Source organism: Zophobas morio, unplaced genomic scaffold, assembly GCF_036711695.1.
Source record: "Zophobas morio isolate AGI-343-1 ecotype UQ-CSIRO unplaced genomic scaffold, CSIRO_AGI_Zmor_V1 ptg000222l, whole genome shotgun sequence".
In the NCBI taxonomy this organism is placed as follows: domain Eukaryota; kingdom Metazoa; phylum Arthropoda; class Insecta; order Coleoptera; family Tenebrionidae; genus Zophobas; species Zophobas morio.
Genome location: NW_026972326.1, coordinates 254,530 through 369,714, shown reverse-complemented (window position 1 = coordinate 369,714; position 115,185 = coordinate 254,530). Strand labels below are relative to the sequence as shown.

At 34.7% G+C, this 115,185-nt stretch overlaps 20 protein-coding genes across 27 annotated transcripts; 10 read left to right on the top strand and 10 right to left on the bottom strand.

Annotated features, from left to right (window-relative positions):
* Positions 1–31: 31 nt before the first annotated feature.
* Positions 32–1,915, bottom strand: LOC135146315 (threonine--tRNA ligase 1, cytoplasmic-like; the record flags this gene model as incomplete). The annotated part of the gene is made up of 10 exons (XM_064078475.1): positions 1,816–1,915; positions 1,659–1,764; positions 1,476–1,584; positions 1,172–1,271; positions 946–1,112; positions 657–798; positions 480–607; positions 328–426; positions 165–260; positions 32–108 (listed from the first exon to the last, which is right to left on the bottom strand). Coding segments are annotated over exons 1-10 (1,124 nt in total), but the record flags the coding sequence as incomplete, so codon positions are not given.
* A 2,143-nt stretch (positions 1,916–4,058) lies between these two features.
* On the top strand, positions 4,059–6,961 carry LOC135146314 (uncharacterized). Its single transcript, XM_064078474.1, has 20 exons — positions 4,059–4,104; positions 4,188–4,221; positions 4,270–4,335; positions 4,395–4,462; positions 4,519–4,553; positions 4,605–4,687; positions 4,745–4,893; positions 4,953–5,052; positions 5,112–5,200; positions 5,281–5,350; positions 5,405–5,459; positions 5,518–5,627; positions 5,685–5,880; positions 5,941–5,995; positions 6,057–6,189; positions 6,251–6,346; positions 6,401–6,482; positions 6,542–6,678; positions 6,737–6,832; positions 6,887–6,961. The coding sequence occupies exons 2-19, from the start codon at positions 4,212–4,214 to the stop codon at positions 6,754–6,756; spliced, it is 1,554 nt and encodes a 517-aa protein (XP_063934544.1). The 5' UTR covers positions 4,059–4,104; positions 4,188–4,211; the 3' UTR covers positions 6,757–6,832; positions 6,887–6,961.
* A 28-nt stretch (positions 6,962–6,989) lies between these two features.
* LOC135146332 (transcription initiation factor TFIID subunit 10-like) lies at positions 6,990–7,952 on the bottom strand. Its single transcript, XM_064078496.1, has 6 exons — positions 7,877–7,952; positions 7,574–7,681; positions 7,452–7,520; positions 7,328–7,392; positions 7,161–7,266; positions 6,990–7,096 (listed from the first exon to the last, which is right to left on the bottom strand). The coding sequence occupies exons 1-6, from the start codon at positions 7,940–7,942 to the stop codon at positions 7,004–7,006; spliced, it is 507 nt and encodes a 168-aa protein (XP_063934566.1). The 5' UTR covers positions 7,943–7,952; the 3' UTR covers positions 6,990–7,003.
* Positions 7,953–13,630: 5,678 nt separating this feature from the next.
* Positions 13,631–15,401, bottom strand: LOC135146334 (uncharacterized). Of its 3 annotated transcripts, XM_064078499.1 has the most exons (9): positions 15,131–15,401; positions 14,932–15,075; positions 14,758–14,880; positions 14,564–14,673; positions 14,392–14,456; positions 14,223–14,334; positions 14,108–14,141; positions 13,865–13,961; positions 13,631–13,803 (listed from the first exon to the last, which is right to left on the bottom strand). In XM_064078499.1, the coding sequence occupies exons 1-9, from the start codon at positions 15,344–15,346 to the stop codon at positions 13,790–13,792; spliced, it is 915 nt and encodes a 304-aa protein (XP_063934569.1). In that variant the 5' UTR covers positions 15,347–15,401; the 3' UTR covers positions 13,631–13,789. The 3 variants fall into 3 exon arrangements, with proteins under 3 accessions (XP_063934569.1, XP_063934571.1, XP_063934570.1); XM_064078501.1 differs by having other exon boundaries at positions 13,631–13,961; positions 14,108–14,158; XM_064078500.1 differs by having other exon boundaries at positions 13,631–14,158.
* Positions 15,386–19,166, top strand: LOC135146313 (inosine-5'-monophosphate dehydrogenase-like). The gene is made up of 13 exons (XM_064078473.1): positions 15,386–15,477; positions 15,993–16,028; positions 16,576–16,670; positions 16,915–17,092; positions 17,143–17,287; positions 17,385–17,466; positions 17,524–17,685; positions 17,735–17,986; positions 18,044–18,121; positions 18,184–18,365; positions 18,418–18,622; positions 18,675–18,935; positions 18,996–19,166. The coding sequence occupies exons 1-13, from the start codon at positions 15,386–15,388 to the stop codon at positions 19,097–19,099; spliced, it is 1,872 nt and encodes a 623-aa protein (XP_063934543.1). The 3' UTR covers positions 19,100–19,166.
* A 7,311-nt stretch (positions 19,167–26,477) lies between these two features.
* On the top strand, positions 26,478–28,074 carry LOC135146331 (uncharacterized). The gene is made up of 5 exons (XM_064078495.1): positions 26,478–26,615; positions 26,668–26,739; positions 26,826–26,881; positions 27,237–27,381; positions 27,991–28,074. Exons 1-5 carry the CDS (start codon positions 26,523–26,525, stop codon positions 27,994–27,996), a joined length of 372 nt encoding a protein of 123 aa, XP_063934565.1. The 5' UTR covers positions 26,478–26,522; the 3' UTR covers positions 27,997–28,074.
* A 33-nt stretch (positions 28,075–28,107) lies between these two features.
* Positions 28,108–30,023, bottom strand: LOC135146329 (uncharacterized). Of its 2 annotated transcripts, XM_064078494.1 has the most exons (9): positions 29,866–30,023; positions 29,410–29,477; positions 29,255–29,349; positions 29,049–29,198; positions 28,947–28,998; positions 28,858–28,888; positions 28,754–28,798; positions 28,264–28,307; positions 28,151–28,213 (listed from the first exon to the last, which is right to left on the bottom strand). In XM_064078494.1, the coding sequence occupies exons 1-9, from the start codon at positions 29,885–29,887 to the stop codon at positions 28,193–28,195; spliced, it is 528 nt and encodes a 175-aa protein (XP_063934564.1). In that variant the 5' UTR covers positions 29,888–30,023; the 3' UTR covers positions 28,151–28,192. The 2 variants fall into 2 exon arrangements, with proteins under 2 accessions (XP_063934563.1, XP_063934564.1); XM_064078493.1 differs by having other exon boundaries at positions 28,108–28,307.
* Positions 30,024–38,582: 8,559 nt separating this feature from the next.
* Positions 38,583–40,078, bottom strand: LOC135146312 (uncharacterized). The gene is made up of 8 exons (XM_064078471.1): positions 40,010–40,078; positions 39,797–39,943; positions 39,514–39,683; positions 39,293–39,460; positions 39,131–39,235; positions 38,924–39,010; positions 38,812–38,872; positions 38,583–38,731 (listed from the first exon to the last, which is right to left on the bottom strand). Exons 2-8 carry the CDS (start codon positions 39,915–39,917, stop codon positions 38,583–38,585), a joined length of 861 nt encoding a protein of 286 aa, XP_063934541.1. The 5' UTR covers positions 39,918–39,943; positions 40,010–40,078.
* A 14,314-nt stretch (positions 40,079–54,392) lies between these two features.
* On the top strand, positions 54,393–55,217 carry LOC135146311 (uncharacterized). Its single transcript, XM_064078470.1, has 6 exons — positions 54,393–54,491; positions 54,550–54,618; positions 54,675–54,775; positions 54,836–54,922; positions 54,971–55,040; positions 55,108–55,217. Exons 2-6 carry the CDS (start codon positions 54,555–54,557, stop codon positions 55,215–55,217), a joined length of 432 nt encoding a protein of 143 aa, XP_063934540.1. The 5' UTR covers positions 54,393–54,491; positions 54,550–54,554.
* Positions 55,111–57,594, top strand: LOC135146297 (uncharacterized). Of its 2 annotated transcripts, none has more exons than XM_064078455.1 (12): positions 55,111–55,204; positions 55,257–55,562; positions 55,616–55,758; positions 55,808–55,966; positions 56,036–56,228; positions 56,288–56,359; positions 56,413–56,559; positions 56,629–56,742; positions 56,806–56,852; positions 57,023–57,122; positions 57,181–57,380; positions 57,434–57,594. In XM_064078455.1, exons 2-12 carry the CDS (start codon positions 55,451–55,453, stop codon positions 57,578–57,580), a joined length of 1,434 nt encoding a protein of 477 aa, XP_063934525.1. In that variant the 5' UTR covers positions 55,111–55,204; positions 55,257–55,450; the 3' UTR covers positions 57,581–57,594. The 2 variants fall into 2 exon arrangements, with proteins under 2 accessions (XP_063934525.1, XP_063934526.1); XM_064078456.1 differs by lacking the exon at positions 55,111–55,204 and having other exon boundaries at positions 55,350–55,364; positions 55,440–55,562.
* A 1,816-nt stretch (positions 57,595–59,410) lies between these two features.
* LOC135146324 (arrestin, lateral eye-like) lies at positions 59,411–61,956 on the top strand. 3 transcript variants are annotated; one of them, XM_064078491.1, is made up of 13 exons: positions 59,411–59,474; positions 59,547–59,619; positions 59,963–60,116; positions 60,161–60,227; positions 60,284–60,314; positions 60,512–60,589; positions 60,649–60,748; positions 60,806–60,931; positions 60,990–61,068; positions 61,122–61,183; positions 61,242–61,387; positions 61,446–61,726; positions 61,780–61,956. In XM_064078491.1, the coding sequence occupies exons 1-13, from the start codon at positions 59,418–59,420 to the stop codon at positions 61,897–61,899; spliced, it is 1,374 nt and encodes a 457-aa protein (XP_063934561.1). In that variant the 5' UTR covers positions 59,411–59,417; the 3' UTR covers positions 61,900–61,956. The 3 variants fall into 3 exon arrangements, with proteins under 3 accessions (XP_063934561.1, XP_063934560.1, XP_063934562.1); XM_064078490.1 differs by having other exon boundaries at positions 60,161–60,314; positions 60,642–60,748; XM_064078492.1 differs by lacking the exons at positions 59,411–59,474; positions 59,547–59,619 and having other exon boundaries at positions 59,969–60,116; positions 60,642–60,748.
* Positions 61,957–62,361: 405 nt separating this feature from the next.
* LOC135146317 (UDP-glucose 4-epimerase-like) lies at positions 62,362–64,443 on the bottom strand. Its single transcript, XM_064078479.1, has 9 exons — positions 64,267–64,443; positions 64,087–64,215; positions 63,721–63,872; positions 63,582–63,666; positions 63,389–63,522; positions 62,987–63,053; positions 62,737–62,892; positions 62,573–62,680; positions 62,362–62,507 (listed from the first exon to the last, which is right to left on the bottom strand). The coding sequence occupies exons 1-9, from the start codon at positions 64,400–64,402 to the stop codon at positions 62,443–62,445; spliced, it is 1,032 nt and encodes a 343-aa protein (XP_063934549.1). The 5' UTR covers positions 64,403–64,443; the 3' UTR covers positions 62,362–62,442.
* Positions 64,444–68,306: 3,863 nt separating this feature from the next.
* Positions 68,307–70,357, top strand: LOC135146310 (uncharacterized). Its single transcript, XM_064078469.1, has 10 exons — positions 68,307–68,418; positions 68,480–68,555; positions 68,650–68,815; positions 68,870–68,996; positions 69,080–69,231; positions 69,284–69,422; positions 69,480–69,629; positions 69,677–69,850; positions 69,901–70,143; positions 70,206–70,357. Exons 1-10 carry the CDS (start codon positions 68,364–68,366, stop codon positions 70,355–70,357), a joined length of 1,434 nt encoding a protein of 477 aa, XP_063934539.1. The 5' UTR covers positions 68,307–68,363.
* On the bottom strand, positions 70,093–72,002 carry LOC135146309 (uncharacterized). Its single transcript, XM_064078468.1, has 8 exons — positions 71,936–72,002; positions 71,738–71,863; positions 71,598–71,685; positions 71,368–71,515; positions 71,192–71,315; positions 71,031–71,135; positions 70,686–70,959; positions 70,093–70,628 (listed from the first exon to the last, which is right to left on the bottom strand). The coding sequence occupies exons 1-8, from the start codon at positions 72,000–72,002 to the stop codon at positions 70,394–70,396; spliced, it is 1,167 nt and encodes a 388-aa protein (XP_063934538.1). The 3' UTR covers positions 70,093–70,393.
* A 3,975-nt stretch (positions 72,003–75,977) lies between these two features.
* On the bottom strand, positions 75,978–81,188 carry LOC135146308 (uncharacterized). The gene is made up of 9 exons (XM_064078467.1): positions 81,143–81,188; positions 77,789–77,887; positions 77,678–77,741; positions 77,563–77,612; positions 77,423–77,501; positions 77,294–77,372; positions 77,077–77,241; positions 76,785–77,021; positions 75,978–76,046 (listed from the first exon to the last, which is right to left on the bottom strand). The coding sequence occupies exons 1-9, from the start codon at positions 81,186–81,188 to the stop codon at positions 75,978–75,980; spliced, it is 888 nt and encodes a 295-aa protein (XP_063934537.1).
* Positions 81,189–81,860: 672 nt separating this feature from the next.
* Positions 81,861–82,747, top strand: LOC135146322 (uncharacterized). 2 transcript variants are annotated; one of them, XM_064078488.1, is made up of 5 exons: positions 81,861–82,004; positions 82,059–82,169; positions 82,248–82,365; positions 82,422–82,532; positions 82,669–82,747. In XM_064078488.1, exons 1-4 carry the CDS (start codon positions 81,972–81,974, stop codon positions 82,505–82,507), a joined length of 348 nt encoding a protein of 115 aa, XP_063934558.1. In that variant the 5' UTR covers positions 81,861–81,971; the 3' UTR covers positions 82,508–82,532; positions 82,669–82,747. The 2 variants fall into 2 exon arrangements, with proteins under 2 accessions (XP_063934558.1, XP_063934559.1); XM_064078489.1 differs by lacking the exon at positions 82,669–82,747 and adding an exon at positions 82,592–82,647.
* Positions 82,748–82,802: 55 nt separating this feature from the next.
* LOC135146321 (DNA polymerase epsilon subunit 3-like) lies at positions 82,803–84,266 on the bottom strand. The gene is made up of 5 exons (XM_064078487.1): positions 84,222–84,266; positions 83,981–84,108; positions 83,823–83,908; positions 83,097–83,215; positions 82,803–83,041 (listed from the first exon to the last, which is right to left on the bottom strand). The coding sequence occupies exons 2-5, from the start codon at positions 84,035–84,037 to the stop codon at positions 82,803–82,805; spliced, it is 501 nt and encodes a 166-aa protein (XP_063934557.1). The 5' UTR covers positions 84,038–84,108; positions 84,222–84,266.
* A 2,650-nt stretch (positions 84,267–86,916) lies between these two features.
* Positions 86,917–89,143, top strand: LOC135146307 (CLK4-associating serine/arginine rich protein-like). The gene is made up of 13 exons (XM_064078466.1): positions 86,917–86,972; positions 87,118–87,135; positions 87,353–87,410; positions 87,465–87,543; positions 87,597–87,799; positions 87,865–87,953; positions 88,020–88,061; positions 88,116–88,241; positions 88,301–88,321; positions 88,383–88,477; positions 88,533–88,641; positions 88,707–88,814; positions 88,859–89,143. Exons 1-13 carry the CDS (start codon positions 86,917–86,919, stop codon positions 89,013–89,015), a joined length of 1,161 nt encoding a protein of 386 aa, XP_063934536.1. The 3' UTR covers positions 89,016–89,143.
* A 19-nt stretch (positions 89,144–89,162) lies between these two features.
* On the bottom strand, positions 89,163–93,266 carry LOC135146306 (alanine--tRNA ligase, cytoplasmic-like). The gene is made up of 22 exons (XM_064078464.1): positions 93,114–93,266; positions 92,838–93,026; positions 92,620–92,778; positions 92,460–92,565; positions 92,322–92,391; positions 92,174–92,266; positions 92,002–92,124; positions 91,883–91,949; positions 91,679–91,810; positions 91,482–91,629; positions 91,342–91,422; positions 91,222–91,284; positions 91,039–91,161; positions 90,857–90,982; positions 90,728–90,798; positions 90,585–90,671; positions 90,441–90,534; positions 90,079–90,382; positions 89,887–90,023; positions 89,605–89,829; positions 89,424–89,548; positions 89,163–89,370 (listed from the first exon to the last, which is right to left on the bottom strand). The coding sequence occupies exons 1-22, from the start codon at positions 93,264–93,266 to the stop codon at positions 89,170–89,172; spliced, it is 2,877 nt and encodes a 958-aa protein (XP_063934534.1). The 3' UTR covers positions 89,163–89,169.
* Positions 93,267–99,411: 6,145 nt separating this feature from the next.
* LOC135146305 (ribose-5-phosphate isomerase-like) lies at positions 99,412–101,355 on the top strand. Its single transcript, XM_064078463.1, has 6 exons — positions 99,412–99,492; positions 99,608–99,671; positions 99,733–100,010; positions 100,067–100,186; positions 100,242–100,400; positions 101,176–101,355. The coding sequence occupies exons 1-6, from the start codon at positions 99,430–99,432 to the stop codon at positions 101,353–101,355; spliced, it is 864 nt and encodes a 287-aa protein (XP_063934533.1). The 5' UTR covers positions 99,412–99,429.
* The last annotated feature ends 13,830 nt before the right edge of the window (positions 101,356–115,185 follow it).

Sequence of the window (115,185 nt, the reverse complement as noted above, 5' to 3'; positions counted from 1 at the left end):
ACCCGGGCAATTCATTGGTTTAAGAGCAAACTGAGGAGAGTTTGCTGAATCGCTGTTAGCCGCACAGCCCTTTAGACTTTGATCCTTCTCGAGTAAAAACATATCGTCCTAACAGGCGGGAGGTATTAACGAGACCCACACTAGCAGATAACGCTAAACAATACGGCATAGTGCTTCATGTGACCAGACTGCACCCAGAGCTCCGTATTGAATACATTCGGCGTAATAACTTCTTTAAACCCACGAAGACGATACTGCGACTATAAAAAATGAACACAGAGAAGCGTGAACTCCAACGGAGAAGCCACTATAATAATATCTAAAAACCTTCATATGGTTAATTAATTTATTAAAGATGTGAGCGCCGTATGGTAGAAAAAAGGCGGCCCCAGGGCTCCAGGGATGGAAAAAAAAAAGTTCCTGGTCCTGCACAACAACAAAAATGGAAAAAAAAACAGAAAAGTAAAAGCAATTAAGACTTTGCCAATTCTATGGTGGTCTGCACGAGCAGCCATCTCCTGGCGGGCCTTCCATTCCTTTAAAAGTTTTGTGTCTGGAAAGGCAACGCCATAAACACGCTGAAGTGACTCCGCCATGCGATCGCCGCCTTACCAATACCAGTTAATAATTGTTTTAAAAAACAAATTAGAAACCACCGAAAAATACGGCGGAGGTTTTATTAACGAGAAAGGCCTTAATTTCCTTCGTCGACCGAAGGTGAGGACCACGGCAAAGATCAATAAGTGATCCACAGCGATACACAGTGGTAGTAGGTGTCTCGATTTTATTTAAGAAGTGCTAAAAGTTTTAAAGAAATAGGTAGAATAAGGGCGCAAAATATGAAGTTTCAAACCACTAAGCAAGTAAAAAATTGTAAAAATTACGGATATAGAGTACAAGTAAACCGTACATTGCATTCGAATTTTATAATTAAGTGCAACAAACCTGCTTATATTTATTATACTTAAACATTTCGCGTAAAACATCGATTTCCAGTTCGAGACGTTCAAATTTCTGATCTTCAGCAGTAATACGCAAGCTCACATCTTCCAAAGTAGACAGATCGCTCATATGTATTGTACGCCCGTTAATATCTATGTCGTAAAAAAATCCTCGAAAAAAAAGTATATATAAAAACGTGACGGTCAAGTTTAGTTATACAACAAAACACCTTCTTCCAAAGGAGGGCCGTGACAAAGACAACCGCCGGTGCAGCGTTCTAAAGCCTCACCTAAAACGTGAGCTGACGAATGAAAAAATACTTGCTTTGCCTGACAAGTTCATAAAGGTTATAAAATAATTAATCAAACTTACTAATTAAGTGTAGCTTAAATATGATTAAAGAATAATATTAAAAAAGAAACTTAAAGTCACTTAAGAAGCTATACCACAAGAAGAGTTGTGATTCTATTAAAAGTTATTTTGGAAACAAAGCAAAACTATAACTATCTAAAAAATCTAAACTAAATAACTACTTTTTCATCCTCCCAAGTTAAAAGTTTAATTTTGCAGCTCCCCTCTAAAGGACGACATAAATCCCAAAGTTCTCCATTAACTTCGGCCACTAAGCATTTAGCCGTTAAGCTATAAGAAAAATAAAATATAGATAAAGTTTTCATTCAAGAGGCCTTATTACTATTAATAGTATTATTGTAAACCTTTTACTAATTGAGATCGCTATATCTTGCGGCGTTGTCTTCCATGAGTAGCCAGTAATATTTTTACCATCCGGCAAAGTAACAGTAATTTCTAACTTTTCTCTTTCTTGTATAATAAAACTAGAAATTTTAAAACCAAAAAAAGTAGGGTAAAAACCTTCTAAATCCCTTTTGTATTTATCCATAAAAATATTAAATAATTGAATCCTGTCTTTAATAAAATTTGGTAAAGAATAAAGCTCAGCCGAGAAGGTCATTACATAAAATTATAATCAACAAAACTTAATACAACTTTTGGTACAAACAGCGAATATTAAAGAACTGATAAACGATTGTGTGGAAGCACGTGCTAGATTTTATGCGAGTGAAGAAGAGTCATGCATTAAAAAATTCATTTTGACTGTAAGAATACCTATGGAGTTTTTCAGTGCGAGAAAAGAAGAGACAGTATACACATGTTATTAAAAAACTTTAAAATTCTCATTTTTAATGTTTTTCACTTTGATATGAATAGTTGTAATAGAAATAATTAATTTTTTTTTAACAGTTCGCCACCAACGTTACCTTTTTTTAATGTATATACCCCAGCTCAACGCCCAATGGTACCTTTACACAAAAGTTATTTCAGGACAAGAAAGCCTTTCGTCCAGTAATGGACGAAAGTGGTTATCCTAAACGCAATGTTAAACCATTATAGGAGCCCAAATATAAAAATATAAAAATATATTAATAAGGCTTCCTGACTTGTTTAGAGCTGGTAGCCAGGGCGGCCATATTTGGTGGTCTGATACACTCCTGATAACAAACCTGGCGGGCAATTAAGCCCTAGCCCTCTTGAAGGTAGGGAATGCTTGGTGAATATAACAGGTTGCACACGTAAATCGCAGCTCAGCGGTAATTACTGGCGCGTATACTTTCAGCAAAATTGTTTTATAAGATATGTCGTGGAAATCCTATTTAATTCGGGAAAAATTAAAAAAAAACCATAGGAACCGTTTACCGAATAATATAGCTCAGGTACCTAAACAGCTAGAAAAATTGACAAGCTGCACACAAGAAAGTTATTTTTTTAAAATAGTGGATGTATTATTAAAAAATATTATTTAAAAAGCTTATAAATATTTGTTTCTTAATACTTTAATACTTTAATACTTTCTCTCAATAATAAGTACAGTTTTTTGAAAGTAAAATTTGTGAGAAAAATGCACTGAGTCTGGGTGGTGATTGATAGCGCTGGGCACTCCGCATTAGTGAGGTCATGATAACAGCTATAGTTATTACATGCCGAGCTTTGGGCATCCTCTATGTAGTAATGACCAAACTGCTTGATTCAGAACTATCGGGTGGGACCCTTACTTTTATTGCTTTACTTACTTTTTATTATAGTAATATTTAGAAAGTATTGTTTTTGGAAGGGAACTATACAGACTTACAATTTCGACCCATCTGACAAATCGACCTTTTATAATTCATTCTGGTGAAGACGGCTATACAGTAATACTTAGTAGAAACACTTTGCATATTCTTGTAAATTATATATTGCCCATCTACTTTGCCGTTGAAAGTGTACTTTTTGCAGTTAAATTTAAACGTAGTATTAATATTATAAGAACCCTTTATTATTTTTTCTTTACTATTTTTGTACTATAAAAAATATTTTACGTTAAAAAATTACGGCATCTAAATATAAATATTTTTAATATTTAAAAGGAACCGGAATTCTCTTTTAATAGAAAAAGCGTTTACTTATCGTACAGCGTTAATACAATTAGTGTTCCTTCCCGTTTTCGCTATGAAAAACAGCCTGAAAGACTTAATAGTTGTAAATCTTTTTGTTTTTTTGAAAAAAGCTTATATATTTACGCCACAATTATAAGTTGTAATGAATTTCTTTAAAATTTAAAAAATAGTCTATTCTCTTTGTTTTTCTTTTTATTTCTTTTGTTTTAAGGTTTACGAATTTTAGGCTCATAATTTAGGTATGAATGAAACTTTTGAGTCCACACACTTCGACACGTCTTTGCTTGCACCCGTTTTTCGCCCCAGCTGGGCTGGGCTGCGGTGGGGAGTAGACAAAGGAAACGCTTTTATAGATGCCAAGTGGTCTCCTCCCTTTTGTGGCCCCTACGGAAGGTTTAAATCTTCCTCGTTCTTATAACTTAATTAATTATAGTTTGTCAAGCTTAAGATGTTTATTTTTAATTCTTTTTACAGTTGCTTGCTTGCCGTTTTACTAGAAGACTATGAAGTTTCTATTTACTTACGCGATGCTTCCTCAAGGACGTGCTGGAGTAACGTACCTACTTATAATTTGTATTTTGGTTTTGCTTTGTTGGAATTTTATATATCTAAAAGAGCTAAACTTTACTTTTTATTATTGCACTAATTTTGCGCAGTTTTTGAATGTTTCCTCACTTTTACGGACAGAAACACAGTCCTTTGCTAGGTATTTTATTTCTTATTTTCTAGCGTTTACTAGTAGTTATACACTTTTCTTGATGACTTTTTACAACTAAACTTCTATAATAGAGGAGCAGGCGAATCTATTACTTCATGTCAAGAGGTGTCCCCTCCTTTTCGGAGTCACGTGACTCTAAGAATTTCTTTGTAGGAGGAACTGCGTACATTCGTCCAACTACGTCACACATGCTGTCCATGTGCCCTCGCTTGGTCCCCGGTTTTACCACGCGCCGAGGTGTATCTGGTCACTTGGATATCATTATTTTCTTAACAAAGAACAGATGGCAGCCAATGATAGAGAGGGCCGATTTGCACTATTGACGTTGGGCGCTCTTTCTGGAGAAGTACTTGTGTTTTGTCTTTTTATGCTCTTTGTTAATTAGAGTTATTTATTGAAAAGGTAACATTTTGGCGCTTCGTTGTTCCTTATATAGAGTAAGTTTGTGTATAGAACTTTTCTTTTATGCCCTCAATGTGCCTTCTAAGTCGTAAGAGCTGTCCACTGGTTTTTCGGCATAAAGCTCGCAGCGAGCGGGTCACTGCCTTGGCTTGGCTACCGAGTACTTCTGGTAGGCTTGTTAGAAGCAGCAGTCACTTCGGTGCGACCAATACTTTCGTCGGTACAGAATCGCTAATGGCTGTGGGCTACGTGGACGGCGCTGTAGAGCTCTGGTACTTGCGGGCCTCCGAAGATTCGGAGTTTGTTGTTGAAAGACTTATGTTACACGACGCTGATCGAAGGCACCCGATTCATTTTGAATGGCGGATCTCGGAAGTTTTTAATATATATACTAGTCGTTTCCTCTCATGAACTGCTTTTACCCACTTCTTAAGGCTCTTGAATGGCAGATCGCCGTCTCTAAGGGACTTGATCTCTACGTACATATACGAGGGAAAACCTTTCATGTGGCTCGGAAGAGCATGTATATAAGCGGTGGGTTTATCGCTTTCGTGCCTTTCTGGACGATTGTAGATTAAAACTGCTTCCTTTAGGGATGAAATGGCTCTCCAACGACGAGCTTCTGGTGTCCTCGCTTGATGAAAGTCTTGTGCTTTATTGTTTCCAGCCTTCAGATGAAAAGGTTTTCCTCATTGTTATTATATCGGAAAAAGAGAAAAACATTTATTCGAAACTGATAACAATCTTAATATGCTCGTTTAGTTTTTAAAGAAAATCGTTGTTTTGCCTGAGAAGACTACAACTGTACTAGAAAGAAGACTTTCAGAAAGAGGCAATACTTTTCGTTTTCGTGATTGCAGTGTAACGCAAACATTCGATTCTTCAGGGATATTCGGCCTGGAAGTGAGCCCTAACAGGGCTTTTGTTACTCTGACCATGAGGTCGTGTGGTTCTACAGAAGACAGACCCCCGCTCTGTCACGTGGTGTTTGTGCCACAGGACTCAGAAGCTTTTTAAATGGTGGACAGTCGTTCGTACGTTTGCGCTGTCTTCCAGCATAGTTGTTATTGAGAATATTAAGTCTACGCTGACTGAGCTGCAGAGTGACAGTAACTCTTCTCTGCTTTTTTGTTATATTTACTTCTACGATCGTGCTTATCTGCTAGCAAGTGCCTATCTGGACACCCTATGGGACTCCTTGGAGTCTTTGAGATGCTCAGCAAGCATGCACGCCACCGACTATATAGAAGTCGATGAGGTGCGCAATACTTCCCAGCCCCCAGTATTGGGAAAGCAAGAATATATGACTGCCATCAACGCCGCGATTGCTGTTTTTAAAGAGCGTGCCCGCGCATCTTCGAGGTTTTAATTCAGTTGTTTAACGTTCTTTTATTTTAAAAGAAACCGTTTCTGGGTCTGCAGGGGACTTTTTCTTTTGTATACTAAGTTAGAGCTGTTGTTCTCAATGCTCATAAAGGTTTTTATTTTATATATATTGAAGAAGTCACCAATGTGACTTACAACTTCATAATAAACAGTGCAAACTTTGTGCAGAAACAGATGCTGTTCGCTTCCGCATTGATGAGCTTGAAAAGTTTCTTTTGCATAATCAGTTGTACACGAACCTGCAGTCTCTTCATACACATTTCGGAAGCGTACAGACTATCAATGGTAATTAAATAATACCAGGACGATCCTTGTAATAGTGTATTACTTATTACTTATACGCTAGAAAACGACGAGTCCTATTTTTCTTTACTTGTGGCGATACATATAAGTTTTTTCTCGACGACTAACGATGAGCTAGGCCGTCGCACGCATTCCGCAGGCATTGCTCGTTACTGCCACTTCGGCTATTCTAAACCTCATACAAGTGCTTTAGTTCTTGCGGGGGCTCAAAGGCTGCAGGCTGACTTGCGTAGTGGTGCTACATACGCCCCTCTACTGAAGATATTAAAGTCCTGGTAAAAGCTACAAGTTTGCGTTTGATGAAAATTATCTAATTCTGGTGATATCTTAATAGGCCGCTAAGCCTTCTAGATAAGGAAAAGGCAATGGCTCTTATTGGACCGCAAACTAAAGAGACTTGCGCGATTTGCCACTCGGAAATACCGCTGTCGTCTCTTTACTGTGAAATCTGTCCTTCTGGTCACGTGTGGGGTAATGAAGTAAGTATTTTTTGGATTGAAATTTTCTAAGGATGCCTATTTTTAGAAAGATGCAGCGTCAGTTTTATAATTGCCAGCAGTTTCCAACCACTACGTTGCACCCGATGCTTGAAAAGAAAAGTTAATGCAGAGTTTAAAACTCCCGGGTAACGCTATGGGATATTTATTTATTATAGCCGTCAAGCGCTATTATACTGTAGAACAAGAAGTTTGCAGGAAATATTGAACAGCACACCGTTCTGCACTTTATGCGGAGGAAAATACCAACCGGCCACCGAATTTACTCCTTTCGACGCAGAAAATTTGTTAAAGGGGAATTAAATAAAGTAAGGCGGCCTCTGAACGTTCACCCCATATTCACTAAGGGCGGACTGCAGATCTTCTAAAGTTAAAACACACTTTTTTTTGTTCTAAAAATAAAAAAAAAGCACATCTTGTCCTATCTCTATACGCTCAGTTTAAGTGTCGCACAACCTTCTTCGACTTTGGCTGTCCGGCCGCTCGAAGTTTGTAGTAGCCAAGAGCATCATCCACAACCTCAGTTATAAATTTTTGAGCCGCCAAAGAAACCATTCGAACGCTAAACAGCACAAGTGATTAAACTAAGCTCTTGGGACGTAAAAATATTTTGTAACGTTTACACTTTTGTGTCGGGACAGTTAAACCCAGCCCGTTTTAGGTAATAACTCGTCACCGCATCGGGAATCTTAATTTTAAATAGAATAAAAAACCTTTTTATATAATAAAAAGAACTTAAATCTCTACCACAGGAGAGTAATTGGCAAGGCGAGACAAAAAATCCATAAGCTCTTCACGATCACACTCTCCTATATTCTAAAGCTCCTGCGTAATATAAACGGCTTCGCACAAAAGTAGTAAAGGCGCACCTCTTTTGTTGTAAATGAGGACGAAAAGTTATCGTTATCTTGCTGCAAGCCTTGCTCGTGAGTACCAACAGCAATAGTTTCGTCTGGATCTTCAGGGCCTGTTCCTAACTATTATCACATTTTTTAAATTGATGAATGCATAAATATATAATAAATATCTATTGTAAAAGCACGTTGAGCCTAATAGAAAATGCTCACTTAGAAATTTTTGTCTTACATGCATACAAAAAATCAAATGATTAAAAATTTTTAACCTTTCTTTTTAACTAATATTTTTTTAAAAATTAGGTGTACACCATTAACCTCGTTTACTGATTGTTTTGACAAGTTAACAGAAGTCTCTGATTTCATCCTCTTGACCTCAGACATCACTTAACTTTATGTTAAATAAAAAAAAGAAACACCTACAGTAATGGTTTTAATTTTCTATTATTTAGAAATAATAGTTTCTGGTGCTCGATCGAGTCAAAAACTTCGAATACTCGAGCTCTCAATCAGGAGTCCGCAGAGATATATTACAAAGTAGCTTTCAATAGAAAAGGTGTCTTTATTAACTTGACCATCAACAAACAAAAAACTAGCGCTGACTTGCGTCAAGTGGGTAGCGATAACGTGCCCCATCCCATCTTTCGTAAATAAGTTTACTCACAGCAGGCGATTAGTGTGTCTGGCTAGCCTGCCATAATGGGCATGGGCACTACGTTGGAAGACGACATCTAAAGGGTCCAGCTTCAGGCCCCGGTGAAGAGGTTCAATTCGTACAAACCACCTCGCACTTGAATTGCAGAAGCTATTGCAGTGGAGTCATAGGCCCAGTCAGCAAAGGCGTATGTTATTATAGGCTGGATGCAAGACATTAAACTGCCTTTGTTTCGCAGAGAAAGCTTGCTCTTGACGCATAGTAAGTAAAGGGTAAAGCGCCTTAGTTGCTGCCTTGACCTTCGCAACTAGGTTGTCCACATGCGGCTGCCAGAAAAGTATGTTGTCAATGATGACTCCCGTAGTTCTCTTGAGAACGCCACGGTATCTTCACGCCATCAAAGGGCAAGGACGCGTTTTTTCTTAGTAATTAATAGCGCTTTGCTCTCTATCGCATCTCTAGAAACTTTCCAATTACGGCACCAGTCAGCAAGGGCGTCAAGATAAGGCTATAGATCCTTGCATAGCGAGGTGGGAGACTTCGACGGCGAGTAAATGGCCGTATCATCGCCGTAGAGGGCAATTCACGTTTGTTGATATGATGGCAAGGGCATATGACTCATAAATTTCAAATAAAAGGGGCCAAAGAAGGGTTTCCTGCTGTCGCAAACCATATACGAATGAGAAACAGTTATGCACTCTCAGACCCACTTTTATTGTAAGGAAACAACTGGTGCAATAGACTAAAAGCTACTCAAACCTAATAATAATATGTAATTAAGAATACTCCCGAAAATTTCATAAATTTTATGTATAAAAGCGATACAAACCTAAAATAAAGTCAACCCCTATTCTTTGTTTCATTCTAGTACATTAAGGGAGGAAGTAGAAAAAATTACTGCTTTGAATATCTACTACCAAACTTAAATAGTAATTAATTTCAATGATAAAAATACAGATATTTCTTAACTAGTATATGCATTTAGAGATAACTTAAAGTAGTATAAAATTTACAAGAAATTCAAAGTATACATATAAGAGAAGATATTTAAATATATTTAGCCAGATACAGAGTCTCAGGTTAAACCTTCAACATTGCTTAAATGGGTTAAGGCTTCAAAAAAACACCATGCCCTTAAAATGAATATCAGCCCTTTTTAGAACAGGCGGAGGTCAATCTGCGACTATTCTAACGGATTAATTACTCTTAAAAGGTATCGGACTCAATACCTTAACCCTTTAATGATCATAACTGAAGCTTGAAATAGATTTGTTTTACGTTCACTAATAACTAAATTTACCCATTTTTTTATGTTTTGTGGGTTGCTGCCTAATTCGTTAGAACATGGTACTTAAACTTACCAGAGATTGTTTCATAGACCGAGCCTGTCATTCAGGGTCAACTCCTACGGACCTACTCTTGCAAATTAAACATAGGAGACAAGTCGTAAACATATTAACTAGTAACCTACAAGGGGTTACTAAACGATTTTCAACTCCCATAAGTAGCGTCCACTTTTTGGCGTGGTGGGAAATCTAACACTAGAACTGTCCTTTTTCATGTAAGAAATACGGCCTTCAAAATCCTTATTATATGTTCCGAATGATAGTAAACGTCAGCTTTTAGTATTTTATAAACTGACCCCACTAATATAATAAAGTTTCTAACAAAAAAGATTTGAAGGTCTAAATCGGGTTTTCTAGTACTTTTGAATCTAATTGTAAAAGTAGAAGTGTACTGGCTGGCAGCCTCTCTCCTTTTATAGGTCTAAGATTTTATGGCCTTGAAGGATAAACCATACCTATCTGTGCTGGCAGAAAGATATTAAGTCTTCACCTATAGGCTAATCGTCATTTTAACTTTAATATATGGTCTTATAACTCAGTTTTACTCATTTTTCTTTTATATTTCCTTCTCTAGTCGTGGGCTTACTCTAATTATATACGTGATAATATTCTGGTTTTGTTTAATAAATATTATTACTTGACGCTATTTTTAATTAGGTTCGCACTTTTTATCTTTATAAAACTTTGTAATCTTTGCTGGGGTTGGGACATTAGTTCTCTGGGGTAGCATTACGCCATCTTGCTGACTTTAAAGTTGTGTCAATCCCTCTTAATTACCTTTAAAATAAGAAAAATAATTGTTGTGTGTACCAGTGCCAAGTGATAAAGCTACATTTTATAAATGTCTTTCTAGAGAAAAAGAAATCAAAGGTTTTTTTTTCACTCTTGTTATGGTAGACGTAAATTGACATTTTATATCAGGGCCATTCATAATTTTAGCAACTAATCCTTCTAGTTTACTTCAGCTAGTTAAACTAATTAAAAAAAGCAGCGTTGTAAGTGTACTTACAATATATTGATAACGGTCTTCTAGGTAAGATTTTACAGGACCTCTGAACGTTTTTTACCATGGTTTAAGAAGCTCTCTTTTCAGGAGCAGGCAGTCATTTTTAAAGTAATAAGCGTAATAAGCCCTTATAGAAGTCAACGGTGTAAATTCGGTTCTATTTTTGCTTTGTAACATTTTCATGGAAACTGTTCGTAAACCATGCTTTCCTTCTACTATAGATTTAGAAATGTTGATATCTCATAGGTTAATAATAATATATAATATAGAAATGGGACATTTTAAATTGTATTTTAGGCCTTTTGCTTAGTAAAATTTGCATAATTATTACAAAGAAATTTTCTTAGTGATGGTATTATCAATATTGCTTAGTATAAAGCCAAATTACTTGATTATTGTACGGTTACAAGCCTAGAATTATATCAGGTTGTTTACTTATATTAATTAATTTATTAACTCTTTGAATGCCACAGCCCAGATGTCACATTTTACTGGAGTCAAGTGACAATGTTTAGGAGTCCTTACCGTTGAGAAGCATTGGACTCAATGGGTATTTTTTCTTTTCTTCCAGTTTGTAAGAGTACCTTTCCACCAATTAAAACAAGGTAAAGTATATTACAGAGATTATTTATTTGTAATAACCCAATAAGAGGTAACAATTAAAATGGCTTATAAAGAGAGTATGCCACTGACAAAGAAATATTTGAAGAGTACGCTGACATCCAGTAACGGATTTCCTAAGTTAAACTTTGTAAATATAACTATAAGGCTACGTTTCAAACCGAGGCATCAGTCCTTTGGTGTTGGTGCAAGCTAATTCAATAAAATCGTTATCTTGCATTCTCTTTGGTGTTTCGTTAGAGATGCTATAGTTAATCACTAAAAACTTCGCGTACTGGAGCTAGAAATAACAAATTAGTGAGTAGAGAAACACTATAAATTTAAGATTTTATTCGAAAATAAATAACCGATGTGGTTCATAGAGGCCTTTTTACAGTAATTTTTTTCAATCACTGCCTTCAAAAGTTTAATTTCTAAACCTTCATAAGATATCATCACCTTTAAGGAAACATTAAATTTTTCAAGTAAAAATTGTTATACTAGAAAAAGACAATTTATTGTGGGTCAATTTGGGTTATTTCGTCCTAAGTTTTAAGGAGCTTAAATAATACAATCAGTTGCCCTTTGCAAAATAGAAATCTTCTATATAACGGCTAATATTTTAGCATTGTTCCTGTAGGAGTGGGTGGAACCGCATATTACCAAATTTGGTTGAAAGATTGAGGTATTAACACAGGGACGAAAGAGTTAGGCAGTATATTTTTATAAGTCGCTCGTCCACCCTCATATCCTTGTCATCTTGAGGTTTATCGTAGAATATGTTAGCCTTTAGTGTTAACAGTAGGTAGAAGATGATTGATAAAAATATAATAAAGTTCATTTAACACTAAATGTATATATTGTTTACGAACAAGCACAGTACACTGCTATTTACAGGAAGGCCAACTCAGTGGGCAACGATTAACGACCAAAGTCATTCTTTAAACGCTATTTCCGCTGGCGGCTTATTTAAAAGTCGGCACAAAGCAATTATACGTGATTGTTTAGGTCGTTTTCAATCTTTCAGTAAAAATTGTTATGCTCTAGCTCTTCGTCAGTCAGGACTTTATAAAGGGTCTATCCCCTTTTTCTCCCACAAACGTATTATATTTCAGGTGATGGTAGTGATACTTCTACATTAAATTTAAAACCATTGAACGCTTGATGTGTAAAAATTAGAAAATTTTATCGACAAAGGCGAGTATTATAGCTTAAACTTTTACAAAATAAAAAAGCAACAGATTACTAGACAAAAAATTGATAATATAAACGTAATACTAAATTAAAATTTTTAAATACAAGTTTAAGATGTTAATAAAATTTTTTTCAGGTGTATCGCCGAATGATTAAAGAAATTAATAACAAAAACTATCGTAATGTCGAAAAACCAAGCTAGGTGCTAAAACTCTAAAGTGGTGTAGGCTGTAGGCAACTTCTAACTAGATTAATTAACTTTTACCAAAACTGATGTATTAGTTAAAGGGCTTTTGTTATAATATAATAGTATGTGCAAGCATTTTAAATAAAAGGTTTTAAATTAAATATTGCAGGGAAATAAACTTTCCCTGTTAGCTAACTAATTTAAAGTAACCTTTATAAAAAAGCGTAACATACTTTAAGCTTTTAAGCTTTCTTAACACAACCATGAAAAATTTATCCGTAAAGATACCGTTCTGCTATATATTATATACCAAATAAAGTAAATTGTTAATATCCAGCTTGTTCAAAATTTAACGCTTAATTTGAATTATGTAGTTTTAACTTTTGTAAAAACTAACTTACTGGTTAATAATTTAACTTTATGTGTAGGAAAGAAGTTTATACTACACTAATACACCTATATTTTCCCGGTTAAATTCCCCAACAATGCTTATACTCTTATATACAAAATTTTGTCACTATAAAAAAGGAGATATGGTGCAATTAAGGCGCGAAAAAGCATTTCCGAAATGTTGGCTATGTCTCGAAGTGTATTTTTTGTGATATAATTGATGCCTTCTTAAATAGAGGCTGTGTGTCGCAAGAGCAGAAGAAAAGGTATAGTAGTGATGAGAAGGAACATCTATATTATAAGTTATGGTGTAGGAGACTTATCTTACTACCAGCACAGCCACCAAGTATAGTACATAACAGATTACATATTGATAATACAGATATAAATTGCGGTATTGCAAAAGTTTATTAATTATAATAAATTTCTTCAAAAAAAAAGGAGAGCCACTCGGTGGAATCTGAGTTCTTTTGTATAAACTTACAGGCAAAAAAAACAGTTCACAAGGTTTGCATATTTTTTTAACATATTTATTAATTAAATTAAAATCATTTAAAATCATTCTATTAAAACAGATCCCATTATGTCTTAACAAAGTAGGGAACGCTGTAAGAACTAACGTTTCCTAATAAATTAATTTCTTGACTAATAAGATAAAAAGTAGTAGACCGTTTGATCTTATAAACATATAATTTAAATATTTTATGAATCATTAAAAGAATTCCCCAGTAAGAAGTTGGTCTTTTTTATAAATTCTTAGATTTAAGATTAAGGTACTGACGGGAGAATAGTTCTTTCATAATATACGGAAGTTCCAATATTTGCATCTTTAAATGGTGCTCGTGCAATTCCCTCATATGAATGAGTCTTTTGTTCCACTAAAGCGTCAGAGATGATAATTAAACAAAACAAATACAATAATTTCAACATTCCTCAAGGTTGACAGATGCATATTCACTGGCCCGTATAGTGACCTCTGCAGCAAGCAAACTTTCGTTAACATTCAGCGTCTCATCTTCACTTATCTTAAGATAAATTTTGTTAGAAAGGCGATGATCTTATAGCAATTGCAAACAACTATATAGTTAAGCGTGTAATAGTTGTACAACAGCCACGCCGCTGTAAAAAGAATACAAGCAGTGCATAGTAAACTCAATAACGTGGAACACACCGCTTCAGAAGAGCTGTCCGCGTGAGTTTTTGAGCTAAATGATATACAACGCTTTAATTTTTTTCCAACAAAAACTTAAAAAAACTTATAAAAGGAGAGGAAATCAAAAGTGTACATGACGGTGCGTCGACGCAAGATAGTTTCTTTGATAACAGCATTATAGATGCCGAGAAGCTGAGTTAAATCATATAGTTCGCTGTCTGTGAAACTCGAGGGAAGGGCTTTAACTACATAGTGGGTTTCAAAGAATTTAAAATATAATAAAGGAACTTTATAAAACTAACGTTGTTTTAAACGGATTTCAGTAGCGACACTATTCTCATTTTTAAAGCGGAATTTATTAAGAAAACTAATAAATAAGAAAATAAGTTACCTCAAATAAATATAGTTATCGTAACAAAGATAATAGTTTGGCTTTCTGTAAGAAGAGTAAATTGCTAACAAAATAACTATTACTTCAAATCCACATAAAAATAACGCTGGCGAGCCTCCAGTATGGCAATATGGTGCATCACAGCATTTCTATAGCAGTGGAGCGACAAATATTTCCTGATGAGCCTTTTAAGCTTTAATTTTAGTAAGAAAGGAAAAGCTACCATAGAATGCCAAAAAAGGGGAAACGTTCACTTTAGTAACAAAAAAAGAGTTACTTCCTGAGTGTTTTCCGCATAAGTATTTTCGCAACTTCCTTCTAAAAGAACTTTTAAAGAGGCGTTAGAAGCAATAATGGTGTGCAGTTTATTCCATAACAAGTCGCGCTTTTCTTTTAAAATCTTCAGAATGGCTATTCAGTTGTAAAAATAAAAATATAAGTATACTTTAACCAGAAGTTCTTCCTCCGCTTCCAACAACAATAGTTTGTAATCTCTATTTTCTTGTTCATTTTCTATATACTGTTGCCATCGAATATCCTTAAGCTTTTCAATAGCAACTTTTTTATCAACAACTGCTTGCTGAGCTAAGAAAAGCTAATATTTTGGCATTCTTTTAACCGGTATGATAATATTATTTAAATAACTTCACCTTGAACTGGACGTCTTCAACATATTTAAACGAGTCTTCTAAAAGTGACTGAGTGATAATATTCCCAAGTTTAACAGTTTTACCGGAATTTTGGAGCTTTGAAAACAAGTTACGTCTAATTTTTGCTAGCTTATAGTCAACTTTTTCAATAGTTTTTTCACAGTTAATTCTTTTCTTTTTAAGAAGAAATTTTATATTATTAGAATTAGAAGTCATCTAACAATAAAATTAAAAACGAGTCTCGCTATACAATCAATGGACGCGCCCGTTGTCGAACTGCGTATGTTGGAACTAACAAGACAACTAGGCAGGCTTTACCCCTGGCAACTGTGGACTTGGACAGCCTAGTTATTTGTGAAACCGGGCGTTACCTAATTTATGCAGTTGTATTGTATAGCTTTGCTTTCTTTTCAAAGCGACGAACTGCGGATTAATTACAAATAAAACTTAATAACGGGCATGTAGTAAAGATTAAGCTTTAACCGCGTAGATTAAAATTTTCGTTTTCCGAAAAAGCTTTTATGATCATAAAGTTAGGCAAATGCGTGAGGAAAAAGGCGTGCCTGTTGCAGATAAGCCACTAAAATCCGAGTTATATAAAATATATTGCATAGCGGTATTAACAAAATTATATAAAAGCGGAGCTCAAAAAGGCACATTTATTTAAAAATTGTTCTCACTGGATAATACGAGGGTTATGTTTTTATTGAATGCTCATAAAAGTTTACGTACCTAGAATGCCCTCCGATAAATTCGCAAAAATAAGCATTCCAGCAAAGAAAACATACTTGATCTCTCTACATCCTTCTATGTTAGGGTTTTCATAAGTTTTAAATAATTAACGTTATGCAACATTTTACAGCCTTAACAATATAAAAGTTGGGAAATTAAGCGAAAGGTAAGTAGCCAACTTGTATACTGCTTGCAGTATAACTCGTGCACTCCACGGCCATTTCATGAAGTTAACTGTTACAAATATTAGGTTTTCCACCAAGTTAAAAAATGGATAGCTTTCTTTAAAAGAACAGGAAACCATTTTACTAAAGTGATAAGTCCTAAAATCCATTCCTCTGGGTTACAATAATTTAAATGCAGTAGTTTGCCGTCGTAAGCGGTGTAGACCTTTGACACGCCAACTCAAGATGTTACTAACACAACTTTTAAGCCTGGAGTAAGCCAATAAACTTATATAACCCGTTCTATAAAGTGGATGAAGTAAAATCAGGTTTATATTAAGAATTTGCTTATGCCAATCTAAAAATAAAAAGTTTGACCTATAAATGTGGTTTTATAAGGCTGGCAAGCCTAAAATTAAAATTTTTTTTAATAAGGTTTCTGTTATATAAAAATAACAGTAAGATACGATAGAAAAACGATAAGCAAGACAGCTATCCCGTCGTTAATGGCGACAGCATTGTTTCTAAGGATTGCCCACAACGCTTTAGCTGCAGTAGCGAACTCAAACCACGTCGCATTCACTTAAAGACGCAGCAGTTTGCTTTTTTAGCATTTATAGCAGGAAAGTTGTTACCGACAAATTGTGAGTCCGAGCAGTAGATGCTTATATCATGTTCGGTCAATGGTATAACATAAATAGCCTAAGAGTATAGAGTAAACGAAAGCTTGCTTCACACAATAAATTTTTTTCTTTAAAATCTCCTTCGCTATTAGTTTTTGTGAATTTGCGTTAAGCAACAATGTTAAAAAAGAAAATAAAGATTAGTGTAAAGTTTACAGTTATATAAGCAACCCAGCGAAAATATAACATAAAAAGTTGTCTCAAGTTGTTAGTGGTAAAAAAGTAAATATTATATCACGCGTTACTTTCCTCGTGGGGCCTTCAGCCTGTTTTTTTTCGATGTTTGCTGGGAATGAGCTAAGTGAGCAAAACTTTAATTTACTAAACCGCTTATCGCAAAAAAGACGTGCATATACTTTCGATGAAGTTACTTTATCTGACAGGTTCATGAAGTTAATTAATATTAAATCAATTGTGTAACTTGCATTTCAAGACCATCAGAAATCCATCCTTTAGAAGTGAATTTAAACACCTATGTGAGTCGTGGCATTCGACTTAAAGGTTGCGGAATTATTTCAGCTGCTATGGATACGGTAACTGAGAAAGAACTGGCCTTAGTAATGGCTAAGATGGGAGGCGTAAGTTTTTTTATTTGTGCAGATTCTATTTGAGATTAACTATGTTGTTTATGAATTTATGTTTGTATTGCGCGTGGCCTAAATATTATTTTTAAAGATGGGGATCATCCATTGCAATTTGCCTATTAAAGAACAAGTAGAACAAGTCAAATGGGTAAGGTTTAAAATTCATGAAGGAGGTATATAGGTAGAAGGTTTGTCTTTCTACTCTAACCACAATGTTATTGTATAAAAAGGGATGATAGAAAAGCCTATAACTTTTCTACCACATCAACGCGTCAGTGTCATACAAAATTCTATTAAGGAAAATGGTTGGACTTTTACCTCTTTTCCTGTCGTGGATGAGGAAGGAAAACTACTGGGCTTAGTTACCAGGGACGAGTTGAATTTCGTAGAAAGTATATTATACTTATTTATAATAATTAATACTTTTCTATTTAATTTTAGCCACAAATCCTTTTCTTAAGGATGTGATGAGAGACTTGTCAATAATTGTGACAGCGCCTAAAGGCACTTCGACCGATGAGGCTTACTGCATAATGAAACATCGGCGAGTCAAAAAACTTCCAGTGGTTACTGAAGATAAGATTTTGTTAGGAATGTATGTCTGGAACGACGTCAGAAAAGATCAACGGCGAAAAGAACTTTTTAGTATTGACAAAGATGGTCACTTTTTGGTTGGGGCCGCCATAGGGGCCGGTACGTGTTTTGGCATTCTCTTTTTTTTGTTTTTCTTATAAATTTATATTGTATAAGGTCCCGAAGGTTTTGAAAGAGCTCAAATGCTGGTCAACGAGGCCGGTTGTAAAGTCCTTGTTCTAGACTCGTCTCACGGTTTCCTAGCTTTTAGTTAAATATCGCTTTAATTCTTATCATAAAATTGTGAAATTTTTTAGGTTCCTGTCGTGCAATCAAGAATCAGATTGCATCTTTAAGAAAGTTATTTTTTAGCTCTATAGAAATCATCGCTGGAAACATTGCATCGTATGAGTCGGCGATGTTTTTGTTGGACGGGGAGGCAAAGCCGGATGCTTTAAAAGTTGGTATAGGACCGGGCTCCATCTGTACTACCCGTGAGGTTTTCTTTCTTACCTTCAACTAGCAAAGCTGTGTAATTCACTCTTTGCAAGGTCACTGGGCATGGGATCCCGCAAATCACGGCTATATTTGAGTGCTGGAAAGCGGTCAATGACTTTGGGAAAAGGACAGGCTACTACGTCCCAGTCATCGCTGATGGAGGCATTAAAAACTCGGGCGATATTGTTAAATCATTGGCCGCTGGTGCCAGTGCCATAATGCTGGGGAACGCTTTGGCTGGGACCCTCGAGTCGCCAGGTAGTCCGGTTTTTGTAAATTATGAAAGTCGCTTGTCTATTTTCATCGGCAGGCAAAATTGTGGTCAAGAACGGGAAGACGTTTAAGTGTATACGGGGGATGGGCTCCCGAGCGGCCATGGAGGAACGGCATGGCTCCAGAAGTCGATACTACCGAGTGGACGACGAGCATCAAGGGGAGTCGATCACCGCTCAACAAGCTGAAAAGATCGTTCCTGAGGGCGTAGAGGGGCTGGTCGAGCTCGTAGGCGACGTGGAGTCTGTAATGACGCGATTGTTAGGTGGTGTTCAGGCCGGGTTGGCGCATAGCGGAGGTATCCTTTTTTAGTAAAATTTCCTATATAGAGTTGCCGGTGCTTACTTTTTGTGTAAAGCCACCGATATACCCAGTTTTCAAAAGCGTGCGCAGTTGTGGATTCAAACCTTTGCCGGCTTGACTGAAGGGAAGCCCCATGACATAACAGATATTAGAAAATAAAGAGTTAATTTGTCCATTTTTTTTAAAATCGCTGGTTTAAATAAACTAACAAAGGATTTTTACATAATACACTCATGCTCTACTTTTTATTATGTTATTATAAAAGTTAATTTATTATTGTCTAAAAACATCTATAAACTTTACAAGTTAATAAAACTAAGTGCAGCTTTTCATGGCTTTTTATTTTGTAACGCAAAATACTGTTATACATGGATTAAGATTGTTGCTATTATAGCATATTTTAGTAATTGTAAAGTAGACTCTATTGTATATATGCCTGTATAAAAAGGATTTTAAAGGTTACCATGTGTGAAGTTAGGGGCAGAGAAGAGTATTAAGGTTAATTTAATCCTTTTGTGTGTTTTGAGATGCATACATATCTATTAAATTAAATGCTAAAGATTATTAGTTTAGAGCTTATGTGGTTGCGAACATGAAACTGTTAGCACAGAAGCAAATAAACGCGTTAAACCGACCCTCAGTTGTAAGTTGATACTTTTTAATTTCTTACCTTGCTTAACACTCCGCACCACCTTAAAAAGTTAATAATTTATGTAAATATAAAATTATAAAACGACATCTTGCTTATAAATTGTTATTGGCTGCATCTTATAAATTAAATAACCTGTGACTTTATAAAAGGTTCATGTAAAGGTTAGCCCACCATTAATATTGGAAATTTTTTTATAATACGCTTTAGCGAACACCGACGTTGTTACTACCAAAAATGATTTATAATACTCCTTAATCGTGAGACCACTATCGAATAGCTAAATAAAAGTAAAAACTGCGTCAGAGTGCTTGCAAAAGTTAAACTAGTAATATTATGAAACAGGAGTTTTAACTTTCGCTTTATTTCGATTTTACAAGCTTAAGGTTTCGAAATACTATATATTATTGATAAAGAATAGGTATAATATAGGATAACCATAAATACAAAAACTTTGTAATAATCCCCTTGGTGACTTTTGAGCTGCCTGAGAAGCAACAACCGCACTCCCTAAAATAAGCAAACAAAAACATGCCATCTTTTTCAAAACTCCACTTGGTTTAGTGCCACCTGTTCATATTGGTTTCTTAATTACAATTTAAATGCCTCATTAGCTTATTTCGAATGCACTGGCTAGTTTGTCCCCAGCACTTTGTGACTCATGAACATTTAAATAAGGCGTCGCAGTAGGGAGATGATTGTTCTCAGTTCGTCGGACAGGCGATCGAAGCGGACGTTACATAACATTGTGGTGGCGATGGTGCGCGCCATGGTTGGTGTGTTTTTAAAGCAGCTAACAGCATTATCTAACTTGGTAACCGTTGCCAGTAGTAGTGGGCATGGCGGGAGCGTGGTTTCGAGAAAATCCACCAATTTCTTTCTGTTAGTAAAAAAGACCGACGGATTTTCAATGTCTTCTCCGTCTCCTAATTAAGAAAAGAACTGGAAGGTAGTCGTATGACAGTTCGTTGAGCGCTTCGAATCGCCGTCGAGAGACCTATATCTTTCGTTATGGCGACATCCAGTACGTCCTTTGTAACAAAAAAAAAAGCTATCCGACTTTTTTACACATGTTCTCGAACAATTTAATTTTTTTTTTTCGAGGAGGTCTGATTGTTTTTTTTTTTTATTTATTAATTTATAAATGGTGTTTCCTGGCGCTTGATCGAATTAACAACAAATACACGGGTTCTCAAACATTTATTTTTCTACGAGTGCAAGTAAAATTATTATCTTAATATGTATTCCTCACATTTAATTTAAACTCCCAATTTAGGTTTCAGTCGTCATGCTAAGAGTACGCCGTCCCCCAACTTGTAAGTGAGTTCTTCCGCTAAAAGGCGATTAGCGTGTCCAGCTACCTGTTCGTAGAGGGCGACTACATCATTTAATAAATATTGTGACCCGCAGCTCCATCTGTAGTTCGTGGTAAAAATGTATCATCGCGCACAATCCCGGCGCGTTTGTTATAAGGGGCAGCAGTTTGTTTTGTCGTATTTGAAGGGGGACGTTTATTGCCGATAAGTCGTAGCTCAGACAGGACAGACCTTTGTCATAACTGGCGAATGCACAGCACATAAGGTCTTCCCTTATTTCGAAACGTAAGTTTACTTTTGCTGCACAATAGCGGATATAGCATTTGGGTCGCTGCCTCGTAATTTACGTGTGGACGCCAACATGTCTTGGAATCTATAATGACCCCCAGGTACTTTATTTGAGCACACCAAGGAATTTTCATGCCGTTAAAAGTTAACGGAGTCAACAGCGCATGATATTTCTTCTTTAAAAGAAGCGGCTTGCTTTTTATGCGTTAATAGAGAGGTCCTGTTGACGACACCAGCTAGCAAGCGCGTCGAGGTAAAATTGTAAGTTCTAACATAGTAAAAAGGGTAATTTGGACGATGAATAAATCATCGTATAATCGGCGGTAAATGGCGACCTGCGTGCGAGGGTGGACTGGAAGAGGTATGTCGCTTGTAAAGAGCGCGAATAGTAGTGGTGATAAAAGAATGTCTTGCAGAACCCCCGCTGTGAGATAACGAGGCGACGGCAATGCAGGGCCTACTTGCACGTTGTGAACCCGGCCGTTTAAGTACGACTTATGAACTTTTTGAAGGCCGCGCGGTATCGCCAAAGAAGGAAACTTGCTTAATAGGCCATCACGCCATACTCGTTTAAAAACCATCTCAACATCGGGAAAGACAGCGCCGTAACTTTTTAAATATTAAAGACACTGGTCATCTACTCGGTTAGGCGAAAATTTCGTTGGGTCATTGAAATTCCCTTACGAATTCCAAACTCTTGAAAAATTTATCGGGCGTTCACAACCGCCTTCAAACGATTTATAATCACTACCTCAGCTCTCTTAGTCTCTTACCAACTGCCGATAAAAGACTGATGGGTTCATAGTTGTGAGGTCTATGGCCGGTGGCGAATGATGTCTTTGGTAACATCAAGACTACCGTCATTTTTCATCTCCCGGGGAAATAACCCGAAGGTCAACGAAGCTGCATAGATGACATAGCGGCCTCTAGCAGCTGTTTTAACATCAGGTTAGTGAGGCCTTTAGGGCCGGCCCCTTTCGCTTTAGTAGTAATTTAATAATTGATTTGATCACATCTAGGTAAACAGCTCCAGATAGTCAGTTGTATCAGACGAGCTAAGACTAGGCCCAAGGGGAGCGTTTTTGACGGTTGAGAGGGTAGATGGCGAACACTGAACAGCTAGATGATCTGCCAAGAGTTTCGCTTTGTCTTCACTGCCTTCGGCTACGATATCGACGTTGCGAAGTGGAGGCCGAGTAGAAGACCGCAATTTTCAACTCGCTTGACAAATGTTAGAAAAGAGGCATGACAGATGTCACCAGCTTCCGATACTTCGTTTAATTTATCATCCTCTTTGCAGTTTAATGCGCCATCAACATTTTTCTGATGTGCCGGTGAAGGCGTTTAGCACTAGTTTGTCTTCTGCGCGTTGGAAGGCCGTGACTACTAGGATGAATCGCGTTCCTCAGGAAGGTGTTTAGGCGGTACACAACTTCACGTGTCGTCGTTGCTTCGCTGTGACAAAAGTAATGTTTAGTTTAGCGGGAGTTTTGAGTGGTGTTGTAAACGGTGTGAGCGCCTTCTAGAGTGATATGGTGAATTTGTTCCAATTTGTGTAAGATCAGGAAATGTCCTTATTATCCCTTTTCGTCACGTACTTCGAGCAGGACAGGCAGATAATCTGACGAAAATTCATTCAAAGTCTCCATAGCCGTTGGAAGGTATATATATTTTAATACGGTGATATCCAACACGTCCACTTTGCCCGGTTTCTTCGCAGAGTGCGTTAGAAATTCTGTGATCCTAGGACTTTCAACCCACGTTCTTTAGGATAAGCCTCAAGGACGTAGCCTTTTCGATTTGCAACCAACTGCTCCACACACGATGTTTACAGTTAAAACCGCATAGAATAGCCGGAAAGTCATGAACTGAAAGAGCGACAAAATCGAAAAATGTGAGTGTTGGTTGGGCGGTTTATAGATTGCATTCCCGATCATGGGCCCCTGTCTAGCTAAGTTAAGGATAATACTAACTGCTTCGATGCCTTCCCGAGAATGGTGTTGGATGTTTCGTATGACCAAGATAGTTACTCCTCCACCACTAATGTACAAATGATCCTAGTGATACGTTGCAAAGTTGTAGATGCTAATTGACAAGGGGTAGCACTGTGTTTAGCTGACGACACAAAAATCTATGCTTTCGCGTACATCAACCCTTGCAACTAGTGTTTTCCTTCTGGTGGCCCTCTGCGTCCCAAAATAAACGGGCGCAGCACCACCGATTCGAACCGCAAATCCTCCTCTCTTAAATAAGCGGACTAGCCTGACAACGGACAACGAATGACCCGCACGAGGGGGACGACATTGCGATTTTTTTTTCCAGTATTACCACCCATTCCTTTTCTGCCTTTCCCCTACCATTCATCCTTACTTTTGTTCCAGAATCTAAAAATGCAGCGGGCGGGGAGCAAAAAAATAGGAGTATAAAATTTAGATTTTATTTTCCAATGAAAATGTGTAATTACGATTATGTAATCAACTACAGAAAAAAGAGTGTTCTGCGTTTACTCCAAACCCTATATTTTTTTTTTTCAAGACCAATTTAATATACAATACTTAGTAGCTAAATGGGCAACTACATGGATCTAATAGGGTAACACAAGAAGTCAATTTTAAAATGTTCTTTACTAAAATAAATTTAAAGAAAATATCCATTTTTAGTAATTTTTCCTATCTTCAAAGAAAAATATTATAAGTAGCTTTTAAGTAAATCGAACCCCCTCAATTTTGTTTATATATTCCGCGCTTTTTCGGCCCTAGGAAGGACACCCTTTCGAAGTATATGGCTCGAACTAAGCAGTCTGCGAGGAATTCTAAGTAAAGGAAGGCACCAATGAAGCACGTAGCCATTAAAGCTGCTAGGAAGTCAGCGCCTGCCACTGGTTAAAAAACCTCGCAGGTACCGTCCAGGAACGGTTGCTCTTTGAAATATAAGGCACTTTTAAATACCAACAGAGGTGCTTACCGCAAGCTTCCTTTTCAGAGGTTGGTGAGGGCAATTGTTCAAGAATTTAAGATGGACCTTAAACTTACAATCTTTTCACTGAAAGATTCAACCTGACATTCTGAATATGGTTGCCGTGCTTGGAAAATAAGGCAACAGATTAGACTTGTACCTTGGGGAGCTCGGAAGTTGTATTTTACGCACGATTTGAAAGACTTGCTCTTAAAAATAGTAAACCTTACATAGACGAAGACTTTAAGAAGGTTTTAGATTACCTTCGACGTGAACAATTTTGGCCTCTGATTGCTTGTCTCACTTGATTTCCATCCGAATTGACAAGTGGTCAGACTGTAACATATAGGAAAATGAAGTCAACTTCCATATAAGTCTATTTTTGCAATGAAAAATAACTTGGCTAAATAACCTTGTGAATAATAGTCGCTGTTACTGGTATACTATTGCATTGCCTCGCTTGATCTTGTATTAAATTTATTGTATACTTATAACGCAGAGCCTGAGGCAGTGTGCTGTCCTTTGGCTCTATAGTACATGGTGACTTAACAGAGGTGAATAGTGGCGAGGTAAAAAAGCTATGGTTATTCTTAGTGCTATAGATGAGTGGCACGTGAATAACACGATTTACATGGCATCCACATGTTTGCTTAAACTTTTAGTGAACTTTGCTAGGTACTTTTCATCCTCTGATGTGCAAAAAGATAGTAGTGCTTTCTGCTAATAATAGATTTTGGCAAATTTTAGTGGTTTTTTACTAGTATATTATTCTTGTATACATGTACAGGATACTTGTACTCTTTGGTTAACTTTTGTTAGCTAAAGATTAAAGTACTTGTTTCCTATTTCTGGTACATTAGTAGTATGGTAGCATAGCACATACAGAAGAGTAGTGTTATTTATTAGTATATAATGAAGCCGGTCTCCTCGTTCTATACGACCCAAGTCGTTCTTGCAATGACTCTGGGCGTCCAAAGATCTTAAAAACAGGCACGTATATCGAACTTGTGCAAGTGACATTGGGTTCAATCGAATCTAAACAGAAAGCTTCAATATCCTTGAAACAAGATTAGACAGATCAGTTATAAGATCGACCGTATCGAGAGCATTGCATTCTGCAGGTCTCCATACGAAAAATTTGTTAATTTAAACCCACTTTGACAAAATCTTCACAAGCGGCTGATATTTGAGCTTGAGAAAAAGTACAAAAATTGGTCCATATTTGACTGGGAAAAGTATATTTTTTCAGATGAGACTAAGGTTAGTCGATATGGTCCAGAGGATATTAGGTGGTGTTGAAAGCTATCCGGCGATAATCGGATACTTGATCATCAGGTGGTGCAAACAGAGTAGGATCTATTGAGATTTTGTCCTGTAGAACATCTAAGGGGGTTATATCTTTTGATAATGTGACAGGGAGCATCACCTTACACACGTATTTAGGCCTTAGAGAGACCCAAGACATGTGGTTGGTGTGGTCTTGGTCTTGATCTTAACAAAATGGTTTTTCACAAGGGTGACACCCCATATCACATCTTACCATCGGTTCGATCCCAGCTGCAATTACAGCTCTTCCCCATGTTAGACTAGCCTCCGCAATCTCCCGAGCTCAGTACCATTAGCGTGCATGGTGACCCTTAAGAGGAAGTTGGGATCATGAGAATCAGTTCCTGCTAAGTTGGACAAGCTATGGACTCGTGTGCAATCAGAATAGGATGATATAACAACGGATCATTTCCAGTTTGTTTGCCAAAGAGGGTACAAGCATTGATTCTGGCAAAAGCAAGCTATACTAATTATTAAAACATCGTTTACCCACAAAATTAAATTTTTTCAACGTTAATTTTACCAGTATTAAGTCTTTTAAACCGGTATGCTTATAAACTATTAGTTATAAAGTATAATAGATTGTATATTAAAGAACATAAGATATTTTAATATAAAGTGGAAGATTCAACACGGTAGTAATTTATTTGGTAAATTTAAAGACTCCTAGGGAACACGCACACAGCCAAAATCACAAATTAAAGAAAAAAGATAAGTCGTGCTTGAACCATTTCATGCATATATCAACTAGCCCTCATCTATACAAGGGGCAAAATAATCTCTCAACTCTACAAGCTCTTAAGATCAAGTATTATCAAAATGTAGCTAAAACATAAAAGATTGCTGTGTATAAATTTTAAAGTAATCCATTAAATTATTAAAAATTTATTCTACATCAATGCAGAATACAATACACTGATACAATTCTGGACGATAGTGTATAACTACCCTACGGCGTGGTCTTTGTGTATGCTGCCTGTTTGTAAATAGTTGAGGTTTTAGGTTTTACGATAATAGAACGGAATCTTTAAGAAATAGAAATTTAAGGATGGAGGATAACGTTGCGAAGTCATTAGAGCGTCTTTCCTTAAATGCTACTAAAACTGGGGAAGGAAAAACTGAAGCGCGTGATCTTAAAAAAGTTTTTTGAATTTTTGATTTCCGCCGTTCGTCCTCCAAATATTATTCATAAGGTTTCAGAAGGCCGAAATGAAACATCTGAAGCCGACTGCGCTTTCTTATCAGACAGTTCCAGACTGTTTCAGGTTTAGTTTATTTTTATTGCATGCTTAAATAATAGTTTATGTTTATTCCGCAACTTTCTATATAGTAATTTTTTTTATTTTTTAAGCTTATAAAAGTTCATAAGCAAAGAATTAAAGAGAAACAAGAACAGAAAAATCTCAGGTTTTACTAGTTATTATAAATTTAGTAAGAACAGAACTAATTTTTTTTTTGGTTGATTCCCTTCTTATTTTTCTTGGTAACTTTTTTAAAGAAAAAAGTTTATAAAGATTTTTTGTTAAAGTTATTATTTAACAGCTTTTTACTTTTATATCATAGAATAGTATATTGTTATATATAAGGTAGTTAACTTATTTAAGTAATTATAATATTGTTTATAATAATTATTTAGTGATTGCTCTTACAGCTCTCTACAATCGCAATTTACTGTGGCACAATTAGTAGTTTATAAAAATTTAAAGTTTTTAATAAGTATTTTTATACGGGATTAGTCTGTTTATTTTAAATTGTCACTTAGAGAAGTTGAGCTTGCCAAAATAAAAGTTAGCGAAGATCATGTTAATTTAATAGCTAGAGAGTTTGAACTTAATAATTCCCAAGCATCTTATCAGCTCAAACTTCAAGGAGGTGACTTGTTCAAGACTATGAAAGCCCTCCTTACGGTATTAGCCTTTATTTATATTGAATTATGTTGTTTTTAAGTGAACCGGAGGAAATTTTTTTCTACCGAAGAACTGTTTTTTATTGCTCCAAAGACTTATCCAAACAATTTTTTTTAAAATCTTTAATTTAGTTATTGGTTTTATCAGATAACGCCGGAACTGTTTTGGTTAATAAATTTGTGGTTTTATTTTAAAAAATCCTTTCTAACCTCTCATTTTACTTAACTTTAAATAGTTTTCTAATTTAATTTTATAACTTATATAATAATTTTATGATTTATTATCATACTTTTATTTTTTTTGTATATATCTCTATATTTTTCATTTTTTGTATAGTTTCAATATACAATTTTATATTAAGTTTGTAAACAACTAATTAAAACTTGCCTTTTTTATTTCTCCAATTTTTATAGCAGATTTATTTGGAGATATATTTTTATGTAGTCTTATTATTTGTAGCGGTTTTTGTTGCCTCTTTAAGAGCTTGAAGTGTCTTTATCGACTGTATGTACATTAAATTTATAATTTTTTTTACTTATTAAAAAAAAAACTTAAGCAGCTGTACATAACCTTTGCTGTAATGTTTACCCTACTTTCTATATATAACAGGATTGATGATATAAAGTTTTTTACTTTGGCCATCCGTCTCTACTTTCGTCATTGCCAAAAAAATTTAAATTAAATAAATAATACTGAGTTTAATAATTGAAAAGCAGCCCCACTTAATTATTGACTTTTTTCTTCAGAATTGTTTTCCTCTTCTCTCTCTACAAATTCCATTTGACTTTCCATGTAAACGTCATCCTTAAGTTTATTCTCGGAAGCCTCTTCTCTATCAAGAGGCTCAGCCCCGCTGAAGATGAGATATATTATTCCGCCCACCACGTACATCCCTGACGTGATCCCGAACGCAATCCCCCAGCTGTCTACGAAGAAAGTTTATTATTCATCAAACGTTTTTTAGATGAGTCTCAGGAATTTATGAGGAATTAAATTAACTAAATTAAGTTGTTAAAGGTTTTTATAAAAAGTTTTTTATACCAAAAAACTTTTCATTGAGGTTTCTAACTTTTGCAATTTAAAAATTACTTAAATTTTAATAAACAAAATAACTCTGTGAAAAAGTTTTTAGATGTAAGAAACTTTTGATTATGTTTTAGTTTTAAAAAAGTTAAATAAGGCATTGTTATTTTATTATTTAGAGTTAGTATTAGCTAAGAATATTATTTATTGTTACTTTATCATTAAAGTGAATATAAACTCTTGTTGCTGGCCGTGTATTAAGGGGGATTTTTTCAAATTTAAATGTTTTATTATAGATTTCATAGGTATGAATACTTCGAAAAAAGCATTAGGCGTGTAAACTACTTACTTTTTTTTCCCATAAGAACTCCGACTATATTATTTCCCAAAATTCCTTTAGAGAAATTGCTTATATCAACGAAGATTTAATAGTTATAGTTAATAAAATAGTACCTGGGATCGTTGCTACCATGTTGGAGATTCCCTGTTGATAGGGTTTAAAGAATTACTTAATTGAAGCGAACAAAGATTTTTACTAGTACCATTACAAACTCTGGATTATTTGGAGCCACATCTATCATATTGGCCCAGTACCTTAATAAAGCGTGTTATCAAGAAAAATAAAAAAACTAAAAAGACTTCACCCTACAACTGCCATGCGAGCGAAAAACATTGAAGAGCATAAAAGAGCTGTTCCTGTTACTACACTTTTTGTGCCAACTGCAAGTCCGATTAAAAATAAAGCTGGAAGAAATGAGGAAATAGCAGCAAAAAAGCGCCGTATCCAAAGAAGTCTATATGATAGCTTATATAATATGGGGAAAAAATTAATATCTATAAAAGTATTTACCTGATTTTTTTTCTTATAAAAGAAGCTGTGCTTAAGTATCCCGCTAGATAGGAGCCAATTACTCCAAACACATAGGGCAGGCAAGTCGTTAACAACTATGCTCAGTGTTTATTATAGCTCAGTTCATTTTTTTAGTTATTTCAAACATGAAGTACATTTTCTCCGGAAACATGTAGTTCTGACTTAAAATACTTTGGTATCCAGCCGATTAGTACGTACCACCCTTTGAATTTACTTTTAATAACGTTTCCTTTACGACTACTTAAATGGAACACTCCATTTTACGAGTTTTTATCTTATTACACTATTCCTTGTGAATATAAAGAAACCCTAATAAACTATAAGTATGTTTGCTATACTTTCTATAGCTTATACAAAGCGCTTCTTCCTTTTACGCTACCGATTGTAGTAGATGTAACTTAAATTCTTGGCAAAAGTAGTAAGCTTATAAGTTAAATTGATAGCCGTGTGTCTAGGTCAACAAGTTATGCTCAAAATTTATAATTTTAAACATCTTTTTTAGATTCTGTAAACTCATATGGCGCCACGTAAAATGGTAAAAAGTGTCCTAATTTGTTTATTTAATATAAAAATTTAAAAAAATTCTGTACCATAATTAGCAGCAAAATGCATAGCCACAATGGCCCATATTTCTTTGTGCCGTAAAATATTCCACGGAGTAGAGGCCTTTCAGAGTTAGGTATATAGTATTTTAGTTGATTTATATTTAAACAAAACAGTATAATAAGTGCTAACTTGTTCGATGGCTGTTAAATAAAAAAAATTATGAATAGCTTCAAATGGTTAATAGTTTTGTATATGGTATATGCACAACGCCTCCCTCGTAAAGAAGTTTGCCATTTTTGTCACTGAAACCTTTTAACAGTAGTATGGAAAGTTTATAAATAAAAGCGAAAATCTGGTGAGAAACTTCAATAACTTGGTAATCTTTATAAATGAAAAAAAAAGAATAATAGGGTTAGGGCTATGTTCACTGAAAGTATACTTGAATGTATTTGTTTACTGTTTACTTGAAAACCTTTTTTTTTAAAGAGAAGAATTGCAGTTAATCAGATGACGCTTTTTTTTTAAAAAGGTATGACAAAGGATGGTCATAAAAACTCTTATTATGCAGGTTACTAAACATATTAAGTTAAATCAGCACTTTAAAATGATTTCAACCTAACAGGTTTTAAAAAATAAAATGCTTAACAAACGAAAAAAAAACCAAAGTGCTGTTTGTTAATAAGTTTCCGGTATTTAAGTGTAAAAAGGAAAGGAGCAAATTTCAAGGCAAATCTTTACGTTGCGAAGATATTATTTTAGCCAAAACAAATTAAAGTCGCCCGACAGTGTTAACCAATATAAATATCTTGATCCTCAATTATATATATAAAAAACCTTATAAGTAATTATGTATAAAAGGATATGTAAGCTCAATTAGTGCTTAAATAGTTTAAAAAAAGTGTTTGAGTGTAAAGGGGACCTTTAGTATAATGTTTTACGTCATTGCATTGTGTAAACACAAAGAACCAATTGTGTAACATATATGCGGAGGTTGTAGAGGGTATTAAGAAAATTTTCAAGGTTTTCATTGTAAGCTTTTTTTTTTTAAAAATTATTACTGACACCGCTGTCTTATACAAATTATATGTTTTAAAAAAAAACAAATAGACCTTATTTTTTATATATATAAAGGTTAAAAGGAATTAATATAAACGATACATAAAGTAAACTTAATTTTATAAACTTTTACTTTTGTTTTGCTTTGTTAATCGATAAATATTTACGCTTTATCAATACTTTCTTAGTAATTAGAAGTCTACCGAGTAATAATCAGCATTGTAGAGTACTCACTGCTTTACACTAAGTTATCAGCGTTTTTTTTAGTATCACTTACACTCAGCATTTGAAAATTTGTAAGTCTTCCCTCTGTGAGGCAATGCTTCATACACTAAGCAACTTTTTTTAATTTATTGAATTTCAATTTTTCTTTTAAGTATTTACTTTAATTATTAAGAATTACCCACCTTGTAACCCACTTGAAAAATGTTTATTTGAGCATAAATTTTTTTAAAAACTTTACCAAGTTGATGCTTAAAGGATTATATTTAAAGCAAATCTAAGGCTCCATCTTTGGGCTACATTTAATAAAAGTAGGCTAAAAATTAGTAGGAAAAGGTATTAGCCTATGTATACCAACTTAGTAATAAAGGTACTTATCTAATTAAACCCCCTGTTCGTTATCAATAACTAAAAATAGGCTTTCAGAAATTCTTCATCGAGCATAAAGATAATTACAAGATAACTTACCTGACCATGCGATCTTTGAGCGCTCTGCTCGGTGAGTTTTCTTTTTTCCATTTGAGATATGAATCGATTTCCTGAAGGCGTTGAGGATCCAAAAACGGCAAAGAAAAGAAGTAATACCACAGCGTATATATATGTGGCGATAAATACCCTTATTTATTCATTAAAAATAGCATTATATAGTAGGCGGTGGGATAACACTAAATATTACCATTTCCACCCGCCTTTAGCAATTATTATTGGACTTAAAACAAAAGACATAATCGCGCCCCAATCTTGGCCTGAATTAATGATCGCCAACTTAAAGAACTAAAACGGCAAAACAGGAAGCTATTAAACTAGCAGTTAGCAACCCAAACATTGCTGCTTTTAATCGGAAGCCAAGAGCCCATTAACCTGTGCATACAAGGAAAATTTACTCCTTCACCTAGAGTTAAAGACCCTTAAGGTGAAAGTATTTCCATGGTATATATTATTTAATATAAGCATAATGTTTACTTTTAAAATAAAATTTCAACTTATTCTTTTACCTTATAATATCGTTTTTTCTTCAGTTAATAATTTTTTAAGATATATCTATTAATTATATAATACAGTCAACTTTATTACATCCGCTTAACCAGCTGTTGCCATCACCCCACCTTTCTTAATCAATCCCCATAGCTTTACTTTTAAATTCTAATATTAGTTTTTGACTTGTATAAAATTAATGACACAGTGAAGAAGACTGGCTTAATACAAAATTTTTTATATTAATGTAAAGTAGGCAACTTCGGGCGGCCTTGTGGGACTGGTATTTAAAATTAATATTTACCTTAAAAGGATAAAGCTAAAAAATTAAAATTGTGCGAATAAAAAAAATTTATCAGTGAACCGTAAAGACGTTTTCTTTGCACTATATAAAAAAAAGTTTTTATATACACCAGTGCCTTCTTTAAGGAAACACTAGTAGACACAGAAACATGAATTTTAAATTCTAGAGCGTAACACTTATATAATTAAGCATTTTAATAACCTTTTTTAAACTAAAATTTAATTAAAATTTTGTGCGCTGAGAATGCTTTTAGAGCTGGCACATAACACGTGCTCGAGATAGAGAGCTCAGAGGTATAGGTTAAGATTCTATCCTTCCGGATTAGACACCTCAATATAACGGTTACTAAATCTGTACCAGCTCATGATATAGAGGTAAAGTTGTAATTAAAATCATTTTTTAATTCTAGACCATCATTTTACATTGGCCTTCAGATAATATTAAAAATAATAGCTTTGGCCATGTTGCAGTTAATTAAATAATATTAGCAAGCTTACCCATTCCTAATATTATTCTGCTCACCAGAAAACCGGGAAAATTGTGGCTGACAAATATTGCAATAAAGTCAAACGTGCTCCAGATTACTAAACCCGAGATAAGTACTGTCTTCGGTCCAATTTTGGCGGTAAGATAACCACTTAATATCTTATATCGTTTAAAAACTCATTAGAAGCAATATAGTAAGAAAAAGTGTAAAAAATCATACTAATTTTGTGTTAAGTCAATTATTATAGAACTAAAATTAATGGAGAAAAAAAAGTTCACTCTTTTGATCTAACACATTTCTGCAGCCTTACACTAAAAGTTTTTAAATGAACGAAAAATACTCTTAATATTTGCTTTAAGAAACCGCGCATTTACTTTATAAAAACCTTATATGGATATATTTATCAGATAGAACAATTTACCAGTATATACTACTATAATTTATAGAAAACATTTTTAAATTCTTAGAACAAAATAAAAATTCTCACTAAGTTTACCTGATATATTTATTAAAAAAATTAACTATTACTCGCCGTAGCTTAGTTAGAAGGAGGTTGTTCTGTAACCTATAGAAGAATACACCTTAGTATACGTTTAACTTTAAAGCTCCTTTCATTAATTCTCTCAGTTTTTGCATTTACTATTTGGCTCTGGCTCTTATAGTTTGCTTATGTGAGTTTTAAAAATGAAATTCTAAAAGCAAAAGCATGCTGAAACAATAAAAAGATAGATTAAAATTAAAAACTTGAAAGTTTTAAAATTAAATTTGATGCAACATATTGAAAAAGCTTCATAAATTAACTAAAAAAAATTCTTAATAAGAGCCAAACTTAGAAAGCTACTTTCTTAAATAAAATAGGAGAAAGACATAATAACAGAGATATGCTTTGCCAAGGTAAAATTTGAATAATTAACAGTAAAAACCACTTTGTAGGTTTTTTAATAAATTAATTTACGTAATATAAATAGTATTGCCTGTGTTGTTATGTAACCGTAGTAAAACCCGGCCAAAATTTGAGAAAGCTGCTTAGAATTATACATTGCAGTAAAATAGTCGGTAGTAAGGACGACACCAATATTTGAACGGGTAATGTAGTTCTGTAAGTTTAACGCAGTCAGCAAGATGACCATGCATAGCAATAGCCTGTTATTTTTAATTGTTTTACAAAAATCTGTATTGCGATAGAGTTAGTATTTCGAATTGCTATCTACCAAATAAGTACCTTTAATATGTTTATGTGGCATTTTATTTCAATGCAAAAATCAACTCTTCCAAGTAGTATAGAATTTCTTTAGATTTACTTTTTTTTATTTTATATTGCAGTGTCATAAAACATTAAATAATCATCACCTCGCTAACTTATTACAAGCGTCCACGTCTGAGTTACTAATAAGGCTCTAAAAAACCTATATGGAAATTAAGATCAGATGAGTACAGGAACCAAGAAATTAGTTACGGCAGGCCGGCAAAATTGAGTAACTTTTTTAAATTAGACTATTTTTGTTAAAAAAAATGTAAAAATTAAGTTTTCTATAAATAAAAACTCACGTTTTTTTTTGTTTCGGTCCGTTTTAGTACACCTACCATATCCCTCTAAACGTCCTCTGCAACTTTACTAGAATCACACATAAAGATTATGTTTACATATGTGACGTAAGTTTTAAAGGATTTTTTTATATTTAACGTGAGATAGATAAGTTGTGCATATAGTATTCAGTTAGGATTTTTTTAATTCTACTTAGTTAACTGTTGAAGTAGAGAGTTCGTTATTTAAAAAAAGTAATTTGTTCAAAAGTAATAATAAACGTTTTGGACCTTTTAGTTTTGACTCCTTAAATCTAAGCTTAAACGCTTTTACCATTCTGTTGTGAAACGAGAGCCTTGATACTCCAGGGGTGTCCAAAGAGTTGTAAAAAAAACTGGTAAAAAAAAAGTAGCTACTCTGCTGGTACAGAAAATAGAAATATAGACGTATATAAAACATAGAACTTGTATATTGTTTTATCAATATTAAAACTCACTTAACTTGTATAATTAAGAAATAAAATATTATTGCTGAGTAGATTTTCTTTGTTTGACAAAAACAGGTACCTGTAATTTTCTTTCTGATGCTGACTAGATACTAACTAGTTTTGAAATTTATTTAAAAAGTTAAATTCTGTTCTTTTGCTTATTACTTTCGGGTTTGAGAGAAATATGGTTTTTAGTTTTTTATCTGTAAACAGGGCTCTATTTTTATATATATATATATGGGGCTATTTTTAATTTTAGTTGCTCGGCTAATGTAGTATGTTGAATTTTTTTTTTAGTTAATTTTATTATTTAAGGCTAATCACATACTCCAAATGATCTTGTGTATATAATTGTTAGTTAAAAGGTCCCTTATTCTCTATTAATATGTACAAAAAATCTTGTTCTTTATTTATTGTTATATGCAACTATTTTTTTTTCTGATGAAGGGCATAAAAAGATCAAAAGTATCACCGTACCCCTATAAAATTCAAATTTACATTTAGGTGTGTCTTTAATGAAATACACTTAACCCTAGAGCGTTATGAGCGTGGTTAATTTTGCGGTGATTCCCCGGCAGGACTTTCAAATAGAGTGATCAAATTAAGAATCCCGAAATAGAATCGCATTAATCCTTCTAGAGAGTTCGATATATTCCAAGTGTGTGATTCTGAAGCCGGAGCCTCTCTGCTTTTATAAAAGGGGCCTCCTGGGCCCACAAATTATCATTAACTCTATATAAATCAAGAATTATTATTATTAAATGTATTACAATGGACGTAGACAACGCAGACACAAATATGTACCTTCCAATGGCTATTGAGATGCAGAAGGACTTGTTGTCGGACCATTTTTGCACAGCCCGCTCGAATTGGTGGATGATTTTAAATTGAAGACAATTTTTCGGTCTTACTACACAAACTGGAGTAAATTTACCCAATTGTTTAAAAAGTACTACTGCCGTCCCCCACTTCATTGAACAGTGCTGTTGTCGGAGTTAAACGTGCGATGACAGAAGTCTCACATCCATGCAAAGATGACACGTGAAGTTGCGTATCGCCCTAAACGCCTTCCTGAGGAGCTAAAAAAAGGTGCTAGTATGCGATCGTCGGCGTTTCATTTAAGTTATCATGACCTTTTAACACGTTGAAGACAAAACTGGTGCCATATTTACTACACCAACACTTTAGGGAAAAGGCTGAAACAGCGAATATAGTAAGAAACTGAGCAAAGTGTCGAAGGCTGGTTAACAACAATCGCGTCCACTCCTTTAAATTCGTCAGAATCGCATTTATGCATCTCAGTCTCCACATCACAACGGCGATACAGTAGCCGAAAGTAATGAAGACAAAGCGAACCTATTTATTGATAATTTTGCTGTCCAGTGTTCACCGCCAACCTCCTCAACCGGTGATAACGCGCCCTTTGCACCAAGTATTTTCTTAACTAATACAGCTGATTCCCTATTGACGTCTACCACAGATGTGATCAATTAATCGTTAACCGAATTGAAAGTTGCCCGGCCCTGACGGCATTTCTAACCTTATCTTAACAGAATTGCCAGTAGAAGCTATAGATCATCTCTGCTTCCTCCTCAACTCGGTGTGAGATGAAAACTGGTTGTAGTGTTTCTAAAGACACAACCTGGCCTCTGAACCTCGCAAGTACCGACGTAATAGACCGTTGTCGGCAGTAGGCAAGGTGGTTAACAGTTATACCAAATCGTTCGAAGGCGGTTGGCGTCGCCTATAAAATTATACCTAAGTTTCAGCTTTTATTTTAAAAAACATGACTCAACAACTTCTCCTGGCCGCGAGAACTATCCGAGTTTTTCATTTTAGGAAAGCCACTGACGCTGTCTTTTTTTTTTTGACACCGAGTATGGCATAAAGGCCTGTTACGTAAGCTTCACGTTTTGTCGATTTTACGTGACTTTCAGGACGTGCTCCAACCGTACCCAGATGGAAGCTTCTTCAGCGTGCAAGTGAGCGCTTCACCGCCTAGCCATATGCAGCGAGAGCCTCCCAAGGCCTTCCAGTCCGCACTTATTCGCAACTCGCCCTTCAGGCAGTTGATACGATGATTTATTCGTCGTTACTATCACCCATTTTACTACATTAGCACCTACTACTTTATCTGCACGTGCTTGCTAGCTCACGTAATCAGCAGGGGTTTCTTTTAATGCAGTAAAAAGTAAGGAGTTTCTTATAACTAAGGAATGCCTAGTGCTGTCCACACCGTTTATTTTTAGAGGTATTCCGTAGTGATCTCAGGCGAAACCATCTTGGAGTCATCATAAATTCTAACTTGTCGTTAAGTTCGCACGTGGATTACGTAGTGGCAAAGGTTAAGATAGAGACCCCGATGCTACGTCCTCTACTGTGCAGCAAAGTAAGCTTTTGTTGCGCAGTAAATGAAGCCTCAAAGTTATGCATTTGCTGCCTGGGCTTATGGCTTGTCAGCAATAGCGTCTTCGCTTTAAGTGCGACTAAAAAACTGCGGTTTGTACGCAGTGATATACTTCACTGCGAACTAGAGGTTGCGCTGCTGATCACAGTCTGGAAGGTAAAGCCGTCGCCCTTTACGTACGGATAGGTGGATACGATAATCCTTTAGCGGAAGAACTCACCGAGTCATTAGACAGCTTAATTATCGCTTTCTGGTTACGCATATTAGTGTCATAATTAAATGCTAACATAAGAGTTTAGATTAAATAAGGGCCCATGTAAAGTTTTAAGATAAGAACTTCACTTGTGCTCTTAGGCTATTAATCCTGTTAGAAAAACCAAATGTCTTGAAAGCTGAGTTCAAACTTTTTTAAGAAACTAATGGCCTGCTTAACACTTATGAAGTGAAAAGGTTTATTTTGATAAAAAAAAAACTGGCAAAATTTAAAGGTGGTTGCTTTTATAGGGACGCATACTTGTAATAAGTATAGAAAGAGGTTTGGAAAAGGGTTAGTGAGTATAGCCAAAATTAAACTTACATTTAAACGTGGCATTTATTTCATAATATATAAATTTAGTAAAATACATTTTATTTAGCTTACATGTCAATTAAAAATTACTTTACGATCCATAGTAACTAATGAAAGTATAAAGTGCCACGCCAAGCCTTTATTGAAGAAACTTAAAAGTTTGTTGCGAGATCATAGTAGTAATTGATAACTGCCTCTCCGCGCATTTGTTTTATAAATATTTACAAGGTAGTATTATTATGTTAAAAAGACCTTTTCACATTAAAGTTTATGTTAAACCAGTTATTCTTTCCAAGCCAGCTCTTAGTTGCGCTAAGTAATAAGCTACGTTGGGTGAAACTCAGTAGGCAATATTAAGCAGACCAAAAGTGCCAGTTAGAATCCTAAAAACTCGGGTGGAAGACAATGTGTAGAACGCGCTCGTAGTGTATCAAAAAAAAAGGAGAGGGGAGGCAGAATAATGCTATGACAGCTTGTAAAAAAACCATGCTGAAAACCAAAGCCTTTTTAGAAGGGCTCCTCAAGCTCTAGCAGAGGAACGTATTACTCGAGTTAATAACATAAATCCTATCCGTTGGGGAAAAAAAAAGTCCCTTATTTAGTGCCCCAACCTATAATAGCAAGAGGAAAATCTTTTTCAGAATTTAATAATTCTAAGATGAGTTTCAAACGAAATTAAAATGTAAATAATGAAATAGTACAAATCTTTCTCCTAAAGGTAAAAAAAAAATTAGTCGTTTTTATTGAGATGCTGCAGTAATTCTGATTCCTCCTCTGGAATTTCAGTTCTAATAAGATCCTTCTCCATAATGCTTAACTCACCAACGTGGGGATCCCTATGGCTTTTACCAACGAAATCCCAAAGAGTAAAAAATTGACCTTAAAGATTCGTATTTAAACAATTTTTTATAATAGTTATTAGTGCGGCGCACTTAAGGTTAAGGATAAAATAAAGAAACCGTAATTATAATTAAAATGTAGATGATGATCAGTATGATGGGCGGAACCGTTTAAAATATTCTATATATATTAAAATTAAAAAAAGCGGAATAAAAAATTTGGTAACCTTACCTGAAAACAATTTGGAACTAAATCTAAACCGTCATGAATAGACACGGACCAAATGTTCACGAAAACAAACAAAACAAGATAGGTCCACTATTACATAAAAAGATTGGTATGACTAAATAAAAAGTTTATTACAAAAGAAAAGTTATAAAATTAATCTTAAATAAAACAAATATAAATGAATGGTACGAGAGGTGTAAAACACAAGACCTTGTGCAAGGGAAGCATGAAAATAAACATATGGTAGGGTGAGCTTTGCGAGAATCCATCGAGCCAGTGAAATGCGTGCGAAGCGAAGGGCGTAGGGACTAACCACTTTTAAAGCTACAATAATAAATGATAACAAGAAAGGGTAGAACTGGTAATGAAAACCTTGTGATGAGGCTTATGAAAACGAGAATAAAAAATAGGATGATGAAGCCAGCGATGGATCCAGTAGATGGCCATGTCCGACCACAAGATAAACAAAAAAATGCTCAAAATCCAGTAGAGATAACCGTACTCTGATATGTTATCATAAAGTTTTCCATAACCGCGTACCTTGCAGACAGTGGTAATGAGGAAAATATATTATGGGGCCTCATTATTAGTACTTGCAACCAGAAGATTAACGCCGTTGGAATGGCCATTTTCGGAATATTAATTAGCGAAGTAACGATTTCAAGGAATCTCTGACTTTTAATAAATCTTTTGTGCTTCATTAAACTTTTATCAAATATCAAATGATAGCTCAGAGTGGCGAGAATTAAGTACAGGATAGCACCTAAAACAAAAAAAAAATATATCGTAAACTACAAAGGTCAAGCAAAAACATAACTGTTAAAGATAAACATTAAATTCTATAAAACAAAAATTTATAAACTAAAAATCCATAACCTCCAATTGTCACTATAAAGTAAAGAGAAAGTAACTGACGAAGACCATCTCCGCGTTCTAAAAGGCCGAAATAAAGTTTATCAAAGAAAGCATCATCAAATACGTTTAACACTATGTCCATTATAATTCTAAAGACTGCCAGCAGCTCTGACCGAGAGAATAAACTGATATATTAATAAACACAGTTTTGTTAACTCGTTAAAAACAGCTAACCAAATGTTGTGTCCACGGATGCAATGCCTCGGGTTTTCAAAAGTATAGGTCACAACTTTTTTAGCTGGGACAATGCATATTTTCCATTTGCATGGCTTGGCCAGTTAACACCCACTCCACCCATGTTTAGTAGTTTTTTAACAAGCCTTTAAACCGTATTAAGTATACATATGCGTTGACACGCGTAACGCTTTTGGCAATCTGTATTAGATTAACAGTCATTAATTACCAATTAACAACTTCTGACCTTTAACAGTAGCTATCATACGTGTTCTACCCTATACCTAGACCGGTACGTTATTAATATACTCGTATAATCCTTTACTTCGTACATTTACTTTACAAAAAAAATAGAGAGCAACTCAATACTTTTAAATAACTAAATAGCTTATTCAATTTTCGAATAAAGCCCTTTTACTTTCTAATCAATGTAAAGTAGTTCAACTGGGGCTTTTATATCATTTGATGGTAGTCATTTTTATAAGCTTCTAAAGAATCTTATAAATTATAAGGAAAACTATTTCTTTTCCTAGGGCATATAATTAAAATCTTTCATTTTTATTTACTTTTTGTACCTGCGGTCCTTACGTTTACATAATCGGCCTTAAAGCGAAGAATTTGCCATTTTAAAAATTAAAAAGTAATTAAATTACTCTACTTTGTAGAGCGCCTACAATTATTTAATAGTAGGTCCTAATGCTCGACCGGGTCGTAAAAGACCGAACTTACGAGTACTCAAAAGGGTAATAGCATACACGTTAGCTTTAAGATTGTGTCAAAAAACAATCTCATGTATATATATAAAGTTTAGCCCCCCAACCCATGTATAATATATAAAGCCCATTGCGCGGAAAAAACTTGATTTTGGAATGGTTTTTTTAAACCATATCTTATTTTTGTAAGAATGAGGGGAGGGCCGCCTTCATATAATATATACTACTAGATAACGCTATTGTGAAGATAGATTTGGACAATTTAATGCAAACGCATTTTCTTAAATATGAACATTTTTGTGTTAATTCATGATGGAAGGCATTCTAACAATGCTGGAAATCATATTATATATATATAAAGCAAATACTTATTTCGAATAAAATATCCTTTTCTTTTGTTATATTTTTTGCTATCTTAATTTTCGTCTTGTTGGTGTTTGGGCGTACATTTTTTATTCTTTTATATATCCGACTCTTTAGTTTTTAACAGGTTAACAGCCAATCTCTATTTACAATTATGTTCTTTCAGAGCACCACTCCAGCATTTGCAGTAAGTAAATTGAAATCTGTTGAGAACTAGGCAAATTGGAGTATTTACTTTGGGTCCTACCTGATCAGTATAAATGGTATTGAAGCAATTACTAGTACCAAACTTTGCAACAGAGGAAAACTCGAATTGGCATGGCACGCTATTATCACTAGCATTGATCCAAGTTAAATGAATATCGTTCGGGAGGTTTGCGGTTGGGACAAGTTGGATAGCCTTACGAAGCCATTTCAATTATGGCATGCTTTATACAACTAGTTTAATTTTGTCATGGAGGTCATGTATTGGATAGGAAGAGGAGTTTGCAAACATAAAGAAATTGGTGATGAAGATATCAGATCATTAATGGACGAATTAATGTCTCAAGCCCCAGGATGGAAAATCAAAACAACAGTGCAAGGATTAGCGAAAGAATGAAGCTTACTACCGATTTCTGGGAGTCCTATCAAATGATAGTAATGGGCCTCCTTTAAGTTGACTGTACTATTAAAGTGAAATTGTTCTGGATCTAAATTAAGCTTAGAGGTAGTCACCCTCTGCAACTTCGTGGGAGAACTCAGCTCAACAGATATATATTGCACATGAAGATGTAGCCTTGAGCGTTAGCTTGTCAAAGCTGTTATTAAAGAAAAAGGACGAAGGTGTCACGAGTGATAATACTATAAGGCAAACCTTGTAAAAAAAATCAAATATTTTAAGTTTGGGAAAGCTGGGCATTTTGTAAGACAGTGCAGAAACTGAGAAACAAAATAGAGGGCTCTCAAGCGAGAGCTTTCAAGTTCATAAGGACTCAAGTAAGATTAACTTGGATTCGGGTGCTAGCTGCCGCATACTTAACGACATAAGACTTATGAAGGCCTTTGACCCGCCAATGAAAGAGTCATGAGCATAAAGGTTTATTTAATGCCTTAGTTCTCGGAGAATTTTATAGTTAGAAGACTAACTGTATGATAAGAATAAAATAGTAATTTTTAACTCAAAAGAAGGGAAAGTGTATGATAAAGACAGCATGAACCATCTTTTATGTGTAGCATCTCCGGTGTAGACTCCCACCAAAATTTAAAAGGTTGTCACTACCTGGACGAGGTTAGAGTAATACGCTCAATACACCAATGGCATGACATCTTAGGTTCATTAAAGAAGACAAAGAGAATTTCTATAGATATGGCATCAATATAAAAATGGAGAAGCACTCCTCTGTCTCGTGTGCAGAGATGAACCTGCATCGTATGTCCGTGTGAAGAATATAATCTCTTGATTATAGGCAGGCTCCCAGCCGGACCTCATTTGATTACCGATATATTTGGTAGCCCATGCTCGAAGTCACTAGCCGGAGTAGTGTACAGCCTCACGTAGTATGTAAATGTACAAAATTTATCTGATTATACCGATTGATCAAAATCTTCTGTAGCCCTGGCGTTTGGTAAATTTTTAGTTAAAAACTTGGATACAACTTCATAATTGAGAATGTACATTTAGAAAACGGAGCCAAGTTATTATTAATAAGGTTGTTCGAGATATATGTATTCAAAGAAGAATAAGACAATCATCTACATCTCCAGAAACACCTTTGCATGATCCAATTGTAGAACGGTGCAATGGAATTTTAAAAGAAATGGCTTAGGCCACGAATTACAGAGCTATATTATCATACTCTTTTTGGGCTGAAGCTCTTAACCACGCTGCGTTTGTTACAAACATACTTGGAAGTTGGGAGAAATTTCATAAAACCATAACAAAGATAGACTTTCATTAATGTTTGGCGCACCTCTGTCTTACTGGCATGAGAGCTATGGAAAAAGACAGCCAACTTTAGAAGGGGGCTACTATTGTGTCTTGTTATAAATACGTGTGGGGTTGCGCACGTATATATGAGTATTTGACCAAAAGAGTTATAAAGAGCAGAAGCTTAAAAATAATTGATCACAGTTCTGCAGTTATTCTCACTGCTTTTGATAAACCTTAAAATTCTTGCCAACTTGACCAAGTGCTTCCCACATTATAACGAGTAAAACCGGATACTTCAGTTAATAGAATGAAATCGACTTCACTCAAGAGGAGGAGTGGAACTTCGCTGGCCAAAATGAAAGCCAGAAAGAAGGTACAAGCAGGTTTCGAATCGGATCCAGAGGCGATGTACATGGTTTTCCTATAAAGAGGTGAAACCAAGTGGTTCTTTGGGGCGATGCAGGATAATCAAGTTTTGGATGGGAAAGCCATATACACTACGTTTGACGACGGGGGTATTGAAGATATACCAGAAACTGAGGAAATACAAGAGACGGACAAGGGCAAAGTCGCTATTGGCCAGGGTCCAAGAACACCTCGGGGGGGTATAACCTCCGAGGGATGGAAGAATTCGCCGTTAACGGAACTCAAAGCTCTCGAGGAGTCTGATACCTGAGAAGTTACTGAAGTGCCTGACGGAATTCCTATTAAATCGACCATATGGAAGTTTTCAATAAAACCGGAAAGAAGGCTAAAATCCAGGTTTGCGTGCAAATTAAGGGCATGGATTACATTGAAACAACTCCCCTCCTTAATCTTCCAGGGAGTTGTGAGACGTCGAAGCATGCGCAAATTAGATGAACTATCAACGATTACAATTAGGTGTGAAGTATGCATATGAGCATACCAACATGGTTAACACCATATACCTAAAATTTCCAGTAGGTTCCACACATTGATTCACCTTGGTGGATGGTAATAAATGTCTTGAACTATCAAAGGCATTAAATGATACAAAAACAAGCCGGGTTATTATGGTTTAAGCACACAGCGCACAAGCTCATTGGACTCAGTTTCAAAGAGATGAAAAACTAGCCTTGCCTGTTTATATATCGCCGAAAAAGCTCAGTTGTGATAACCATTATCTACGTAGATGACTCCTAAGTCTATACTATCGAGGAGAGCCGGGTCCTTGACCTAATGAAAAGATTTTTGATATCCGCGATGTCTCCAAAATCGTTACTCCTAGGACTAAATTAGTATTTCGATGACCGTTTATTATTGACCTAAGAAAAGTTTATCAATTAGCTCTTATTTAACTAGGATTTAAATGAGTAAAAAGCCTGTGAATACCCTATGCACAACGTTACTTGGGAAAGCTAGAGTCAATCTCAGAACGGTACCCGTACCAAGAGTTAATAAGACCAAACCAAACTGAGTTTCCTTCTATAGCAACATTTAGTATCAGTAATTGCTTCAATACCATTTATACTGATCAGGTAGGATCCAAAGTAAATACTCCAGTTTGCCTAGTTCTCAACAGATTTCAATTTACTTACTGCAAATGCTGGAGTGGTGCTCTGAAAGAACATGATTGTAAATAGAGCTTGGCTGTTAACCTGTTAAAAACTAATGAGTCAAATATATAAAAGAATAAAAAATGTACGCCCGAACACCAACAAGATGAAAATTAAGATAGCAAAAAATATAACAAAAGAAAAGAATATTTTATTCGAAATAAGTATTTGCTTTATATATATATATATATAATATGATTTCCAGCCTTGTTAGAATGCCTTCCATCATGAATTAACTCAAAAACGTTCATATTTAAGAACATGCGTTTGCGTTAAATCGCCCAAATCTATTGTCATACAACTACATTATTATGTAACCAAAGACGGATCGCCTCGTAATATGGTTAAAAGAAATTTTTATGGCCTGGAGAGACTTATAGAAAGAACTCTTAGGAAATCCATGTTTTCTATTGGAATACTGGTATAAAGCGATTCTATATCTAGTGAACAGATAATATCACTACTTTCTAATGATATAATATTATTTGTTTTTAAGATTTCTCGGCAGTTAACCTTGGAGGCGTTGCTAGATGCTATGATACATAAAAAATGTAAGATTATTGCACTAGCGAACCACATATATAAACATATAAACAATAAAAAAGGTCGACTGATTTTTATGGTATCTCGCGCTTTCCTGCTTAGTTGTTGTTCGTTATGTCAGCAGGATTTAGAAATTTATTAAAACTTAAACCAAAACCAAACAAACAAACTAGAATAACTTAATTAGTGATCTAAAGGGTTACTAATAACTCGAGGCTCTACTTATTATAACCTTATTACTTTTATGATATAAAACTACTGACTGGATTAATTCTTTCATGACCTAACTTGCGAATTATAGGCATGGCATAAAAATAACTGAGGACCTTTTTTCTAAGTCATGGATTACTATTTTAAAAAATTTAATATTATAGTTATCCTTCGATGATTTTAGGTTCAAGAGAAGTCCGTTGTAAAATAACGTAACTTTTTTTTGTCTGTTTCCGTTACTTTGTAAACATGAGTTTAAATTTTATAACAGGGCTTCTTTTGCCCCCAGCTAGGGTAAGGTTCACCACTTTCTATTTAAATAATATGAATGGTAGCAAAATAATTAGTATAGTTACAATTCACCTCTAACAAAAATGGCACAAGACAAACATTGTAGGGCAGTACTAGGGATAAGGTTTTCGAAAACGAGGTTGGTAGAATTTGGTGCGCCATAGGATCCAGCATGTATTTATATGGGACACTAAAGGTATTATAATTTTTTTATTAAATGGAAAAGCTACCCTTTTTATTAAAAAGTATTAATTTCTGGCCCATTAATGATGGTTTACTCATATATTAATTGAGGATATTGTAAACGTTTAGCTTTTTACATACGAGAGGGGTAACTTTTTTGGATCCATTAAATAATACAAAGATTTTTATCTTCTCATTAATAGATTTTTTAAGCTTATATGAACTTAATTTGGGAACTTTTATTATAAATTTACTAACAATTTACGATTCTTTATACTTTTTCACATCGCTAATATACAATTTTTTAAGTAATTTCTGAATAAAAGTTATATTATTACAGTTGTTTGTTTTATTTATATTATTTGCTAACTACGACACATTGCTCTGGCATCCTCTAAATTAAAAAGAAAGAGGAACGAAATTTTTGTAGACGTAACAAACATTAAATAACCTTAAACAGATTTATAATAGTAAAAATGTTATAAAGCAATTATTAAATGCGCATATTTCTTAAATGTTCATATACTAGAAATTATTTTAGCAAGAAATGCTATATTGACTAAAGTTGTTATAACGAGGTTAGATTAAACTAATAAAAACATACGTTAAAAAAAAGAACTTAGTCTTTTTTCTCAAAATCTTTTTGAATTTTTAAAAAATTTTAAGTAGTGAGAATTTAACCTTAGACTAACAAAAAATAGTATATTTGCGGTGAAAGGGCAACTTCTAAATCACTTAAATTGTTGCTCAACATACATGCTTTAGTGTCCAGTAGCAATTTTCTCAATACCGTTGAAAAGGTTTTGTTTTATAGCTAAGCGGGAACAAAAATTAAAAATGCTAAAGATAAGCATAGATTTTACGATTAGAAGTTTACAATCATTTTTTGAAAAGTTTATGTCATTAACAATATTTTGTATAGTTGTTCAATATCTCCAATATGAAAAACCATCTTGTAACAGGGCATTCAGTGAAATTTTATACCCATAGAAAGTGCAAATTTACTCCAAGTCAATCGGTGGCCTGGACACCATAAGCGGAAAAAACAATTTTAACTTTTAAAGTAAAAAACATTCGGTGTTATGCAAGCATTATATCGTAAACAAATTTTAAGAATTTATTTTTTTTATTAATTTTTATTTTTTCAAGTTATAAACTTTTTTAAGTTTTTATTACATTTTAGGGAGTATTTATATATTTTTTAAACATTTCAAGTTTTAATAAAATTTTTATTGAATATTTTTCTTTTTTTATTACCTTTTTTACTGATTATTATTATTTTTTATTTAACTGTATAGCTGTATCTACGCATCCTCCATAAGCGTTTATTGCGGGTCCCGGAAATATTCCCTTTCTAGAGTTGGGGTGCACAGACGTATAGTAAGTTTATTTATTTTCCTAGTGCTCGATAGAGTTAAAAACTTAGGATACTCAAGCTCTAAGTCAGGAGTAATTGCACATATTTTCCGTCATTCGCATTTTGCGTATATGGTAATTTTGCTCTGTGATCCTGGACTTAGCCCCCTTCAAAATACATTAAAGCTTTCCTTAGTCGAGTTATAAAATTTTATTTGGAGATTTAAATTATTGTTTTATTCTTTTTTTCACACATATATCAAAGAAAGTTTAACTTGTAACTCTGTCCCGTTATCTTCTAAACATTCTCAACGATGAAGTCTAAGGAAGTTTACAAAACGCCATAGCCACTGTAGATTATGAGGCAGTTAGTATAATTTAGACAAACCGGTTAGTGACTTCGGCCATGACCCGCATTAATCAATATCTAGGAGGATCCGGCAAGAAACCCATAGTAATCATTATATTTTGGTCTTCGCACAAATTTAAATTGAAAGTTTATTTCCGCACATTACTTGCATGTAAGTTTCTTTATTATGACGTAAATACAGCATTAATAAAAGAATTCTTTTAGTTTATTTTCCTCAATATGCCACAAATTATCATATGTATAGTGCATAACCTCTAACTTCACCCAGGTAATACCAACCGTTTAAATTTCTGCTAGTCATAACTGGTGATACTCCGCATAAAAGCTGGGTGATACTTTCTTTGTCAGAGAATTTTCCTTCTCAGAGTTAGAAATTACTATTTGTCCTCATCACACAGTTGCTCACACTGGCCAGATTTCGACGCATAAAGTGCATAAAGTGTCTTCTTATTACTTATTATCCGACCTAAGGCTGGTATATGACCTTTTATGTCCATGACTCGTTCATTAGTGGAGTGAAAATCCTTTATAATTTCCAAGATATTAAGAATACGGCAGCTAGCACCCAAGTTAATTTTCTTATATTCTTAAAAACTTGAGAGCTTCCGCTTAAAAGTTCTCTCTCAGAATTCTTTGTTTCTGCATTGTTCTGTAATATGCCGCCCAGCTCTTCCACAATCAAAAAATTTAAATATTTCATAATTTTTGCTCTTTTAGGCTTCACCACTTGCCATACTACTGGTACTTCCATCGTCCTTTTTCTTCGAAGATAGCTTTGACATGCTTGCACTCAAGGTTACATCATTTACCCCACGCTTTCTTTGAGTTGTAATATACCATGGAATTGCAGAGGTTACCTTGCCCCCAAACTTAATCTGGATCCATAACAAATTCGGTTTAACAATATGTTTTGCTTAGAGGATGCCCCTACACGTCATTTGGTAGGGTTTTAAAAAAACTATTTAGCTTCACCCTTTCGCTAGTTTTTGCATTTCTTACCTTGGTATTCAGTTCTAGAGCTTAAGATATTGATGCGGTTCACTAATGATTTAATATCTTCCTCCTACAGTTTTTTTTTGAGTTCGCAAACTCCTCCTCCAGAGCTAAACAAAATTAAACTTTTTGTACAAAGCATTCCTTAATTGATATGGCTTCATAGGGCTTCCTGTGAAAATGGATTGAACAAAAAGGTTTCCTTTTAGTTAAAAAAAATTGTTTATATGCACCTTAAAGAATTAGTCGCATCCATATAATCCGAGGGAATACTAACCTTTAATAAATATATCTTTTTCTTATTTCTTTTCTTGTTCTTTTTTCTATGTATTCGTTTTATTGCGTGTTCGTGAACATATATATATTCTTATTTAGTTACTACATAACAACACTGCCCAACCTTTCAAAATTGCCTAACCTCCCGAACGATATTAATTAGACGCTGGTCAACGCCAAAAATAGTGGCCTGGCAAGCCAAACCGAGCATTCTTTTACCACCACACTTAGTAACAGTAATTGGTTCAATAGCATCAATGCTGGCCAGGTAGGATATCAAGTAAAATTTCTAGTTCATCCAGCCTCCCCAGACTTCAATTTACTTACCACAAAAGCTGTAGCAATACTTTGAAAGGATACAGTTGTCAATAGAGCTTGTATGTTAATTTGTTAAATATAAGATACTTAAAATATTAGTGAGAAAATATATATACAAACACGAACAAAAACGAATAAAAAGAAAAATAACACGAAAAGAAAGAAGAAAAAAGCCTGTTTATTAAAAGTTAGTATTTTTAATTAGATTATACGGATGCGATTATATATTCTTTTAAATTTGTAAAAAACAAAGAAATATATCCATATAAGGAAAATAACGCAAACATTATATTCAGCGCCATTTTGTAAACAGCTTACGTAGTAGAAATGCTTAGACCAGTCAAAAGTTAATGCCAACTTTATCTTACACCCGTACCACTGCAAATAAAACACCAACTAATTGAAATTGCTTTCAATATAATAAAGCGAATTCGTTAGAGGAGGATATCAACGTATAACAATTTTTTGGTGTTCTCTTTCTTTAAAATTAAATTTGTAACAAATTATAATAATAAAAAAAATTATTTTTTATTTTCCATTTCTAAAATAAGATTGGAGAATACATGTAACCTCTTTTGCAGTGCAAAATAGTGTTTAATGGTATAACTACCCTTTTGTTCTGTAATTGAATAGGAGTGGCAATTTAAAAGAGATTTTTAATGCAAATTTATTTTATGTTACAACAAAACTAGGGACGAATTTTAAATATGAGTTATAGAAGAATTATAAAATTTAACATCAATTTTTTTAAAAACTTGATTTTTTGACTTGTACCTCCCTTCCTGCGTACGCGCTAACTATAAATTTAGTATAAAGAAAACAAAATTTTCAACTCTGAAATTTCTGGAAATTTGATTTTACTACAAAAACAGTTTAAGAGGTGACTTAATACAGATGAGCACGAGTCCCAGAATAATTACTGGCAATGACGAACCCACAATTAGCAAATATAATGAAATTATGAAAATTTATAAAACAAAAATAGAAGCTCTTTAACATTATTAAATATAGAAGATAAGATCAAGAAATATTCATAATACCCTAAAGTATATACAGAAAAACATACACGTACATTTGAACGAAGAACAATAGCCATAATAAAAATTAATAAAGCAAGATAAACCAACCGTAAATATATTATAACAAAATATTTCGAAGGAAAGCATTTTAATTTTTTTGGTAGTGGCTATTTTAATCGATATCTTATACAAATATAGCAATTCTAATTCAACTTGTCCTAAATAGAGCCAAATTTAACATGTTTATACAAATATATACGAAACTCATTTTAAGGTTTTGGAAAGGTATAAATATGGTCTCAGCCCAGAGATTAAGGTGTAGCAGCTCGAGGGGCTCCTGCGGGCTGTCTATACCTGCTGGTGGTTCCTAGCGATTTCCTACCGTACTAGACCAAATGGTGTGGGAGTTCGAGCTAGATATCTACCGCACTTCCTGTTTTTTGGGAGGGAGTTACTATTAGTTCTATAACGAGCGTACACTGGTAAGTGCTCCTGCCACAGCCCGTACAGGAGAGTGGATTTGAGTTTAAACGACTTAGGGTCTCCTGCAAAGAATGTTCGTAGTATTTCCAATGGCTAATAAAAAAAAATATTAAAGTCCTTTTCTTCAAACTTTAAGTATCTCTTTAATATATAAAGAGCTTTTGAAATTCACGTTAGTAATAAGCGGTAGGGTGATACGTATCAAGGGTGCAGAAAATTTTCCTTGTTCAAAAACCGTAATGACACATTCCCTCAGAAGCCTTATTGACAAACAAGTGGAGGCCGACCTGTTGTCCAAAAGAAATGGAATTGTGTTTTTTTCAACAATAAGGAAAAATTTTAAATATAGCGAATTATTTTATATAGAAATTGTTCTTGTCAGGTAATATTGTTGCAAGTAATAAAATTACTAAGTAAGCAAACTAATAGGCCTGTAATTACCTGCAGCTTGTGAGGGTGTGGATATTTTAAAAACCGGTACAATTGTAGCAAACTTCAAGAGTCAGAAAATACTTTAAACCCCACGTGATCAAAACAGCAAAAATTTGTTAATTCATTTATTTTAATTGATTTAAGTAAACAATAAATAATTTAATCTTCAGAAAGAAGGTATTTAAGGTTATTAACAATAAACTGGTTACAGGAATCGAATACACAAGTATATTAACAGAAATTTTACTTGTAGTTTAAATACCTAAGAGGTTAACAGAATTATTCGCAATGAAAGATTTTGCATTAGAAGACCAGAAAAACAAGCAACGATAAAAAAAATTTATGATAAAATATATTTTTTTATTTTTATTTGGCTTCTGCTTACTTAATAAGAGGGTATAACCAATTTGCTAACTAGAGTTCTACATTGATTGAAAGTCTCAAGATACTATAATAAGAAATTTTTAATCTATAGCACCACGAATTGTTTAAGTTATGATGTGTCAAATAATCATTAAGTAGTAATATTGGTAATTATAGGGTTTATAAAATATATTATCTAGTTTTAATGGTAATTTAAGAGAGATATAGCTTGTGGCGGTGTAATTATTGATCAGTTACTAAATACTAAATAGTATATCTTACACAAACTTAAGTCGAAATGTTCAGTTTGGTGGTAAGTTCATTACTTCTTTTAGTCATCTTTGGTAAGTAAAGCACATTTACTACTCTAAGAGCAAATAAAGTCAACTTTATAGAGGATATTGACGCCATTTAAGCAAAATATATCTCCATTATTTGGGTAGTAAGAGAAAAAATTTATTCTATGGAACAGTTGTTAAAAATTTGGTTTACTGCTTAGTAGAGGATAGTCGAGAGAGAGATAAAACAATAGTCAATGAGTTGTGTGAGGGCTCTAAGCCCTATTTTCCTTTAGTTTCACAATGATGGGGAGTTCAACTTTATTTTTTAATGACAACATATTAAAAAGAGAAATACCTTGTCCAACCCATTTCTTACGCAACCTATGGTCTTCTGCATACAATAAAATTACATATTTAAAATGAAAATATATGCATCCTGCATTTAATCAAGAACACGTCATTACAACCATAGCAGAAAATATAGAAACTGATTTGGACGAATACTGGGAAAACTATTTACATAGTAATTTAACTCGTGTATGTTTGACAGTTATAAAAATCGTTTAAAAAACTCTCCTTGAGCAAAAAAAGAAGGGTTTATAAAATCAAAAGCTTCATTAAAAGAGATTAAGTAAATTTAATTGTTTTTTTTGTTATATACTCCAGTACTAATGGATTACTTATAGGAATGGAAATAATTCCACTGTTTAATCTAAAATGACCCCCTGGTATTTATTTGGCTTGGGGAATCAGGATATTACCTTGTTATCGAAGGTGAGCGGCAATAACGGTGCTAATGCCCTTCTTCCTATGAACAGGCTTTGCTCTTTTCCGCAATTATAGTACTTTTTTAATGTCGACACTAGTTGGCAAGCATCACTAGGTAGATTTGCGGATTTTGGAGCGATAAGGCAGGCGGCTTTGATGTAGTAAATCGCCATCTTATCTGCATATAAGACATTCCGCAACTGGGTGTCGTCAAGGCTGTGACAAGTTTGCGCGCATAAAGTGCAAAGAATAGGGGTTATAGAGGCGATTCTTGTGGGGCTTTGGCTATAGGTGTTCATAGGGATGAGCTCGCAACGCCAAACGATATATCGAAAACGCAGTCCTTAGGGGTAAGAGTTGATCACCTTATAAAGTACAATAAGGGAGGGTATGGCGTGCTATATGTTAAGCTAGTCCCCTTGTGTCAAACTCGGAGAAACGCTCTTTCAACCTCAAGAAAGAAGGCTCTTGTTACTTTAATTGATACTTTAATAAATGATTTTCCTCTTCCTAAGAGTGGACGTCCACACTTAGGCGAGGTGGGAAAATCTAACAAGACTGAAGTGGGGGCATTCATTGCTTTTTGATAGCATTATCAGCTTTGCAAGGGGTTGAGACAGTTATAATTACCCTCAACTTTACTAAACCGGGGCCCCTTCTCTGAGCTTGCAATTTATTAAACCTCATAGCAAACCGCTCACGATGCAAATGAATTGAGGCTACGCTAAAAAACGCAGAGCACGTGCCCAGTAAGCCAGCTAAGTCAGGCATAATGGACGGGCTTAAGATCGCCGTAATCAATAACAATATATGCACCTTCTAAGGGCCATTGTGACGCTGAAGGAACTATTATCCAATCATTTTCTTGACCTGCTCTAATTGGTTGATGAACCGGGAGCATTAAGGACGATTTGGAGCAAATTTACTCAATGCTCGGAAAGGAGCCCCTGGCGTTCCGACATTATAAAAAATATCCTCTTTACTAAAAAACGCCTTTCCTCAACGCAACGACGACACGTGCAGTTGCGTGCCGCCCTAACCAAAGGCTCTAATATGCGACCGTCGGCGCCTCATCAGAGTGGTCATGGCCTTTCAACATGTTAAAGACAAACTGATTTCAACCTTCTTACCGAGATAATAAATTGAACGAAGTGTCGGACACTAGTGTAAGAAATAGCATGCGCACACCACGGCTAATGGCTAACGCCTCTAAAGCCAATATTTCTCTCGAGCAATACAGGTAATGCCTATTACTTTCTCCTACAAATATAACATAACCATATATTTGAGGCTACCGAGGTGGTAGGCAAACGGCTTTTCTGAGTCGATTATATAACAACTGTCAGAATGCTAAAAATCATATCCTGCTGCCTCCTCAATCCGATGGACTTCGTCTTTTTCTAGTGCGGTGGAAAATGAAAATGGTTATAGTTGTGATATTTTTAATAACTTTAGCGGTCATACTAAATCTTTTCAAAACTTTTGTTTTCAAAATTAACTGCTGCGCCTAAACGCGTCATAGTTGTCGGAATGGTAAACTTCACTGCAAACTACAGATTGAGTAGCTAACCACAATCTTCAAAGTAATGCTGTCTACCTCTAGGGACCCATAGCTCGTCTTTTAGCGAAAGAACTTACTAGCAAACCATGGGACGACTTGAAGTTTGCTTTCTGCTTGAAATTTAACTTTAAGGAGACATTTAAGATAATTTTATTTGTACTTCTGGGCGTCTGATTAAAAGCTCGACTGTTCTAATGTTGTTAACTCGATCGAGCACCAGGAAATACCCTTTAATAATAAATAATCTCGTGACCTAGCATGTTCCTTACAGGCTTTATGGGGTCTTCATTTAGTTAGAACCGTATTTTTAGCTGTTATGGTAGAGGAATCTGTTTTACTAGAAAAAGATTCGGAAAATTTTTTTTCTGAATTAATAAGCGTTGGTGAAGAATGTATCTTTCCTTCAGAGCTTCGTTCTTTGTTGCGAGATAAACCTGCGTTAATTTTTTACGATGGTTTTGAGCCTTCAGGTAATTTTTATTTTTATTTAAATTTTTGTAATACGTATATTCTTTTTTTACCCAAAAGGGAGAATGCACATAGCGCAAGGTCTGTTTAAAGCTATAAATGTTAATAAATGCATTAAGATGGGAAGAGGTTGCTTTCACGTTGTACTTTCTTAGTTTACTTGTTAATTAACAGTTGATCAATAGGCACTTTTATCTTCTGGGTGGCGGATTGGTTTGCCTTAATGAACGATAAATTAAATGGCGACATAAATAAGATAGAATTAGTTGGAGAATATTTTATTAATGTTAGTTTCAAACTATACTGAAGGTATTATCAGAATAATTTAAGTGTTACATGCTTATAGGTTTGGAAAGCAGCCGGTATGGACATGTCTAATGTCAAGTTTTTAAGGTCTTCCTCTGAAATTTGCTTGAACGCTGAACGTTACTGGGTATTATTTTTAAAAAACTTTATAAATTACAATTTACTTTGTAAATAGTTGCAGGTTTTGGACGTTGCTCGCTGTTTTAATATTAACAGAGTTCAGAAGTGTTGCCAGATTATGGGCCGTAAAGAAGGCGTGTATAATTTTCATATATGTATTATAATTTTTTTAAAATCTTTTTTATGTTAAAGGAAATCTGTCGGCAGCGCAAATTCTTTATCCCCTTATGCAATGCGCGGATATATTTTTCTTGAGGGCTGACGTGTGCCAGCTCGGTGTCGACCAGAGGTCTCTCCTGTAGTAATTGAACATAATTTTTTCTTAGAAGTTATACCTTTAGAAAAGTCAATATGCTAGCACGAGAATATTGTGATCACTTAAAAAAAAAGCACAAGCCTGTTATTCTCTCTCATCATATGCTTTGCGGTCTTAAAGAAGGGAAAACTTAGTTTTTTATATACCTTTTTTTTTTAGTTTTTTTTCAATAATTACAGTGCTGACATATATATTCATTGAACAATAGGGCAAGCAAAGATGTCCAAGTCTGATCCAGAATCTTCGATATTTATGGATGACAGCGAAGACGATGTCGCACGGAAGATCCGCCACGCTTATTTTCCCTCTCCCGTGGAACTGTATCGTCGAGGTAGGGCTCGCTTGTTCGTCTCTGGCCTCTTCTTATTTACTGTGCGTTAAAAGGATCTTCGAAGCAACCGCCTGATCTGGACTCTTCAAACCCGTGTCTGGACTACCTTCAGTATATCATCTTTTCCCAGCCAAATGCTACCTTTACTGTTTTTTTTCAAGACTCGCCTGTTGTCTTCGAAAGCTTTGAGGCAGTGGTTAGCTTAAATTGCTTAGCCAGACATTCTTGCTTCTTTTTTTGCTCAGCGAGAGAAAATTTTAACTGGAGTTATTACGGAGGAAGTACTGAAAACCTCTCTAACGCACGCCATAAACGCCTTGTTGCAACCAGTGAGGGACTACTTCCGGAAAAACGACCGTGCACGCTTCCTTTTAGAGAGCGTCAAGCAGTTTTGTGAGAAAAAGGTTTCTAGTTTACCATATTTTACTTGGACCACCCTCGCGTGTTTGCTCATCCGTCCTCCTTGTTCGCAGCCAACTGCACCTAGCAGTCCTATCATGGACATTAAGCTCACTTGCTTAGTTAAGGCCACTGATACACTCATTGCTTTGGTCGTGGCGCCTTTCGCCCAATCAGATGTTACTTTGGCGGATTGTGTCTCGCTGATTCGCTTGCTTTTTGAAGCGACAACCAATTATCGTGTTGTTTTGTTAATGCCGGATTGGGGTAGGGCTAGTCATTTTTGTCTTTTCAGCATCTCGTTTACTTTTCATTATGTTTTTTAGGCTCTTTTTCTTTAAATGCTTTAAATGGCGATATAAAAGCGATTCGGGCTTATTATAAAATTTTTACTCGAGGTATTCTCTATAATTATACTTTGTTTCTCATCTATAAATACGCTTATGACCAGCCGTTAGTACCCTTTGCCCAAACGTTCTTTCTCGTGTGGAAGTAATACTGCAAAGCGCACTAATTCTTTCTAGCGCGGGCGATTACTGGACTACTGCGATCCATATTGGCAGAAAAGTGCCCCTCCAACGCCTCGTCGCTGTGAATGGTGAGCGATTTCATTTCGCAAAACTGGCGGTGTTTAGGCCGTCTGAGCTCTTCTCTTTGTTGCTTGTAGGAGAAGAGAACATGTGTGCGGGCTTCGTCGTGAGTGCTCTGCTTTTCGTTTGCGATGTCTTCCAATGCCGTGCGTCAGCGATATTTTGTTATTCTGCGCTCTTGGAACGTCTTGGTTTACCTCTCGTTTTTAGTGATGTTTTTCTTCTCAAATGCATATATATATATATATATATAGCAACGTTGGCTACCTCTTTTGCTGAAGTTCATTTAAAAGGCGTTTTGGTACTTCATATATATGTTTAAGCGCAATGTTCTTTCGTGTACTCCTTATCAAGTCCTCGGCATAGAAGACATTCCATTATTATCACAATACTCTTAATGTCTATAAACATACCACTCCTCTTCCGCTGACATTGCTAAGCTATAAGCATGGACTACCTCTTTTTATATAGCTGCCTCCCAAAGTTGTCCATATTCCCAAAACTGAGTTGCCTTTAAGGCATTTGCTTGAGGACTCCCCATCTAACTCTGACAATCGTATTTCTCTATTCGGTAAATTTTGCGCCACGCGCACCTTTACAATCATTTGTGAATAACACATGTTTGTTAGATTCCGCCACTGATGTCCACCGGAAGCTGAAGAGGTCCTTTTGCGAGCCTGGAAATATTAGCTTTTGCCCGCCCCTTCTGCTTCTGGAGCACGTCGTCTTGTTCTTAGAAAAACGTTTTTGTGTACAGCGCACACTGGAAAACGGTGGCGATGTCCTTTATACTAGCGCTCAACAAGCCTGGCAAGATTATGAGGAATATGTATAGTCATATTTCTATTTTTTACTACAATCATCTGTAATACTTACTTGTAGGCTTTGCATCCCGGTGACTTGAAGCCTTCTATAATTACTTCTGTGAATTCCATTTTAGAACCCTTTCGGGCTCTAATAAAAGAGAATGAGTTTAAAAAATTAGTGTTATGTTACAAAAATTGTATTAAGAAGATTGCCACTCATTAATTTTGGTTCTTTTTCTGGAAAGAGGATAAAAATTTAAAAAGCTTGAAACAATTTCACAATAAACATTTGAAAGAAAGTACTTAGACCTTTCCCTAAGCACCTTTAGTTTTTAAATAAAGGGATTCATACTCATTTTATTAAACATTACTCCTACGGGGTAGTGGATTCTACTCGAGGTTAAAATGTTTTTATTATTACATAAAAGTCTAAGGGTCACAGTTAACTTAGCCTTCCTGATCTTCACATATCTGTTTCTGTTTAGCATAATGGTTGCAGAATTACTTATTAAAAAAAATCTTTTCAGGAAGTAACTTAGAAAGCATAGTAGCTTGCTTTGCGGATGCAAAATATATGAATTTTAATACTTCGATTTTAAAATATTATTAGTCATAAGGATTGCTACTTGTTCTATATTAAATTTGTTATAGCATTTTATAATGTGGAGTTTCAAAGAAAGAAGAGTTACAGAAAAGATTCTCGTTTATCTTAAAAGGGCTGTTTTGAACACGATGTTTACTTAGCAAGTAAAAGGTAGAAAGAATTTTTTATTAATTACGGAAAAGTTACTCTATAATTATATTTGATAAAAGAATAATATTATAACTGACGATATAAAAATTAAAATTAGTTAAGTAAAAAGTAAATATAAAGAACATAAAGAAAACAAAAATTTAAGCTATCTCGGTAAGAACAGTAAAATTAAAAAAAAATAAAAACCAAGGAATAAGGTTAGGATTTTGCACGGGTTCCTTAAGTATTTTTAAAAACTGCAAGAAAAATTAGTACCAGTTATTGAGATAAGTAGAGGGTATAGAAGGGCTTAAGTTGTAAAATATATATCGGGAAGTAGGGATACTATAATAACTTTAAAAACTGTACAAAAACAAAGTGAGAAGATTGCATTAAATATAAACCCATAGATGTAATCCACACCTTATTTTTCTTAATTGTGTTAATTTTACAAACTAAAAACTTTAAAAATATATAATAAGCAAGTGAGAATAATATAGAGTTAGTAATTTTAAAAGGAGCTCTAATAATTTATCGTATTGCCCTCGAGCTGTCTAGGTGGCACAGCGCCCACCACCCAGCGAACACTGACCAAAGCAACAACGAAGCGCGATGCGCTTGTCATCCTATAAATGTTTTAAAAGGGGTGCGCCCTAAGACGGTCAACCCAAATAAACGTTGGAATAGTATCCTAAAAAAAGCATTAAAAATAGTTTCGTAAAATAAAAATCAAAGTTACTTAAACTTTTATAAGGGTAAGTCTACGAACTATTACTTTTAAAATTTAGATAACTGGGCAGAAAAGGCCTTTAAGTGTATCTAAATGGCAATACATCCGATAGGTAAAGCGGTCGAGTGGAATGCTACAGGTATAAATATATACGCAGTTACTTAACGCGAGGACATTCCAACATTATGTTTAAACCTGTTTAATTGGCTCTTACAATTATGCAAACATGAAGTTTGTTTCTCTTCTTGCGATGGCAATCTTAAAAAGTAGACCACACAACATCAACATTTGCTAGAAACCATAAAAACATACCAGTTTATAATTTATCTACTTTTTATATAAAAAACTTTAATTAGAGTTTACTCTAGTAAAACAATAAAGCATTTCAGTGCTAAGTTTTTAATATTTTTATTTGTTTTTGGCTTGTTTTGGTTATAAAGTTTACTATGTCCAGCTATTACTGGCATTGGAATATGACGTACAGAGGAAATGAGAGTAAAGTTTGAAATATAATTATTATAAGGAATAATCTCAGGCAACGTAGATACACACTTTAAGCAATGCTTTTATAAACGCTCTTATATAGGAAATACTTACATGCCTCTAATTCCTTATCCGGAGTTTAAAGATTTCTTTATTGCTTTAAATAAGCAGGTCTTGTCTATTCATCTACTATAGTTACCATTATTATAAATTTATACTTTTTTTTTATTTTCATATATAAAGATTGTCTATGGCAGTCAGCCCATAGAGGGCGCTGCTTGCCTGTCTATGAATTCTCTGCCCAACTGTGTTAAAGGTTTATATTTCTTTTTAAGTAATGTAATTATGCTTTATAATAACTTATTATAAATAGTATCTAACACTGTAAATAAATGGTTTCTTAAAGTTAGAGTGTATGTCAGTTATTTTTGTTATATTTATTCCTTTCTGCTTTTCTTTTTTTGAGTCTTCTTTAAAGTTATTGAGTATGGAATCTTTAAAACTCCTTTTTTAATTGTTACGGAACCTCCTTAGTTTCATTAAGGCTAAGATGTGTATCGGTCATTTTTATTAGATTTTTCTTTTTTTTTCTTGGAGCTTTTTTTCTAACCTGTAAAACTTATATACTTCATGTAATTGTAAGTCCTTTTTTGCTTAAGATATAATTGTCGCTTGTCGCTGCTGCTTCCGCTACAGTACTGATGACGGCACTGTACACACGGTACTTCTTTTTGAAGAAGTACAAAGGAATGCTACTCCTTTTGAAGATGACGGGGTTCCAGAGGGTGATTATGAATTCCCATTCAGCTTCCGGTTGGTTTAAATTTTTTTTTTTATTTTTTCTAATATTTCTTTAGCTGTCCTGAGACGTTACCGCCTTCCACCACGATTTCGGGAGGCTGGGACGCCGTTGCTAACTGCAAAGTATGGTACGAGATTCGCTCTTACGTGATCCACTCGGAACTTATGAAATTCGACAGAAAGCATCTGCGTACTTCTATAGAATTTCGGGTCGGCTTGCTATAAATAAAATTGTATATAAACCTTAGTGGGTACCATTTTGTACAAGCATCCTGATATTGTCTATTATTTTATGGGGCTGTTTGATTTTTAACTTTTTTGTTTCAGTTATTATTTTATAATTTTTAAGTACAAATTTCTTTTCTATTTTTTATGCTAACTTCCTTTTACGTCATTGCTTTTCTTAGCGAGCAGTGTTGTACAACCCGGTGATAGCCCCTCTTGCTTTAAATTTTGTCCCTCAGCACGTGACAGCTCATCTGCAGGTGTTTTTTTTTTTAGGCATTCCTATTTGTGCTTGTTTAACTACTTGTACAGATTATAGGCTCTCTTGATTCAGACGTGTACATCTCCGGAAGTCCTATAAGGATATCGCTTTTCATTCGCCACGAGCTTCTCCGAAGCATCAATACCATTAAAATTAAGTTAGTTTTTGGGTACGTAGTTTTTATTATTTTTTACGTCATTTACAATATATACAGCATTCGTCAAAATCTCAAAGTTAAAAAAAGGTCTATGCGGCAAGTCCGCGAGTTTTGCTCGAGTCAAATTTTAGCTACGAAAGTGCTAACTGAAAACATTCCTATCAAAAGGCATCAGGAGTACCGGTTTTTTTCCATTAGCGACACTCTACTCAAACTTTAGCATTATTAAGCTCGTAACTAGAAAGGATATCATCATGAACCTGAAGCACGAGGACCGAGGAAAACTACGGGGTGTGGCTCTTTCAGGGCAGATGGACGCCGTATCACTGCTTCGCTTTGTGCCATCTGTTTTCGTTATTCTGCTTCTTACCAGTCCGGAGGACCTCAGCTTGCGTCCTCCGTGCGACTTTTCACACCAGAAGGCGTAGAAGTCAGGTGTTTTCTCTTTCACTCTTTAGACTTTTTTTTGGTCGACATGTCCCACTTCTGCTAGTTACTGCGTAGAAGTCCACTGTTGCGTGTTTTTTTCGCCGAATTATATAATCACTCTTCCGTTCAACGTTGCCGACCGCATTGCTGATGAACCCCCGCCGGACTACTGGCCTAAAACACCTCCTTACTCTTTGCCCGCCTTGCCAGGTCCCTTTATTACTTACTCATCTCGTATTATTTATGTAATCAAACCCCTCTCTTCTAGAAACTTACGATTACGACGAAGACAGTGAGACGGGCGTTCCTTCCTACGATGACGCAATAAGAAGACGCTCCTTGTACAAAATTGTGGATGGAAGCGCTTCGCAGGAAAGACTAAAATCTGTAGTTGATGCTTTCTCTTTGCAAAAATCCATGATCGCTTCTCCGTTGCCGTGGGACTCCACGTTGCCTGCCTGGCAGCGTTTAAGACTTTCGGCTTCACAGTCGTCCACTTCGCTAAGTACTAAAACCCTACAGGAACCACAAGGCGGACGTCTCCTGAGGGTTGCTACGATTTTTCTTTTTATTACTTTTTAAATTAAAATTTTTATTACTAGTCAGTGACATTACAGCCTTGCGACGGGCATATAACGGATTTTGTTAAGGGCAGTTACAATATTAAAGGCAGCGAACAACAAAGCCCCAACGCTTCCCGCACGAACTCCCCAAAACTTTAACGGGGAAGAACTTTTCTTCATAATGAAGTTTAAGAAAACTTTCTTGTTTTATATAGCTTAATTCGTTTTTAAATAAAACTTCTTTGTGGGGGGCTCACAGCTTTTCGCTAATGGAATTAAATCTTCTAAAGTTTTTTTACGCCTTTATTGAAAAGTTTATTATGATTATGCTTTGGTATTATTATTTGTTTAAAAGTATGCGGGCTTATCACATAGAAGTTATGAGGGAGAAGTAGTTGTTCCCATATTATTTAATAATAACTCTTAAATTCGGTTTCGCGGTTTTCTTGCTGAATTTTTTTTCTGCTAATTAGTATCGCTAGCTGGTTGGCAAGGTAAATTTTTTGAACTATATATTGTTTATAAAAGAAACTCCATAACTGCACACACGCGCACTTCTGAAAAGGTTTTTAACGAAAAGCGATAAAACACATGTTGCAACAAATTTATTAATTCGGTACATATTTTAATTAGTTAATTCACCCGTTTAGAAAACCACGAGGCTCCTTAGTAATGGCTCCGCTTCAACAGAAAGCACTCCTGTTAAACGTAGCCATTCGGGTTCTGACTTTGCCAGTTCCACGTGTCCTTGCACATATCCTGTAAGCCTAGCTTAACCAAGGAAGTGGCGTGTAAGCTGCCATACGGTGTACTAAAAAATTCGGGGCTCAACCTTTTGAAGCGGACCAGCCCAACTCTTTCTTTGACTTTTCCGGGTCAGCGTAACACTCTGCCACGTCCCCTTTGCGGCGCTCCACAATTCTATAGGGGATTTTTTTTCCTGTTAACAGGTATATTATAAAGAAATGGTTGACATAAAAAAGGAATAAGTATAACCAGAAGCATCTTCAAAAGCGCGAACCATCTCCAGCACGGAATACCCGCGGCCGGTCCCGAGATTATATGCAACGCAGCCACACTTCTCCTGAATTTTTTTAAGGGAGCATACGTGGCCTAAAGCAAGGTCAACAACGTGGATATAATCGCGCACACCTGAAATAAAAAATGGGGAGTAATTCTTTATTTAGACATAAACTTATAATGTAAATGAAAGTTAATATATTAATTTGAGGTGTAATTGGAAAACCTGTTCCGTCTTTAGTGTCGTAATCCCCTCCGAAGATATTTAGGCATTCACGCCGACCTATCGCAGTCTAAAGAACATGAAAAATATTTGAAAAAAAAAAAAAGAGGCAAGATGTCAGGCAAAAAATAATATAAAGATTAAATACAAAAGCTGGTTAAAAGCGACAAATTTAAATAAGTTCTATAGTTGCTTATTAAAACTCCAAAGTATGGGTAAAGGGCCCCAGAAAAGTGCTACTATTGCCTTTGTACTATGCAGAAGGCAAAATAATTGGCAAAATAATTTATTTTAGAACTGTAAGACTTCTAATAAATTTACTAGTTATTAAGATTAATTCTTAAAATCTTATTTACTATTTGGATACCTGTTAGTATCGATCCAAGTTATAATTTAAAAAACGACCTGAGCTATAAAGGGCATTAAATTATTGGGCACATCGCTTGGATCTTCTCCAATAAGTCCGGAGCTGTGCGCACCAACAGGATTAAAATAACGTAAAATAACAATATTCCAGGAAGGATCACTACTATGAAGGTCTAAAGGTGTCGGAAAATTAATTAGACTATATATACCGGGGGGGAAAAAAGGAGAGAACCTCTTAACATTTCTTCAATAAACAACTTAGTCCGGCCGTAGGGATTAACGCACGACAAGGAATGATCCTCTTTCAAAGGAAGTGACTATAAAAAAATTTAATAGTTACTAAAGTTAGAAGTGAAGCAGTAGCTTTTAACCTTTGGCAGCCCATAGACAGTAGCTGAAGATGAAAACACAAAGTTTTTGCAGGCGTACTTCTCTAGTAACTCGAGGAGAACGGATGTCCCTGTGAGATTGTTGTAATAATACTTCAAAGGCTTGATAACGCTCTCCCCGACTGATTTTAACCCTATAACAAATATTATTTTGTAGTTATGGTACTACTATAAAAAAATTTTCTTCTTCTTAAAAGTGAAAAATTTGCACCTTGCAACCAATGTTTTGAGTATAAATATTGTCATTTTTTCATATATATGTTAATAATAACAATAAAAATTCACAAAAATTTTATTTGTGTATCACTATAAACTTACATTTATTGAGAAAATAAGAATATATTTAACCTGCAAAGTGGATGCAACTTGTAAACTGGTGCTTTTTGAAAACATCTTCTAAAGCCTCTTTTTCACAGAGATCAACTTCGTAAAAGTTAATTTTTTTTCCCGTAATTTCCTCAGCACGCTTTATCGATACTAAGATAGCTTATTTCTAATAGAGGAAACTATATGAAATAATGACAATACCCTTTTTAGAATTAACTAGGTTGTCTACGACGACTACTGCATATCCTAAACCTAAGAGTTCAACCACAGTATGAGCCCCGATATATCCTGCTCCTCCCGTTACTAATATTGTGTGGCCGTCACCCACAAGCGTCATGCTCAATAACGTCGGTTCTTAGCGTTGATTGCAACGTAAAAAGAAGATGACCAGGACTTTATGACAATACATCTCCGTAAGTAAAATTCTTTGATCTAAAATGCTTTCCTAATTAAGCCTTCTCCCTACTAACGTTGAAGTATTTATCTGGAAAGTTATACTCCTATCGATCCTTTTTCAATTCTTTAATCCGCTCCAGTTGGAGTAGTATTGCCCTCGCCGTAAAATTTTACAAAAGTATCACGAATTACTATTTAATAAGTATAGTTATGGAATTAGATTTCCCAATACTTTTGTACAATATAAGATTTTTTTCTAAAATGCTAAAAAGGGTCGTTAACATACGTAATGTAACGAATTAAACATTCTTTTTATTTCTTAACGCATTTGCATTCAAAGACATAAACGCTGTTAGCCATAACCTTTAACAGCAGAGTGCTTATATCATATACGAGCCACCGGCTAAGTTATAAACATTTGAACATAAGCTGAGCAATAATTTTTGCTTGTAGACTCTTATCATTAGCAAATATGGGTTAATAAAATAGTTTTCAATATTTAAAATTAGGAAAGGAAAAGAATTTATAAACTTTTTTAACCTAAAGAGAGACGCTTAAAATGCTCACTACATGTTACGAACTAAATAGTTGTTACTTTTATGAAGATGTAAGGGAGTGGTCCAACCCCCAAAAAGTATCATTTATAAATAATAAAAATAAATGTTTTTTTATAAATAAAGTGATGTAAGCAGAGCAAAAAGAATATCTTCCGAAAATTCTAAGAACAAAACAAAACGGAGGGCAAGGGGTCACACACCCGAACATAAAGAGAATAATCGAAACTCAAGCTCTTTTGTAGCCATTAAATGCATATATGGCGTGTTGTAGGCGGGAAATGGAGTATAAGTTGAAAATTTGTGCAAAATGGTTTTTATATTTTTGTTGTATGTTATCACTACTAGACACATTTAAACTCTGAGTTGCAAAAGAATTAAAAACTTTAACATTAATTACCGCAAAACTTTTGACGTACATCTTTTCCAGCGCATACGCCATATACACTTGGGCACAGGGGGCTTTCTAAACGGAGAAGGGGGAGGGAAGGGACGAATATTTAATGGTTATGCCCTCCTCCAATACTCTTTGACTCTAAGATTACAGGTCAGGCCTTATTTTTTTCGACGAATTAAAAAGCAATGGGCGTGTTGATGTTGCACTTCCCTTGATTTCAGGAACTCTTTATTTTAGGATTTGATACCTTAATTAATGATTTCCGCCCCCCACTTTTTAGTAATTTGGGAAATCTAACAGGTGAGGAGTTCAATGTTCTACGGTTCAAGTCGCCACCCCCTAAAAGAATTAATTATTACTAAATTTGGACATATGTTAAAACAATGAATTTTGAAATGAATATAATGGTATGAAGTGAATATGTAAATCATTTAATAGGGTAAGTGGAAGCGTTGGGGTTTAATATTTAATTTCTTGGAAAAAATTTATTAACACTTTGAAGAGCCTTATGTTTGCTAATAGCTTTGTAAGATAAAAACTTATCTCAAATTTATACGCAGAAAGATCGGTTATAAAGGTTTTCGCGTAAAATATTCTACTTTCTTGTGGTCAATAAAAATGGTATAATTTCCTTTAAGGATAGAAGAAAGTATCTCCAGATATAAGGAGCTTTAATAATTATTAGTAATTTTTTACAGGATATATGGTAGTTTAATGGGGAGTCTGTATACTGTTTCATATAATACTTGACGGAACGAAGACCGTCTTCTTAAACTTGTTTAAGGAAGCTTCTCTAGCGAAATTACTAGCATCAGTCTCAACCACAAATCTTAAGACCAGAATCAATAACGAAGTCTTGTTCTGTTTTCTCCACCAATTTATAGTCTTTCTTAAAAAGTCTACTTAAGGATTTACTCAGTTGGGAGTAGTCACGTATAAATTCTTCGAGAGGAATTTACAACACCCCCAAAAATTGTTAATATCCTTTATTATTATATATGCCCCGTTAATTAATACGATTCAACTTAGAGGACTCATTTTGGTATCCTTTTTATTTATAAAAAATCCTAGAATTCAAAATATTGTTAACAGCAATAAACATTTTTTTTCGAAACATCAGACTAGGTTTATTTAAAGTTTTAAACCACCTTATGTGTTTATCATGCTCTGCTACACCTTCATTGTAAGCCGCTGAGCCTTCCATGTCAACTAGAGTTGGAGTTAATTCTGATAAACCACGTAGTTACATAGATGACTGGTGTTTGTCTGTCTAGGTGACACGTGCGCTTTAGTACCTAGAGGGCGGTGGAAGGCGTACAGTTTAAAACTTAAGGCCAACATCCCAAAATCAGGATTTGTGGTTGTAGCTCATGACCAAGATCGTGGGCTCGATTTTTTCGGTCTTTGATGGTTGCGTATCAAACCTCGCCCTTATGAGTGCTAATGCATAGCCTCTCTTCATGGCTACTTGAAACCCTCACCCTTAGTTCTTAAGTGCCCAGCTTCACTTGTTTAATCAAAGCTACATTTTTAACCTTCAACTGTTATCCCTGGGTGAGATTATTAGAATTTAGGAGGGCAAGGTTAAATATGCGACCATCAAAAATCGAAAGAATCAAGCCCATGACCTTAAGCATGCGCCTCAACGCTCTTAAGCGCTCAGCTACGGCGACCACGCCCAACCCCGGCATGATGGTTTTAAGTATCTAACCTATTACAGACTGACCCAAATGAAGATCGGAAATATTAGAACCTTTGAAACGCTGTATATATAGTGTTATTAACGGCGATCATACATATATATTACTAATTGATAACACTATTTTTACAATATCGTTTCATATTACGAATAGATAGATTCTCTTTTGAGTCAAGTCGGTGAGGATTAAGAACGACATGCAAGAATATTTTAGAAGGCCAGAACAATTTGAATTCTGTTACCAAATTTGTCAAAGCTTTAATACTTAAATAAGAAAGATGGATTGTATTAAATTTTTTGTAAAAATAAGTGAATAAAATAGTAAATTAAGTAATATAAACAAAAATATAATGTTATAAAAATGAAAAGGAAAGAGAACACTATATATATTAGAAGAGAAAGAAAGTAAACTCCCCTTTATGCGACTTAGTTTACCCTATTTGTATGGGTAAGGCCAAATATCTCCAGGTTACTAGAATTTTAAAAAATTTCTTGAAAAATATATAAATTTGTATGGCAGTTACAAAATAGATAATGATTTATAAGAGTAATACAATAAAAAATGTGAGAGTTGGGCATTACTGACCGAGCTTAATACATGTATTTAAAGGGCTAATCAAAATTAGTAATGCTGATAGTTTAAGTAAACTAAAAAATAACTTTTTATAGTAATATTATCTCTCTATAAGGAGTTGGATTTATAAAGGTTTTCTACCACACTTTATAAATTGGCGGAGTTTCCGACCCCTCTACTCCTACTCTCTTTCTCAGCGCTTTGGACAGTCAGTATACTCTTTAGGAAGAATACTTAGATGCGCCTTCTCCAACTCCGCCTGGGTAGAGGAAGAAAGTATTAGTTGTGTAGGCCTTAAGAAATCTATGTAAAAGATTACTAGTCAAAGACCAGCTTACTATTAATAGTATTTTATCTTTTTATATATAGTGAATACTTCAAGTACTTATATGCATCGCATAGATTAACTTATATATATTTCTTACATAAAATGAAGCTATGATTTGCTCTCTATGCAGGCATTAAATATGACTTTGTATATTAAAAAACGATTTAGCATGCCTATTTTTGTAAAAACCCTTAACTTTATATGGGAGCCAGATAAAAAATTAAGCTAAATGGTTTTGGGTGGGAGACGAATTAAAACAGACTGAACGGTTGTTGACGGTTTCGTGTGTGCGTTGTATGATCTAATAGCTTTTCTAATTATGAAGTTATAAAGTCTAACGGAGGTATAAAATGAAAATTTTAAAATCAGTAGAACGAAAGGGTGGTCCCGTAAAGAATCCACCAGGTTGAAAGTTGCTCGTAACTAACGTTCTATTATTGACTATTTTTATTAATATAAATTAAAGGGTTTAAAACAGTTTATTTTGTGCGACATGGAGAGAGCACAGCTAATGTGCGTCAAGAGACCGACCCTTATGACAGGTTTATACTCTTATAAATATATAAATTGCAAGACAATCTACAAAAGTTTTTTTTTTTAGTATTGTCACTAGTTTAACTTATTATATTGCATAAGCGCTACCAACCCGGTATATCGAGATGCACCACTCACTGCATACGGAGTAAAGCAAGCTAAAGAATTAGATTCCATAACTAAAACTTGGAATATAGAGTTATTAGTGGCGTCTCCGTTAACGAGAGCCTTAATGACCGCTTCGTACGCCTTTCAAAACACAGTTAAGGTATATTCTTAACTTTTAAAGTATCCGTGATCTGCAATAAAATTTCTACTTCAGAATAATGTCCCTTTCATTGTGCTTCCTCTCGTAATGGAGTTTTATCCCAACTTAATTGAGAATCAAGGTAAACTAAAAGATGAGCTCAATAGAGATCCTAAACTGAACAGTCTGGAGCGTTTTAAAGGCAAGTTTTTTATGACAAAGGAAACCTAAAATAAACAAATATATATTCAGAATAATCAAGAATAAAACTATTCATTCTTGTAGATGTTGATTTAAGCCAATTATCGAGTGGTGAATGGTGGAATATTTGCGGAGACAGCAGTCGTCTCGACCAACTCACTACTTTTCTCCAAAAGCGTTCCGAAAAAATAATAGCCGTTGTGTCTCACTGGGGATACATCCATAATCTAATTCAGGCACTTTTCCTAATAACTTTAGTGCTTATACAGCAAATACCATTGATTACAGGAATGGGGCTATGGCTCGTATTCTTTAGCAAATTGCGAGTGGATACGGACTACGTGGGAATTTCATAAGGGGGCCATCCCAAAATTAAATTTAGGTGCAAACTCGCAGAACAAACGCTACTCCTTATTTCTGTTGCCGGGTTAGCAAGTATCTTTACTTCTATCAGATTTCCGTCACTAATCGGAATGCGCAACAGCTGGTAACCATAACAACAACGGATTGCTCTGCGAAATTTTATCTCTTTATAAAGAAATGCTCATCGAAGAAAAGTTATCAAAGTCGGAAACGTTAAAATTTGGCAGAATCTTTTACGTCCCTTTAACCAAATTTATTGCTCTTTCTGAAGGCATTCTCTCATTTTCTTTAATTATCCGAATTAACTATCGCCTTAAGGTACGATCAAAAAGTTAGCTACTGCTTTTAAAACTACTCGAGACAAGGCAGTCTCTCAAGGCAAAACAGAACAGTCCGCTCAAAAGTGCGATGACTTGAACAACCCGTTAGGAAAATTTCCAAAGGTTACTCTAGTGGACCCAAACCCTCAATTTTATAAATTGATAGGAACTGGTATGTAATAGCATTTAACATTTTAGGTAAGCATCTAACTAGCCTTATAGAAAAGGAATATCTCAGCATACGATTCCGCTCGAAATTTCTGCAAAGATTTTTGGTAGATGTCGCTCAATTTCTGACCAGGGGAAACCTTGCTGAAAAAGATGAGGAGCTTCAACGATTTCTAATTTTGCTTCGACAAACCACCGAAAAGGAATTTTACGAGGCCGAGATTGTCAACTACCAGGACGACGATGTCCACTCAGATACTTTCTACAAGCTCCTACAGCATCGGCCCGCCCTAAAAGGCCTCTCTCAGTACCGATCTCCCCGCCTTTTAACCGATTCACCGATCTTTTCCATGACTCAGGTGCGTTTAACGGCGGGCCCTACTACGCTTGGGACTATTTGTTCCGGATCTTGACCTTCCGGATATCCCTTGTGTCCTGCATGTACGTGCAAGACGAGTGTTGTCCAGAGACTTTTGCGGAGGAGTATCCCCACTCATTTCCACTTTTTTGAGAACTTTTTAATGCAATAAACGCCTTGAAGCACGCTCTACCAGGAACAGTAAAGAAAGCTTTTTCCCAAGCTACTGAAGACGGTGCACTTCAGCCTGTCTTTTACGCTGGTACTTTCACTTATAACGGCCGAAAGCTGACAAACGTCATCCCAAAGAAACTGAGAGACAGTCGAGTAGTCGTTTAGATGCAGCAATTGCCGGCTAACAGCGCTCTTTGTACAATTGAAGGGCGTACTGATTTGAAGAGCTTCACTCAGGCTACCAGCAAGTCTATTAGAATAAAAAGTTTTATAAGGGTGAAACGGTTTAAAGTAAATTCCGCAAGACTTTTCTAGCTGAAGGCAGCGCTTTCGGTCGTCCATCTCCAAAGACATAGAAAAACACTTCAACAGCAACTCCAAAAGAGCGGATACATCGCTTGAATTTTCTTCAAACCAACTGTCGCTTAGGTCCCGCTGAGAGTTGAGGAAGAGTATAAAACGCTCCACGCATCGCTGCAAAACCGCCACTGCTTTCCACTCCGCGTCCAAACGTGTATAAGCATTGGCCAAACGAAGAGAGGCCTGAATTTCTGTTGGCAAGTTTTTTGAAAGCGTGTAACCTTTATAATAGAGCAGAGTGTGTTGACGAATAACTTTAACAGGTTTATAACTGGAAAAAAAGGAAAAATACGTTCAGAAGTATACGCCAGTATAAGATAATTAATAACGGCCGCAGTTTTTGATGAATCTATTTTTAACGGCTCGTTTGGAGGGAGGCAGGAGTCTAAGTGCTCGCCTGAGAGTATAAAAGTAAAAATGATTGTAAAGGCACTGACAGTCAAAAGCTCCTACTAAGTTCTAGTAAGAACGGCAGAGTGCTGGAAAGAAGGCTTTCTATTGGTGATTTCGCTCTTTTTATTAAGGAATCCCACAAGGCAGAGCAGGCGGAAACCAACAAGTCTTGATCCATCACTTCCTTTTATATAACATAATATTTAACAACTCAACAAACTAAACAAAATATCAACCTCTTTAAGTTGGGAAATTTTTTCATAGGAAAAGTATCGTGTTAGAGTCAACAAATAATAGTTTTGAAAAGCTTCCAAGTCATAATTTTTAAATAAGTTGGCCAACAAATAGTATGACTCTTGTTTAAGATGCTGAAAGTGCTTTTGTCTAATAAAAAACGTAAATGATATTGTTAGATTTGAGATACCAAATAGACTCCTTACTATTTACAATTTGAGTGATAAAGTACTTAAATAAAGCGGGTTCCTGATCATATAGCTCCAACAAACGAAAAATACTTTGAGCGGACATACGATAAAAATCCAAGCTTTTAAATACTGTAAGTAGAAAAGTAAAAACTCTACTTTTATAAGATTGTGAAAGGGTTACTTTGAGCAGCTCTCCAAAATAACTTTATGGCCGCTTCTTTATTAATCTTCTCCTTTTTTTCCCCTTCTTTATAAGTCTGTGTGGCGCTTTTCAAGGATAGAGAAAAGGCAATTTCATCAGAAATTTCTAAAGTGTAAGGTGAATAAAGTGTAGGTGTATACTTCAAGTAAAAGTTTAAAATCCTATTAATGGATTTACCTTTTTCACCTTTACACCTTGGCAACCTTTCTGGTAGGAGTGCACAATTTTTATTACGTGAGTTCATAACTTACATAAATTTACTTTTGGTTAAAAAGTAATAGAAAAAATTATCAGAGGTTAAAAGACACTTATTCCTGACACATTACGCTCAGTTCAGAAGAACTCTCAGTGCTATCTGGAGCACCAAGGTGCTCACCTCTCCTCAGCGAACACCGCTTGGCTTAGATTGGTTGTTTTGTATTTCTTTAACTTACCTTTTTCTCGACAAAGTCGAAATTACCCCTTCAAAGTTACTCGTTCAACGGAAAATTATAGAGGATGGTCATACTAAACAATTAAAAACGTTTTTATAGGTTGCATAAATATTGTTTTTGTACACTATCAGTATAGGTTACAAGTCGACACTAGTTGGGAATAATATAGGTTTTAACCAAAAATATTTTATGTACCTCGCTTAAAGATTAGTTTTTACTAAAGAACGTTAAACCGTTAACCTTATAAATAACGTAATCTATGAAAAAATATATATTAGTAGTTTTTCATTAGATTAAAGGACGACCATATGAAAGTTAACAGAACTTTTAATAACGTATGGTTGCCCATAATCACCGCTAAAAAATTCTGATACTAACAAAAGAATTAAATATGCTATAGGTTCATGAGAAATACAATTTTTATTCTAACTCTATCTTTCGCTCTTTAGGGGCAGAGAAACGAAATTGAAAGCGTTTACTGGGACATAAGTTTAGGGTGCGTTTATTTCTCAATACGATAAAAAAAAGATAAATTTCACAGAATGTTTTTCAAAGGTATCAAGAGTATATAAAATATTTTTACCTAGACTCTAACCTAATTAAAGGCCCTGGTTCATATGTTAAAGCCTTTTTAAAAATAAATCGCAAGGGTATTATAAATCTCTCATTAGATAGGATAGGGAATTTTACATCACAGACTGAGCTTCCGGTAAAAATGCAGGAATATCTAGTGAAATGGAGACTTTTTGATTAGTAAGAGGATAATATATTATTGCTAGGGTACAATGAGACACACTAGCGAATTTGTTGTATGCGGTGCCCCTTCCAAAACAGTTAAAGTCCTATAGAAGATCCTGCAAAATCGTTTTCTTTTAATATGAATTCGAGGGAAATGGCGCTGCTACATTTCGCTGAAGTTCTCTTAGGAAGACAAGGTTAGACTTTTTTTACCACAGTCTACCTTTTAGCTGCAAATTAATATTATTATTTTCTACAACCCTTAACATGTTGAAATTGTACAATTTGCAAGTTATGTGGCCTCTTTTTTAGTATAAAACAACTGTTATTGAAAAACTTTTTACTATAATAAGTAACGATGCCCTAGATGACTACATGGCCTGAGGATGAATAATAATTGCATCCAACCTGACAAACTCTCTAAAATAATATTATTACGTGAGTAAACCCCGTGACATCACCATTTGGAAGGCATGACTAGTAATCTAAATTTTTAAACTTAAAAGTTGTTCTCCATAAAAGTTTTTAAAAAGAGTGATGAACTTTGAAAAAATTGCTTAGATAGATAGAGAAAGACTAATTAAAAAAGGAAAAAAAAAAAAAGCAACTAGGTTAACTATTTATGTATAAATATGTATTTTTTACTGCTCAATAAATAAACAAACTAAAAATGCTCAAGCTCTCAAAAAGGTTGGCAGTCTTTCTTTACTTTTCCACAAAAAGTATTAACTATTAAAGAGTATTAAGGGAGGATATTATACGCGCACCTTCCCACCAATCGTTAATAAGTCGGTCTTTTAGCGGACTTATTTACGACTAGTGAGCTCGGTTAGCAAATTAGTTAGAAAATGCTGTAGTCTGAATTAGGAAAAAGATGCTTAGAGACCTTATCTAGAGCTTACGATTTAAACATCATTCACAATACCACGAAAATGCGTCATGACGTGCAGAAGCTTGTATATTTACCGCACATAAAGCGAGAAAGCTATAGTTAGAGAACTATAAGCCCATGAAAAGGGGCGTGTTGTGCTTAACCGAACGCATAGTATACCCAATCTCCCCCCACGTGTAGATGTTACGATTGTTTATTATTTATGATGATTCTTGAGTATGTGGGACAGCACAAGTTTAGCTGGTCGTTGAAGTTCAGACCAAAGTGTGTAATGGGCCTTCTGATAAAAAAATAGTCTTGCACTTCTCTGTGTCATAGTAACTTCTCCTTCCCCATTGGCGGTATCAATCAGCAAGCGCGTATAGACACCACTCAAGGAATTTTTCTACGAGCTAATCGTAGTATTATCTGCGTATAGAATACCTGTGAGAGAGAGGACCCTTGTATAACTCCGCCTCTAGTAGCCTTCGAGCATACGTATTTAAGCACATAAATGATTATAAGGGAGTCTAAGGCGCGCAGTTTGTAAAGCAAGTCCTGATGCTAAACTCCATCAAAGTTTTCTTAACATTAAAAAGATGGCGCCTGTCGCCTTCTTAAAATTAAAGGTATGGGCCCTTCATTTTGTCAGACGAAGCTGTTGTGCGCTAAATATTTTTTGCCGACAGCTAACAAATACCTTAGAGCCTTTACTTTATAAGGTCTCAGTATCTTCGGCAGCATCGCCCCAATCACCGCCTCTTAATGTATAAAAGCTATCAAGACAGCGTATATAATCCATCGCCACCTACGACACATCCCTCAGCATCGCATTGATGATCTGACGAGACCGGCATCTCGCCTGAATAGATAGTTGACAGCCTTTCAAACTCGAAGACTATGGCAGTATAAAATTGCTCGTTAATAACATGGTAGAAGAAGATGGTTTAAGAAATGCTTCATTATTAGTTGAGAAGGCAAAATAACTCTCCCTGAACAGCGAGATTATTAGCAAATATGCGGGTTGTCTCTATCTCTCTCGGCAAAGAAGTCTGGGAAATGATTTTGTTTCATAAAATATTTATAAATAAATGATGCGCTTTACTCAAGTAATGGAAGAAGTTTATCACGATGGCAATTTTGTATAACTTCGTCAATAAAACCCTCGTGGGGGTGGTTGAAGGATAAAATATTCGAGGGCACAAAAAAATTACTATATAAACATAAATAAAGAATGCTGTGCAAGCCACTCTAATTTATTAATTAATACGCTTGTTGTTGGTGAGAGTTGCGTTGGGAGAGAGAGCATCGGCGAAAAGCATCTCATCCCGTTCCTATTTAAAAAATCATATCTCCAGGAGCCTGGTTAGTGCTGCGATGGAGGACCAAGGAGGCTACTACGTACTGCGCTCTTCTCCCCTTGAGAATCCAGATATGCAAAATCCGAATGGCGAGAAAAGATATATGCTATTACTCCTGTCCGAAAGCTCGAGTATTCGAAGTTCTTAACTCGATCGAGCACCAGAGGAAAAAACCTCCGAGAAATAAATGAGCGTTGTGCAATTCGGATGGCTTATTGTTCTTTGCAGCGTATTGTTTTTGTGTTGTTGTTTAACAATATTATTTTTAGTATTGGGGAGCTCCAAAATTTATTTAAAAAAGTAATGAAAGCTTTAAAATCTGCCTTTTCCTTTTTGAAAAATATTTCAAAATATAGGTGTTACATAATAAGGCAACGTTGTGAGTGAGATATGTACAAAAGTTACTTAAAGGACTTCGAGAAGAAAACATTAACTACTTTTTTTACAGTAGTTTTAACTAGTTAAAGGATTACATTAAAACATCTCAAACAGTAAGAAAAGATACAAGGATATAAGAAAGATTTGAAACACCCTTTCAAGTGGTTTTAAACGAAGCTTAATCCTTCCTTAATGTGCTCTAAGATAAAGGCACTATTATTATTGACGGGTATTTTAAAAATAATTTTCTCAGTTTTTTGATACAAGTTTTCTACCTGTATCACGGAAATAGGGACTTTTACCCTAAAGCGAAAAGTCTGTGCTATTTCTACTCGACGACTCTAACGAAGGGTTAAGAATAAAAAGTGCACTCAAAGATAGTTTATCTTAATTACCGTACGCGTTTATTGTAAAAATGCGGAGCAAGTTAGCTATGCCTAGCGTGCTTTAAGAAAGTGTGCACCTTTGTAGATGTACATTTTCGGGAGTGTGTAATCCACGCTAGCCTGCATATGCAATAGAAAGGGGGTGCGAATTCAACCAATATATTTTATATCGCTCTTATTTTTTAAAATTACATCTTTGTGGCCCGCGCTAAGGTTTACTTGTATACCACGCGTTTGAGAACCAAAACTAATTTCATTGAAAACTTTCTGTCATCAAAAAGTGGTCTTAATTGAATGTATATATTAATAAAACCAGTTATGATTATAGACTTCACGTGGTCGCAATGTTAGTTGCAGGTTTGTTAACCTTTTTAAGGAGTTAAGAGATTCGAAAGTTATAGCGTACAGTTAGCTTACTTGCTCCTCTCCGTACATGCAAGGTAGGTTATACAAATATATATACGCTTTAAAGTGGTGACATGCACAAAGTCATCATGTAACTAACTTATAAATATATTGTTGTGATTTTGTCAAAAATAAATTAATAAACAGATTCTGCTATCAAACAACCTTTTAATTTTTCATCAAATGCTTTTTAAAAAGATTTACAAAAAATTATTAAACATAGTTGAATAATAAAGCAAGTAGCAAGGCACAAACACTTTCATGAACTTAGTGGTCTGAAAGTGGAAACTAATTAAACTTTTACAAGAAGGTGCAGCACTAATTAGTTTTATTTGCCCTTCTAAAGAAGAGCATAATTATGAATTCTATTTAAGAGCCGAAAAAAATTCAAGTAAAATTTTCGTAAAAATTTTGTTTATATTAGATACACCAGTTTTCCTTAATAACTCTTACCGCTTCTTTAGCATCTGCTCTTTTCTGAGGGTTAACCACCAAAAGCCTTTTTAAAAGTTTTATAGTAGACAGTGAAAATTCTTCCGCGGGAAAGGCCACTTTCGGATTATTAAAAAATTCCCTATAAGATGCGCAATCTACTCTTGCAATACTCCAAGGAAACTCTTTAAAAGAGTTTTGATTTAACAATCGCCAAGTGAGAACGCCTAATGCCCACGAGTCCAATTTTATAAGGTCCTTTTTTTAAAAAAAAATTAAAAAATTGGGGGGAGGGGGAAAGTAAGTAGAAAACTTCGTTTGTTAAATAAACGTTCAAGTGTGCTTCAGGAGCCAAGTACTCCGTTGTACCAATGGAACTTAAACTTTCAGGGGGTATGATCTCTCCCAAAAATGCGGAAGAGCCGAAGTCTATAAGTCTCACGGATGTAAAACCGTTGCAGAGTGTTATATTTTCCAACTGCAATGAGTTAATACCTTTATTTGCAGTATTGCGTTATTAGGTAAAAAACCTTTACATCCAAATGAGCGATGTTAATTTTGTGTAGTTTACTGAGAATTTTTGCAATCCGATATATATATGATACAATTCTAACCACAAAAGCTTTTAAACACCTTAAGACAAAGTAAGACGTAAAAACCTTTGTTCAGAAACGTGAGGATTCCTTTGCAAGTACTCAAATAGGTCCCCTCCTCTAATATATTTGGTAAGCAGGTAAACTAAAAAAGTTAAACAGTAAAAGCAAGGCATTAAAGATAAAACAGAGAGACGAATAACAACTTTGAGTTTCTGTGCCCCCCTGCGACTTTACTACATTTCCATTAATAAGCCTAAATAATAAGTGTAATGCTTTCATACAGGGTTGCACAAGTGCTGTTATATAATAATCCTTTACCCAACACACTTGACCACGCCCTTAACGGTACTTGCACACTTGTGTATCTGGTATTCCCTTAGCCCTATAAGCAGATGTTATATGGCCAAGGTTAAAACAAAAGTTTATTACCTTTTCTGATTTGTCCATTTCTAAATCTCTTTCCAATAAAATGTTTAGAATCACTCTCCCTTTTAAGTAAGAAGACTGCACGGTCACGTTCCTCACCTCCTTCAATTATCCTATTAGTTAATAAGTTGTAAAATAGCTTCTAGCTAAATTTTATTTGTCTACCTCTTGATACAATATAGCTCGCACCGGTCTGAATTAGCACGCGCCTACATAGGAATTTATAAAATTTTAAATATAGTTAAAAGTGCTTGTCTTCTCTTTTAAGAATAACTATTAATAGTTTATTACGAGAAGTAGATTAGTTTTTGTCTTAAAAATTATGTTTAAATGCTAATTAATCCTAGGTTTTAGATTTCAACTCTTCTAATTCAGGCTTGTTTTTTGTTAAGTGTCTGCATGGCGCATAAATAAAGAACGAGGGGTGATTAATTTTCTAGTCTGCAAAATTTTAAGCTCTAGGAATGAATGTCAAAGTATTTTATTACATTTTTATTTGAGTAGCTAATTCTGCTCTGCACACTTGAGTTTAAGATATCTGATAACTTTTGAGGGTAAAATATCTTTAAAGGCTGAAAATTTTGGTCACTACTGTTAAACAGAACAACAGTCGTCATGCTCTTTTAGTTCGCAATATTCTGGTTAGCTTGATTAAACTAATAGTTTTATTAGTGTTTACTTTACCTTAAAGTATATATATATTTTTTGTTAGAAAGCGATTAATAAATCATTGCGCGGAAAATTTTGGCGGGTAATTACCTTTTTCTACGAACTGGCTTATTGTTGGGTTACTAAATTAAGTTTAAAAATTTTAAAAAAAAATATTTATTGCTACACTGCACTGTTTCTCAGAATATTTATATGTAAAATGAAGTAAAAGTTTAGACGCATTGAGGTTTTGCGAAATGAAAAATAGTAAAATACTAATAAAGAAAAAGTTAGCTCATTGATTATTAAATTACTTTGTACCTCTACAGTTAGGCACGTTAACCAAGCTTAAATCTTTAAAATTATTTTTCGTGTATTTTTTAAAGATCTTTCTGTAAAAATAAATTACACAATTACGCATGTTTTTAATATTATATTTTAAAAAAAAAAAATTATTGCTTTAGATAATAAATAAACACTTTAAGAAAAGAACAAAATAGTTAATGTAATAAAGATAACTGCTGGTTTCAATAAAATTTTTATCACATAAAAACTGTGAAACTTTAAACTGAGCTATCTACGACTATATAATTTAACGGTAGAACAGCTTGTCTGTGCAGAGACCGTTATATATACTTACTATATAAAGCAAAGGCTATGCAACGAAAGGCATCAACAACGGATTGAATTTTCCAAACCTTTCGACTTTATTATTATAAGAATACGCTTTAAATATACAAAATTATGACCAATTAGATGCTTGAGCTCATTCTTTTCTTGTAAAACTTTTAAGTCAAACTACTAAGATCTTATCAACAATAACACTGGACCCCAGGTTTGTAATGCGCTAATATAGGGGGGCTTAGTTTAACTAGGGTAAATGAAATGGCCATGAATTATGTTATCTTACCAAAAACTCCTCTCTCAAAAGGTTTACCTTTGTCCTTTTCCGCAATCTAAATAAGAAGCTTAGAATTAGACGATTACAGTTTTTTTTTTTAGTACTCTTAAGAATTCCTATTATCCTTGATCAAAACTGACACTTTTACCTTTCAAATTAAACCTCTTAGAAACTATAAAAAACTTTCAATGTAAAATTACTAACCGAGTTGTGCTAACTTTTAACAAGATTCTCCACATAAGCCAGTAAAAAGGGTTGTACACAACGTGAAGCAACTAATAAAAAAGAAAGTAAGCGTGGATCCTTTAAAATTGCAGGTACCTTTAACTTATAAAATTAAAGAGGTACATATAGGATGTAGAAGAGCTGCGCACCAAAGGAGTTACCTATTTTTGTAAACTCAATCTAAAATCTATGTTCTCCTTTTAAACTGCGGGTGCGAGATAAGGGATTAACTTTATTAAATTTGATTACAGAGGGGGGCCTCTCAAAGGGAGGGCACCAATGTACTTTAGAGGAATACGCCTGATAGCTACATTTGAAAACTTTTATTGGAAATAGGTAGTTTTTTTAAAACTACTAGGGGAGTTACTTTTAAACAATATTATTACAGAGAAAAGTCGAGAAACTCAATCATGTGCAAGTACATAATTTTGGATGGGTTTCACGAAAATTTTTATGCCTCCCAGGAGGTAGACTAAATGGAAAAGTCACCGTGTCGGGATTGAGAGCTGACGTTGGTAGCTCGGTGGTAAACTTAGAGAACTCTATAATAGATAATGGGGAATGGACATGAAACCAGCCTCCAAATAGGTTATAAATGGAATTTTGAAGGCCTATATTATTTTGAAATTGAACTCTCCCTGGTGCATGTTAGATCTCTTGGCGGGCATAGATTTGAACATTCCCTAACCAAAATTTCATGCTCGTCCTACATGGCTATGATAGCTTAAAAACAAGCGAAGTGGAGAAATAGTGCAAATTGTTTTAAACATTGTTTTGCTTAAATTGTCTTTCAGTGGGAAAGACAGCGACTCTTTCAGATTTAACCTAGAGTTCTGGTTTATATTAATTGCAGAACTGGTTTAAAGGCGGCAGCTTAACTCTCATACAATGGCCCTTACGTTGCAGATGAGTGTTAAAAAAAAAAAGGGTTTGTGTAAACAATCTACTAGGAGAATTACATATTTATGTCAAACATGAGATAATCTTGTCTTTTTTTTTTGCAAACTTAATCTCCTTTCTCGTGAATTTTCACAGTTAACTTTTCGTTAGTGTGCTGGAAGATGAAGACATTATTATTATAGCTGGGTATTTTGCAAATAATTTTCTCAGTTTTAAGAAATAAGTTTTCAATCTGTACCCAGGAAGTAGGGTCTTTTACAATTAAAGTTACAACACTTTCAAATAATTCACCCCATTTTATCAGGGACGGCGTCAGGTATCTCATAACATTAACGAAGGATTAAAGCTGTCAAGTAACAGTAACACGGGAGGAACAGTTTTACTGGGTTGTCCCTATCCTTAACCTTACCTTGACACGCGACCAATTAAAGTCCGTGGGAGAGAAACGCAGCAATGGGAAACGAATCACAACCTAGAGTATACGCGACAATTCGCTTAACCGCTAAAGATAAAGAATGAAATAAAAATTTTAAAGATATATGAAAAAGACTTTTTTATGTCATGCTTTATAATATGTTTTAATCCTGTTACACTTCTTTTTCACTTTAAGAGCTGTTTACTTTTGGTCAGCTCTTTAATTACGGATAATAATAAAATCTTCACTATACCAGAGTCTTAGGTACTGTCCGATTGATGAGGGAGTATTGTTTTACAGTCTTTGGGGGGCATTACGAGTAAAAATCATTTAATGTACCTTGAAGTTAAACTTTGAGATGTGTGCGTTTTGGTCCTTAGTCTGGTATAACCAACAGGTTTTAATAATAACCAGCAGTTACACTCTTGTGCTCCATAAAGCTCATAGTAAGCAACAAACAATGAAGTTTTAGAGAGTTTAAAAAGATTAGACACCTACAGTGATATGCCCTATCCCCACTACATAAAAAAGTCACTTTGGTTGGGAGTGAGTACTTTCTATTTGAATAATAAATTATCCACCCACCAACTTTTTACTAAGCAACTGTATAATCAAGTGAGGAGGGGGCCTATTCTTGAAATTTTTTCTAGGCAAGCGTAAACTTAACTAATTTAACCTGAGGTATCGGGGTAAGAAAGATTAGGAAAAGGGGGCGTAGAAAGCAAATGAAACCTTTTAAGTTAAACTTTTACTTATTATGAATCAGATATTTTTTTTAAAAAACTGAAGGAATAAATATTAAATTATTATTAGAATACATATATCAAATCTTTTATTAGTTTCATTATTAATTCGTTAAAACAGCAATACAATCCGCAATTAGTAATAATAAGCATTATAATTATCTCTCGATGTTAGAGAAATTAGCCCTTTGTCCTCCCATCTTTTTCGTAGTTCTTAAAATACCACTTAGAGCTCGTGTGTTGTATTTTTTAAAGTAGTTTTGGTTACCGCGTTAAGTTTATTTTAAGAACTCTATTACGAAAATTTAGGATATACACTTAAGTACTTGTAGACAACTTTGGAAACTAGATATAATGAGCGCAAAGCCAAATACAAGTGCGAATGCAGTAAGAAGTTAGTATTACTATTGTGGCATATTTAAAACTAGTTTTATCTGCAAGAGTTCTTCCACTACGACTCTTGAGCGCATTCAAGGGGACAAATGTGCAGAAAGTTACGTGATAGTTTTAAGAGATAAAGAAAAAGATGATGCACAGCGTAAAGTTCATTGGGTACTACATTTTAGTAATTGCAATTATAATTTAGTTTCTGGAGCTGAAGTCAAGACTATTATTACATTTCATATATAGGCAGAAGACACCGTTGATAACGAAAACTTAAATAAAAAGAAATCCAAATCTTGCTGCATCTTCAGTAAGCAAAAGTCCTTTGACCAAAGCGGTAGCGATTCTGGCAGCGACAGCGAAGGTAACTTTAAAAGCAATTTTTTACTTAAAATAACAACTATTCTTTTTGTCACCTAGATGAAGTTAAGGAAGTAGAAGAATTTCTTTATAATGCTTATGATGGAAAGCCTAAAACCATCCACAGCCACAACTTTAAATTATAAGCGAAAGTTAATGCGGTCTCCAGCAGTTATAATTTACTTTTTTGCAACTTTCTTTGAACTCTCTGTCTAAATTTAACTAAAAAGCAAAATTTTCTTTGCGTTGGAAGAAACTAATAAAATACTTTTTATTACTATTTACCTCCCCACTTGTTTCTGCGTAGGAAAGTGACGTTGTATACCCTTATCTTTAATTCTTTTTATTGAATTTTTCTTATTATGAAAGTGAATTAAGTACATCACACATCAACTCAAACGACAAAGTAGTGAGAGTTCAGAATTTTTTTAAAAAAAATTTTCAAAAAGAATTGTTTTGTAGGTTTTCAATTGTTTCAACTTTTTCGGCCCTCTCAAACTCCACTGTGCGGTCGTCACTATCTATATTCTGACTTCTTTGCTCCTTTTCTTCATCGGTGTTATTTTCATAGTCTTCCTCCTCATCTTCCTCGCCTTCAATTTCTTCACTATCCCCTTCTCTACTTAAAATAGATGCGTCAACTTTGACCTTCTTTTTGCTTGTTTGAGATTCCCGATACACTTAAATTTTTATAAATTATACTTTACTTAAAAAAATAATAACTCATATTTATACGTTTCAAGCTTTCCTCAAGGACTTCGTTAAAATCATCAAATTCCATTCTTTTCAAAGCTTGAAGCACGTCCTCAGCAGAAACCGTTTTTCTTTTTCTTTCAAAGGCAATCTCTGCGGCTCTAAATGGTAATATGGAAGATCAAAAAGAAGAGCTATCTTTTAGAAGAATAGAGATTTAAAGAGAGTTGACGAAAAAAACGCGCGTCAATGAGAAAGTTACGCTGCTTTACGGCAAAAAGAACAATATATCTCAGAGTATTCTCTAAATTTTATTAAACATATCTGCTTATGTGTAATTTTATAAATGTTTGCTTCTTTTTACCATAAAATATGATTTACTTATTACCTTCTTGTTTAGCCACTAAGTATAAAAACGAAGTATTATTTGAATCTAGTACGAAAACGATGTAAAGTTTAGAATAAGTTGAGAGAGATGTCTTAACTAGAGACCAGAGGTTTATTTTAAAGCTTTGGTAGACTGAAGTTTTTGCAAAACAGCTATCGTTCAGTAGAGTCTAAGTTTGTTCAAGGTATTTAACTAAAACAGTGAGCAATAAATAGCTCAAAGTAAAAGGTCACTGATTTGTTAATCTTATGTTATTTTTTTCTCTGAATAAATTCAACAATATGGGATTGATGTACAGTTATATGAAAATAATCTTCTCAAGTTATCTTATAACGTCTACCACTATTGTAAATACAATAACAACAATGGTTGAGATGTACATGGAGGTAGCATAGAGTATGTAGTGGGTGGACGCCTTTAAAAGCGCAGCCTTTGCTTCTTTGGCGATATTTATATGCGATGGGACCTATACCGTTAAATATATTTTATAATAACGTAAAAAAACATTAAAACAGCTTATTGTAAAAAAACTTTATACAGCTTGCTTAGCAATCCTGTTTATTGCCGCAGCAGGTAGATCCTTATCCTCAAACATGTTTTAAAATTTCAAAAAAATTCAACCAAATAGACGAGGCTTAATTTTAAAAATATATATTTGGATACCTGCTATTAAGTTTTATATAAGGTTTAAAAACATTAATTTATTACTTGAGCATAAGGCTGATTTTAGAAGTAAATACATTCAACAAATAACTTTTAATAAGGAACTATTAAAGAACCTCTCCCAAGAAAGCTAATGATGTTGCATTAAACCCGTATTTGTTTATTTCCCCTTTCCTCCTCTCACCCCCCCTTATGTACAGAAAAAGTGACGTCCACTTTTAGAGGGCAGGGAGTGGTTTGTTAGGTTTCAAATTTAAGTGTGAAGCCTGTTATGTAACAAGGGTCTATAAAAACTTCGTCAACAAAATGGTTAGTGAGTCAACGAAGTAGTTTTCGTATAAAATAAACAGGTTCAACTTGTATACTATTTAAGCTATGAGAAAAGCCGTATAACCATAAAATTTTCTAAGGGTAAGGAAAGTAAACGACTATTGGGTTTTACTATATAAGAAGCTCCAGGGTTAAAATAGTAGGATCAGCAAATTCTGACTTCATATTACTCTGACCATGGCAGCAATTTTTTCAGACCCAAGGGTTAAACATTTTTTCCTTGGAACTATAAAGATGTCAGTCATTAATTTTAAGTTGCTGTCCTTTTAAATATTTTTTAAAATTATAAATATTAATAATGAAAGAAAAAGTTTTATATTATTATAACTAAAGTTTATATGAATTTCTAAAATTTTTTATAAATAATAAAAATATTTACAGTTTGTTGTTTATACCATTTATTATTATGCGTTTAATTTGACGGATTAAATACGCGACCTTCAAAGAGCCAACAGGAGGGTTGCGTCGAAGAACATCGAATTTACGACCTTGAGTTTACGCACCATTGCTCTTAAGCGCTGAGCTTAGACGGCATCTTTTTATTCTGGTGTAATTGCCTTTGGTTTTGCCTGTAAGTGATATAATGCTAGTGTATTTTCTTGATAACGCAACCAAGTAACGGCCATACGCTTAAAAATTAGCTAACATCTCTTGGTGTGCAGTAGTTAAAAAACACTTTTTCCTTTATTACATCTTCCACCCCTATTAAAATTTTTGGAAATGCCATGTGACGTAGTACGAAATTTATGTGGAAGACGAAGAGCCTTTAGTGACGCACAATATTTATACTAATAAGCTTTCAAGTCACATTTTATTACACATACCTACTTCCTCTAGCAAGCAAGTAACTTTAAACGGGTATACAAACGCCGAAGAAGGGCAATAAATTACTAACGTTCTTTAAATAAACAAGAAGCCAGAGACCTGACGGTTTAACCAACCACATGCTAGAAAATATATTTGAGATGGCCTTAAACATCACTTTCTTAATAACACCCTTTCGTTTTTTGCTATTTGTGTATATATGTATAATATATAAAAGTAGTCACCGTTGATTTCCTTCCATCTTAGATGGGCCATGATATATTATAGGTTCTATTTGTTATTTATAACTCTCACATGCGGTCTCATGCACTATTTAATTTGGTTTTGTTACGATGTTAAAGCAGCTGATAGGTTAGCAAATAATTTGATGGCGTTCCCCAGAAGTTTTAGTACAGACCTATACTGATGAATTCTTCTGCGGAAAGCATTTATTTAGATTGGAGTGGACAACAATGCGTTAGTAGTAACAATTTGCTAAGGGAAATGCCATGGAGATATATGTAAGTTAACCTATGTTAGAATTTCTTTTAAAAAGAAATGTTATGTAATATTGGGTAATATGGATCACTATTTTTAAAGCCTCTTTAACCATCGAACTTTTAACTATTAAATTATCTTACCAGTAAATTTTTATTAAAAACCTGTCGATTTCATTAAGGAACGGTATGTTAGCGATTTAAATTTAAAAACACATCAGAAAACATATTCATATGTCAAAATTCTTTGCCCTATTGGAATAAACTAATTGCAGTTTTTTGTTAATATAAATTTATTAGTAATTATGGCTTTGATTAATTTATCTACCAATCAAAAAGAACAAAAGCCAGTTAATTCAGATCAAGGACATTAGTAAATTGTACTCATTAATGAATTCACAGTTTAAAAAAATATTAATCAACTGTTTAATATACAAATTGGTATAGTAGAATAGTTAATAAAAACTTTTTTATTATAACCTATTTTAGCGCTTTCTTCGTCTCATGGTTGTTGTTTCTAAGCACTCGATATCTCATATCATATCGTTACTCCACAGAGCCTAAGCTAAGGTAAAAATCTGGCCTAATTATATCTACCTCCAATAATAGACCTTAGTTGTTAACTAAAAAAATCAGTGTTTCAAAAAAAAAGTAAAGAAAACCTGAGATACTTGCTTAAAGTATTAATATGCACGTGAGAGCCACCTTAAAGAGCCCATAGGGGGGTTTTCTTCAAACTAATTTGGTTTTTGTGTTCTAATATATCTGTCCCGGCTTTTTACATTTGAGAATTATAAACTTTATAATATTTACCAATGTGGCATGCTGCTAGAGCCCAAGAGAAAAAGCTTAGAGGTATGGTTGTTGATCATAAAAAAAGAGCGGAAAGAAAGAGAGCCTGGTTTTCTGCTCGTACTATGGATGCTTTTCAAATGATTCGCTGTCATGGTTCTAAAGTTAATTTAGAAATAAATCCTTTGCAACGTGAAATTGTTGAAAGTGGAAAAAATTTGTAAGTAAAAAAGGGTTTTTTCTACCAAAAAAGGATGAAAAATTTATTTTAATCTTTTTTAAATACTACTTTGAAGAGTGCCTTGGACAGGCAATAATGACATCTTTGTTGATCGCTTTGACGGAAGAGTTCATCTAGATTTTTTTAAAGAAAATAATGTTTCTAAGTATGTTGATGATCCTACTGGGGATAAGCAATACAATTTTGATAGATATCGCGACCTCGTAGCTGCTAAATATTATAATTGTAACTTTTTCATTTGTTGTTTTAAAAGTTTATTGGTTGTTAGTAACTCCTTTCTCTTACTTGATTCAGTGACTCCTCGCGCTCATTTGGAGAAGATTGAATTTGAACTTGACAACCCCACAGATTCTCTAAAATTAATAAGTTATGAGTTAAAAACTAAAAAGAAAAAGTCGGTTTTTAACAACTCACTTTTGTTTTCAGTACCCTTTATCGGTGTCCACTCTTTTTACGAGTTTATATATTATGGGTTATATTGCAAGAAGGAGGAGTTAGCTAGCTCAGTTGTTGCTTTTTAAATTATATAACTATTACCCGGATTTTTATTCATAATACTTATTAAAAGTTATAAAATATATAGTTACGAAAGCAAATCAAAAGTAAACACTTCTTCTCTAACTAGCAAAGTTGAGAATAAAGTAGGTCACTTATATATTTTACTACATCTTTTCATATTGTTGTTATAATTTAAGAGTAATATTGAAAAAGAATGTGAGATCTCAGCAAAAGAAGAGTCAATTGAGTCCCTTCGTGAGCGAGATTATCTCATATGTAACTACTATTTGTGAGAACAATAAGTTTATTTTGATTTAACGGCAATGTAGCCTTATTAGATGAGCTGGAAGACTTTAGTTTGGGGAATGTCGTTGCTTGGAATCGTCACGATCGAGCACAAATTAATAAGATCGGAGAACTTTTTGGTATAGAGGACTTTATCCGGCACGTTGAAGGCGAGTTAAGAGAAAAAGAGGAAGCAAAATTAAAAAACAACGCCGCCTCGCAATTTCAGTTTTACGATAGCAGTGATGTTTGTCATATAACAACGCAACACAATTATTACCTTTTTGAATATTTTATTTTACTCTTGCCCAGCTAAGAAGTCGGTTGCCCCGGAAAGAAAGAAGAAGGTTAAAGCGGAAAAAGAGTCCCACCCCGAGAAGGCGCGCCTGTTCACCTCTTAGGTTACCGCGCTTTTTGTTCTGTGCCTTCGCCGGTCGTTTTAGTCCTTTCTCCCCCAATCTTTATAGTTATGCGAAGCGAGCTTCACCCTCCTACAACCCTTACAAGAGGTAAATGCAAGGCTTACAATCTACTGTAGATCTCTCACTTGACTTTTGGTTTAGCGACGGCATAAGTGACACTACCACTGATTCAGAAGAGAACAGCACTGCCAAACAGGCTCGTGTGGAGTTTATAACCGAGATGACTGGAACTGCTCAGCCTGTAGAAAGCAGCCAGCCGTACTACCAGTATATCATTTTACCTATGTAGATATTCAGTAAAATAATTAAGTTTATATATTTCAAAGAGAAGTAGAGCCATACTTTAGGTAAATATTGATTTATCTCTGAAATTTGTTAGCCATTGTATTTTTCCATTACGCCTTTAAGAGTTACAGAAAAAAAAAGAGAAGTTGACTCTAGCCGGTCTTTAAGCATCCGGGAAAGGATGGCCCTAAAGCGCCAGCTGGCATTAGTCAAGCAATGTATTACTTGTCGATGCCTCGTGTCTTCCGTGTCACCCTTATTCATGGTGCTCAGTGAGGCAGGACCAAGCAAAACAGCAGGAAAAGATAGACCGCAAGGAGGATGAGATGAAACTAAGAAGAGACGGGCTTCGTGAGTTGGGCAGAAAAATTCAAGAACGGCGGTAAGTTTTTTCAGAAACAAGTCGAGGCCTCCTTTATCGGCGTGCTTTCTTGTGTTATTTGCTAGACGAAAGGAACAACGACGCTTAAGATCCGACTCGTTCTCGAGTTCGATGTCAAGGTCAAGGTCGAGATCACGCTCAAGATCGAAGGAAAGGCGCCAGTCGAGGGCAAGGTAGTCTTTTAGTCTTTATATTAACTAAACTCTTATTGAACTAGCAGAACACTTTATCGTTCACTTTCGAGGTCGTCACGATCACGATCACGATCACGATCACGATCACGGTCGCAGTCACGATTCAGGGGTAGAAAAAAGTCTAGACGGTCAAAGTCCAGGTCGCCGCACGCTTATTCGACCTATCAACGGAAATCCTGAAGTCAATACACATTTCGAAGCGTTATTGAAATTTGCATTATACAGCGATGCCGATGGGGTCGACCTTAACAAAGTTATGACTATTTTACAAAGCAATAAAGAATAGAAAGGGGTGCCTCCGTCTTTAACTCGACTAGTTATTTATTCAAGTAGATCAAACATAGGCTTTAGGAAAGTGGTGGGCTACCCTCAGAGCCTCATCATAATGCAGCACTGAAGGGCCGTGACCTCTAGCTATTGTGTCTGTCCCATTGCTTCTGCCCTCTATGCACGCGACCACCGCCTCTGCCCACAACTTTGCAGTGAACAAGTCTGGTTTGACTTTAAGAGGAGGGACGTAGGAGAGCAGAGTGACCTTTCGGCATATACAGTAGTGAAAATAGCGTTTATTAAAAAACCAAAGAAAACCTTTTCGGAGTCGCGGGATATTATCAAGAACGGGGCATCCGGGGTTCGTTTTTTGATTTCTTTTCCAGCTTCGTCAAGTGCCTTTTCATTTCTCCCGACATCCACTGGGCAAACGTAGAAGGGTTCTTTAAAAACCAAAAAACTTATTCTCTACGAGTTGATAAACTCGCCGAGCTTGTACCTTTGCCACTAAGCAGCGCCTTCACGGTAGACACAGCGAGATTGACTTGGGCTTTTTTTCTTTTGATATCCCACGCATCGAAGAAACCTTTGTATCTTTTTATCTCTTCTTTGGCTTCTAGAACCGTAAGAAGCGGAAAGGAAACTTCGCTAAGTTTTGAACTAAGAGCATTGAGATGGGTTCCGAGGGTCTCAACAGCGTACGTACTTAATGCGCTAATCATGGCTAAACAGTAATCATAAAGCAATGTCTCCTGTTAGGAAAACACCGAGGAAACTAAACACTGTAGTTCCTGGCCGTGCTCCATTGCTTCGCTCGCTCCAGAGTTGGTAGCACATGTAATTCTTCTAATACCGCTCATTAAGGGAGCATCTGCTAACACCACAAAGCTTTCAAGATCATTAGTATTGATGACGTGCCTTATGCAGAGGATATAATGATTATAGATATTATTTTTAAATAAAATCAACGAACGTTCCGCCGCAAAGTTCGACTGACGTGGAAAGCCAAAGATCACTTCTTACGTTTTCCAATATTTTGTTTCCTGGTATCCCGACGGAGACCACAGTGACCACTTCCGGGAAGTTTCCGCCAGTGCACCGGACGCCTTTTATTTCCTGGGCAGTGTGCCTTGGGACGGGTGTTCTATAGACTGGCTCCGACTTTTTGATAACAGCATTTACGGTTTCTTCAAGAGCAGCGACTTGCTGACGGGTGAGGCCGCCTTTGGCAGAATAGGAATAGTCAAACCGCAAATGGCTGGGCAGAACCAGTGAGCCTCACGTGAATAGGAAGGAGTAGAGAAACAATAAAAAAATTGAGTTGAGGTAAGAAACCTTTCTGGTCCACCTCCTTTGCAACACACTTTCTCAAAGCAAAGTTGAGCAAGTGAGTGGCCGTGTGGTTGCACATGATTTGCACGCGGTTTTGCTTGAAGAATAACGAAAGCTGGTTTTTCAGGACAGAACAAGCAAGCTTACTTCATTAACGTTAAGTAAGACGGTATTGCCGACTGCAAAGCGGCCAAACTCCACCGTGCCTACATGTGAAACGTACCCGCTATCATTCTTAAAGACAAGAGTGAGAATTGGAATAAAACGTTTAGCGGTTACGACGTTCTCACCACAACCCTCTCGACTTTGAAGATGGCCTCGTCGCCCAAAGATATTAAACCTGTGTCGTATATCTGGCCTCCTGAAGGGAAAACGCATAGAGTTAAAAGAAAGAACCGCATTAAAAAATTTAGAACTACCCCTCTCCGCGTAAAAGTTAGTGTCGCTAAGTATAATCATAACGTTTGTCGAGCCCTCCACGGCTTCTTTCACAAACTGATTATCCAAGCGTATGGCCTTTATTACTGAGTTGACAGCAGGAAATACTAAGGAAACCGATCAGTATGCAAGCATAAAAGGAGTTTCATTAACAGCCCTCTACCATATGCGCCAAAAGAGTTTTTGTAAAAGGAGTACTTATGCTCGTCATTAGTTGCAGAGATACCCAAATTTTTTAAATGACTAATAGCAAACTGGTCGAGACGTGTACCGGAAGCACCCGTTTCTGAAAGTGCTCAACAGTAAATACGGGCGGCACCAGCAATACGGTGTTTATAAACGCTACCGAGCTTCCTGCTAGCCTTCCTAAAATCATGGGCAACCTGCTCCAAGCCAGCCTCGTCCACCGCTAACGGACCAAAAAGAGGGTCTTTATAAGAACCAATAGACAAAAATTGTCTATTACTTAAGTTTCTTTCCTCACACATGATTCGCACAAGGTCTAGCGGGTAGCCGTAGGAGGAGTACAGCTCCCACACAATTTCACCTGGCCCGTATAAACCATTCAGGGCCGCCTCACTTGTGTCCGAGCAAATACAAACAAACCAGGTAGTGTGCTTCCAGTAAGTCGAGATACCGTCCTTTCAAATCGCTTCTTCCCTTTAGTTATAGTCTTTTGAAAAATAAGTTCTTCTTCGTTTAACACAGAGATAATGAAATCTTGAGAATCATGAAGTTCTAGATAATGATTCCCCTAGGAACATTTTGTTATAAGGCATACGTAGAAGGGAAAAGAAAAGTACCATCACTTTGGCTACTACGGAAACAAGTGATGACAATAAAAATGGTTGAGGCTCACTCCTATGAGCGGAGATCTTGTCGTTAATGTAACGAAGGGCTCTTCTTATGATACGCCTGACAACATAACCACGTCCCTACGCACGAAGAAGAGTCTTCAATAAGCTCAAAAAAAGGAGCCGGATACTATGCTGTGCAGCAAATATTACTGCATTCCCCGGAAGAGCACCATCAGCTATTGCAACGGACACCGTCCGAACGTGATCAGCCACAACGCTTTGTGGATCATGCAGATATTTCTTTAGAGCAGTATTAACAAAACTTTTACCGGTAAGCAGTGTCAATGTTATCGACGTCTTCCCGACCAACTTTTCCGGAATACGCTCGACAGCCGGTTCTACTGTGGATGGCCTCGAAGAGGGGCAGGAAAAGATCAGTGTCATAATTCGAACTGCCAACATAATTAACAAAAGTAATATTAAGTAAAAGTAAAGAAAGACCGCTTCTTTTGGAGTATCGAAAGTAATCGCTCTAAGCCCATCCCGGTGTCTATATGGCTTTTAGGCAGCCTCTTAAGCTGACCTGAAAGCATCCTATTAACTAAAAAGTTCCAAATTGTTAATCTACACTACAACTGGTTATATATACCTATCATACTGTATAAACACAAGATTCCAAACTTCTATAACGTCTGGGTCGTCTTGATTGACTAAATCAGCTAATATTTTTTATTTAATTCTTTATAGCAAGAAAAAAGTGTAACGATAAAAAAGATAAACGTTTAACCTGCACAACGACCACCAACACGGTCAAAATGTAACTCTACACATGGCCCACAAGGGCCCGTTTTTCCCATCTCCCAAAAGTTGTCTTTTATCCCAAAGGGGATCACCTAATAAGATCCTTTACAAAAGGACAAATATTATACATATAAATAGTGTTATACTCGATGGTCTGGTAAAAATTTTAAAAGGATGTCTCGAGCTTCAAAATCGGGTTGCAAATCAGAATCCGCATAACCACCAAAATAGGTTGCGTATAGTTGTTCAAAAGGAAGCTTGTAAACATCAACTAACAATTCAAAAGCCCAAGAAATACATTCTTCCTTTAATAAATCAAAAAAAAGTTATATACAATGAAAAATACAAAATAGTAAACTTTCACTTTAAAATAGTCTCCAAAAGACCAGTTTCCCAGCATTTCAAAAAATGTATGATGGTAAGTATCTTTTCCAACATCGTCTAAATCATTATGCTTGCCCCCTGCTCTGATGCATTTCTGTGAATTCACAGCACGTCTTAGTTTAGCGAAGTGAGTGTCTTGCCCAACATTCCCTAAAAATATTGATTTAAACTGCAGATTTTGCCGTCATTAATAGCCAACGACATTATAAAATGGAGGGGGGAAAATAATAAAAGAAGTAGTTAGTCAGTGAAGTACTTGATTCATTCCCGCGTTAACAAATTGGAGAGTTGGATCTCCATGAGGGATTACTTTAGAAGATTTGACAAATTCATGAGCGTACTTAATGGAAAAAAAGTCAATGAAAGTTCGTCGAACGTTTTCCGAAGTCCAACCTATTTCAGGGGACATTACTTAATGTTTTTTAGTGAAAAAAAAAAAACTGTTGATAGTAAACTGCTCCGCGTGGATGGGAGGCCATTACTCTCCCAGCGTGGTGAAATTCTTGTGGACCCTTTGACGGACAAAATCTGGGGTTTAAAATGGATTTGTTTTACGAATACTGGTAACTAAATCTAACACTTTTTTGTTTTGTTGGTTGCTGCCTAATCCGTTAGGACATGGTTCTCAAACTTACCAGAGATTGTTTAAGAGACCGAGCCTGTCATTTAGGGTCAATTTCCATAGAGTTACTCTTGCAACTTGAACCTAGGCGACAAGCGCTAAGCATTGTAACCATTGCCTATAAGGGGTTAAGAACGTAATTGGTATGGTTAAATGAGAGCCCAGAGATATTATTTTGGTTTAATTTAGTTAAATATTGTCAGGGCTAGTCGAGGCCTATTTTATTTCAATTTTTTTTTTTGGCATCAACTTTCGGTTCTGTGCCTTCCTCCACCTTTTTCTAGTCATAGGTAGAATGGTACCATCTAAACCTCTCCACTTCTAACTGTTTAACTATTTGTGTTTCAAGGTCTGTCAATCATTCAGTTCATCTCTTAGAACAATTTAATTTAACAGTATTTTTAGTACCTAATAAATTAATAACAGCTTCTTAGCTAACTCGTTGGTTATTGATTTTTACTTAATTGAGAGATGAAAGAAATAACTTACTTACCAACTTTTGTGACATTATTGCAGTTTTAAACTAGAAGCTTGATCTGGCGCACGGTTGAGAACAAATGATCGTGATACTGGCAAAAACAACTCTCCCACTCCATAATGACATTGCCAACAGCATTTTTCCTCAAGTATTCATTATTCATGCAGCATACGTCTAACATTACCCTTTCCTAGGGTAAGACTCTTTATGGCTTACTATTAGTATCGTCTTAGCACCTGTTAAGGCTAGTGCACCCAATGCGTTAACGGTTGTGAAGTGTGCAGCTTTGAGGGCGCAATTACTATTACGTAATTCCTAAGCGCATACTATTTAAAAACACTTATTAAGGTTATGATTAATTTTGCAAGCAGTTTAAGTAACTTAAAAATCGGCAACGGTGATTGCTGATAAAGTGTGTTAGTATACCATATTCACTCTCTAACAAGTTTTTCATCCCTAATCAAGGGGTTATTTACTGCAATTATGTTAGTTTGAGCAGTATTATTGTAAATAGAATCTTCCACTGCTTTGATGCTACTATCATTATCATTACAGTTTCATTAAGAAATTCTTCTTAAACGAAAGAGTCGGCCCGCCCTCTCTGCTATTTTTTTAATAGTTAATATATGTATTGTAATCTCCTAATAATAATCATTACAATTTTGAGATGAATTAAATTAACCAGCATATATCAATAGCCTTTCTTTTAATAAACTTACGAAAATTTTAATTTGCTAGTACATTAAACTATTTTTTAAGTCTTAAACTTACAAACTAAGCAAAAATACTATTATAAGAAAAATTTCTACTTCTAAATATAATCTCTTTCACTCTTACTTGGAACATGCATATAATTTTTACATTAATAAATGCTTGGCTTTAACTTTCCATACCAAGAACCTATGGTAAACACAACGCAATCTAAAAAAAATTGAGAAAAATAATTTTTTGTAAAAATTATAAAAAGCCAACAGGCTGATTAATAAAAATTTTTCTTTTCTTTGCGCCTCTTGTTTTTGCCCTGTATCTCTTCAAGCTAGCTTGGGTCCTTACCTCATTGGTTAATAACGAAATTATACGTGTTAGCGGACTTTAACAAATCACATGCGAATACCACGCGGTCATATTGCCTTGCATTGTTCTCTGTCCTACATTTTTTAATACCAATATTTTACTCTTCCCTTCTCTTTGAAACGCTTAAATGATCGTTCCTCCTATTTTTTTCGTCAGGGCGTAAGCATTATTATCAGCCCTTTTACTACTATAGGGAAATGTACTTTTATAACTAATACTATCTTTTGAACAAGTAATATTTTTCGTAAAGTATTTAGCTGTAGTACCGCCCATTGGTGATATTTCTTTTTGCGCTCTATCCTGTGCTTTTATCTTTACATCCGAAATCATAGAAATAAACTTTACAACTAAGTGCCAAATAATTTTGGAAGTTTGCTGGCTATTGTCAAATAACTAATAGGAAGTGCAGTTATCCTTTTATAGGTTGCTACTACTTACAAGATGGCATTATGCTTTATCTCATTTACCATTTAAGTGATAGGTAATTTTGTCTTATTTTTCATGTTCCTAGATAGCAAAGGCGTTTCTCTTAAGTACTAGTATTTAAGTAAAGTGATTTATCCAAGAGAACCTTACGACTATTTCGCAACTAACACACAAAGCACATAAGATTTGTATATTTCTTTCGTAAAGATTCAGTAACTGCAATATATACTTTTTTCCCGTAATGAACTTGATTGAGAGGGGGATGCACTTTTATCGAGTCCTGTTAGAACCGACTGCCTTTATGTGAAAAAACCTAATTAAGATCTACCGTTTAGGTTGATTTTCACTTAGTTGCAAGACTTTAAAATATAGCTTTCCACCTCGAATGACGTAGCAAAAAAGAAAGAGAGAACTAATTTAGAGATAAGTAAAGTACAAACACGAAGAAACATGGGCTATATTACGTGAAGCAACTAGCGGACCATGCAGTTATAGCACAGGAATTAAATAAACGTGCTACTATCACATGATGTACTTCGGAGTTAGTTAAGTTAATTTAGTTAATTTAATGTCTGCCGGCGCTAAGATTTTCACTAGCCTTAGCTGACAAGACAAGTAGCAACTGATGCGCAAAGGGGGATTATTTAACATAGAGTTTTTTATTATAAAGTAATGAGAATAAAACGCATATCTACTTTATGTTTGTGTTTAAAAAACAGAGATTGCGATTTATACAAGTATATAATTTGGGAAACTCATGCCCCAAAGAAAAAAAAAAAGAGTGAACGTGTATCCTTATAACGGATTAAACGCACCCAACTGTGAGGGGTCCCCTTTCGGAATCGCGGTAACTTCGCCAAAAGTAGTGGTGCGCGGTCGGAAATTGCCTATTTGTTTGGCAACATTTTCCGCCGTCTCCTCGATTTTCTTCATAACAGTATTTTTTATAAAATTAATATAATTTACCATTTTTAATATTTTTAGTTCTACTACTATTTTAACAAAAGTTTTGTATGTAAGGTTTAACTATTTCTCTAGCAGTAAGATAAGCCCTTTTCTACCTTGCGAGCGTTAGCAAATTTTCATGGCACTCTAACCGTAATTTCTTGCAGAGTACTAGTTTAATAAATTTCCCCCTTTAGCTTATGAAAACTCTATTTAACTAAGAATTTAAGTGAATTCCTTGTGATGAATTAGGACACATTTAATTTAAATAATGCTAAATTTTTTTATTGCACAGCTACACAAGTATTAACCGATGTCACATACAGGCTTAGATTTTTCTCTACAAAAAAGAATTGTTGCTTTCATTCGATGAATTCCCGAAGTTATCATCTCCGCACTTTTTTCCCAGTTAGAGTGGACGGCTTATTAGATTTATTGAGGAATCAAATTAGGGTTCTGCTAGGTATCTGTTAATGTTATAGAGCCATAAATATTCAAGATGAAGCAGAGCACTAATGCAGTAGCCACGCTGATTAAGCAATGAGTGTGTGAATGACGGAGTGAGTAAAAATAATATAGGCCCAAGAGATAAAAAGACGCTTCATTGGGATCTTCGATCAAAATTTACTTTAGCTAACCTATAATATAATTACCTCTTAATACGATCGCGTGCCGCGGTAGGCCACGGTTATGTAGCATTAAAAAAAAAAAATTTAAAAAGCCTATCTCTTTTTTCTTATATTCAAATTAAATTTATAATTTTAATTTACATAAACAGTTTAAAAAGTCATTTAAGTATAATAAATTTCGCATAGCAAATGCAAACAGTAAATTTTAAATAAGCCAGAGTTTTATTGATTGTAAATTCTTTCTATAATGATGCCACTGTAACCTGTCGCATTTCGTCTATATTAATTATACAGTTGAGCGACATTTGACGGAACCGGAAAATTTTGCTCGAAAGCCATCTAAAAATATTTTCTGGGCGCGCAAAAACTCACGTTATGTAAGGCTACTTTTCCTAGCATATGGGAGCTTAACGATAGAAAAAAAATTAAGAAAAAAACCCGTTGGAAAAAGTTAAAGCAACTATCAAAAGAATGCTTCTCCTGCTATGAAAATGTTCATGTGCCCCTACCAATCATTTTTATTATACCCTATTATGTTAAATGCGACCAATGGATGATATTTTATAATTTGCGTTTTTAGAGCTTATCCAGCTATTTAAAGCTCCGAACTTAGGAGCTGATTCTGTTACTTTCATCGTATAAAGCGCCTACCGTATATTTTCTCTTTAAGTTACTTTTGCTTCTACCTCCTATCTCTAAGTTCTGTTGCTATTCTACGGTTCTTTCTTAAGTTCTATTTCGGCCGGTGCACAGCTTTATATAGTTGTGCATTACTCTTGCTCTTAAATCTTAGCTCTGTTAACTATTTTTGCTCTAAGTTAATTAGTTTACTTTTTTTTTTTGTAAGTTCACCTTGGGAGCTTATTATCTTTAGAGAACCCTACGATCTCCAAAATCGTAACCTGCCAGTGGACGTTTTTTACAATAGTATCTATAAAGAGCTTAAGCATTTGTACACCTGTAGTACTATTCCATATAAGGAAATTCTAGATATCTGCTAGTTAGGCGCGCCTACCTTTTATAATGCGAAATTTAAAAAAAATTAACTTGGCACTAACCCTTCCGTTAGCGTTACGCGCCTAGGTTACTCTAAGTACACCTATGAAGATTATAAACGCCAAAATTAAAATGTATAAAACATGAGAAAAACTTAATAAAATTGCATAATCCAGTACTTATAAAATAGATATTAACCAAAAGGTTTTTGAAAATATGCTATAGAAAACAAAATGGGGACGACAGTTGATAAGGCAAGATACTACGAAGCGCAAAGAAATTAATAAGTGTAATGTCTGCGGACTACCTGTTTACGTACATATGTAAGAATAAATTTAAAGATTGCTGAGGAGCAATAATTACAAAATAAGGAAGTATTACAAAAAGCTAATAGAAGGAAGATTAACCATGTAAACTTAACAGAACTTATTTATTAGGTTACGCGCACTTAAAATTTTAACAGCCCACTAACTACCTGTCGCGTTCATGAAGAATTTTTAATTTAAAATTTTTTTATAACTTGAATGACACTACGTTAACATTTGGATTTCTGTGTGAACTCATTGTTAATATTTAATTTTTTTTCCTTATGCTAATTTTAGATGCGGAATTTCGCTCCTTATAATTGGCATTTATCTGTTAAAAAGTGTTTTTATAATGTAACTCTGTAAAAGCTGCACTCCACTTTCCGTTGTTTTAAAGGGCATTATATGTCTGCTACAAAAGTTAACGAATCTGCAATTTATTAATGGCCCAAAAACAGAAAACAAATAGTCAAAACCCAAAAAAATTACCAAATTTGAAATTTATAGCTGCAAGTAAGGTTACAATATTAAAAAAAACGGGGAAACTGATAAGAGGAGTTATAAAAGCTTATTCGTTTAGGAAAAATTCGTAGGCCCTTCGGGCCTATAATGGAGTTGTTTAGGCAATTTTCTGGTTTTAATGTCATTAATCGCAGTTTTTTAGGCTACTTTTTGTAGTAAGTAAACCTTTTGACGTTAAAAAATATTAACCTCGGTAAACGTAGTAAATATATAAAAAGGTAAAGTATTACTTAAATAAATGCGGCTTGAAAAGAAGTATATTAAATAAATAGGTAGTAATTTATTTTTAAAAAATACTCAATTATGCACTTATTTCAATTTTTATAAGCTAATGACAATGACTTTAAATACGAAATAGATAATTTTTTTCGGAAATACTTAGTGCACCAAACTTTGCTTAAATTTCATACTCCGCATAGTACGCTGGTAAGATGGCATTTAATAATCTGGCAAATAAATTTTTCTACTGGGGTCACAAGCGAGGACAGTAAAACTTTACCCACATAAAACTTAGTTGACAAGAGCGTAGACTAATTTTTGTGCTCAAATAAATTAAGTTGATTTTTCTTCACTCAATGACTTTTCTGGAGAATGCAAAAAATGCCGCTGCTGCTGCTGCCGTAAAGGATTGTGTTACGGTTGTTTAAATAGCTTTTAAATATTAGTAATGTTAAATGGTTATTAATTTCTTTTATAGCCCTCTAGGTGTCTTATATAAAGTTTACATCTATTTTTAAACTTTATTATTTACAGAAAAATGTTAGAATTATAGGCATTGGAAGTGGTTCTACTGTTGTTTATGTAGTGAAAAATTTAGGTATTTGACTTAATTTGCAATGCCACTAGAATTTTTAACCAAAGCTATTATTGTAACTCAGCTATCAAAGTGAAAGAGGAGAATCTAGACCTAGTTTTCATCCCTTCTTCTTTTCAGTCCCAACAAGTACTCCTTGAAAGTGGGTTGAAATTAAGTACTTTAACCGAGACACCAATCCTTGACATTGTTTTTGACGGCGCTGACGAAATTGATTGCCACCTTGATTGCATTAAAGGAGGAGGAGGCTGCCTCACCCTTGAAAAAATTAATGCCTCTTGTTCAAAAAAACTGGTAATAATAGCCGACCATAGTAAGCTCTCATCTGTTCTCGGAGAAAAAGTAAGCTTATTATTTTAACGCTTTGATTTTTTTTGTAATAATTGTAAACTACTTAGTGGAAAAAGGGAATTCCACTCGAGATTATCCCAGTGGCTTACATCCCGATTTTAGCCAAGCTCAAAGAACTCGGAGGAAAGCCAGAACTTAGAATGGCCGTTGCCAAAGCGGGCCCCGTGGCAATGCATTTTGTTTCGTTGTCATAGTATAGTTATAATACCTTTTTTTCAAAAGGTTACTGATAATGGCAATTTTATTGTTGATGTAGACTTCGGGTTGATACATAATCCACAAGCGTTAAATCAAAAGTTAATTAACATACCCGGAGTGGTGGAAACTGGACTATTTTTGGGTATGGCTAAAAAGGCTTATATAGGATTGATAGACGGGACTGTTGAAATTATTAAATGCAACAGTTAAATCTAGAAGCTCTCTTTATGTAGTTTAAGTTTTATCAGTTAATTTTTTGGTTTTGTGGCCTTTTCAGCTTGACTTAAGTGGATTTTATGTTACTTTCATTGAGAAAAAAACTTTTAAAGTCATTAAGTTATATACATGCTTAATTGTGATATTGTGGGTCTTCGAGTGAACGTTTACTACTTTGTAAAAGAAGAAACCATCAAAATTTATTTTTTTGGTATGCCATGCTTTTCCCAAAAGTAAAGGAAAATGCAAGCAACGCTATAATAATATTACTTTTTTCAAAAGAATTTTCATGTAACATAATTTTTATAATTGGTACTTGTGATTCTGGGTTAATATTACGCTGCAGAGTATAGTCAAAATAACATCGTTCATACCTTTACTAATAGGCCGATTTCAACCTCTGCTACACAAGCCTTTATCTTTATCAATACTATTCACACTCTTACCCTTTTTTATGATTACCATCAAATCTATTAATAATATGTATTTATATGTGATTGTTCTGGACTATACCTACTTTTTTTTTTTGTAAACATGTATTGTGGTATTTTAAGAATATTGAAATAAGATAAGTAGGATTTGTAGTATAGCAAAATATTTTTCAACTAAATATTTATCTGAGAGATAAACACCCGTTTTTATTATGACATTCGCTTATTATACCTGGAAGAGGGATTGACGGATATAAAAGGGGCCAGTTATGAGTATAAAAAAAGGTTTCCTATCACTTTTCCCCCTGAAGGGGCCTATAAGGCCTGTGGCTCCAAAGCAAGAAGTCATAGAGGATTGTGTAGAGGGATTAAAAAAAAAAGTTCTCGGCTTACCTATAGAGGGGTCTACGAAGGCAAGTCAAGAGCAGCGGAACCCACCGTTGAGCATTTTAAGGGCGTCCTTTGAGGGCTTCAAAGCCCTTCTCCGCTAAGGTCTGGTGAACGACCGAACGTGTACCTAGAGGTTGTCCGAGTTTGAGGCTTTAGAGGAGGCTTCTCGGGCGTGATATGCAGCTGTCTTGGGCTCCACTTATCTTAATTTTTTTGAAAACTGTGCAACCAATATCTCAAAGAGCTTAATAAGAAGCTGCTACTGGTGCCACCCCTATTTACAACGGTATGTTGCGCCCTCAAAGGCTCAATCCTCACTAGTATAAAACTCCCAAAAAATTACCATGTACAAAAAGTATTTTTTTTATTTTTTCTAAAGTTAACTTTTTTAAACAAATCGACATAATAGGCAACCTATATATAGATAATTGTTCAATTTTGTGGTTGGCGTTGTAAACCCGGTCTGAGTTAACATATGGGGTCCCCTAAACTCGATAAGCGTTCTTCACTAATATATATATTGTTAATTTACACCTAAGTTATAAGGCACAGACAAATTTGCTTTAGTCACAAATAATGAATAACGATATAGTTAGCTTTATAACCTACTTTTTTCAGCTTGGACTAGGACGGAGCGGACGTAAAGTTTGAATGAAGTTTATTAAATTTGCTAGTACTTTAGTAGTTAGAGAGAACTTATTAAAAAGGTTGCAAAAATTCAATCGCCTGAGCATCAACCCTGGTACTTGTTATCTTACAGGACTATGCATAGGTTCTTCACCTTTTCTAAATAGAAAACTCATCATCCGAGGTTTATCAAAATTTCCAACTCAGAGCCCAGCGTTTCCGATAAGTCGCGTTTGAAGCAGTTCGCCATTCGAGCACAGCACTGTTTCCTGTTAAAAAATTAGAATCGACATGCCTGCCTTGCTTAAAGTGCTTGCTGTTACGATCTATATATCGTAATGTTTTATGAAGATAACAAAGAGCTGAACGGTGGCTATGGTTTAATTAAAGGTATAAATGTTATAAATAGGGAAGCAAACACTAAATAATAAAAGTCAATCTGAAGAAAGAAGGAAACAGTGTTTAGCAATAGACTAGGATTTAAAAACATAACTTAGAATTTTGCGGGTAAAACAAATAGAAGTTCGTAGGGGCTCTACTTCCGTGAAAGCGCAATACAGGGGCTTCCAGTAAACTTAATTTTATTTCAAAATGTGTCTAACATTTGTTACTAATGTAACTAACTTACAATGATAACTTTACGTAACTACCGAAAAAGTGTATACACACCGCGTGCGCTTAAGAAGGATGCTTTTTTTAGTAAAGATGCCATTTAATAAACGATGGCGAACTTTTGCGTTGATTATTATGTGTTTTATATTCTGTGAACATATACTATTAATACGTTCTGAATGTTTTGGTATATTTTATTTTTTGTTATTTCCAAATCTCTTGGGCGTAGTTCACTAGGATTAAATTAAGCGTTTGTTAGAAAAATGCGTTGAGTGATTTTTCAACTTACCCTGTGTTTACACCAGGGCTTGAAGTTGCTTTGGGGGCAGAATTAAAAGCCTACCATAAGTAGTTTAAATTTTAAAATAGAAGTTAGCCAAACTCCAAAGTATAAGTTCTGTCTACATTTTCTTAACAGTTAGCTTCAATTAGACAGGATCTTCTTTTGGTGAGCTGCGCACGCGTCTCCCACGTTTTTAGAAAGAGAATTTGCTATTATAAAAACTTGTCGGTTACAGACTTGCTAATTGCGTTAATTACGTTTGTACCACCATGCTATTAGCTATATATGTGAATTATACACAATTTAAATTATTAGTCAGGTCGCCACTCACAAACTTTAATTAGTTTATACACGCAAAAAGAACATAATACTTAGGGAAAAGACGATCTAAGTTGGTTTATATGTGACTGTTAAAAGCTCCATTCGCCCAGAGCATTTCTTGTGGATGGAGTGCAGTTTACAGGCGCAAAGCTAGGCTCTATTATCACGCACAGGAAGAGAGTAAGAAAAAATTAAGAGTTTAGGGTTCTACCGTTTGGCATCCTTTGCATGTGCTCTATATGCGTTTAACTCCTCAGTCTAAAAGAATTTATGTAAAAATTAAAGATAAATAGATAAAACAAAATATTAAGTTAGATAAAAAGTATGTCAAATAAAAAAATGTGTGATAACAAATAACAAATTAAAGCTTAAAGGCTTGATTATTGTAAAAGCTTCTTGGTATTAATACTGAAGAAACGAAATCGAAGTCTTTTCAAAATATTACGTAGTGTTTCCACTAATTAAAATCCTTATTTCGTTAATTAAATTAGTTATAAGATAAATTTAAAATTATTTTCTTGTTATAGACCCCATATAATTATATTATTAGTTGAAAGTTAAGTTTAACTTAAAAAATTTAATTAGTAATTTTTTCGCGTTTTTATTTTGATGGTTCTGTTGAATTATCAGCCTTGTTTAAGATTGTTGGTATGTGAAGTTACTGCGTAGTTGTCGCGCTAAATTTCAGTTTCAACGTGGTGATATGCTCTGTCTACGTGTCTTATTCATTTGTTAGATGAGTCTTAGTTAATAATGTTCCTGACTGCTTCATTGTCGATGTAAAATGTTATATTGGTTTTTCTTTAGTAAGTTTATTGATTGCTATTGTTTCAATGAAAGCATTACGAAGGTATGTTCCACCTTAGTGTATCGAGATATAAAAGTTGGCCAGGATTTATGGTGTTATGAGTTAGGCTCTTTTTACTAATATTAAATTTTTAATTAACATTCGTATTTCGTAAATATTTCACACTCGGAAGCGGAGTAGGGATTCAAATTTTACATTTCGGCTTGAGATGCATGTCTAATGTTCAGTGCTCGATAGGGGGGATGTTTTGCTGAGTAGTATATTAGCAAAAGTGTTATTTCTTTCTTTCTTTCAAAATAAAAAGTTAGTGGATTTTTTCGAAATTTTTTCCAGGTATAATGTAAAACTTACTTGCTCTTGGCCATTATATAAAAATTTTGCCATCTTTCTAATTTATACTCTGTCATTTTCGAATTTAGCTGTGTATCTTTTTTTTATCTAACATATCTACCAATAATATGTTGTGTTTAAATCTGTTATCGCTTATAACTTTTCCTTTATCAAAAAAGTTAGCGCTCCGATAATTGAGTCAAATTTTTTGTTTATCGTTTGGGTAAAATTAGACTTTACACCTTGTAAATTTTTGTTCTTAATGTAGTGAGGGTAAGCAGCCGTATCTGCACATTCCCGATATCAACGTGTTAACTCAAAATTGGTTGTGTGATTTTTTTGAAAAATTTTCGATTTTGTCGTGTTTCCTCTTTAAGCAAGCACTCTCTATATGTTCTTATTAAACACAAAGTGTGCATTGTTTGTTGATATGTGGACACCGTTTAGAACGTTCCTTCTTGCATCGCATGCACATTATTATGTATTTTCTTTTACTTAGTTTTTTTAGTATTTGCAAAAAGAACTTTAGCCTGTGATCTGGTTTATCTTCCTCTAAGGAGGTATCAAAGTTATATCTATTTTTTGATCAACGTAAGGTAGTCAATGCTTATTTCTAATCCTCTTCCTCTAAATTATTGCTGTAATGTTGTTCCTCTAATATATTATTCCGTGTGACCGTGTTTTGATTCAACCCCGACCTTAACCTGGCCTTCGTGGTTATGACGTATTACAATTTATGTTAGAATGGGATATAAAATAGATAAAACAAAATATAAAAAAGAAAGAAAATGTGTGATAACAAATAATAGAATAAAGCTTGAGGGCTTAATTTACTGCAAAAGCTTCGTGATGTTGAGGCCGAAAAAAAAGGATTTTATATCAGTCAAAATCAATTTCACCGCTAATCAAAATTCTTTTTCGTTAATTATACCTTAAAATTAACTTTGTAATTATTTCTTGTTACAGTATCAAGCCATTTTTTCCATTAGGGTTGTGTTATATAGACTCTTGACTCTAAAAGATTTAAGTTGCTGGTCTAAAAGGTAATTATAAAAGACAATGTTTAATTTAGATACTTAAAGGTTTATATAGATATCCGGTTTGCTAAAACCACAGTTGCAGTCTAAAGAAATTAGCTAATATATATTAATTAAATTTTAATAAAAAAAAATTGTATTTAGCCATATTTCGAGATTATTTAATCTTGGTACTTCCTCTTCCCATATCAATTAATCATAAGGAACTCTCTATCATCTTTAAAAAAAAATTGACTTTTTCACGTTGAAACCTTTCGATTACGGTGTAGTAACCTTATGAAACCTATTCAAAAAGACGCAGTTTTCTACTGTATAGTGTGAGCTTTCTGACAGTCTTATGTTTTATAACTGTTTTAAAAACTAACTCACTTACCAGAATGACTGCTAAAATTTTCTTAAATATTACAAGTATCCTATCCGCAAATTTATTGTATATTTAAGAGCAGACGGAGGTATATATATAATTACACGAAATATGGGTAATAAAAAATTATGAAAGGCGGCCCTGCCCTGATGGAATCATAAACAAAATGATAAAAATTTACCACCGGTTAGGGCAAGTTATCTAATCCGACTTGCAAACTCTGCAGTGTCACTGGGCTCCTTTCCAAGGCGTTAAAAAATGTCATTGTGTTGTTGATGCTAAGACCTTCGGTTGAGCTGATAGGGCGATTGTAATGGAATGCGATGTGGAGTCAAAATTCTATTTTAAATTAGGCTTAGCCAATCTACTACAACGCAGCCCTCTATTTGGCGTTCAGGCAAACTCTATTAAGAATTATACATAAGTAATATGTCCCCAAACAACGCAGACATTTAATTAATCAAGAAAACGCACAAAAAAATTATCTGAAAGTAAACCTATTAAGCACATTATAAACTAATTTTTTTTAGTAAAACAACGTAACAGTTTGGCAGGGGCTAGTTAGGGTCCCCACTCGCGTTGTCTGTCGAAATGACTGAGGCGCTTATACCGCGAAATTGAGATAAAAAGAGGTAGCGAGTTTATTGTTTTATTCTGAAACTGCACTTAGTAGACAAGGCACAGTTCATTCGTATAGTCATACATAAAGAATTAACCAAATATGATAAGGTATCTACACCAGGTTTTCCACTGGCCGCCCCAGTTTTTTACTATATTAAGAGACACTCAGTATTTAAAAAGTGCTCTTCCGTGGGAACATTTATATTAATTTTGTTTGAAGATAAATTAGCTAAGCATGGCAACAGCTACTCTGTTCAGGCACTTACTACTTTTAATTTAACTATCACTTTAGGCATGAAAATTTTGTCTGTTTCAGTCAAATTAGTACTAGTAAAAAGTTCACTTAAATTTATTTTACTTCCTAAGTTTTCCAAGGCTTGACTATAATTAATATTACGTATGCTTGATTCTTAATACGATTTTTATGTCTAACTACAACTTTTTCCACATATTATAACTAGAAAAAACCCATGTTCTAGTCTGTCAGTTACTGGGCGGTATACCAACTCGTCGACTTATATTTTTTAAAAAAGCGACTTTTTTCATCATAGTGCTTTTTCATTGTTGCAAACGGTTGTTCTTTCTTTCAGGCATAATGCCCTTCAAAGTAATGATTTTGTATCGTATTTACCTTAGAATTAGAGGGAGGCTTGACAGCGTTTCGGTTATCAGGAAGTTTATTTTAGTGTTCAATAAAGTTCCTCATTAGCGTGTTTTAAACGATTATTCTTTTTCCTCTTAGCATAATTACATCTTCTTTATTTTTTAATAACCCTAATAAACCTTTATGGTCATTTTCTAGTCACAAAGGTTTGTCACTTAGTTATATACTCCATCAACTTGTTGGTACGCCAAACGACAACCAAGGCCTCTCTATCGGTAGTGCTAGATCCTTTATGAGCGTCATTAAATCTTGAACTTACTAAAGCAATGTAATGGACACGCCATGTGTATCTTTGGAAAAGCTATCCACCCATTCCTGTATCGCTAGTTTCTGTTTGAAATATAACGTCATACCCACTATAAAAGCGCTCCACAAAAATTCCTTTGTCTGTAATACGGAGCAGCAATTTTTATGCATCCTCTTTTCTTCTTTCCATGCAACTCCACTTCCTTTCTTAAAAACCTGCAAAGGGATTCCGCTATCAATGTGTTATTTAAATAAACTGGGTCCAAAACTTAATAGCCTGTAAAAGGTTTGTCAACTTTTCCTTGCTAGTATGCTCGCTTTATTCTAAAGACTCTTTCTTTACTTACCTCCACTCCTGATGCTTTATTTTTTCTCGCTAACCAATTAACAGTCTGTCTTGCAAACTAAGAGTTCTCTAGCCTTATTTTAACATTAAATGCCTCATATCTAGGTCTTCTTAAAGGACTACTTATATTTGCTAGCAACTAAACAATTATCAACCTTATATAAATATCTTTAGATTTGCAGTAATAATATCCATGCTTTCCTGCTATAAAAGATGCGTTTACGCAGTTAAAAGGCAGCACCGTCCACTGCATCCCCCCCCTACCGTATAGAAAGCAAAATCATTTTGTAACTTTTGTCGAGTTTTCTATTATAAAAGCTTTTTGCATTGTCAAGGGGACTAAAAATCTTTTATCCTCTGACCTCCACATTTATTACCACTTGAAGGGCACCACCTTTAAAAACTTCTTTAATGCTCTTTAAAGTCTCTTCCAGAGCGACAAAATTTTGAAATGCCCTTCCTACTAATTTTAGGGCCCACCTTAGATTGTAAAGTCCTCGAGCAAGATGTCTGATATTGCTAATCCTTCTTAATCGCAGTTTAAGCGCGAGAGTTGTACCGCATCACTCGTCTCCTATAACATAAAGAGCGCGGAAGTCGTAGGAATCCGTTTTTACTTCGCAGTTACAAGGTCAACCAATGTAATACCGGTCTACAAAACCCCTACAGGCCGCTGCTAATAAGTGACCTGGATAAGTTGCTTCAACGTGGCTTGCCGCCATTTTTTGTGGCAAATTCTACTGCAAACACTCTTCTTAATTATAATAATATATAATATACCTTCACCACCAAAGTAACCACTCTAATACTATTAAAATGTCTTTCCTCATATTCGTAATAAACTGGACTGTGAGTCTATTAAATAACAAACTGTGGACCTAAGACACAGAATCCGCGTAAATGTAGTTTTCTGGATGATTACCGAAGCTAACGTAAAATTTTTTTAGGGAACGCTTGTGAATATCATAGAAACCAACTGCCCTTTCGAGATATCTTCACAAAGATTTGTACGGAAACTGTAAAGGTGGATTTTATTCTCTTAAAAGTTTCACCCGACTGAATTGGTTAGAATGTGTTCGTTTAAAAAGAAAGGCAGCCATTGTTTCTTCTCCTCGTCAAGTTGCCTGAATGGAATTAGGATTTTTAACTTAACTTGCATAAGGTATAGCATTGGGTTGGTATAAACACCTAAAAAGAAGCGAGAAGATTAGTAAGTGATAGATACGTCAACTTATAAACGTACTGGAACTACTGAAAATCAAGCTACAATTATGTAAATTGTATTAAACCTCATAATCGAGGTCCTAAACCTAAGGCGCGATCGGTAAGGCTATCAGCGCCTGAAGAGAGCATTCTTTAAACTACAGTGGAAAAATGCACCCATTAGAACTTAATAAAGTATATCTTCTGCGGCCTTAGGAAATATTGAAAGATACGTCGGAGAAAACATAAGCTACGCACAGCGTTCTAATTTAAATTTGTAATCTTATGTAACTAATAAGGCTTCCACAAACGACTTGATGAATAACTTTGTAGCAACCCTCACAAAGGTGAAGAGCTCTCATTTAGAAAAAGCTATGCCAGAGCTATATAAAACTTAAATAGTTATGAATGTTGAGTTAAACGAGGCTGTGACATAAAAAGCCGATGGCAACCATTGAAAAAGCAAGAAATACAAAAATTTATTAGTCGAATGAACCCGGATCTTACTCTTGTCTCAAGAACACAGTTAAAAGAAGGTAAACTTATAAATTACCTGTTAACAGGTTTGTCAGGAAAGATATTGGAGGAGGCGGCGTAGCTGTCTTAAAAATATCTTTACACTAAGCACTTTATTTTTTTCGACCTAATAAGTTTAAAAGAGGTTGGCGTGACTGTAAAGCGCTGTCATAATAATATAATTGCTGCATCCAAATCTCCCAACAGGGTTATGCATAATTTTGATGTTGGTAAGTAGCATCTAAAAGGCTGAAGATTTAAATTGTAAAAGCTTTTTGGGGGAATAACTGACTTGAAAATACCAATGCAAAGAGAAAGATTACCGGTCCTTAGGACCCATTGCATCGCTCACTTTAGAGAACTAGCGACGTGTTAGACATCATGTTACATAAAATATTTATGTTCCTGTCACTCGCTACGCTATTTGAACGGTCTTCCGATCATAACTCCGTCCTCATAGAAATAGTATTATATGGCCTCAGCTACTTGCATTAAAAAGATAACAGGTTGGCATCTTGGAGCGTCTATTAAAAACCATAGATACCATGGTTCACTCCATTAATAAATTTGTGACTTAGAAACGACTGTTTCTTAATTAAAAATTGCTAGGTAGGAGGCCTACTATATGTCCACTTCATAGAAAGAGCGCAAAAACCAAAAATACAACCTAACAGAATGTACAAGACTTAAAGAAAGAGGAACTCAAGATCATAATATATAACCTCTTGCTATCCTGCCGCTGAGAAACTCCACAACAAGATAAACAACCGAGTTAAGGGATAAAAGCTTAATTTAAGAAGAGCTGGAAGACGAAAATGAGTCTGCTGATTTCGGACACTCAGCGTCGACGCCCTTCGAAATTGCAAAGGCTTTTGCCTCCTCATTAGAATCACACAAGGAAAGCCTCGGACCACGATGGTACTAATTTTCTGCTTAAAATATAAATTAAAGGCTATCCTGAGGTCAAGTTTAACTAATTGCATACTTACCACCACCTACTTTCCAAAACGGTGGAAATTAACAGAATTTCTTTTTTATTCCAAATACTAGTTCCCCTAGCCTCATAGACTATCTTCCAATGAGCTTGTGATTCTGCCTTGGAAAGGTGGCAAAAACAGGTTATTCTTTCTAGGCTACACGAATTTGTGGGGTATGTGCGTTTTGGCAAAATTTTAATTTGGCTTTAAAAAAAATATGCGTTTGTCCGCCAGAGACTTAGACTTACGAAAGCATTTAACAATGAAAAAGTAACATGAAGGATCTTTTAGATGTTAAAAAAGATTTTGATCAAATATGGCATCCTGGTCTAAAGTACAGAAGGAACCCTGCTAATTTTACTTTTTTCTTAGTTGCGGTAGTATATTCATACTTTTTAGGGAGAACCTTTACCGTTAAAGTTCGATGAAGCCTCTGCTATTAGTAACCTTTAGGTGAGCGCCCCCTAAGGTTCCCAATTCTCCCCTTTACTTTTTTCTATCTACATGTCCGATATGCCACAGTCATGACAATAAACCTAGCCCAGTTCGCTGATGACACCACTTTATACTTATAGTTAATAACCCGCCTAGCTTGTACTTAAAAACACAATTCTATTTCACAGTTCTTGAAGGCATGGTTCTGAATATAAAGGTTTGTAATTAATGCGTCCAAGAATAGTTTGATTATTATAACAAGGAGAAATCTTCCTCGAATTCGCAGTCTTTTAATTAAACTGTTATTCTTCGCACAATGAAGGTCAATCAGTACCTGGTAGTGATGATCGACGGCAGACTAAGCTGGACGCATCTTTCCTTCGTTGTAACAAAAACTCAACAAGCCATAGCCGTTTCATACCCTTTAATATGCAGGTAAGGCAAATTGCATAATAAAAAGAGCTACTACGCCTCTATGCCGGGGTTGTTATTCAAGAAAACATATACGACTACCAAGTACTAGATAATTGCTTCTTAAGGATGTTCGTAGATACCTTTTTAGGTTGTGCGCACCAACCAACTACATCGAGAGTATACCTTGAACCTACTAAAGGGCATTTTCAAAATTTTCACGGAACTGGATTACTAGGACAAGTAGTCACCATTACAGTTTAGTAAGACAAGCTCTCGAGGGTGACCCTTGCTCTTACACAAAGTACCCGAGGCCAAAATATTTTTCAGGCCTGTTTGAGGGGTTATGGTTAAAATCATAGTTTATATGGTTAATTATTGGACTAAAATATTACTAAGCTAATGTAATATGTAGTATTATTAAATTAATATCGCTACTCCTCTTTCGTGGTATGTAAACTATTAAGCTGTGATATAAAGTATCCTCGCTCTCCTCAATGGCGCTAGAATCATTTGAGGAAGTCGTAGCTTCCGCACCCCCGCTTATAGAGGAAAACTAAATTAAGCATAAAAAATTTTTCTAAAAACGTAGCAAATTTAAAAATTTCAAGATTGGTAGATGATATTGCCTTTCAAAAAATACTGGTAGGGGAAGAATCGATGAATGGCAGATGATGTTGGTAAACAAGTACTTTAACGTATGACCGCCTGCTCCTACTTTTCTCTTGCTTTACGCGAGAGTTGCAATGTGACTAACAATGCACAATTGTGCATTTATATGCGTTCTGTCAGCGAACAATTTGATACCACAGAAGAACTTCTAGAGATTTGGCAGCTAAGTTCTAGTAAAGATGTTTTTTTTTTTCGTTAAAGAAAGTTGTAATTAATCGTCGATTAAACTAGGAGAAATTAGTTAGTGTATGTACAGTTGGAGCTCCGAAAATGACCAGAAAGGTAAATGTGTTTGTTAGAAGAGTTTAAGACGCAATGTTTTTAAATACTACTACAATATTTACTAAGAAGCTCTCTGTAGCAAGGATATGAAATTTTGTTCTGTGCTTAATCCTGTGATACGACGTAGTAACCACATTCGAGCCAGAGCTCATCTGGGGAATTCTTCCAAATTTTCTATCAAATCCCATTAAATTAGAAGAAAAGTGTGAATTATAATATTAAATTTCACTATTCGATGACTGTCTCGAGGTCAAGCTCTATAAAGGTTTTAAAATTTAAGAAATTTAATTTTGGGGTATTTAATAGAGTAATTAACTCCAGAGTAAGTACAAATTTTATAAAATAGATATTGGTTGTAAAATTTAGCTATTGTGACAAATATTATGGTCATTTTAATAATTTAGAAGAGCGTTTGCAATGCTACACCAATTTTATCTTTTGTTCGATTTGGTTCAATTATTCAAAGTTAAACTGACACTTTCAAAAGAGCATCCGGGTAAAAGCGAACAGCACCATTTTACTCAAATGCAAGAACTGATGGCAGAAATAAAAATGCAAGACTTGACGAAGTTCAGAAGACAAGTCTCACTCTTAAAACAATGGTTTGAAGAGAGATTTACCTATTTTCAGGATTATGTTAAGTATGTGCAGCTTATCACAAATCCTTTTTTAAATTTTATCTACCGAAGTTGCTATTTTTTTTTATCCAGCTCACCTTCAAGTGGTATTTTTAAAGTTGGAAAATCACATAGTATTGCATGGAAAATTTAAGGAAAACTTGAAGACCATCTTGTCAAAAGTTTGCCTCTATTTGGAAATTTCTTCCTAAGGAAGGTTTTTCCATTTTAATTGAAATGCACTCCGCTACTCTTATAAATTTACCTCCACTTATAATTTCGAGCAAACATTTTTAAGTATGAATTTTTAAACAATAAATATCGCGCGGTATTAACCGACGAACATTTGAAAAATCTCAATCTTGGGCCCTCACATATAGACCCTACTAGGAGAAACTAAAACAGATGAAGCAAATTAAAAGGCCACGTTAATGTTTAAGTGGAAATTTCTCAATATTGTAAAAAATTGCTGTTTTCTTTAACATAAACATAAGTATATCTATATTTTATTTACAAGCACCTTGTAATAGAGTGATTTGTGTTAATGTAGTTTTTTAGTAGTTTATAGTAGCAATCTAGTTTAAGGTTGATTACGGGTAGAACAACTGGGAAAGTGTTTCGTTTTACATTTTTTATATTAATATGGTTGACAGGGAAATTATTTTACCTACAAAAAAATTAAGTAAAAACTTTTTTATTTGTTCAGATGAAATAGTAGGGTAGGGGTACATATGCACTACGTTTCAGAAGAATGAAAAAGAATTGAAAAAGTGGCACTCTAGGACAAAAGGGTTGGCCCCCCCTTAATATACATGTTACCCAATTTTGTATTAAATTATATACCAATATATTGTGCAAATAGCGCGCACAATATTTTTGAAGCGTCTCTTAAGTCAAAAAAAATTAACGCCTGTTTAGGCAAGCCAATTGGTTTGACCTCGCGTTAACCTTATCCAGCTCAATTATATGCTGTCGTTTTGAATCTTATAAGTTGTTATGGTTGTTTAGTTTCAGGTCAGCCAACTAAGTTGGGTTAGTTTAGTGGTAAAACAAATAAGCTTAACAAAATAATATACCAGAAACATAAACTGCTATCACTTAATTAAGCAAAAACATAAAGTTTCATTTCTAATTTCGTTTATAAAGAGATGTAGTGAAAGTGTAGCTGTTAGAAGTGCACTTCTAACAAAAGTAATTAAAAAGGGGTGCATTTATTGGAAGTATAAAAAAAAGTTTATACAAGTTTCGTTCGTGTATATTTAAAAGAATGTATAAGTCAAATGCAGATTATTTGGATTTTATTAAAGAACTGCTATTTTATAAAAAAAAATTTGGTAAAGTTAATATTGCTATCAGAAAGCGAATACGCTTACTGTTACCCAGCAACGCTTTTACTCTTACAGTTGCCTACTAGTTCTAAATGGACAGCATACTTAAGTGAACTATTTTAAGACTTTAAGCGCATAGAGAACTACATTTTCTAAACTCAACTTCTTTTGTCGGGAAAAAGGTGTTATATTTATGTTATTAACCCAAAACAGCTAACTCATTACCCGAAAATTGAACGTTCTTAAAAACCTGATCCTCTAGGCACAAAAAGACACGTATTCTCGAGTTGTCTATGCAATAGGTTTAGGAAAGAAAAGTCAGTTTCAAATTACTTTTCTTAAGCTGTAATAGTCATGTTAAAGTCTAAGCGTTCTTTTTTTCCAGTGATACCATAACTATTTCCTAAACTGTTCTGAGACTCTTTTTCTGTATCAGTCTTATGTTGTTAATGGGAGTGGAGATAATTAAACCATTTTGACATAACGGCAAAAAAGTGTCACTAGTTTAATAATATTGATGCCCAGTATCTGCCTTCAGGTTTTCTTTAATATCTTGGTTCTCCCGAAAACAGTATATACTAACTATGCGCTCTGAACTTTTGCAACTATAAAGAACCAACGGAATAATGCAATACTTTAAGTCTGCATATTGATTAACCTGGCCTCCACTGTTCAAATTTAAAATAAAATAGAACTTTATTCTCCAAGGAGGCCTCTCTAAGGCTAGGAATGAAAAAAAGCTTAAGCTCTTAATTCGCGTTTTTATGTTTTCCCTATTTTCACCCTGGTTTGATTTTTTTAACAAAAAGTTAAAAAACTTGGGAAAAAAAATAAGAGAGCGCCTAAAAAGTAGGAATTAAAAAAATGAAAGGACAACGAGAGTTAAATTTAAAATAAATTTCACCATTAAAGCAACTATAAAAGAATAGGGTAAAAAATATTAAACCTTAAGTATAGAGCAAAGTACTTAAAGGTTAGCAGACAAGGCCATAAGCAAAAAAGCGATGGTCGAGAATTAGCAAAGAACAAGCAAAAAAGGTTAGAACAATTGCAACTTGTAAAGGTCGCCCAAGCAGACAGTACCAGTAACATTAATAAATAGACTTGTTAGTACCAATTTAAAATCCTTATTTTTTTTTAATAGTTGCAAACCGCTAGCCCAACTTAAGGGGCCAGAAAATCGTTTATTAAATTATTACATCGAGAAGCCCCTACACAGGTTTTTGCTAAA

Bases quoted from the DNA above. Each gene is read 5' to 3' on its own strand.
- LOC135146297 (XM_064078455.1), top strand. From the start codon at position 55,451: ATGTCCAAGTCTGATCCAGAATCTTCGATATTTATGGATGACAGCGAA. The intron at 56,560-56,628 runs GTGAGCGATTTC...TGTTGCTTGTAG, and splicing joins ACGCCTCGTCGCTGTGAATG to GAGAAGAGAACATGTGTGCG. The intron at 56,853-57,022 runs GTACTTCATATA...CTTTTTATATAG, and splicing joins TTCATTTAAAAGGCGTTTTG to CTGCCTCCCAAAGTTGTCCA.
- LOC135146306 (XM_064078464.1), bottom strand. From the start codon at position 93,266: ATGTCCCCTGAAATAGGTTGGACTTCGGAAAACGTTCGACGAACTTTC. The intron at 92,392-92,459 runs GTTAAACGTTTA...AAAAAATATTAG, and splicing joins TGTTGGTGGTCGTTGTGCAG to CTGATTTAGTCAATCAAGAC. The intron at 89,830-89,886 runs GTTTAGTTTCCT...ATTACTGTTTAG, and splicing joins GCACGGCCAGGAACTACAGT to CCATGATTAGCGCATTAAGT.
- LOC135146329 (XM_064078493.1), bottom strand. From the start codon at position 29,887: ATGCATTTTGCTGCTAATTATG. The intron at 29,199-29,254 runs GTAAATACTTTT...GCTATCATATAG, and splicing joins TTTATAAGAAAAAAAATCAG to ACTTCTTTGGATACGGCGCT. The intron at 28,308-28,753 runs GTAAGTAGTTTA...CTTTCTTCGTAG, and splicing joins AGTTCTTATGGGAAAAAAAA to ACAGCTGGGGGATTGCGTTC.
- LOC135146317 (XM_064078479.1), bottom strand. From the start codon at position 64,402: ATGACGCTTGTGGGTGACGGCCACACAATATTAGTAACGGGAGGAGCA. The intron at 63,667-63,720 runs GTTAAAAGCTAC...ATTTTTTTATAG, and splicing joins CTGTCTATGGGCTGCCAAAG to TCACTTCCTTTGAAAGAGGA. The intron at 62,508-62,572 runs GTTGAGCCCCGA...TGGTTAAGCTAG, and splicing joins GGGCTGGTCCGCTTCAAAAG to GCTTACAGGATATGTGCAAG.
- LOC135146308 (XM_064078467.1), bottom strand. From the start codon at position 81,188: ATGCCCCCCAAAGACTGTAAAACAATACTCCCTCATCAATCGGACA. The intron at 77,742-77,788 runs GTAATAAACTTT...ATCTGCTTATAG, and splicing joins AAATGGACAAATCAGAAAAG to GGCTAAGGGAATACCAGATA. The intron at 77,502-77,562 runs GTTGTTATTCGT...TAACTTTTTTAG, and splicing joins GGGGGGCACAGAAACTCAAA to TTTACCTGCTTACCAAATAT.
- LOC135146313 (XM_064078473.1), top strand. From the start codon at position 15,386: ATGGACGCGCCCGTTGTCGAACTGCGTATGTTGGAACTAACAAGACAA. The intron at 17,467-17,523 runs GTATATAGGTAG...TTGTATAAAAAG, and splicing joins GTTTAAAATTCATGAAGGAG to GGATGATAGAAAAGCCTATA. The intron at 18,122-18,183 runs GTTTCCTAGCTT...GAAATTTTTTAG, and splicing joins TGTTCTAGACTCGTCTCACG to GTTCCTGTCGTGCAATCAAG.
- LOC135146312 (XM_064078471.1), bottom strand. From the start codon at position 39,917: ATGGACATAGTGTTAAACGTATTTGATGATGCTTTCTTTGATAAACTT. The intron at 38,873-38,923 runs GTAAGGTTACCA...TAATATATATAG, and splicing joins TAGTTCCAAATTGTTTTCAG to AATATTTTAAACGGTTCCGC. The intron at 38,732-38,811 runs GTTTCTTTATTT...CGAATCTTTAAG, and splicing joins ACATTTTAATTATAATTACG to GTCAATTTTTTACTCTTTGG.
- LOC135146321 (XM_064078487.1), bottom strand. From the start codon at position 84,037: ATGTTTGAGGATAAGGATCTACCTGCTGCGGCAATAAACAGGATTGCT. The intron at 83,216-83,822 runs GTACATCTCAAC...ATTACCATTTAG, and splicing joins ATACTCTATGCTACCTCCAT to AGCCGCAGAGATTGCCTTTG. The intron at 83,042-83,096 runs GTATAAATATGA...TAAAAATTTAAG, and splicing joins CCTTGAGGAAAGCTTGAAAC to TGTATCGGGAATCTCAAACA.
- LOC135146314 (XM_064078474.1), top strand. The intron at 5,201-5,280 runs GTTTTCCTCATT...ATGCTCGTTTAG, and splicing joins TCCAGCCTTCAGATGAAAAG to TTTTTAAAGAAAATCGTTGT. The intron at 5,351-5,404 runs GCAATACTTTTC...TCGATTCTTCAG, and splicing joins AAGAAGACTTTCAGAAAGAG to GGATATTCGGCCTGGAAGTG.
- LOC135146305 (XM_064078463.1), top strand. From the start codon at position 99,430: ATGACTTTTCTGGAGAATGCAAAAAATGCCGCTGCTGCTGCTGCCGTA. The intron at 99,493-99,607 runs GTTGTTTAAATA...TATTATTTACAG, and splicing joins CCGTAAAGGATTGTGTTACG to AAAAATGTTAGAATTATAGG. The intron at 99,672-99,732 runs GTATTTGACTTA...ATTGTAACTCAG, and splicing joins TTATGTAGTGAAAAATTTAG to CTATCAAAGTGAAAGAGGAG.
- LOC135146322 (XM_064078488.1), top strand. From the start codon at position 81,972: ATGAGCGCAAAGCCAAATACAAGTGCGAATGCA. The intron at 82,005-82,058 runs GTAAGAAGTTAG...TTTATCTGCAAG, and splicing joins CAAATACAAGTGCGAATGCA to AGTTCTTCCACTACGACTCT. The intron at 82,170-82,247 runs GTACTACATTTT...TTTCATATATAG, and splicing joins CACAGCGTAAAGTTCATTGG to GCAGAAGACACCGTTGATAA.
- LOC135146331 (XM_064078495.1), top strand. From the start codon at position 26,523: ATGGAGGATAACGTTGCGAAGTCATTAGAGCGTCTTTCCTTAAATGCT. The intron at 26,616-26,667 runs GTTTTTTGAATT...ATTATTCATAAG, and splicing joins AAGCGCGTGATCTTAAAAAA to GTTTCAGAAGGCCGAAATGA. The intron at 26,882-27,236 runs GTTTTACTAGTT...ATTGTCACTTAG, and splicing joins CAAGAACAGAAAAATCTCAG to AGAAGTTGAGCTTGCCAAAA.
- LOC135146324 (XM_064078490.1), top strand. From the start codon at position 59,418: ATGCCTCTAATTCCTTATCCGGAGTTTAAAGATTTCTTTATTGCTTTA. The intron at 60,749-60,805 runs GTTAGTTTTTGG...CAATATATACAG, and splicing joins ATCAATACCATTAAAATTAA to CATTCGTCAAAATCTCAAAG. The intron at 61,388-61,445 runs GTCCCTTTATTA...CCTCTCTTCTAG, and splicing joins CTCTTTGCCCGCCTTGCCAG to AAACTTACGATTACGACGAA.
- LOC135146334 (XM_064078499.1), bottom strand. From the start codon at position 15,346: ATGACTTCTAATTCTAATAATATAAAATTTCTTCTTAAAAAGAAAAGA. The intron at 14,881-14,931 runs GTTAAAGTATAC...GCCATTCTGAAG, and splicing joins AAGCGGAGGAAGAACTTCTG to ATTTTAAAAGAAAAGCGCGA. The intron at 14,674-14,757 runs GTAACTCTTTTT...CTAAAATTAAAG, and splicing joins ATGCGGAAAACACTCAGGAA to CTTAAAAGGCTCATCAGGAA.
- LOC135146309 (XM_064078468.1), bottom strand. From the start codon at position 72,002: ATGAACTCACGTAATAAAAATTGTGCACTCCTACCAGAAAGGTTGCCA. The intron at 71,864-71,935 runs GTAAATCCATTA...CTTACACTTTAG, and splicing joins AAGGTGTAAAGGTGAAAAAG to AAATTTCTGATGAAATTGCC. The intron at 70,629-70,685 runs GTCTTGCGGAAT...TTATTCTAATAG, and splicing joins CGCTGCCTTCAGCTAGAAAA to ACTTGCTGGTAGCCTGAGTG.
- LOC135146311 (XM_064078470.1), top strand. From the start codon at position 54,555: ATGCACATAGCGCAAGGTCTGTTTAAAGCTATAAATGTTAATAAATGC. The intron at 54,776-54,835 runs GTTAGTTTCAAA...ACATGCTTATAG, and splicing joins TTGGAGAATATTTTATTAAT to GTTTGGAAAGCAGCCGGTAT. The intron at 55,041-55,107 runs GTAAAGAAGGCG...TTTATGTTAAAG, and splicing joins GTGTTGCCAGATTATGGGCC to GAAATCTGTCGGCAGCGCAA.
- LOC135146332 (XM_064078496.1), bottom strand. From the start codon at position 7,942: ATGTCTGAGGTCAAGAGGATGAAATCAGAGACTTCTGTTAACTTGTCA. The intron at 7,267-7,327 runs GTAAACGTTACA...TGTGCTGTTTAG, and splicing joins AACTGTCCCGACACAAAAGT to CGTTCGAATGGTTTCTTTGG. The intron at 7,097-7,160 runs GTTGTGCGACAC...TTTTATTTTTAG, and splicing joins GACAGCCAAAGTCGAAGAAG to AACAAAAAAAAGTGTGTTTT.
- LOC135146307 (XM_064078466.1), top strand. From the start codon at position 86,917: ATGTTGATGATCCTACTGGGGATAAGCAATACAATTTTGATAGATATC. The intron at 87,411-87,464 runs GTAGGTCACTTA...TTATAATTTAAG, and splicing joins CTAGCAAAGTTGAGAATAAA to AGTAATATTGAAAAAGAATG. The intron at 88,062-88,115 runs GTAAATGCAAGG...CTTTTGGTTTAG, and splicing joins TCCTACAACCCTTACAAGAG to CGACGGCATAAGTGACACTA.
- LOC135146310 (XM_064078469.1), top strand. From the start codon at position 68,364: ATGAAAATTTTAAAATCAGTAGAACGAAAGGGTGGTCCCGTAAAGAAT. The intron at 68,556-68,649 runs GTTTATACTCTT...ATATTGCATAAG, and splicing joins GAGACCGACCCTTATGACAG to CGCTACCAACCCGGTATATC. The intron at 69,423-69,479 runs GTTAGCAAGTAT...AATGCGCAACAG, and splicing joins CTCCTTATTTCTGTTGCCGG to CTGGTAACCATAACAACAAC.